Source organism: Talpa europaea, assembly GCF_964194135.1.
Source record: "Talpa europaea genome assembly, chromosome: 6".
NCBI classification, from domain to species: Eukaryota; Metazoa; Chordata; class Mammalia; order Eulipotyphla; family Talpidae; genus Talpa; species Talpa europaea.
The window spans coordinates 93,284,381-93,428,559 of record NC_140072.1 but is presented as its reverse complement, the minus strand read 5'-3'; the positions used below and the strand labels follow the sequence as shown (position 1 = coordinate 93,428,559).

Genomic DNA, 144,179 nt, shown 5'->3' with positions numbered 1-144,179 from the left:
CTTTATTAACCTTTCGCGTGTGCCTGCAGTAGAGCATTGATAAGTCCTTTTAAGCGCGCGGGTGAGGACCCACAGTCAGGCACCCCGTTTTGTATCGGGGTTGCTCTACAACACTTCACACACTGTACTTTGGAAAAAGATGGGTGTTGGCACGAGTGTTCTGACATCTCTAAAGAAGGAACTGCAGTAGCCCAATCCAAGGTTAGGCCACGGGACAAGCACTGCTGGAGACAATCACTGACATCTCTCGGTCCCCTCACACTCCACCTGTGTCTCAGGGCAAGTACATGACCCACAGAGGAAAAACTAGTTCTATATCCCTGGGAAAAACAGATAAGGGATGAGATGAAATGCCCTCTTTAATTGGCCTTTGAACTCTTACAACCTGTTTTTCTGCTCTTTTCTATTTTATAAGCGTCTGTCAAACTTTCTCCTGCTGACACTGCCAGCAGCTCTCATGTCTGGACATGCCTTCTAACACTGACACTGCCCTATTTGTACAGTTGCCTGCAGACTTGTCTTGGCTCATCATTAAAAAAAAAAAAAGCCCACCTAAAACAGGTTGTTGTTGTTTTATGTCAACCTGAAAGAGTCTGGGAACTTCATCTATAATTCAAGACAAAGAATAAGGCCTAGGGCTAACTCTTAACCTGTCAAATAATTTCTAACTATAGAAAAGAGGTGTGCAAGTTTATTCTCTTTTCTAATAATGTCACTGTTCAAATATCACTCAGTGATAGGAAGAATGGTGGAGAGAGGGTGGGGGTATGACTCGGTGTGCTCAATGAGACGGAATCTGCCTCTGGGTGATGATGTGGTTGTGAAATTGTGTCTGGGATTTAGCACAAAAATCTATATTTACTCCTTTCTTTCCCAAAGATAGTTTACTAAACAGAGAAGAATGTCTGACCATTTTCACCAGCACCTGACTAAGACAGTGAATTGGGGAAAGGAGGTGTTTAGGCTCTGCATTAGATTTAAGATATATGAAGATAAAAACATGGGTGCTGGGCCTCCTCTGGTGGCGCAGCGGTTGAGCGCAGAGCTGTGAAGCTGTCTGCAGCCTCTGCAGCGCCAGTTGGATACCGGCTGGCCAGCAAGGGTCCCACATGGCGCAGCAGACCTCTCCTGTTGTGCCCGCTGCTCCCCTCAGCAGTGTATTTCATCATCTGCCTGTTCTGTTCCCCTCTCTCTGTCTCTGGTGAGTCCTCTCACCCTCCCTCCTGTGCATCTGGCCTGTACCCCAGCTCTTGTATAAATAAATAAGTACATCTTTAAAAAAAAAAAAAAACAGGTGCTTCCCCAATATGATTAATATGGCATTGGCTGATCCCACACTAAGCAAAATTTTTACCTATAGGGGAACAGCAATTCAAATGAATGTGAATTTCCTATTAAAAACCATGGGAGCAGGCCTCCCTTGGTGGCACAGCGGTTGAGCGTTGGACTGCGAAGCTGCCCTCAGCCTCTGCAGTGCCGGTTCAATCCCAGGCCGCTGGTGAGGGTCCCACATGGCGCACAGACCTCTCCTGCTGTGCCCGCTGCTCCCCTCAGCAGTGTATTTTGTCAGTCTGTCTGTTCTGCTCCCCGCTCTGGCTCTGGTGAATCCTCTCACCCTCTTGCGCTTCTGACTGTACCCAGTGCTTGTATAAATAAATAAATAAATCTTTAAAAAAAAAAAAAAAGTTTGGGGGAAAAAAAAAAAAACCATGGGAGCAAGAAGGGATGTGTATATACATCTTCAAAGAACTTTTAAAAAAGAACTGTCAGTCTAGAATTCTATATTCAGTGAAAATATCCCCCAGTAAGAAGGTAAAATAAGGACATTCTTCGATTAAAAAAAAGTGAGGGAATTTGTTGCCAGCAGATATGCTCTAACATAATTGCTTAAGGGAGGTCATTAGACAGGAGGATAACAATTCTGGGGGAAACTTAGGACATCAGCAATGAAGAAAAGCAATAGAAGTAGTAAATAGGGTAAACGGAATATTTTTTCTCATTGAGTTATTTAAATTATGTTTAACAGTTGAAAGTCAAAATTATAATAATGACTGATGGGGTCTTCAGTGTCTGCATATAATATATATTTTCAGAAGAATAAGAAGGGTGTGTAAAGGCACCAATATGGTGGTAAAGATTCAGCATTAAATATAAGTAACAAAATAATGATTTTTAAGTAGACTATAAAAAGTTAAGTATTTATATTGCTATCCCTAGATGAGTTAGTAAAAACTATACAAAGAGAGAGACTCAAATAATAAAGAATTAAAGGACTGATTACTAAAAATAATCAAACAATTTTTTAAAAGGCAGGAAAAGGGAAACATAAGGATGAAAAAGAGAGGAAGCAAGCAGAAAACTAATAATGAAGTGGTAGCCCCTAAATCTAAAGAATTACTCATTACATTTAAAATAAATGGTCTAAACGTACTAGTTAAAAGACAGAGACTTGTAGAATAAAAGTGTTATGACCTCACTATATGCTTCAATTTAAAATACGATGGTATAGATAAAAATAAAAAAATGGAAAGAAATATGCCACACAAACATGAATCAAAAAAAGGCTAGAGTGGGCCTTCCTGGTGGCGCGGCGGTTGAGCGCTGGGTTGCAAAGCTGCCCGCAGCCTCTGCAGCGCTGGTTGGATCCCCGGCCACTGGGCGAGGGTCCCCACATGGTGCGCAGACCTCTTCCCCTCAGCAGTGTACTTCGTCAGTCTGCCTGTTCTGCTCCTGTTCTGGCTCTGGTGGATTCTCTCACCCACACTTATGACTGTACCCAGTGCTTGTATAAATGAATGAATAAATCTTTAAAAAAAAAAAAAGACTAGAGTGTCTCCATTAATATCAGGCTGTGTAAACTTAGAGAAAATTTCCACAGATAAAGGAGTACATTTCATAATGACAAAAAGGTCAATTAACCAAGAAGACATAACAATGCTAATTATGCAATTGCCTAAACTAGAGCTTCAAAATATATGTAACAAGAAATAATAAAATCCACAAATATAGTTGGAATATTCAATTTCTCTTTCAGTAATAAGTAGAACTAGTAGAAAATAAGTCAAAACGTAAGTGAACTAAACAATACCATCAACTACCTGTATCTAGTTGGCATTTATAGAATAGCACTCAAAACAATAGCAGATTATATGTACTTTCAGAGTACACATGGAACACTCACCCACCAAGATAAACTAGGTCATAAAACAAATCTTGGCAAAAGTAAAATAACTGAAATCAAACAAAGCATGGACTATAATGGAATTAAGCCATAAACAAAGATAACAGAACAATTTTCAGATACTTAGAAACTGAACAACATTTTTCTAAACAATTGGCCAAAGAAGAAGTCTCAAGGGAAATTAGAAAATATTTTGAATTGAACAAACATAAAATTAAGCCATGTCAAAATTTATGTGATGCAGTTAACATAGTTCTAAAAAGAAAGTTTATAGAGTAAAAGCTTACATTAGAAAGAAGCGCTCAACTCAACAAATCCAAGCTTAACCCTTAAGAAATCCAAAAAAGATGAGCAGCAGAAGGAAGGAAATAATAAATATATAAAACAGAAGTCAATAAAACAGAAAATGGGAAAATAAGAGAAAATAAAAATCTAGTTATTTGAAAATATTGATAAAATCAATAAACTTCTGTCAAACTGACAAAATACTGCAGAAATGAAGGAGGAAATATAACTACAAACCCCACAGACATTAAAAAGATAATAAAAGAATAATATATGTAACTACACATATGGATTCAAAATTTTTATATTAAAATAAAGCAATTACTCAGACATCACAATTAAATAAGTCAGTAAGGATGAATAGATAATCTGAACTTTTCTACAACTATTAAAGAAATTGAATTGGTAATTAAAAATCTTCCAAAAGAGACATGTGCAGACCCAGATGTTCTCACTGGTGAATTCAATTTAGTATTTTTTCTTTTTAAAGATTTATTTTATTTATGTGTACAAAAAACTGGGGTATAGACCAGAGGTGTGGAGAGTGAGAGGATTCACCAGAGACAGAGTGGGAAGCAGAACAGATAGATTTACTGAAATACACTGCTGAGGGGAGCAGTGGGTGAGACAGAAGAAGTCTGCTGCACCATGTGGTTTAGCATCCTGGCTGGCTGGGGATCGAACTCATGGACCAGTCGCTGGTGGTAGCTTGACAGAGCTGAGACTTTCACCCCTGCGCCACCAGGGAGGCCCCATGTAGTATGTATTTTAAAAAGAAATAAAATTAGCTCTACATAATCTAATTCAGAATATAGAAGAAAAGGAAATAATTCCAATTCATTCTATCAATCCAGCATTACTCTGATGCCAAAACTAGACAGAAACAGTACCAAAAAAAAAAAAAAAAAAAAGAGAGAGAGAGAGAGAGAGAGAAAGCTATGGATCAATATTCTACATGGACACTGATATAATGACCCTCACCAAAATATTAACAAATGAAAGCCAGCAGGAAGAGATGAAAATTTTTGAACTGCCAGAAAGAGGTTTTATATTCAAAGTGTTCACAGGGACACCTTGCATAGCTTTTGCAAGAGAAGATGGGCATTAAAGCAAGAGGGAGACACTGGCTTGAGAGGACACTTTTCCTACAGACCCCCTCACCATGAGGGACTGCCCACCCAGACAACTGGAAGAAAACATGGCAGGGCTTTGGGACCAGAGGGATCCCTAAGGCCTCAGAGTCAGACAGCCCAGAGACACAAGACAGCTCAGTCTCATCCAGGTCAGAATATTAAAAACAATGACAATGACAAAAACAAATATTCGATAAATACGTGTTGAGCACCTCCTGTGGGGTGAGGTGTGTCCTAGGTGCTGTAGATGTAATAATGGGCAGACAAGGGGCCTGGTGTAGGAGTTTACATTCTGGAGAGAAGCCAGGCAGGGCAGCCTGAGATAGACCACAAGTAGGCAAGAAGCAAAACAAACGGGGGAGATGGCAGCACGTTGTGTTCTGAGGAGAAGGACCCAATAGGAAGAAAAGGCTGATGACAAGTTCAGGGGAATGTCCTGCTGGGAGAACAAACCCCAGACACACAGGAGCCTCATCTTCCTCTGTCACTCATCAGAAAGGGGATGGCCTGGGGAGAAACAGAAGGGAGCGTGGGGTTTGGTGGAGCCTAAGGACATTCCTCAGGCATTTCTTATGACCAGCAGTTATTGTCCTTGTGTCCTATGCCACACAGGCTATGGTCTAACTGGTGCCACCTCTGGGAGTGTCATCTCAGGCAAGGGACTTGGCCTTTCTCTCTGCCTCTTTCCCAGCTGAAGGATGGGACAATGATCACCTCAGAGTTATTCATTAAAATGCTGCATTTAAGCCTGTTCAGTAAATGCTACTATGTGTAGTGATTATCACCATTATTACTAAACACTCAACACTCGTATATGATCAGTATATCTTTATTTGTAAGAATAAATGATAAGTCTATTCTTTTTTTTTTAAGATTTATTTATTTATGCATACAAGAGCTGGGGTACAGGCCAGAGATGTGGGGGGGGGGGGAGTTGAGAGGATTCACCAGAGACAGAGTGGGGAACCGAACTGGCAGATTGACCGAAGTACACTGCTGAGGGGAGCAGTGGGCGAGTCAGGAGAGGTCTGCTGCACCATGTGGGTAGCTCCCTGGCCGGGAATCGAACTCATGCTGCAGTGGCTGCGGATTGCTTCACAGGCTGCGTCTTAACCCTTGCGCCACCAGGGAAGCCCCCTCAATGATAAGTCTATTCTTTCAGTCTTTCTGGGTTTTCCTTTTTATTTTTTAAAACAAAATATATAGACACAAATTTTTTTCCAGTTGCCATTCCCTCAGTCTAGAGTCTCAGACTGTGCCCATCCTTCACAGCCCATGATTTACTGCCAGCAGCTCATTCATGGAGAGTAAAACACTGATTTTTCACAACCGGGAGCTTAAAGAAGGCAAGTGGAACACCGAACAGAATCTGGATCTCACTTGTGAAGCGCACACACATGTGGTCTCTGTGTGCTACGGCTTTAAGGTAACACAGGCAGAGATTAGCGAGCTGGTGAGTCATAATCCTGCTTAGTCTCCGGGGCTCACAGTGCTGGCTCCATTACAGTCCTGTAATTAAGTCCACATTCCAGAGTCCATCTGCTTCTCTGGGCTACCTAGGAGCTTAGGTATCGATTGAAGGGCTGTAGGTTCCCATTCACAGTAACAAGCTGCACCTCCTGAGTCCCACACACGTCCCCCAGAGCTACCCCACGCCCAGCTCCCATGTCATCCAGATTAGAGCCAATGATGGCTGAGTCACTCCACTGTCATAAAAGCCTTCTCATTTGTAAATATCCTCTTCTAAAAATACTATCAATAACTGCATCACAGCTTGGAAACAAGAGACGGTAGCCTTAGAAACCGAATCTCAGAGCTTGGAACTCCCCCTAAATCATATTTCAGCCAAACATCTATAAAACCCAAACACATTCTTGACCGAGGAAAATATCCACGTAGAGTGTAGGCTTGTGTTTCAACCCCACTGCCTAGAGGAACTTCCTCCCTCCTGCCTGTGGCTCCTCAGAGAATCCCTAAGACTCAGTCTTGGTGCCAATTCCTCAGAAGCATGTTGCACGCATCTTTTCAATGTCCTTCTTTGTCCTTGAGGCCTAAGATGACTTTACAAAGTGACCTTAACTCGGAAGAATTGGGGATGTTCTCCTGCCATATGTTTGGGAAGAGGGGACATACTTATCCTGAAAAGAGGCCTGTGATCAGCATTAAGTTCTGGGTCACATTCCAAGGAGGCAGAAAAGGATCTAGATTTTTTCTATTTCAGATTGTTTCTAAGAAACCATTTTAGAGAAGGTGACCATCATCTCCATTTGTCAAGAGTCTTCCCGTTTCAGTGTGTTAACAGCACCCCCTTCCCCTTTAAGAAGTGTCCCACTGTGGCAAAAAATCATATAGTGGTAAATCTTTTATTTATTTTTAAAAAGATTTATTTATTTATGCATACAAGAACTGGCATAGTGATAATTCTATTGATGGCTACTGTTCTTATAGGCTTCTAGAGCCTTCTGGCAACTGGTAGTTGGTTTAAAGAGGGAAGAGCCATAATTAGGCTTTGATGCTGAAGGTGCCAGCTCCATTCCAGCCTGGCAATGCCAGAACACATTTGTTCACTCATTTGCCCAGGGGAAGCCCAGTAAAGATCTTGTCAGTTTGGGAAAAGCATAGGAGACATTTGGCAGCACACTCCTTGTCTCGCATCCCCCTCAGGCTGGAGCCTCCAACCAGTTTCAGTGGGGGTTTCCCTCTCACAAGCCTTCTTGGTTCTCAGGAGAAGAGACCAGTCCATGAGCAAGAACTTCCATCTCAGAGGTTTTCAGCTGGCAGGGAGAGGAGACTGGGAGAAAAGGAAGGGAACACTGGGAGAGAAGGGAGCACAGTCCCTTGCTCTGCCCTGCTAACTGGACACAGCTTCCTGGCCACAACAGGGCCCCAGAGAGTAGCTCAGGCCTTCAAAGAGGGGAGATTTTGTCCAGTGCCCATATGACAGTGACCAGGAATCTTCAAGTGAAGACCCTGAAAGGGCCCAGCCTGCACATGGTGGGCAGCACTGCACTGCTATCTGCTGATTACATCCACACAAGAAGAAGGTGGCATATTAACAAATATCTGGAACGCAATCCTGAGTTGGAAAAAGCACAACTTCATATAACAACTTCATATAACCCTGAGCAGGTACCCCTGTTCTCTCCTGCACTGAGTTTAAGGAAAATCAACCCTCAAAGGAACAATCTGGGGCAGGGAGGCACTGATCTCCGACCCCTGGAGCCCTGGGATGAGCAGGAAGAGACGCCTCGTGTGCACAAGGTTGAGTCTCTCATCCCACATCCAGCAGGTGCTGGAAGGGAAGTCACTGTCTCCGGGACCTGCTCCACTTCCCCTGCCTCAGTCCAGTCCCCAAGAGGGAGTGCTGAGGAGCTCTCAACTTCCCTGCTCTCTGGGGAGGGAAGTTGCTCTTTGGGGAGTCCCCTGCTCTTTGGGGAGTCTTCTTACTTCTCTCTCTTCCCTGCTCTTTGGCTCACTCCTAGCAACTTCACTTTCTGTCTCTCTTCCAAGATTCTGGAGGCAACTAGGTTAGAAGTACAAAATAGACTTGAAGGCAAAAGACATTAGAAGAGATAATGAGGGTCACGTCACAGGGACAGAGGTGAGGAAATGATGTGTGGGCAGTTTCCCATTTGGGGCTGAGGTTGGATATTGCTGGCAGCGCACAATGCTTCAATCAATGAATATAGACCAAAAAATTGTTTTGAATGCTATCAGTTTACCAAGAAGATACAACACACACACACAAATATATAAAGCAAAAAAAGAAAAAAAAACAACTAAAATGATAAATAGACAAATCCACAAATATAGTGGGAGATTTTTTACATGTTTTGCTCAGGAAATTACAGACAGATGAAAATCAGCAAGGACATAGATTTGGACGACCCCATTCATTGTTTTAGAAAAAAGCTTAGCGTTATCTTTAAAACTTGGGTATGAAAACCTAGCCCTTCCAATTCCAGGTACAGACTATAGAGAAACTCGTGCACAAGTACTCCATGACTCATATTCAAAAATATTCATAGCGGCATTGTTCGCTGCCAACAGCACTGAACAGCCAATTCCCATCCACGGTCACATGAATAAGTAATTGTGGTGTATTCATACAAGAGACATCTTACACCCGATGAGAATCAGTGAGCTGAGCCTCCATTTAACATGGATGAATCTCAAAGAATCATCCTAGGAAAAGAAGCAAGACCAAAGCATACGTAGAGTATGATTCCATGCCTATAAAGTGTGAACACAATCAAAGCTAAAGTTTATTAAGTTAAAGTGGTCGCAGTATAAAGGGAAAAGATGGTTACCACCAAAGTGAGCACGGTGGTCATTCCTGGGGTGGGGTGGGGAAGACACCCCCAGGAGTCCTGGGCTGCAGGCACTATTCTACTTTTTTGGCCTAAGCTATGATTACCAGGAGTTCCCTTTATATTTATTAAAGTGTACATCTACTTTTATGCAAGGTTATGTATGTTGGTGTATTTACCAGTAAGAGCAAAAGTTTTAAAAACTTAAGAAAGGTCAAGCACCCTGGCCAGAGAAGCTCCACCTTCATCTCTTCTCTGGCCTCTCCATTCACCTCCTCTTCCTTCCACTGGTAGCCTCCTACCCGCAGGTGACTCAGGGCACCAGGTCATGGGTACGACAGGTGTTGGGGCCAAGGCTCCCTGGGGGCAAGCGCTTCCAATCAGAGAGTCAGGTGTGGGCTTGGAAGAAATGCTCCTTCAACCTGTTTTGATTCTGAACCCCACACCTGCTTCCAGTCCCACACAGAGCCATTCTCCAATGTATCTACACGAGTTTATCAGGAGATACAGAGAGCTTCCTTGCAGAAAGCACAGGCTTGCAGTTATCTTCCTGTCTTATGCACATCAAGGGGAGGGAGGGCTGTGTGGGGCAGAATTAAAAAATTTAGCATCTTCAACTCTTTGCCATCAACTATTTCCAAGGACAGGTACTGGGTGGAGGTCAAGATGGAGCCCTTAAGCCAGGCTATTGGGGTAAAATCTCTAAACCACATTCTTTCCACCCTCAAAACAGAAATATCTGGTCCCCAAAATTGATGCAGGGCCAAGATGTTTTCAGGCAGGCCCCTAAACTTCGAAGAATCATTTTTTTCTTCAGTTAGATTGCTGACACCTGTATATGAATTAGAGTCCCATAAAGACACATTTTTCAAAAGCTTTTAAACCACATAGTGTCTACCTAAAGTCTGAGAAATGTAAGCCTTGAGCTTATTTTTCTTCCATGGGAACCCTGCCGAGTAGCATTCCCTAACAGGGACTGCCAAAAATGGGCAAGAACAGCCCCCAAGGGCACCAGGCCACCTCTCCCTGATACTTCACAGGCCCTGCCACAGGCCCCCAGATCCTACCCCCATGTCAAGTCTGTGGAAAAGACAAACAAAAAGCAGGCTTTTGTCATCTTCCTTGCTCTGCCCTCCTCACTGGAAGGAACGAGAACCAAAGAGCAGCAGCCTATATTGCCCTGCTCCCTCATAGCTGTAAAGGAAGTTAGCTTCTCTCTACTTCACAGGAGACCCTAGTAGGCCTTATGCACCAAGGCACATCAGCTGACAGCCAGCGGCAGGACAGCCCTCAAGGCCATTCTCTAGAGGACTGGGCTTGTCCTGGGCCTCCCCCCCACCTCACGACTCCCCACACCTCTCCCATCTTGAAGGCCCTTTCTGCTCCACCCCAGCCTTCCTGCCCTTTCATTCCAGATGTTAAAGCACTCAGGACTGTCCCTGTCTCTACTTGCTCTCCCTGAGTATTCTTCCCTCTGAGTCTTCTCCCTTAGGGACCACGCCAGCCTCCGGCACCTTATGTCAATCTTAGCACTGGGGGTTTCTCCCGCTTTGCTCTCTGGGGGCTCATCAACTCTGGTCCTCCTCAGACATCTCTGCTTATTTCTTATCTGCTCATTTGTGAGTTTTTGCTTCCATTTTTACCCCTCTCCCCCCACTGCATCAGTTCTCTAAACAGCAACCAGGATGACCTTTTAAATAGTAAAATCTAACCAGGCCGGTTTCCTTCTCAGAACTACCCAGTGGCTGCCCTTCATTTTCAGGATAAGATCCAAAGTCCTTCCCCTGGTCTCACCCTTGATAACCTGGCCTCCCTATGTCTCATTTATTCCTTAGTACTCACCTTCAAAACTGCTCCTCCAGGCCCATTGGCCTTCTCACTGTTCCTTAAATACATCCAGCCCAGGTCTTCTGAGGTCTTTGTTTCACTGGCCCCTCTATCCAAATGCTCTTCCCTTAGATCAGTCACCTGGCACCCTGCTCCCCATATGACCCCTGTCTGTTATGATGCCTCACTGGAGTTGCTGTCCCAGATTCCCTCTCCACCCCATCACTCTGTGTGCTTACCTGTACGAACATAGAGCTCATATATGAGCATGATGCTGTATATCACATGATGATACATATATAGGAGATATGTATATATACGTTACACTAATTTACTGCAGTCTCCTTCACTACAATGTAAACTCGAGAGTAGGGACTTCGTGATTCTTAGTTCTGCATACCCAGAACTTAGGATACTGACACATATAGGCACCCAATAAATATGTGCTAAATAAATGCATCAGTAATTTTAAAAATATTCTATAAATACTGTTTTCTGAGTCATTTTCATCACTTAGATTCCAGCAGAGTTTGCTTACAAGGAGGAGGTGCTGTTAAGGCCAACCCACACACTTAGCCTGTCTGGCAGGTATTTTTTCATTATACATTTTTAAGAGGGCATTCGGGGCTCTCCTCTTCTTTCTCAGCATGTGCCATCTCTCTCAGACCAATCCCCTATGTATTCTGACAAGACCATTTTTGACCGTGTGAGGCTGAGGGTCAGACCCCAAAGGGAGCACCTCGATGAGGCTTCAGGACATCTGCTCAGTCAGCAAATGAGGGTGGGGTTGGGCTCCCTGGCCTGGCAGAGCCTTGAATCCAGTTTAAAAGAGTAAGGATGCCCAGTCTCAGCCCAGATCAGTTAAAAGCATAATCTTTGGACCTGAAGTAGAGATGGTGACTTTTTAAAAAAGTTTCCCAGGAGATGCTAATGAGCTGCCAGAGTTTAATGACTGGAAGAGCTATGATTCAACTGTTCAGGTTAATGCTTTTTTCCCAAAATTCCATCCATAGAAAGTTGGGGCTGAGAAGGCTGTTCCTCCAGCAACTCTTGATAGGAGGATAATCACCTGTGCTCAAGAAGGCCAGAGCACTTACCATAATTTCATTTTGTAGGACAGCAAACAAGAGGATAATTTTGAGCTACATTTGTGTTTTTAATCAAGGAGCCAACATTATTGATTATATAATAACCTATCCTCTCTGATTATGCTAATCCTTGAGAAAACAGTAACTTCCTCCATTCAACTCACTCTGGCCCTGACTTTGGATACACATGATAGTGCCCGAATCTGATAAACTCATGCATGGAACAGTGGAATTAGATACATAAAGTATCGCAGCAAAGTCATAGTGAAGTAATTCCATAGGTATAAAGAATCCATGGCATCAATCAAAAAGCACTTGTGGGGAGAGGCCTCCCCTCTCTCCAATGCCCCCAGAGTAACAGCCCTGTTACTGACGCAGCAGGAAAGGGGCTGCCCCAGCTCTTGTTTCCATAACAACCGCTGAAAGGTCAAAGAGCTGCGCTGTTATCCACACACCACCTTGCCTGGAAGACAGATAAGGTCACACATCTTATGAAAGTAATATTCTTCCTAGGTAGAGAATGAGGCTTCAGCAGTTAGGGTCATCAATAAATAAAATGCGTGCGCGTGTGTGTACGTGTGTGTGTGTGTGTGTGTGCGTGTGTGTGTTGGGGGGACAGGGTGTCATCCACAGGGTAGGAGCAGCAAGAAAGCTCATAACACAGATGGATGATATGTTCAGTCACTTCACACAGCTTTACAAGTTTGTGACACTCTCTCCATTTTGGTGCTTTTAGGGTACTCCCAACCTGAGGCCTGAAATACCATTACACAGAAACAATTGATGAATACGCTGTTTGGCTCAGTGTCTCATGTTTTATGGAAGTTCCTAAATATTTGTTGAGTAAATGAGGGTGGCAGGGACAAAGGTGGCCTGTGTACAGGACTTTGGTAAGAACTTTTATATATTTATTGCATTACTGCATTATATAAATCTCACAATCCGCAAGTGAAGAAATTGAGCTCTAGAGAGCATATAGTTAATAAGTGGTGGAACCAATTTTAAAGGTAGTTCCATCTGCCTTCGAGGTTTATCTGCTTTTAACTGTACCACTTAGTAAGAGTAGCTCAAGAGAGGACAACTTTCAGGAATGCTGGGCTCCAGACTTTGGCTCCCTGTGCGGTCTCTGAGGTTTGGCCCCTTGAAAGCAGCTCAGTATAATACAGCTCTCCAGAGTACAGGGCGCCACATAGCACCATTGGGAATGTGCCCTCAGGGAGGCTGAAACTGGTAGCCAGATTAGCCCATACGCACAACTGCCAGGCAGGTCAGCGGAGATGAAAGAAAGCCACAAGGACATGCAGCAGAACCAAGTAAAGCTAGGTTTAATGTCTGGCATTTTGGACAGAGCTTAAAGTAGGGATGAGAAATGAAGGCCAGGAAAGCAGCAAACCTGAAGGACCACAATGGAAACACTGGGTACTTGGGTGAGGGCAGTGGTCACTGTGCAGGCTGTGTACTCCAAGGCCAAGTTCACTACTTTGACTGCAGAGTGACTTTGCCAGGAAGTGAGTTCTCCCACTTCTTGATTTCTTCACCTGTAAAATGAGAAGCAATTCTGTCCCACTTCAAGGTAACTGCCTTTTCTCCGTATCACTTATGAACAAGCTGGAGTTGGAAAGGTCCCATAGGAGACTATCCAGTGGGGTGTGGGTCAAATGAGATCACGCACGGTAACTGCTTATCCTGATTCCTGCACGTAATGTACTCCATAAATAGTAGCTGTAATTTTTTAATATTTGGGGATACATCATGCAGCCCAAATTGACTGGTGGATAGGATATGATGAAAGTATCTTTCCATCTCTAGCACTTAGCACATTGCTTGGTAGATATTAGACACTCAGTATAACATAGTCCTTTAACCTCTCTGACAGAGTGCAACAGAGATCATAACACCTACTGCAAAGGAAGAAAAAAGATTCACTGAGATGATACACCTGAAAGGGTTTGGGGCTGGCAGGTGCTATCGCGTCATAGTTCTTCCAGAATCAACTCCAGGTCTTTTAGCCCTTTCTGAAGCAAAACAGTACAGGTTTAGTATTTCTTGAACTGAAATCAAAAGGATATGTGTATTGCATGGGATGCTAATAGCGTTCAAAGGGAAAAAAAAATATATATATATATATCTGCTAGTTTCTGAAATGTATAATAGTCATACAAGAAAAACACTCCTATTTACTGTATTATTTTTCAATAATATATAGCTAAGACCTAGAGGACCACAGTGATTAAGACAACATGGTCCAGGGAGCAGGGCTAGACAGCCAGGTCAGTGAAGCTGAACAACTAGTTACTGTTTGATTTTCTCTTCTGTCTTTACATCAAATATTCTCTGATATACATAGAAGATAGGTATAATTTGTAATTTTTGAAATCTCCTAATGAATATTCAAACTTTTGTACTCCACAAAAATCTTGTTGTGTTTCAAACACAGCACTAAACAAATCACATTCAGAATTCCCAATCAATGGGTCACATGGACTCATTCAGCACAGCAAATTCATTTCCTTTTCAGGGTGTGGACAACTGCCAGGAGACCTGTGCCCAGAATGCTCTCCACCTGGCTCTCAGCGTAGTTGACTCTTTCTCATCCATCAGAGGGGAGGCCCCTTCCTCAGGTAGGTCTTCCCTGTCTGCCTGTCTATAGCAGGCTCCCCCAAATCAGTCATTGGCATAAGTCACTTTCATTCTTTTCACATACCACAGTATCCAACTCTCTTCTCTGGTTTGCCCCCATTAGAGCATAAGTCCCATTCCCTCACCTTTTTTTTAATCACCTGGAATATTCCTGAAAACATGTTGATGATTACTATGTATTTCTTGAATGAGTCAAGGAATGAATATACTGAATGACACTTTTCCAAGGAGATTGTCCCTTTTTTCTTTTAACCATTCTAGAACCCACTAACAAAGCTGTTTCTAATCTATTTTTAAATGTCTACCAACTTGTACTTGGCTTTTTTCTTATATATCCCAAGTTAAAGAAATATTACTTGCTAAAACAAGTGATGAAACACTGATTTGGAACTTTAGGAGCTGATGTTTTGTTGATTAGATTGAATACTTCAGCACCAAACGATGACAGATAATGTTTCCAAATCAAAGTTTCTTTATTGACTTTCCAATGCCTTCTTAACTGGTTAGTTTCATGTTCAAGAGTTCACAGTGGGCTGCAAAAGGGCAAAGGGATTGCAAAAGGTACATGCGTGCATGGCTTACTATGTGCAAGGCAACACTCTCTCCCTACCTTTATTTTCTGTGCATATGACCCACAGCTTCAGACTGACTTATCTTTGAGATGCCAAGTGACTGAAATTTCCTCATGTGACTCAGGCAAGTGTCATGTTATCATTACTAATTTTAACAACTAAGCCCCCACTCCTTATCCAGCAAGCAAATTTGGGAGGCTTGAATGAATAAAGGGAATGGATTGGGACTGCCATAAGAACCAGGACATTAAGCTGATCGATGATTGATAATCTGTTATGCTAATTCAGATCATGAGTCAGGACACACCCAGGACTAGTCACCCTAACCAGTCAGTGATGCCTGGAGTATAAATAGAGTCTTGGGCCCCTCAATCTCCATAATCAACCTCTCTTGTCTGCCTACTACTTCTCTTAAAGTGTATTTCAATAAATTTGCCTTTTCTGTTCTCCACCCCACCTCTGGTGAATTCTTTCAACCCTCTGCCTCTGGCCTGCACCTGATCCTTCTCCAAGACAGCAAGCACCTAACTCTGCTACCAGTACTTTTGAGTCCCAGCATCCAAGGCCCAGAATTCATTCCTTCTTCGTTACCTCTTGGCTCTGTGTCTTCTGTACTGGCCTTGAATGGTTAGTAAGGGACACAATCAAAGAACTTTTAATAAATAAAATATATGCTCTCTAGATGACGGCTCTATGTCTACTTCTCTTGAAACCCATGGGTAGAACTATGGCTCTGCTTCTACTAACCATGTATGGTAGAATTGACTCTTCAGAGGGGACATCACAAAAACTCCTTTCACCTACTGCCTCACTCACTTGAATATGATTTCTTGGATCCCACTCTGTAAAGAAGCCCAAGTGAGCCCTTGCAGAGTCCATGGGGAGAGACCACAAGGAGAGACAAACTGCCTCTGTTCTGGGGAACAACTCAGCTGAGGTCCCCGCTGAAAGCTCATATAAGCCTTCAGATGACTACAGACCCTAGATACCAGCCTAGCCCCGATATTGGGGAGCAGAGATAGGCTGTTCCTGTTGTGTCCTGAACTAGCCATTTACGAGCATAATAAAATGGTTATGATACACCGTTAAATTTCAGGGTAGGCAGCAATATTATGTGGAAAACTGATTTAAGTTCACAATCACAGTTCATAATGTCAAGATGCAGTTACACAGCATGTTTGTTTAGAATTTAAAATATTTAAAAGAACCAAGCCTACTAAATAAATATCCAGTGTGTGGAAAATTATGTAGCTATTAAGATGAGTTTTAGTCAGATGCAGATGTGTTGGTATATTCAAATAACATTTTTCCTTTTATCAGGGGAAAAAGCAGCGGGTTATAATCCCTGCCCTAAAGGATCCTACAATTTAAGTGGAAAGGACAGGGAAGGAAGTAAGCAGGTCATTACAATGCAGGGAATAAATGCTGGAGATAAATTAAGGCAGCAGGGAGTGGCAGCTCTGGGAATGATGCCTGGGGTGATTAGGCTGTAGTTCAGCAAGGAAAGTAAGATGTCTGACACGAAAGTGGAAAAATATATCAGCAAATTTAGGAAATCCCAAGAGGTGATCAGGAGAAACCCTTCTCCACCAACCACCAACGCCAAGTATCCCCAGGTAGTATAGGAAGGTGGTGGTTGTGGTGGTGGTGTCAGGTTACCACCAAAGTAGGACAGATTTGAGCTATTTCTGCTTATATACCACAGGCCCTGATGCTGTCCTCTACCTGCAGGAGGAGGGACATTCAGGTGGCTGACACGTGGACATGTGTGCCTGTGCATACGCGAGGGAGATATGCCAAAATGGTAACACATGGCTGTTTCTTGGTTTTGTGACTCATGGGTGAGTTTTTCTTCTTTATATCTTCTTGTGTGTTTAAATTCTAATGAGAAAATACTTCTATCATAACCAAGAGGACAATGGCAATGTATATAAATTAAGACTTTACAAAGGGAGCTAACCCATTGACAGTCACTTTTTTCACTCACTTCCCTGGGGGCACCTCTCAAACCTGGGCCAACTGCAAGAAAGTAATTCCAGGCCTCGCTTCCTGCTGCCTATTCACCCTCATCACCAAAGTAGGCTTCCATCCTCCCATGGCCACCCCAAGTGACCTCCTTATTGTCAAATCCAAGAAGCATGTTTTTAGCTTCATCTTACTTGGTTCTCCCAGCATTTGGTACAGCAGACCACTCTCTTCCCTGACTTCTGTTAACATTCTCTTCTGGTTTTCAACCTGCTGCCTTTTCTGCCTGCTTCTTGGGTTTCCTCTCATCTGTTCAGTGTTCTCCAGGACACCATTGGGGTTACACTACATCTTAATCCATGAATACTTTCCAGGTGATCCCCCTGAAGCAAACGGGTGTATGCATACATGGACTGCCAAAAATAAACTAATTATGCCCTAAGGACTCCCACGCCCATCTCTCACTCAACCCTCCCTGGAGTTGCCCTTGCCCTGGATATGAATGCCTGCTGGGCACCTCCATTTGGTCCTATCACACTCAAGGTCATCTAGTTTAAAATCAAACATAATCATTCCTCCCAATTAATTTCTCCTCCAATGCTCTATAATTATAGGTGCATTGGCCATGAACTAGTCAACCAAGCCTTTAGGAACTTCACTCATCCACTCACTTATTCATTATTCATCAGGCACCTGTGAACAAGATGGACACACCCTCACAGTCTTGTACTCACAACTTACAATCTAGAGAGGTGGGGAGGGCATTTTGCTGGTGGTGGTGTGGGACTGTCCCTGGTAAACAGGTACAGGACTGGTTACTTTATAGGGTGAATGTGCTAAATTGGAGAAAGTGCTGGGGCTATGGTAACACCTTGGGAGAGAGGGAGGGAGGGAAGGAATAAAGCCTTGACTTTGGAAGGTCAGGAAAGACTTTATTGAGGTGGTGATATAAGATGACACCTGAGGATGACTGTAAATGTTCAAGCTAAGGAAGCTGGAGACGGAATGGGGATCACACAGGCGGGAGAAAGAGCATGTGCAAATGCTTGTGGGAGCGAGAGAACATGCATGTCATCTTCTAAGGGCTGAAAGCAAATATGTCAGAAGCCTGCATTATACAGAAGAGGTGTGTGCATGCATGGGCGTATGCATGGGGAGCATGGCAAAAATAAGCTAATGGGCTGGTCAAGAATCAATTTACAGACCTTATTAAAAAGTTGGATTTAACCCTGAAGAACACGGAGTCGTTGAAGTGTTTTAACCAGGGGAGCTCTTTCAGCATTATTCAATAAATATGTTCCCTTTAAAAAGACTACTGACTCACATAGGCCGAGACAGGAGGCTGAAAGACTGAGGAGGCAAAGGTGAGAGTAACCTGGACCTAACCATGGATTAGTGATAGATAGCAGAAAGTACATAGGCTCAGGAGTTTTAGAAGGTAGTCCTGATAGGTGTCTGGATATATGTGCAGGATTAAAAAAGGAATGGAGAAGTAGTGTCCACATGTGAATGATGGGCCACGATGGAGCCAGAGAACGCTGTGGAAGGAGAGATCAGTACTGGAGCAGGAAGGGGTTGAACAAGTTGTGCCAGACGCATCTGTGGAACATTTGGATGGAGCTTCCCATATAGGAGACACCTGGACATATAGGCTTGGAAATAAAGGGATCCGAACTAGAGATAAAGATTTGGTAGTCACTGTCATCAGGTGGTAATTTAAGCCATGGGAATGGCCAACGTTGCCCCAGTAGGGTGTGAGGAGTAAATGACTGGAACTAGAACACCAACATTTAGAGGTGGAGTGAAATCCTTCCTCATACCAACCCCCACAGCTAATTCTTCAGTATCTTGTGTTGCAACCCGCCTCCTTGACCCCAGTGCTGTCACAGGTAGTACCTGGGCTCTCTGCCCTTCTCAACTGGATCACTGCAATCTTATCACTGGTCTTCCTCTTTAATCTAGAAGGATCTACTTCCATACTGCTACCAAAATGATCTTCCCCAAACATCTGTGAAACCAGAAACCTTCAGAAGTTCCCTTTGTCCATTTCAGAAAAACCCAAACTCCTTAGCTTGATAGTTTAGACCTTGTGGAATCAGCAGTCCTTCTTGCCACATTTTGCCAAACACACAGTGCTGTAGCCATACTAAAGCCGACATGTCCCAAACATGGAACGCTTCTCTTCTATGTGCTGTCTGTGTCACATACTGTCATTTTTATACCTGGAATGCCTCCCTCTCTACCCATTCTTTAATCTAAACAATAAACTTCTCTTTGAAAGAGCCACTGTAGGGTAAATGAATTATTCAGGCTTTTTATGCCACTAGCCTCTGTAGTGTCAATGGCAGCCTTGATGTTGTTAACACAGAATGTGGGAATGTGGGTGCGGCGCATGTGTGCCTGACTGTGGACTCCTGGAGTATGGGTGTGCACACGTGCCTAAGTGTGCACGCCTCAGCCTAGACGCTGGGATAAAAGGGCAGTGTCACTGAGACAGAAGACAGCTAAGAAAGGAAGAGCAGTGTGACTACAGAAGAGGCAAAACCACAAGACCATGCACGAGAGAGAACACCAGAGAGAGCCTGGGGAAGAGTGTAAAGATCTGTGGGGGCTGAGAGCCTCGGGGGCCTGCCTGCCTCCCTGCCTGGTGTCTGGTGTGCTTGTGTACCTGGTTCACCGAGCGAGCAGTAAAGCCTGAAAAATCAACTGAGGGCTCTGGGACTCTCCTTTATCCATCTGCTGGAGTTGATGGTGAGCCTGCCCTGTGTTTGCTGGCACGACAGCCACTCAGTGGCATTTCCTGTGGGAGGCCCATCCTCTGATTTAGATGCTCTTCCTTTGGGTTCCACACTATTTTATGTTCCCATTATGGCTTTCCACACTGTCACTGCAATTAATTATTGATTTTTCTGTTTCCTTCACAGAACTGTACATACAAAGTCTCTTTCAACTTAGTGTTCTTGGTAACTGGCACACAACAGGCACTCAATAAATATGTACTGAATATATAATTATTATTATCTATATTATCTATCGAGCACTTTCAATGGAATTCTCACTCCTGAATCCTTGTAACGCTATGAATTAACTAGACATTCGCAGGATCTGTGACACAGACGAGGACCTGAAGCACAGGCATTTTACTCAAGCTCACAAGTGGAGGGAGGGGTTGTGCAACCCATATCTCCATGTTTCCTGGGTGATCTCATGTAAACGAATGGCTTCAAATGGCAATTATACAGACCACCACGTCCACCTCTCTTTCAATCCTCCTCCAAGTTCCAGAACCAGCACTGTTCAAGATACCATTAGGCCAACTCTAGTAACTCAGTCTGAACCCATAGAAAATTTTATCATTTTGTCATTCTTTAAAAAATGAATTTCTACATTTAATACCTTGTAACAACTGATATTTTCCACATAATACCTATTCAATAAATATCTCAAAAATGTGTGTTGGGTTTCAGCGTGTTTCTAGACACTTTTTGAAGAACTGTTTTCATGAACTCTACTGGACTTGTTAAATATATCTCAATTCAGTTTCACATCGTTCCTACAAGTGTCACTTTTACCACTTACAGCTGAGGGCAGGGGGCCATGCAGCTTGCTCAGTCCCCTGGCCTTGAAGGGCTGGCTACAGAAAGGAGCGCACAATCAACATAGACACCAAGTGATCACCCATTCAGCTCTAGGGTGGTGCCAGGGAAGGTGCCAACAGGCCTGTGTCAGAGAAACTTGACACACCGCCAGAGGTCTGACAACACAACTCCCCTGGAGAAGCTGGGAGCAAATCTGACACCAGTGAGCCATTCCACAAGGGGTGGGACTGAAGACTGCAGTGGAGCCGTCCTACCTGCTGTGTGATTGCAACACCTGCCCCAAATAGAGCAGCCTCAAGCTCTGAGATGGTGTCATCAGATTTCATTAGGCTGTTTCCATCCATGTAGAAGTAAATTCGCTACACAAAATTTGTCAAGCTGCCCATCAACAGCAATTTTTTTCTTGTTCTAAAACCTCCCAGGGTTCTTAAAATGTATCATCTTTCCATAGATGAAAGGAAACTTATGCTTCAACAAATGACAGTTTCCAATTAAAACTCTCAAAAGGCACCCATCATTTTTCAACATGTGGGTGCTAACTTTGACTGTCAATTTGTCCTGGCTTTCTAAATGCTTCAAAATCATTTCAGATTCTGTGATAGTTTACAGGTACACAACACAGAGCAACCATCTTAGCAGGACAATAGTCATTTCAACTCTACCCTCAAGTTCTAATGTCAAAGCTTTGGCTGAGACACAGAGATGTGAATTCCGATTACCCACATGCTGTCATGGTGAGATGTCCCCCTACTACCAGGCAATGTCAGTTTATTAAAAGCAAGTGCTTGTGAACAATTTGTGGTAAATAAAAGCCATGGAATACCGTAATCTACCCCTCACACCTGTTCCTTTGTGTGTCCTCAGCAAAAGGCATTTCTCTATGCAAGCTAGAGGAAACAGAGAGACACTCCTTGATGCCACTCTCCCTCAAACTGCTCTAACCAGCCCTGTCACCCAGAGGCCTCATCACACCTATTCTGACCCACTCCAAACCCTTCTCCAACCCATAACCCAAGACTTTTTTATAAATGTACAAATCTCCCCTTCCCTGCCTACTTTGGCATAGGATTATAACCTTCTCTCAGTCTGTTACTTTACATTTAATAAAGCAAATTATTTTTTTTTATAAATTTTATTTTTATATTCCCCATACAATTGCAACCCCCCATTCTGACCCCAGTCCCTCCCCTCCCGCCCCTACCCCCCAAAAAGTGTCTCTGGTTCATAGTTTTTTGTTGATTTTGATTTTCACTTTCTTATAGTTATTCATTTTCCTGGTCCCTTATTTAAGTTTTCTAGATTCCTGCTATGAGTGAGACCATCCGGTATTTTTCTTTTTCTTGCTGGTAAAGCAAATTATTTTCAAGCCAGTTCTAGTCAATAGTTCAATTCATAGTAAAATGTAATGTATAGAAATCCTGACATTGACCATAATTTGTGTTTACTAGATGAATTTCAAAAAGTACAACAAATGATACTTTTGGAGTAAATATATATAGTACTGGAAAAATATACAAAATGCTTACCTAGGGCTTCCCTGGTGATGCAAAGGGTTAAGTCGCAGCACTATGAAGCCATCAGCAGCCGCTGCAGCAAGAGTTCGCTGCAGCAAGAGTTCGCTACCCAGCCAGGGAGCTGACCCACATGGTGCAGCAGACCTCTCCTGACTCTCCCGCTGCTCTTCTTTAGCAGTGTATTTCACTCAGTCTGCCAGTTCTGTTCCCCACTCTGTCTCTGGTGAATCCTTCACCCCCCACACCTCTGGTCTGTACCCAGTTCTTGTATGCATAAATAAATCTATAAAAAAAATGCTTACCTATTGCTTTCTGACATTAAATTACATCTAATAATCTAATCCACTGACAAACAATTTTTTAAGTCTACCTTCCTTACCATTCTATCACCAACTCTTTCTCTCAAAATAAATGCAAAACTCTGGAAGGTTATGAAAAAACAGCCTGTGAAAGTCGTGCCAAGAAAACATTCATTTTTATAGCTTCAAATAAAGACCATTTGGACAATGGTTTCTACTTGTAGAAGAAGTTATCAGCAAACAAAAATTTTTGTAAATTGGTTAAAAACAACAATCATTGCAATCATCATACAAATGACTGCACAGACACTATGTTTCTGGGCTTTGCAGTGGATGGACAAAGACTTGGTAATGACATGGCTAAGAACAGTAAGATAAAAATTTTATTTTTGTACAATCTTACTGTGACCGAACATGCACTTTCAAGGATTGCGGGAGAGAGTAATACTAATAGCACAATCATGCAAAGTGAGGTCAGCCCTCAGTTACTTTTTAATGCCTTCTAGTAAACTGGCCATACTTCAGAGGTTCCTAAACCTAAAGAACCTGAATGTCCTTGAAAGGGCCTTATCTGTGCAGGGCGGATTTACCCAAGGTTATCTTGCCTGTTCAAGTTTAAGAAAAACATAGACTCAAATTCTGCTGCCTTTGTAATCTAGAGATGGGTGTGATTTGTTCAGCCTGCCTCTTTTTAAAAATCAGGGACTTATGATGAGGTGCTTCCTATCCCATCAACGAGTAGCAGTTCAGATTCTTTCTACATTCAATTATTTGAAAGGACAAAAGGCAGTGTGATGTAGAAGCATGAATCCTTCAATAGGAAATATGGCTAGATAGATACCAGCTCTCCTGGTCTTCACTGGCTCATCTGGGAAGAAACTTAAGGTTATCCAGCACAACCTCCTAGCCTGCTGAAGAACTCTACTCAGAACAGTCAAAATGCATCAACTTGATACTTCTCAGTTTGCCAGCTTAGCTCACTGCTGAACAAAAAGGCCTCTCTTTGTACTTGATATGGCTTCTCTGCCCTTCAAATGCTGTGTATAAAGACAAGCGTTTCAACCTTGTCCCCCTACCCTCCTCATTTCTATTCTTTAATAATTTGGGCCTTTGACAAAAATCTCATCAGATCAACTCCAGATGGGCGGTGACCTTAAATCAATATCATATGCAACTTCAGATGAGTTTCAACCCAAGGGAGTCCCAACCTGGATTAGAATTATCTGGGAGCTTTTGACATCTAGATATTTCATCTTCAATGAACCAAAATCTTTGGGAATGGATCTCAGAACTTTGGATATTTTTTAAATTACCCCCATGATACCACTATTCATCCAAATTTGGGAATGACTCATCAAATCATTATACAGGATTACTTGTCTTGATCTTAAAAGTTTTGCTTATTTGACAACAATTATGAGGCATGAAGTTTTCTTAATTGGAATATATGAGTTTTCTTGATTAAATCAGAGTTTAATTACAGGGCAAATCACTGACAATGGGTGAGGACATTTAAGAAAGGAACCAATTACTAAGGTGAGTCTTGATAAATGGCATGTGGTATAGGAAAGAAAATCTTGACTTCTCAGGAATCAGGGATCCACAGTGGTTGCTTGAGTGAGAATGCTTGAGAGTAATTTAGTCTTTGATTACGGAAACAAGAATTTTGAAGCTGGCTTACAAATTCTATTACCAAACACTATCATGAGTTAACATTCTTTAATTCTTGTGATACTAAATATTCCCAGCCCCCTGTGACTGTTTTTGATCTCCAGATTCTCTTTGGGTCTGGGTCAATGACACCTGCCTACAGCTGATTTTCCTAGCAGCTTAATGTTTCCTTTGGATTCCTAAAGGACAAAGAATATGCCCTTGACATTCTTAATAATCACTTACAGTGAGCATACAAATAATAGTTATTTGCAAAATCTTCTGATATTCTCAAACTCTTCCTAAACAGCTGCAGAAGAGGGAACATTTCCTAACTCTTCTATGAGGCCCACATTACCCTGATATCAAAGCCTCAGACTGTAAGAAAACTACAGACCAGCAAATCCCTTTAACATATTCACACAAAAACCACCAATAAAGCAAATCCAGCAATTTTTTTTAAAGGATTATCTGTACCATGGTGGAGTAATAATTATTCCCAGAATGTAAAGGTGAAAATATGAATCACTGTAATATACATTAAGCAAAAAAAAAAAAAAGTCCACATGATCCTCTCAATAAAGAAAAGTGCTTGATAAAATATAAACACTTTGATAAAAACAAGAGAGAAACTTCCTTAATATGATAAAGGTCATACATGAAAAATTCAGCTATCACATACTCAATGGTAAAAGACTGTTCTCTAACGTCAGGTTTAAGGAAAGGATGCCTGATTTAACCACTTTTATTCATATACTGTCAGAAGTTCTAGTCAGAATAATTAAGCAAGAAAAATAAAAGGTTTCTTGGGCCTCCCTGGGGGTTAAGCCTCAGCACTATCAAGCTATTGGCAGCCACTGCTGTCTGAGTAGGATCCCTGGCCAGGGAGTTAACTCATATGGCGCAGCACACCTCTCCTGTCTTGCCTGCTGCTCCCTTCAGTAGTGTATTTCAGATTTCAGTCAATCCACCTGTTATGCTCCCCACTCTGTCTCTGGTGAATCTTCTCACAGTCCCCCACCCCTGGCCTACACCCCAGTTCTTGTATGCACAAATAAATATTTAAAAAAAAGTTTCTAAATTTGGAAAATAAGTTAAAATTATGATTGCAAATGACAAGATCTTATATGCAGAAAGTCCTAAAGATGCCAACAAAGACTGCTAGAAAAAACTCAGCAAAATTGCAGGATACAAAATTAATATACAATCAGTTCCATTTATATACACTAACTCCAACCAACCTGAAAATAAAATTAAGAAACCAATCCCATTTATAATAGCATTGGAAAGAATAAAAAACACTTAGAAAGGTCTCCCTGGTGGCCTAAGGGTTAAGTCTCAGTGCAATCACCCAGTAAGGCCTGAGTTTGACACACCCCTGGGGAGCTAAACCACATATGGCACAGTAGACCTCTCCTGTCTCACCCGCTGCTCCACTTAGCAACGTATTTCAGTCACTCCACCTGTTCTGCTCCCCACTCTGTCTCAGTTGAGTCCACGCCCACAACTCTGGCCTACACCCCAGTTCTTCTATGCGAAAATAAAATTTAAAAATCTATAAAAAAAAGAATAAAACACTTTGGAATAACTTAAGCAAGGCAGTAAAAGACTGATATACCTACGACTAGAAAACATTGCTGATATAAGTAAACGACTACACACACCAAAAAAGGAAAGTCATTTCATGTTCATGGACTGGAAGAACCAATATGCTCAAAGGACACTACTCAAAGCAATCTACAGATGTGATGCAACCCCTATCAACAATCCAAAAAGCAATTTTTACATAAACTGAGAAACATTTTAAAATTCATATGGAACCTCAAAGGACCCTGAATAACCAAAACAATCTTAAAAAATGACAACAAAGTTAGAGGCTTCACACTTCCTGTTTTCAAAACTTACTATAAAGCTACAGTTTAGGGCCGTCCCTGGTGGTACAGCGATTGAGCGCTGGGCTGCGAAGCTGCCCGCAGCCTCGGTGAGGGTCCCACACAGCGCACAGACCTCTCCTGCCACGCCCGCTGCTCCCCTCAGCAGTGTCTTTGGTCCGCCTGCCTGTTCTGCTCCCCACTCTGGCTCTAGTGAATTCTCTCACCCTCTCGTGCTTCTGACGGTACCCAGTGCTTGTATAAATAAATAAATAAATCTAAAAAAATAAAACTAAGTGCACTAATCCATTTAAAAGAAATTAAGCTACATTTTTAAAAAAAGTGGCATTTGCATATGGACAGACATACTGATCAATGAAATAGAGCCCAAAACTAAATCTTGTTCACATGGCCAACTGATTTTTTAACAAGGGTGCTGAGATCATTCAATAGGGAAAGAATAGTTTTTTCAACAGTGGTGCTAAAAAACTGGATATCCATATGCAAAAGAATGAAGTTGGACCCTTAACTACACAGCATTCCAAAATTAACCCAATTTTGGTCAAAGACCTAATAAAAGAGTTAAAACTATAAAACTTTTAGAAGAAAAATAAAGGAAAAGCTTCATGACATTGTATTTGGTGATGGTTTCTTGGATATGAAACCAAAGATATAAGCAATAAAAGATAAAATAATTTGGACTGCATCAAAATTAAAAACTTTTGTGCATCAAAGGATACTATCCATCTAAGAGTTTAAAAGGCAACCCACAAAATGGGACAAATTACTTGCAAGTTGTGTCTCTGAACAGGGATTAATATCTAAACTGATAAAGAGAATCCCTAAAGCTCAACACCAACAAATCCAATTTTATAAATGGGCAGAAGAATATATAGTCATATCATCATCTCATACAAAAAGCACATAAAAGGTGCTAAGCATCACTAAATCATTGGGGAAGTGCAAATCAAAACCACAGCGAGATATCACATACCAATTGGGATGGCCACTATCAACAAAACAGCGGTGTAGGCAAAGCTGCAGAGAAACTGGAACCCTGGTGGTGCAGTAGGAATGTCAAATGGTGCCTCCTGTGTGGAAACAATAAAGATAGCTCCTAAAACAGTTAAATAGATCACCACCATGTGATCCAGCAATTCTTAGAATATACCTAAAAACTAAAATCAGGGGTTCAAACAGATACTGTTCACAGCAGCATTTTCTCAGTAAACAAAAAGTGAAAACAAAAACCAAAGTCCATCAAGAGACAGACAAAATATCTGTGTAATGGAATACTCAATCCTTAAAAGGAACTAAATCCAGTCATATGCTACAACATGCAAGAACCTTGCAAACATTATATTAAGTGAATTAAGTCAAACACAATAGGACAAATACATAATTCCACTTATATGTAGTACCTAAAGGAGTCAAATCCATAAGATATAAAAGAGGTTACTAGCGGCTGGGGAGTTTACTGCTTAATGCAGAATTTCTGTTTGGGAACATGAAAAAATTAAGGATAGTGTAGTGGAAGCTGTACAATATTGTGAATGTGTCACTAATTGTACACTTTAAAATGGTTAAAAATTTTATGTGTATTTCCCATAGTACATCTTTTGTTAATGACAGCCATGGTTAAAACTGTATCTGCTACTTTCCAGTTGACTTTGGGAAAACTTCTGAAGAGTCCTAGTTTCCTCTCTTATAAATTATCACTGCCTCATTAAAGGCTGTCAAGTAAAAAGTCAAATATAAGGCATTCTACTATCAATTCAAAAATGATGGGCTGTTACTTTAGCAGTACTAAAGATGGAAATGCAAAAAGGTAGTAAGATGTCAGGAATATAGGGGAACCAAATAAGACATCAGTGTAAAAAAACAGTAACAGTACAAAGCACAATAAAGCAAAAACAGACAATTATAAATCAGAGACATCCTGCAGGGGAGGAGGAGGGAGAGGGATCATAGTGGGGGAGGGAGGAGCACAAGGGACTGAGGTGATGGTGCACGGGTGCACTGGGGAAGGAAACTCTATGGGGACTACACCTGAGGGGGTGGGGGGAAGCAAATATTGCTTAAAAATGAATAATGATGTAAAAAATTTTTAAAAAATAAAAGTTTAAAAAAAGAGAGAGAGGTGGGAAAGCTTTAAAATAGCATGTGCAGGTACCAGGTAACAAGGGAACTTGAAATAGAGCAGTCTTGGGTTTTCAAGTTTATAAAAAAATCCTCTTGAATATAGAAAATTTCATTTATTAAAAATTCAGAATGAAGCGTGTGATCCAGAAGCATTCTTTTCTAGAGAATACAGTCTTAGGCCCCCACTACCCATGACTGTGTTTATTCCAGGAATACTTTCAGAGATTAATGAATAAACAAGAGTGTCGGCAACACGACTAAGTAACTAAACAACAGGAGCACTCAGGTACAGGCTGATTTTAAGGGGGCACACTGGAAGGGAGAAGCGCTAGGAATAGTGACTTTCAGAGAATTTCCCCCTCTAAGATTTTAGGCATTCAGCAGGAAAGGGGAGGAGGAGGGATGAAGACAGGAGCGGGGAGAGCACGATGGACTATAACAAAGGCTACCAGAAAAGGAGTATAGTGGGATGGGAGCACAGGGGATGGGTGGATCCAATGGAGGAGGATTACAGGGGTTTTGGTGGTGGGTATGGTGAATAACACATCTGCAGAGGTATATATCGATACCCTGAGACGTGTACTGTGATGTAAACCAACATTACCTCAATAAATATACCTTAACCAAAAAAATTAATTGTTAAAAAGTGTTTAAAGGACAGTTTTTAAATCTTTGGATAACAAAAATAACCTTTGAGCAAAAGCTCTAAGACACTTCCAAAATGTACACTTCCAATTTCCAAATACATTTAGGCACAAAGGAAAAAACACACTTTAAAAACACACAAACACAAATAAACCAACTTTAATAGATATTATTTTGTATTTATATAGCGCCTTCTTCAAGAACCTTAGATGCTTTACAGACATTATATCTAATTAATCCCCACAACAACCCTGTGAGGTAGGTATTACTCCCATTTTACAAGATAGGGAGACTGAAGCACAGAGAGGTTAAGTGACTTGCCCAAGGTCACACAGTTAAATTCACCGAAGAGCCAGGACCTGAGCGCCTTAGCCTCCCAGCTCTCAGTTAAATACCTCGAGAGAATCTTTTAATGAAAAGTATCTTTAAAGAAAGTGTCAAGAGTAGTATGTTATGAAAATGAGGTCTTTCTACTGCCATCGAGGAAAGAAAAAAAAAACCCTATGCTGATGGATAGAGGCAATAGGACCCATATATTACACATTTGCTTTTTTCCCTTTTCCTGAAGCCCATGGCCCCTGTCTTATGTAATCTTCTACAGGTGAAGTTTCCAAGACAGAAACTATATGACTTCAAAGTGAAATTTAACTTAGAATATTTACTTTCAGTTATGATCATTTATAGAAATTTGTATTCCAACAGACAAAACATGGGATAGCAATCTTAATACAGTTAGAGCACAATCAGTCACCATTTACAACTTAAGCCCGCCCCTCATTTCAACTCACATTCCACCAATAGACAACCTCACACTGCTTTCTATATGGGTCACTCTTCTTTCTTCCTTTATCTGCATTTCCCCCCACAATCCTAGCCCCTATGTTTTTAAAGTATACTGAGTTTCTGATACTCTTTGAAACATTTTACTTAGATGCCACTGCACTAAGAGTAAAAAAGTAAACTGAGAACCATCACCCCACAGTCCCTCCCTTGACAATCATACTATAAAACGTGGTGTAGATATGAACAGTGTGTGACTACCATTAACTCAAAAGAATGCTATAACTTGCTTTAACATGAAATTCAACCTTGGCCTTTACTGTATTTTTTAAAATGCAAAATGTAAAAACACAACATAGTATTTCTAATGCTGTACCTTTATGCAAATGACTTCATCTACCTTTCTTATACATATTGTGGCCTAACTTGTGTAAAAACTGATTCAGCTTCATTTTACTTCTCTTCTTTGTACTGAAAGCTGCAGAAATATAGCTTTAAATTCCAAGACAATTTGGTTTAAGCCCTCATAATAAAAAGTATATCCATTTCCACTGCTGTGACCTTCTCCACATTCTTGGTTGTGATTCTCTGTGCAACGCTGGCAGGCTATACAATTTGTACGAAACAATTCCAGTCAGGGTAAGGCTTTAGAAACTATATCTTAAAAAGCAATTTGTCAAAATACATCATAATTTCCTCCCAGCACATCTGTTTAAACAGCCCAATTAGCTAAGTGACCCTGTTAAAGATCTGTTCAGACGAATAGGTGAAGTCATTTCCTGAGCTAAAAGATACAGATAATAAATGTTAATAATAGCAGCAGACAAAAACATTCTTTCTGTTGTTTGTTTTTCATATTCAACAATACTAAGTTTAGAAAATTACAGCAATTAAAAATAAAGATTACTGCCTGAAAAGATTTTCCATAAAGAATCCAAGGTCTGATTGCTATTATTCTGAACATATATTCAATTATTTTCTGCAAGTTACATTCGGCCACTGTCAGACAACTTACTGTTGCATGGATAAGTGTCAACTGCAATGGTTTACATATATTACATATATTCTTAAAACTCCCAACAGAATGAAGTCTTAACAAACACAGAGTTTAACTTCTGAACACTCTTCCAATAAGATTTGTAAAGGTAGAAGGGGAGGAAAGGGAATTATGTTCTGTATTCCTGATCTAATTCATTAAATTTAATCTTCAAAGGGTTTTTTAGCCAGCTATCCAGGCTGCTGGGGTTATACTGAATGGATCACATCTTTCCAAGGTAAAGAATGAAATATGAAAATAACATAACGGCTATGATATAATTTCCCTAACAAACATGGTCTCAACTTGAAATCGTATTTAGTTCTAAAGATTGGTACATCACCTCTACACCAGAACTGTTTTTATCATTCCAACAACTACAGAGAATTTTTGATAATTTATTTTACTGAAATTAAACTTTAATAAAATAACTGACTTAAGACTATAAAAAAAGGACAAATATTTAGCCAGAGATATCAGTTCCTCCTGAAAAAAAAATTTCCTCCTCTCATTGCAATTTTTTAAGGTTTTTTACTGATTTAAAATAGTTTAAATTCAACGTAAAAACAGAAACAAACAAAAGGACTAGTTAAACTGACAAAAACTAATAAAAATATCCTTAAATTTCCGGACAGAATCATGGGCACTTCATACAATACTTAAACTCTACCAGTTTTAAGTAAAATAAATAAGGAAAAAAATTATAATTACAAAGCCAGTCTTTCCCCTTGGGGAAACAAAAAGCCACTTTTGACCAATTGTTCCCTACATATACATATATTGTATATTATTATAAGCTTCTTCAGAGAAGCAAAACATATTTGTCTTCCCGACACTGGATTCTAGTATCTGTTAGTTAGGTGTTTTTGTTTGTTTGCTTTTTGTTTTTAACACCAGGAAGGCAACTGCAAGTGTTGGGCCCAAAAGTATTTCTGGTTCATGCCTGAAAAGATCATTGATATTCTTGCTATAATATTCAACACAGACAAATTTACGCAGTGTGTTTAATATTATCTTCTTAAGTTATCAATACAACATAGCACAGATTCCTTATTCTTTCTACTGCACCCCCCAAGGAGTTCAAATGATTATTGGTGCAATTAATAAAGAGAAAATGCATGTTGATTACTGGAAGGCTGTTTTACAAGAGGAGCTGGTATCTCTGATTTCACTTCCTTGTACGGAACTGCACAGACAGCATGATACCTGAGCAAATAAATCAACTACCATGATAGGAAGAGCTTGTTAATCATAGTCTTTGCTTTATTGTGTGCAAAGTGTGCTACTGCCCCCTGAGCTTCCTGCATTTCTCTTTTCTTGAAAAATCAGTGCTTGATCCTTTCCAAAATAACCAGAGAAGAAATGAGGCAGAAAGTATCTCTTCATCACGGTTCTCCCTCAGTCCCGAGACTGATAGAAAAGGATGTAACCAGACTCAGAATTCTTTGAGATATCTGATGTCAACCCGTAGAACTCTTCAATAGCTTGTGCATCTATTTTCTGTGAAGCAAAATGTAAGTATCAGAAAATGCAAAATGTAAATGTAACATCAGAATATAAATGAACTCTCTGGATTTTTTAAATACAGCAAAATCTTCAACGTTTCTAAGAATTATGGCTTTTACTTTCTCATTTATAAAACAGCTCTCTGCACAACCAGAAAGGCTTAAGTTAAAAGGATCAATAATACAAAATACTGGTGAAAATACAGAACAACTATAATTCTCACACATAGCACAAGGAAATGTAAAATGGTACAGACACTTTGGGATATTGTTTAGCATCATTTTCTAAAACTAAATATAGAAGAATCCTTTGTTCCAGCCATTCTACTCCTACATACAGGTTTAACTAGATGAAACCATTAATTGTCAACCATTTGGGACCCATAAAAACAGCAATTTCATGTGATGCAACCTAAAATATACCACCTGAGAACAACAAGAGCATGTGCCCAGCAAGACTGGAACAAGGATAATGAAGGCAGTTTTAGTCATAAGTCAGTAATGGACAAAAAGCCAAGTTTCTAATTTGGTATATTCACACAATGGAAAATTACACAGCAATAAAAAAAAGAACCACAACTATGACAGTAACAACGACTGTTGGAGACAAGAATAAATCTCACAGATACAAAGACTGAAAAAAAATCCAGAAAAAGAAGTCCTATTTGATAAGTTCCTCTGAATTCAAACATAAAACTAATTATTGTGATAAAAGTCAAAATAGCAAGTCTGAGGGGATGGTGGGTAGAATGAAGGAAAGCTATGGGTACTGACCAAGGAAATAAAGACACTTGTGGGGGTGCTAAAAATGTACTATTTTGATCTGGATGGTAGTTGCATGTGCACTCAGAGACGCATATGTCAAAAGTCATTAAGTTACTTGCTGGTTAAGATAGTGTATACTTTATCTTATAGTTCATTTTTTTTTTTTTAAAAGAAGGCAAGGTACTTTTTCAACGAGCTCTCTTTTTGAAAGCTTTGCCTTGTTTTTTTCTAAGTGTTATAAAGGTTAGCTGATCATTCAAACATTGGGACTGGCATTTTAGGGACTAAGAAGTAGGAATCAAATTATAATTCAAAGACTAGACATTTGGCTAATATTACCCTCATATATGAATGATATACTAAGAGAATAAAGTGAAAAGTAAATTACACAGACAATATTGAAGAAAACAAGAAGTTAACAAACTACTTACTTCTACAATGTCATCATCAAACAACAACCAAAAGTCATGACTCTTAACTATTGCAATATAATGTCCTCGATTGGGACCACTAAAACAAAAAGAAAGAAAAGTTAATCTTAGACAATGTTCATTAATATTACTCCTCTATGCCTTAAAGTTTATGTTCTATAAAGAATGAATTGGATCAAAATACTCTACCTATCCTTTCCCCAAGATGTTGAGCAACATTAATTTAATTAGCATTCAATTTTAATATCAAATAATACTCTACCTTGAAAGACAGCCAGTATTCTACTTATATAAAGGTAGGCTATTCAAATTCTTTATTATCTTTGTAATGATTTTTAAATTATTTTTTGGAAATAATTTTCAAATTTGCTTCTTTGGAAGATTTAAATAAATCTTCCTCGCGTTTTCTTAGGGAAAGAGAGAGAAGAGGTCACAGTCAGAACATACTCAACTAAACTGTGGCAAAGCATGTAGGATTATTTCTAAGTTTTACTCTTTAGCAACAGTTTGCTCTTGAGGATTAGACTATGTGTTCCTTGAAAAGGCAAAGACATCAAATCTGTAGTTCTGAAATCAAGCTTGAACTTCATTAACTTCTTTAAACACAAATGCCATTTGGTCAATGGTTAGTACTATAAGGAGTGCTATCTTTAAGTATCTAATTTTTAGCATTATTATAATTATTTTAATTATCTCTTAATCTCATTTAAAACAAATCTAGAATACAGAAATCTAAGTATGTGTAAAAATGAAGGCGGGACTAGTTCTTTTGACAGAATTTCTTGGCTTTATTAAGGACATGGCAAAGATTTTAACTCCTTTCAGTTTAAATATGATTCATTACATAAGCTTACATCCAATTTTTTATTAAATTGTAATTCTGTAATTTACATTAGAATTTGAAATAATTTTCCACAAATTTTTAAGGAAGTGAAAATAAGGGGAAAAAAATCACAAGAAAGGTTCAGAAACAGAGCCTGGAAAGGAAGGAGATAGGTGGGCTGAAGACTAGCAGATATGAGACTGAAAAGGTGAGGCAGCTTTTGCTTCTGTAAAGCTAGTTTGAAGAGTGGTAGACAATCCCAGAAACTAAAAATAAGGTGAAGGGCTGTGGCTAGTAAACCTGTATTTAGGGAAGTTGTTTATTATGGACTAGCATTGTAAACATAAAATATGCTCCATTCACTATGCATACATGCCTAAGGTACACAAATAACCAGTGCTGACTGCTGTGGGGACTAGAAAGGCTCTAAGAACTAACTACCCGGAAGGTACCACCAGTACAGTAGTGTAACTGCTTCAAAAAGAATATATTAATAGGATATAAAAGTGGGGCCACAAAGGTATAAAATACAGAATTCCTTAACCAGTGAATGGTTGGAGGAAAAGGGCTGAATACTCAAGAAAGACTGGTTGTGTAGCAGAGATGGGGTCTGAGATGGGCTTCAAGGATAATACTGAATAACTTAATAAACATTTATTGGAAATCTCTACACCAGCATTGAGGATAGAGAATAAGTTGAATTGGCACAGAAATACTGAACACGAGATTCCTTAACAGCCAAAGGTCACAGGCAAATGTAATCAAATCCTCTATATTCTCATTTGAACCTATGTAAAAATAAATCTAATAAATTTTAAAAGAACTAAAACTTTAAAATATGATTAGTCTTTTGTCGATAGACAAATTACTTCCTGTTTTAAGAAGCACACATTCTTGTTAGGGAAACAAACTGATAAGTAACACAAAGCAGTAAGTTATACAACGTGCATCTAGAAATATGAATACAGGGGCATGGAAGGAGACTGCAAGTGGCTAGAAGAACACCAGGGAAGACTTCCAGCATGGTTTAAAAGGCACAGGAGGGGACAGGAAAAAGGTGACAAGGTATGAGAAGAGGAAGAATAACAAACAGGTGGGGGAATTTGGAAGAACTGCTATGAAGAATTCAAGCAAGAATGAATTTCCCACAACAAAGCAAAAACAGACAATTGTAAGTCAGAGACATACTGCAAGGGAGGAGTAGGGAGAGGGATCAAAGGGAGGGAGGGTGGGAGGGAGGCGCACAGGGGACTTGAGGTGATGGTACACGGGTGCATTGGTGAAGGAAACTCTATGGGGACTACACCTGAGGGGGTGGGGGAAGCAAATATTGTTTAAAAATGAACAATGATGTAAAAAATTAAAAAAAAAAAAAAAAGAAGAAGAAGAAGAAGAATGAGTTTCCACTGCAGTCAGATATCCTGAGAGGGGAGGAAAGTCAATACACATCTCCAGGCAATTTTGTGCAACATTCTGACAGCTGGGATTGAAGAAACAGTGCATGTGAGTGAGAACATACTTTAAATAACTGATTGTAGTGATAAAGTTGGCAGAAACAGTGAGACCAAGGGTTTAAAAAAAAGTCAGGGACTAGAGGCTGTAAGCGGGGAGGGCAGCTGTATTTTAGAAACAGAATGAGTGGGGAAGTGATCCGGGTTATGATTAGAAATCTCGGAGTTCAGTATGTGGTGATTAGAGCAATTCCAAAAGATCTAGTACAACTTAAGTAGAGGAGAAGTCTCAACTGAATTTGAAGCAGAATTAGGGTATTATAGTAGCAGCAGCTAAGTGATTTATATTTCCTTTTTAATCCCTTTTAAACAATATAGAAGTAGCTCATATTATTCACATTTGATTGAAAAGAAAACTAATAATCAGGGAGCTTATTATGAAATCACACTGGCCATAAAAGGCAGAAATAGAACTAAAATCTCAGTTTCTCTGACTGTAAAACTTCTCTGAATCACCACCCCAAGGTTCTCTGCAATCATTTTCCTCCTTTCAGATCTCATCCACTTAACATTAGAAAGAGAACGCACCAAAAATGGCAGAGGAGGATTATTTTTGACAATAAAATGCAGGAGCCAGGCAGACATGGGCAGTGGAGGTTGAAGACTGTTTTATAGAAGACTCACCCCCTCCCAAATGTCATTACATATCTGAGCAGAAAGCTGGAACTGTTTTAGTTGGACAAAACACGCTGTTTAAGTTTTAAAGGGGGGGGGGGACGACGAGTGCCCTGTTTTAGAACTGTAACAGGAAATTCTAAGTGTTCAAAATACACATTTTGATTATGTGATGCTCTTGTAGCTTGAGAATTTTTGGAACTATTTTATAACTTAAGAGTAAAATATCACACTAAAATGGCTAACTGGAAACAAACACAATGATTGGTAAAATCAGAAAAATGATCTTTAAAGATTTTTTACCAACAATAAAAAAAAAAAAAAGCCTTAAAGTGCTCTTAGATTAATAGTAAAGTAAAATCCAGATAATGATACAAGGTTTTAATACATGCAGTGTAAAGGAGGAAATGATAAAATGTATACTGTATTACACCTGGAAAATTCATTTTGAATTAACTTATCTTGATACTTAGTCATGAGGGGTGAAGAACCTCTACAAGCTCTATATTCACATCACTCATGAACATGCTGAATGATCCAGTGACGGACTCACTTCCATGTCCCACAGATGCAATTACCTTCCACAGTGAACCACTACGGCAACAAGGTCGTACATTCGGTCAGGATTGGTTGCATCGCCTGAAGTGTTAAATAAACGAAGTTCTAAAGGAAAAACTACTCGGTAAGAAAGTTTTGTATATCGATGAAGTTGATCCATATATTTAAATCTCTTCAGATGTAGAGCTAGAATCATGGGCAGTTTTTTAACTTTCATCCTAATAAAAACAAAAATGAAAACAAATTCTATCAAAGACATTCATCATATCCTTAAAAGAACGATCAAGCTTTGATTCCACTAAGAAACAATGGTGAGCTTTCAGAGTCCAGCACTGCCCACTTTTGCATATTTCTAAAAATTATTTTTACACTGGCAAAGCAACCATCTGATATGTCAAGATTGCCCCACTCCATCCACCATCACCAAACCACATAACTTAACTCAACACAGTTCCAAAACAGATAGAATGACATCGGACCTTTGTTAAGATATCTATATTTCTGAAGTACAGCTCCCTGTGAAAAAGGGACCTATAACATGATGCCTGTAATTGGAGGAGAAAAAGTCATTTCCTGAAAGCTAATTCTTTTGGATGACTGGAGACTGAAATCCATTTGCTCTATAAATAAATATATATTTATATAAAATAACAGATTGAGAATAAAAGGTAGTGAGAAAGGCTTTAAGACCAATCTACTAAAAGCCGAGATGATAACACCATGTTAAGAATAACAACTTACATGTATACTAGAAAGGGAACAAAATAATGTGAAAATTTGGGAGTTAAGTTTTCAATTGTGAAACACCAGCTAGTCTTCAAATTTAAATAATCTACATTATGCCTTTAAATGCTATTTCTCCCTGAGATTTCTTTGCACTCTAATTCACCTAACAACAGTCTATTCTTTGAAGGGCTTGGCTCAAATTTTATACCCACATACATAAACGGTTTGCTTCAATCCTCCATGGCACTTTACAGATTCACTTGATATATTTACAGTTTATACAGCAGAAAATATTTAGATGACCATGGTCTTTCTCTTCTAGGGTGTGAACTCGGCAAGTAGAAACAATTTCTTTCATTTTATTTCTCTAGACACTTGACAAACACTGCAAAACTGAATTCTCAGTGAAGCAAAAATATTTTATAATTAAAAAATGAATTTTTATTAAGTATTGCATTGAAGTAAAAAATAAAACTGTAGTATAGCATTATAGTAAATCTGTATTCTAGCAATTTCAAATGTGGTGGGCAGCTTATGATTCCAGAAATGCTTACTTTTAACTAATCTAAGCCTTTGAAAACCATTAGTAAAAATAAATGTAAATAAATACTTAATCATTCCTGGAAAGCAATCTAGCATTATGAATTAAAGAGCCTTTTTGGTCTCTCCCTCCATAATACCATTTCTAATGAAATATATCATGTCAAATATATGACATAAGAGAAAAATTCACTTCTCAAGTTACCTTATATGTCATGAAAAATAGGGACAATCCTAACTATTCAACAATAGGAAATGTTCAAATAAATTACAATAAAAACAGATTAGATAACCTCAGACAATGCTGATAGAAATTTCTAAAAGGCACGGGAAAATACTGTAAAATTGAGAAAGTCAAGATATAAAGTTAACACATAATAAACAACTATTAAACATCAGATATTTGATTAAATCCATGTAAAGTTGCTAAAACAAACTTTTTTTCGAAACAATAAAGTACTCTGAAAATTTCAGTGGAGTATATAGATCCAGAAGAATTTTCTCAGTATTAAATGAATATTAATATAATAGATGGCAGTCAGTCAAAATTAGGAAGAAAAGACAAGACTTGGGCTGATACTTGGGAAAACTGTGCTTTAGGAAATTATGCAAGAACAGAGGGTTAAAAAAAAAATCCCAATGGAGAAAAGACCAAAAAATCTAAATACTAAAGCTAATAAAATATGTTCAATCAGACAAAACATGAAGAATGTGAATCATGACAATCTCCTCCCAGAGGAGACACTGTCAGCTTTCACAAAGAAACCAAAAGCTCATGGGGATAAACATGCTCAAGTCAAACATAAATATCTGCAAAGCTGTATTTTAGATGATGAATCCAGCTTGCAAAATAGTCCTCATTTTAAAGTGGCTCAAGAAGAAAAAAAGAAGGCCTCCCTGGTGGCCTTGACAGATAGCTCTATCAAGATATCCCCACCACTGTAGCATGAGTTCATTCCACCTGCAGGCTAGGGAGCAACCCACATGGTGCAGCAGACCTCTCCTGCCTTACACCAGCTGCTCCCTACAACAGTGTACTTCAGTTGATCCACCTGTTCTGCTCCCCATTCGGTCTCTGGTGAATCCTCTCACCCTCCACACCTCTGGCCTACACCCCAGCTCTTGTATCATAAATAAATAAATCTTTAAAAAAAAAAAAAAAGAAAGAAAATTGCTTGGGCATACATGTAACATGTGTAAAATACATTATGTAAATTTTGCAGCAGAACTAAGAAAACAAAGTTGATTTTCTGCTCAAAACATCAATTCCACCAATACCCCAAAGAATTTGTAGGATTCTGGTTTTCCTTTCATTCAAAACTTGAGTGGAGAAAGGTTTAATTAGGGAGATCTCAATCTCATCATCATTTAAAATCAAACAAGAAAATTGTCTCAGCCATGTTTTCTTTCTTTCTTTCTTTCTTTTTGTGGGAACCTCGCCAGCGGCCGGGGAACAAACCGGTGCTGCAGAGGCTCAACCGCTGTGCCACTAGGGAAGGCCCTCAGCCATGTTTTCTTAAAAAAAAAAAATGTTGGAGAAAAACTAGAATAGAGAATTTTTTCCTTTTTAGTTATAAAGTTTTAATTAAACATTGATTTTATCATCTAAAAAGAGACATATTTTCTGTTTGAATTCTTTTATGAAATTTATTCACTACACAAACAACTATTAAAACTTGGGTGATTATAAATTTTCTTGTGTTTACATCTTAAAAACAAGAGGTGTACATCTTGCACACTAACTTAAGAGGTAATCATCTTGGGCCTCCCCGGTGGCGCAGCGGTTGAGCGCTGGGTTGCGAAGCTGCCCGCAGCCTCTGCGGCGCCAGTTCGATCCCCGGGTGCTCCCCGGCCACCGGAGAAGGGTCCCGCATGGCGCGCAGACCTCTCCTGCTGCCTGCTGCTCCCCTCAGCAGTGTACTTCGGTCCTTCTGCCTGTTCTGTTCCCCGCTCTGGCTCTGGTGAATTCTCTCACCCTCCCGCGCTTCTGACTGTACCCAGTGCATGTATAAACAAAACAAACAAATAAATAAATAAATAAAAACATGCCTCTATTTAAAAAAAAAAAAAAAAGAGGTAATCATCTTTAAGGGGTATACATCTTTAATATTTATAATTCTAAACTATCAAAAAAAGAATAGAAAGATGGAAAAAGATAAGCCATGTAAACACTAGTAAATTTAGTTGGCTTTGGCTGATAGTAGTAAATAAAGCAGACTTCAAAGCGAGGAATATTACTGCAGATAAAGAATAACATCCCATAATAAAGAGGGGCTATTAATCAAGACACGATAATCTTTAAAGTACATATATCAAAGCTTCAAATTTAATAAATTAAGGAATAAACAGACAATGCATAAACAGTCATAACAGATTTCTCTGATTAATAAAAAGTTATAGGGAAGATATGAACAAATTATGGATCTAACTGATACTTATTTATGGAATGCTCCATCTCAAATAGCAAACAGTTTTTTTTCAAGTACAACTGAGACATTCACAAATGTATTGAACAATGAATGAAAAAAGTCTCAATAAATTCCAAAAGACTGGAATCACAGAATATTTTATCTGACAAAAAAAGAGCAAACAAATACCTTGAAAACCCCTGAAGAATGGAAACTATGCAACATATTCTAAATAATTATGGAATTAAGGAAAGTCATAAGGGAAATTAGAAAATATTTTGAAATGGATGTTAATGAAAATTCATGTCAAAATTTGTGCAAACACAGCCATTTACCATTTAAAGGTAAATGTATAGCTTTAAACACTTCATTTAGAAAAGAAAAAGGACTTAAAATGGATATTCATTTAGATAGATCTTAGAATTATGCTGAGTGAAGAAAGTCGATCTCAAAAGGTCACATATTGCATGATCTCATTTACATAATATTCTCAAAATGACAAAATTATAGAGATGGAGGAAAGACTGGTGGCTGCAGGAGTTAGGAATAGCATCAACAGAGACGGGTATGGGTTTTCTGTGTGACTATACATTAAGGAGTACCACAAGGGAAATAAAGCATAGGGAAGTGGGACAACTCTGTATATTTACCGCTGTGGTGGTTACACGAATCTATGTACAATTACATGGAAATATACCCTTAAACACACACAAATGTGTAAACCTGAACAAGGGTACAGATTGTACCAAAGCTGTTTTTCTGACTTTGATCTTGGGGGAATTCTGAGTGAAGGTGGTACATGAGACCTCTTCTTACCATTTCTGTTCTAATTTTACAACTTCCTTTGACTCAATATTCATTTGAAATTAAGTTAAAAAAATAAAAAGCAAAAAACATACGGGAACATGATAATATTACACAGAGACATCAGGACTACATCACTGCAGACTTCTCTTGACCACAGCCCAGAAGCTGGGCTTTCATACTCTTCACCACCTGTTTGTTATGGGTCAAGGACTTTGGTAGGTGAATAAATTCCCAGAAATTTCTTTCTGCAATAGCCAACCATGCTAACTTTCTGCACATCTCTATGAGAGTCCTGCCCAATATATATAATATATATATATAAAACCTGAACCTAATTATGAGAAAACATGAGACAAATCAAAAGAGAGACTTTCAACAAAATAACAGCTACAATTTTCAAAAGGATCGAGATTATATAAGTCAAGAAAAGCATAAGGAATTATTCAAATTTAAAATAATTAAAAAAGACATGTATATTAAATGTAATATGTGAATCTGAATGGGATCCTTTTCTCCATAAGGAACCATTACTGAACATCTGGATTCAAAAATAAGGTCGACAGTAACAGTAAATATATCAGTGTTACCTTCCTGATTTGGATGGATAAGATACACAGGAAAACTTCTTTGTTGATAGATAATAATTACATATCAGGGCCTTATTTTTAAATCACTTAGGGTAATAAAAGCATTCTAAGAATTGTTCATACAACTTTTCCCTGGGTTTGAGACTGTTTCAAAATAAAAAAAAAAAATTGTAAAAATGATGATTCCACTTCTTTTTTTTTTTTAAAGATTTACTTATCTTTAAAACAAGAACTGGGGTATAGTCAGAGGCGCGGGAGGGTGAGAGAATTCACCAGAGACAGAGTGGGGAACAGAACAGGCAGAAGAACCAAAATACACTGCTGAGGGGAGCAGCAGGCGAGAAAGGAGAGGTCTGCCACACCATGTGGGTCTCTCCCTGGCCGGCCGGGAATTGAACCATGCTGCAGAGGCTGCGGACAGCTCCACGGTGCGGCTCTCAACCTACTGCGCCACCGGGGAGGCCCTGATTCCACTTCTTAATAACAAAATCCAGTCTTTAGTACACTAAGAGAAGGCACAGAATCCTATGTAGGAAGAGCAGAAACTATGGTGGGGGTAAGGAAAGTCCTTGAATATTATTTCATTATAATGTTGATAATAATATGATTCTGTCTGAAGCTGAACAATTCAGTGGGACCTGCTCAAATTTTATGTTATTCTGCCTAAAGTCGCAATTTGCAAGTAACTATCCAGACAGCATTAAGTGAGGGCTACGGTCCTTTTTCCCTCACCAAGACAAAAGTTTACATAATCAGGTAAGCTTCAAAACCAATATTTGTAGCATTAACCGTACTAGTCTATGATTATTAAACGATAACAAAATGCAAAAAAATCACCTGATGGTACAGAGTTGAATATAGTTTATCTGGTAATTACTTAGTACGTGTTAAAATGAAGAATCTTTACTTGATGTCAATTTGCATAGATCACTTTCAGATCCAAAAGCCCATCTACAACATCTATTGCCAAAGAATCACTAAAATATTCAAAAGACACTAAATTACCGTTTGTGTGCTTCCTGTTTGCTGCGACATTCTTCACAGTAATATTTATATTCACTGCATAGAGTTTCTGTGTTGCTAAAACCCCTGTATAAAATTCAAAATAAATTTATTTTGTCTATACCAGAAAAATCACAGTCATTTAAAAAGATTCTACACTGAAGATATTCATTAAACTTCAAAATAAGCAACTCTACACTTACCTTAAACAGTGAGTAATTGATGTGTTTTGTTCCACATCAACAGAAAGATCTAAAAAATCTTCATCTTTGCTGCTTATCTGTAAAAATAGGGAGATATCTATGATATCTTCAAATATCAACAAACCGCTGTTCCAAAATCCACTGTATTTATTAGTAATAATTATATGCATAATTCTTTTTCTTAAAGTTCAAAAGAAAACTACCTTATTTGGATTGTTCAAAAGAATACTGAATAAATAACTCAGATGGACAGGCATAACATCAATGTTATGACTATCACTGACTCTTAACTGGTAACACCTAGTATGATGTGAAATTCCATTACTTCTCCAAATCTGGTGTTACTGTAAAATCTATACCATATAAACTAATTCTTTAAAAAAAAAAAAAAGGCAAATACTGAATAAGAATGCTTGCAAAGGTCAAGCTATCGATCTTGTTCTAGCATTAAAGAAAATAATTTGATCCAAAATGAAAAATTATAATCATCATTTATGTCTACTTTCAATTCTCAAAAAAACATAGAACAGAAAGTTCTGTGTGACTCAGGGTAAACCACCTTAACAAAAAAAATAATAATAATTAGGTTAGGTTACTCTATTCCCCTATGCCTCTCAACCAGGGGAGACTAAATACCCGGGAGAGTAGTACTTTCCTGTTTCAATATTGCATCCATATTATAAGCTCAGCATCATTAAGTTGTGAAAAATTATGTGGTTAGACAGCTAGACATACACACAGAATATATATTATATAATGAAACAAATATGAGTAAATAGTACTGGGTATACAAGGTACAGTTACACTAAAAGATAACTCCTCTGGATCTCAAGAGTCAATGAAAAAAGACAACTCAGAGAGGAGGAAAAAAATCCTAATGTGCTTAAAGAAAACAACCAGCCTAGTTTTCTAGAAAAGTGGGTAAGGTGACAACAGATAGTATAGTAGAAGTAAGCTAAAGCCTGAATTAGCTAGGGCTTTCTTCATATGTAGACTAGAGGGAAAAAAAAGTTTAGTTAAGTCTGATGTTTCTCAACCTATGATTAGTGATTCTAATATACTTCTCTCAGGGGTCTTCATTTTTAATTTTCATTTTTATAACAAAAAAAATTTGACCTAAAGATATTCTGGATTATCTGGATGTGCCTGAGTTACTATGTTTGTGTTTACAATTGTATTGGTATGAGGTGATCACTAAGTGGGGCAATACGTCGTTGCTGGACTGCCAAGTCCTAATGTCAGGTCACATCCAGTATCTAGGTGGTACAGGTGTAAAACTCAGTGAAAAAAGTATAGGCTAGAGATCTGCACTACTGAGTCATCAGCATAGGTGATAATAAAATGGAACAAGATCCTCCCAATGCAGGGAAGGAATGAAAACCTGGAACACATCCAAATTTCAAGAATAAATGGAAGAAGAAAAGCCAAGAAATGAGGCAAAGAAGGAAAACTCATATAACAGAACACCAGAAGAGAGTCTTATTAATCAGTTTCCTACCAATTATTATATTAACAACTATATTACTAAAATCTGCTATACAAGCACTGTCTCATCCTCAAGCTTTTACAAACCCTTCCTGCTCCCATCTGGATTAGGTCTACTATTTTCTGGTTCCCAAGGCACCTTAAGTGTACCCACAGCATAACACATTTTACTAGTTTTAGAATTGCCTGACAATTTGCTTTTCAGTCTTCACCACTTTACAAGCATTTTGTGATCAGAAACTATGTCTTACTCATCTTTTTCTAACCTTTACCCATCTTCTATCTGGCACAACTGGTACATAAATATTTTTGTAAAAGTAAGTGAAAACACAATACAAAGTTATTCTTGAGAAATTGTGAATTTTGTTCCTTTAGCTTAGTTTCACAAGAGTGTAGCACTAATGGTCATTTTCTGAATAAGCAAAATGATGGCTTAGATCTTAAAGAAATATTCTCAATTCACCCTCTTAATTCTTGTGATACTATCTGTAAATATATATTGCAGGTCACATGAAGACCTAATGACCAAATGACTGGGAAAAAAAAAAAAAAGGCTCATTATCCATCCATTACAAAAGAAATAAATGTTTGAGTGCTAACAAAGATAGCTAATATCACTATGTACTTCAGGAAGGTTTAATCTTTGTTCCCTATCATTCCCATCTGCAAAATAAACTTCAAAAGGTATTAACACAAAATCCCAAAGAACTCTAGATAGGGCCTCAAATCACCTTCCCCATTGCACCTATCACTGTATTTCTCAACATGCTAAGGAAATTCAACTATTTTCTGTTTCACTGAAGGCCAAGTTATACGTGTATCTCCTAATAGAGACCTAATTCCATTATACCAAACATCAAGCAACTGCCAAATCCTGATTACATTTACTATTCCAGTAGAACAGTAACTAGAATTATTCTAATAATTGGGCAATGTCTCTGAAAGCTTGAGATTCAGTTATGATTTTTAAAAAAATTTTAAATAAATCATATCCAAAATACTCATCCTAAAATAACTGGAGTTGATTAGATTGAATTGAGATAAGTACTGAGTCTAATTCCCAACATCAAATATTACAAACTCGACCATTACTGCAATCAACTGACAACTGCAGCAAGGAACAAAGCACACACCAATAATTCAGAAACTTCTTCACAGGCTATTGTTTAATGTATTCAAGCATTCAATGATACCACTTTCACTGGATCTAAGAGAGGCTCATCAATAAAAATTTCTTTAGAAAAGGGAATTTTAATATTGTGTTCATTAATTAAAATTACACTATTGACAATGATAGCTCTGCAAATGCTTGGTTAACATTAAAAAGATCAAGGTATAATCAATAGTCTCAATGGTATGGGTTATATGTACATTTATTTTTTTTATTAATGGTTAAATCCAAAGGATCACCACTTGCTTAAAAAAAAAAAAAAGAACGAGAGAAACACAGTACTATTTAAATTAGCACTTCCCACCCTAAAGACAGACTTAGGTATAAATCCAACAGACTATGTATGTAAAAGATTGATTTAAGGAAAACTACAAAACTCGAGTGAAAGAAATCAAGAAGATATAAATAAATGTATAGTCCACGTACTACACGGAATACTGTCAGCTGTCAGTTCTTCCCAACTAGGATCTATAGATTTAACATTATACCATTCAAGTTCACAGCACTTTATTTTATGGATAGTAATCAGCTTCTAAAGTTCTTATGATTTTAAATTTTACATAGGAAGGCAAAAGACCAGAATAACCAACACAGCATTAAAAAACAAAAGAGACTGACACTATTTAATGTCAAGACTTACCATAATAAGCATCAGGTATCAGAACAGTATAGTATTGGGGAAAAAATATACAACTAGGTCAATGGAACAGAACACAGAGCCCAGAGATACACCCAACAAATACAGTTCATTTATTTTTGACCAAAAAAAAAAGGCAATTCAAAGAAAGGATAGTCTTGATTTGACAAATGGTGCTGGAAAAACGGGATATTCACGCCAAAAAAAAAAAAAAAAATTGAGACAGACTTTTCATAATAATTAACTCAAAATGGATTATAGCCCTAAACATAAAATGCAAAACTGTAACACTAATAGATTAACATAGAATGCAAAACTGTAACACTAATAGATTAACATAGGCGAAAACATAAATAAGTTTGGGTTTGGTGATGATTTTTTAGGTGAAATATAAAAAGCAAACAACATCAAATGTAGTCTCAAAACTGCACTTCCCTAAAATTAAAACCTTTAAAACACTAAAAACAACTGATCTACCAAGGACAATGTTAAGAGAATAAGGACACAAACGACAGACTGGGAGAAAATATTTTCCAAAGATGTATCTGATAGAGGACATCTAAAATATTCAAAGAACTCTTAAAATTAGACCCAAAAATGACTTTAAAAATGGACAAAAGATATGAACAGACACCTCACCAAAGAAGGTATACAGACAGAAATAAGCATATAAAAAGATACTCAACATCATATGTCACTAAGGAATTTCAAATTAAAAAAAAGATCTACTTCACACACACTGGACTAGCTAACCACCAACAAAACACTGAGCACTATATGCAGAACGTGGATGTGGAGCAAAGAAACTTTCACTCATTGCTTGTGGGAATTCAAAATGGTAAGACAATTTTGAAAGACAATTTGACAGTTTCTTACAAAATTAAACATATTAATATCACATGATCCAGCAACTGCACTCCTTAGTATTAATCAAAGGAGTCAAAAAATTAGTCCACACAGAAACCTATACAGGGGTCCTTATAGAACCTTTATTCATAATTATCAAAACTTAGATGTAACACTGATGTCATTCAACAAATGAATGGGTAAACTGTGATAAATCCATCCAGTGGAATATAATCCAGTGATTAAAAAAAAAAATGAGGGCCTCCCCTGGTGGCATAGCGGTTGAGCGCTGGGCTGCGAAGCTGCCCCGCAGCCTCTGCAGCACCTGTTCAATCCCCAACTGCAGGCGAGGGTCCCACATGGCGCCCAGACCTCTCCTGCCACACCCGCTGCTCCCCTCAGCAGTGAATTTCGTTGGTCTCCCTGTTCTGTTCCCCACTCTGGCTCTGGTGAATTCTCTCTCCCTCCCGCGCTTCTGACTGTACCCAGTGTTTGTATAAATAAATAAATAAATCTTTAAAAAAAATTAAATTAAATTAAAAAAAAAAAACAATTCACAAGAAAGTTAAAAAAAAAAATGAGCTATCATGCTTTGAAAAGACCTGGAGAAACATTACTAACATTATATATTACTAAGTGAAAGAAGGCAATCTGAAAGGCTACATACATATCTGATTACAACTATACAACATTCTGGAAAAGGCAAAACTATGGAGACAGTGAAAAGATCATTGGTTCCCAGAGTGTTGAGGAAGAAGAAGGATGAAAACCTGGATCACAGGATCTTCAGGACAGTGAAACGACTCTGCATTATATTGAAATGGCATATACAGTTGTCAAAACAGAGCCAGAGAAAGAACAGACAACACTAAGAGTGAACCCTAATGTCAATCATAGGTTTTGGTTTATAATAAATAATGTATCAATATCAGCCCATCAATCACAACAAATATACTTCACTACAGGAAGATGTTAATTATAGCGGAATGCAGTCAGGAAGAAGTATTTGGGAATTCACTATACTTCCTACTCCATTTTTCTAAGGTCAATTAATAAAAAAATAATAATTACCTATTAGGCTCTGCCAGTGTTAAGTTTATCAGATTTAATCATCCAAGTTGACTACATTATTCCAACTAACAAACATAAAATGCTTCTCTTTTCTTGCTTGTGGACTCTCTTGCTAATAAGAATGACGCTACTTTCCTATGCTATTAAAAATTAGTACTAGAACCATGTAAATAAAGACTGATAAGGCAAAAATCATCAAAGGATGTTTAATCTTGGGGGAAATTTTTATGTGTCCCCCACATACTGCCTACTAATCACAAGGGCATAAAAACCAAATCATCATAATACTGTGAAATGGAACATCGTGAATGGAAGAAAAAATTAATTTCACCAATGAGGGGCAGATGGATGCTGTGTGACTATATGCCATATCCTGAGATCGATACATTAACAATGAACTGTTCCAGCCAAGAATGTGTAACCTAAATCTAACTGGAAGAACATCAGACAAACTCGATATAAGGAATGTTGGATTTAAAAATAAAAAAAATTAGGAAGGGACATGTTCTTCAAAAATGTAAACATCATAAAGATAGAAAACTCTGAAAATGCTCTAGTTTATAAAGGAGGGGAAAGTAAACATGACCACATGCCAAGTCCAACATCTAACGTGGATTCTGTATTGAAGGCGAGAAAAGTCCCTAACAGGTATTATTTGTGAAATTGGATAATGGATGTTTAAGAGTTTGAGCTTTCATTTCATGTGTGAGCAATCAGGTAACAAGGTAAGACTATAACAGTATCTGATCCTATGTACAATCAATTTTAAGCTTCTCCCCTACTGTTCATCTTTACAAAGTACACACAGGTGAATATTTTCCTCTCCTTGAGTATATACAGTATGTTTTTAAATGAATCATGAAAAATAAAAATAATCGAAGGAAAATAGAATGAAAAATTTAATATACCTCTCCGACCTATAGGTGCATTAATATTCACTATTAATTATTTTAACTAAGAAATATAATTTTAGAACATGATAGTCTCTTATATTGAAACAAAATCAATCTGCAGTAAGTTCTTTCTCAGCCAGTATACATTGTTAATAAGCAGCATTATGAAACCATGTAGATGGTTACCTCTCAACTGACAACTTTTAACTTAAGATCTTTATTATACCTATGCATTACAACTTTCAAGTTCACCTCCTTTACTAGTTCTCCACAAACTTTTAATATATTCACATTTTTTTCTATGAAAAATTGTATATATACTTACAGTTTCACAAGTAAGACATCTGGTTTCATTAGTCAATGTTCCCTGAAAAATCTCATGAACCCATGTTGGGTCTGGTGTGCTGTTATTATTTTCACTGTCAATATTACCATTAGGTAAACGGCCGTTTTGTTTTTCCTGTTTTCTCTCTTCTTGTAAAATATCAGCAATTGTATTTAGTAGATAATTTAAGAATTCATGGGCATCTTGTTGCATGTAGTTGTCAAAAAGTTCTAAAAATAAAAATATATTAGAGAATTATTCCAGAAATAATAACACCATTAAAAAAATAAACTTAAAAAGAGTATCTAGTATGCTACAGTACTAAGTTTAAATGTTTGGTATTGTTAGCAATGTTATTATATTGTTAATAGTTTTCATAGTTGGCTATCTTTCACACATAAAAATTATGATTGAATTTGGGGAAAATAAAGTTGAGATGAATGAGAATCATTTTTTTAAAATAAAATCAATTCTGAATCATGAGAAAAGGGCAAAGGCTATCCTCATACATTTACATAATGGAAAGGTAAGAAATGAGCCTTTTTTTATTAGATGATCTGACCTATTACCCCACAAACATTACAATTTAACAAGATTTTTGCATATATAGTCATTTTTGTTATAATTCATAAATACATTAGAAATTGACATCTCTAATGAGACCATCTAGGTTCTCATAGGCTTCTGCTTTCCTTTCTTTCAGTTATGTAATGAGAAAATCCAGTTTTCTTGAGAATGGTTTTAAAAAAAGTCAAGTAAAATCTTATCAACATTATGACAAGTTTTTACACTACTGGCACTCTGGAAAACTCCCCCAGGTCTCCCAGATCAAAGGGCCACATGATCTTATGAGATCTGCCCATATCTAGTGTCTCCTAAAATTCCTTAGAAATTTCAACAAGCACATGGCCAACAAAACATTCTATTATTCTATATGCTAAGGTGCAGCCCTGGAACGACGCAGAATAACGTGCATTTTAAGTTCTTTCCCCCTCTGGTTTTTGCTGAAGGGCAGTTTTTAATAGGAGTCAAATGTTCCTGATCTTTCAAACCAACAATACGACATGTTTTATTTTATTTTATTTTTTTAATATGACATGTTTTAAAGCAGATGTTGGGCAACCTTTTGCCAATGCCAAGTGAAATACATAAGGCCCACACAGAAAGTTTATTAAAATTATACATTACTGGGCCATATATCCTAGAAATTCTAATTTAGTAAATCAGAGATAATGTCTACAACCTGGAACTTTTCAAATCTCCTCCACATGACTCTGCATGCAGTCAGGATTAGGAAATAATGGTATTAGGAATTATCTATTTAACCCAGGTCCCGTCCAAATGTGAGACTTTATAACTTCAAGAAATACTGTAAGTTAAACATATTAGTAAATACAGTAGAAAACACTAAGCACTTTTCCCTCTACTTGGCATTGTTCGCCCTAAGGTAGCAGAGTAAGGCATTTGGAGGTAGTATCTCATTTGATTATCAGAACCACCTTGTGATACCGTTATTGACTTATTTTAAATGAGGAGATGGGATCAGAGAGGGTAAAGTCACACTATTAAGAAACAGTAGGGTCAGGATTCCAATCAGGCTGTTCAACTCACCAAGCTGTATAAAAAGTACCACGCCAGTGTAGACCCAGCCCCACAAACATGTAGCTAGGGCTTGGTCAACAAAACATACTCAGAAAAACTACCTAATTAGGAAATTAAACTTTTAGATCCTCAACGCACATTTAATAAATTCCAGAAAGATTACAGTTTACATTTTTCAAGTGAAAGCACACAAACTTAGAAGAAAATTTAGGTGAAGTCAGATAAAAGGAGTAAGAAAATCACATTTTAGCTACTGATAGAACTGCATAAAATTAAGTCCTAATGTATCACCAAAAACTGTTCAAAAAACAGTTAAACCTGAAAATTAACATCTTCAGCATGCAGTTTATATAAAAGAAAATACAAAGGGAGCAAAGAACTTGAAATCAACAATTTATAGAAACAGAATTCATCAATGGCAGAAACATGAGAAAAAGTTCAACACCTTGATAATCAAAGGGCCTTGCTTCAGTTTGTAAAATGGAATACCCTCCATCTTTGCAAATTGTCAGAAAAAGTAAAGCTTTTTGAAAACGGGGAGGTATGTTAAAAGGAAATAAAAAATGGTTTCAATCTTGACATGAAAAGAAGTATCCCATTTAGGGAGCAGCTGCTAAAGCAATACTGAATTCTTTTTATGGTTATATCTCTAACTGTATATATGTCACAGGTATGTCACTCTCTGATCTCAAATCAATAAGATTGTAACTACATACATGTTACTTCTCTACTATGCTTGTCCTGGGAGATTTTATTAGTCTTACACTCCTTTATGTTTTTTTTTATTTAAATATTTTATTTTATATAATTCTTACATCTTTTTTAATCTTCGCACAATGTATGCATTTTCATTTTGGTTATATTCCCCATACAATTGCCCCCCCCCCCATTTTGCCGCTAATCTTTCCTTTCCCTGTGCGCCCCCCACCTCCCGCCCCGGGTAGTGTGTCTCTAGGTTATAGATGCTTGTTGATTTTGATTTTTACTTTGTATTGATTAGTCTTTTTCCTGGTTTCTTATTTAGGTTTTCTAAATTCCTGCTATGAGTGAGACCATCCGGTATTTTTCTTTTTCTTTCTGACTTATTTTGCTGAGCATAATCCCTTCTAGCTCCATCCATGTTGCTGCAAACTGCATGTGTTTATCTTTTTTGATTGCTGAGTAATATTCCATTATGTATATGTACCACATCTTCTTGATCCAGTCATCTATTTTTGGGCATTTGGGTTGTTTCCATAGCTTAGCTAGTGTAAATAGTGCTGCTATAAACATAGGCATGCAGGTGCCCTTTGGAATTACTGTTTCTGTGTCCTTTGGGTAAATACCTAGGAGTGGAATTGCTGGATCATATGGAAGCTCTATGTTTAGTAGGTCAAGAAATCTCCACATAGTGGTTGGACCAGTTTGCACTCCCACCAGCAGTGCAGGAGAGTTCCTTTTTCTCCACAACCTCGCCAACATTTGTTGTTGCTAGTTTCTTTAATATGTGCCATTCTCACTGGTGTGAGATGGTATCTCATTGTAGTTTTGATTTGCATTTCCCTGATTACAAGTGATGTTGAACATTTTTTCATATGCCTGTTGGCCATTTGCATTTCTTCTTCAGAGAAGTTTCTTTTTAGCTCTTCTGCCCATTTTTTGACTGGATTATTTTCTTTGTTTTTGTTGAAACTCCTTTATGTTATTTTTAAGACCAACAAAAGCCCTGCATTCTAAGAGTTACTGCATTAACCTGCCCGGACTTAACATCTCACTGCACTTGAATTTGCTATGCTGTGTCCACTGATTTCTGGCTATGGGAGATAGTAGATTCAAAGCACTGTGACACCATTCTCCATATCCCTGACACTGTGAGATAAACTGAACACCTCCTGGCCATCCATCCACTCTGTCTCTCTGAGTCCATGTCAAGTAATGCTTACAACCCTCAGATGGTTCCACCACAGGAGCAATCTATATCTAAGCTGAGATATCTAAAGTTAATTTACTTTTACTCTTGCCTTCCCAGCACAATATCCCCAAGCCTGAAAATAATACTCCTTCCCTTAACCCTACGTTCCTATCCTATACTACTCTCATTCATTTATTGTACCTTATTTCTTTCTTGTCCTTCATATTTTCCTGACTCTTCCTACTGTTCCAAGAACCACTTTCTGTTCTCAACTTTCTATTTCTTCAACCTCAGGGAGCATTTTCTAACTCCTTGCTGCTAATTTTCAACCATTACTTTTACTTATATATAAAAACTTACCCTCAATCAAAAAATCTCTGAAGATCTAGTCATACTAACTGTAGTTCTCCTTTCTGTGACAAATGTGTCAAGCTCTCCTGACCCACTACCTGATTTACTGTTTCTCTCTCCACCCAAACTCCTAGACATTTTTAGTATCTAGGCAAGTTCCTTAAGTGCATGAAGAACCCCTTAAAAATTAAGGGTTTCATCTCTCATTCACTCACCCTCCCCAGGTGAAAAATCTAGAACCATCCAACTTCAGGAGGGACAAGAGAGGAATTGGAAAATAATTATAGTAGAGTTGATTAGAGGGCTTAAGAAAAATGAAAACAAATGGGGAAAGTTATGGAGAAAACTAAAAAGAATGACAATGGGAGAAGACTCATCAAAAGATTTTATAAACACTGCCAAAGGTGTAGTTGAGAGACGAACAATTCACCACAGTGGACAGCCCCATGATGGCTCAATGCCACAATCTAAAGTAGCCTCATTTTCCATTAAAAAAAATTATTCCAGTATATATGCATTTTCTTAAAGTTAAAATATGTGCATGTTTTTGTTTAAAAAACTGAAATACCTTTTTTGAGATGGTCATTTAACACAGAACAATTTCTTACTGGCAGAAATACCTCAATTGATTTGAATGCTCTAGAAATGAGATGCAAAATAACCAAAGGAAATACTCTTGTATTTTACTGAAATATTTAAAATAATGTATAGTTCAAGTTCTATGCAATACAGTATACTGAACATGCTAGAGTTCTGCAGTGCCTAGAAGCAACTACTACAGGTTTTAAAACAACAACTAGGAATGCATAAACACTGAGAAAACACTGACTAAATGACCTCAAGACAGCCCCATAAGCTGTTTAACATCTGATTTTTTAAATCTTGGTTTTTTTATGCTTTACTTGTGTCTATGCTAAGTAGCATAATGGGAAAGGTGGACTTCTAACTTGTTTTGGAAAATTAAACAAATCCATTCACTCACTCACTCAACAAATATTTAGATTAAGCACCTACTATGTGCCAGGAACTGGATTATGTGCTGGGACTACAATGGTGAGCAAAAACAAATAGGTTCCCTCCATCATGGAACTGACAGTCTAGTGGGAGAGAGACAATTTCATTAGTAAATAAATGTATGAGCTATTACAGTCTTGATACAGTAGCAGTATTAATGCAGAAAAAAATGAAAACTTAATCACTGCTTAAAAATAGGTTGTTTTCCTCATAATTCAGAAATAGCTACTGACTTTCAGTACACAAAGTATCTTTCATGCTTTTGGAGAAAAATCACTGAAGTGAATATGGAAAATCACTCACTCAAATCTATTTAAGAGGTGTTAATAGGTAAAAAAGACAAATACTTAAAAATATGTCTTTTTTAATTTGTATTTATATTTACTTTTATATCTCTCCACAGTATCTGAAACATTGCTGTAACACACAGGTTCCTTGAGAACAAGGGTGCTTTCTATCTCATTCAGCGCTGTATCCCCAGCACTTGTAACAGTGCCCGCCACGTACCAGATGTACTTGACATTTATGAATTAATGAACAAATGAAAAAATTGGGGACTGAAACTGCTAAGATGACATATGAAGAGTAAATGTGACCCAAACAACAACTGAACTATGGCCACTAAGATTCGGTGAGTGTCAGGGCCCACAGAGCCACAGATGTCAGCTGATCAAACTTCAAGCCCATCTAAAATGATCCCAATTGTATGAGGAATATAAAAATAAAATTTATTATTTAAAAAAGAAAAAAAATGATCCCAAGCTCTCTAATTGAGTTACATAATTAGATCACCAGCCTGTGTTTTGTTACTCTAAAATAATAGAGAGTTTACAGGAAATTGCAATAAATGACATCATTTCTTACCTACATTACTAAACTAGCCTCCTGGATGGTTTCCTGGTTTTAACTCAAGCTGCACATGCAATTTACCCATGTCCTCCATGCCACTCTGCCTAGTACCCAAAGGGACCTTTTCCCGATCAATCCAGAACATGCCACCCACCTGCTCACAATCCTCCAATGACAGCTTCCCATTGCTTTCAAAATAAAACAAAGCTCTAACTTCTTGCCTTTCTAACTTTCTCTTGATCTTACCACACTTTTGCCACACACATTTTCTTTTTTTTTTTTTTTTTTTTTGCCACACTCGTTTTCTTGTTGGCCTTCAAGCACTCAGGGCAACTGTAATTTCTGTCCTGTTTGAGACAATTTTGCCTGTGATCTTCAAACAGTTTGTTTTTCACTTCAAATCTCTGACCTAACATCACTCATGGAGACCTTAATTACCTATATATCTAGCTCTAAACTAGCAACTGACTCTTTAGCCCATTTCCCTGTTTCATTTTTATTCAAAGCAATGATTATATTACGTTAAGTGTGTGGTTATCTTCTGTACTAGAATGTCAGCCTCCAGAAGGCAGAGACTTTTTGATATCTCTATGCCTATTTCTGCATACTAAACAGCACACAGTAGAAACTAAATATATAACTAATCAACTCAAACATACAGCTCGTTTCCCATCATCAAAGGTAATACATTATGGAGCAAGCAAGTATTATTATACTATAGAAGAGCAAAGAAGAGCAATGTACTAGAGTTCTCTTATGCTATAATTAAGTAACACAAATTAAACTTTAAAAACAAAAATTCATTACTAAATAGAAATTAAAATAGGTTCCCTCCAAGGGATATCAAAATGATTAGTAATACAAAACAAGAGTGGTTAAAACAATATGAAGCTAATATCTATTGAGAATATATAGAACATGAAGCTTCTTTTTCAGATGGAATGGAAAGAAATGGGTTTAAGAACAGTCCCACAGTGAAAGTTAATGGAATACTGAAATGGGTATTTTCCAGAGATTTAACATAAACCAGGAAACAAAGTCTCTGAAGGAGAGAAACTGACCTATTAAATCTTTGATTTCTATGCCCTACATAATCATTGGGAAAAAAATTCTAAAGTCAAAGATGTATTTCAAAACATACTTTAAAATGCCAGAACCAACAAATAATAAAAATGCTTTTCTATTAAATATTGAAGTATAGAAAAATGAAATGAAAGTTATGAGAAGATTGGTATGGAATATTCATTCTGGAATCAGTCTCATTCGATAAAATATTTAAGAAAGCTACTATGCATCAAATAGCCCCGCCTAAACACACAAAAATTTCAGAAAACATTGAACTATTGGTAAAAATATCTCAGCTTTGACAAATAAACTTACAAAGCCACTGGTATTTATTTTTTTTTGTCACTGGTATTTAACCACATAGAACCTGAAACACAGTAACTTGAGCTCTGTGTTTAGCATGAGAACCAACCTAAGTATTTTTAAAAAGCACTACACCTTAAAGATCATATTATGGACTGTATATACCCCCCCTACATACAAAATTCATATGTGAAACCCTAATCCCCAAGTAATGCTATTTGGAGATGGCATCTTTGTTGGGTAATTTAGGTCTTGAGGGCTTATAAAAGGGACATAAGAAAACTGGCTTTTCTTTCTCTTTCCACCATGCAGGAGAACAGCAAAAAGGTGGCCCTCATCATACAATGAATCTGCTGGCACCTTAACCTCAGACTTCTCAATCTCCAGAACTAAATGATTATTGTTTAAGTCACCTAGTCTGTTACTTTATTACAGCAGCCCAATCTAAAATAAAGCACATACATCATACTGAAGGTGGTCAAGATAAACTATTAAATGAAAAGGGGAATATTATGTATCCTATGCAAAGTTTATGTTTCTGGTGTTGAATGCTTCTAAAACATTAATAAAATTGCTGAGAAAGGATAGCACGCTCAATTTCTCTATAAACAAATTTTCTACCAGGACAAAATGTTTAGTTTCATATCATACAGACAAAAATAATGAGAAGACTTGAATCACTCAATTCACAGTGTAACAGAGTTGTATTTGGCTTTTTTTTCCTTAAAGTTTTTAATTTTCTTAAATCAGTGTTCATTTTTATACAGTTTCTCTCCTCAGGTGTAGTATTTAGCTTTCTTATAAACAGAAAATATTTAAAGATCTGTAATCTAAGAACGTAAACATGTTTTAGCTTTCATCAGGAGAAACAAAAAACATGTGTTTTTGCATGCAATTAATGCTCTATATTTGTACGTGGATGAAAAGAACAAATTTTTTAATGTGTGTTAAAGAAAAATAGCCTGTAATCATATTATTATGTTTGAAGAAACGTAATCTGACCCAACAATGTCAACCAAGTTAAGGGAAGGACTGCTTTTCAGTGTATTTAATAATGAATCTTAAAAACTGCTCAAATCACAGGTCTGTGGCTATCCTTACTTTCTGCCTGATAAATAAGCAAACTAAAACTACCACTCAATATTTTTTTACATAATGTTTGAAATGCTTACATTAAATGAAACTCAGAACTCTACATGTTATTAAAATCCCATTTCATTTTTACTGAGGTAGCATATATTATATTAGCGAGAACACTGGGCTTAGTTGTCTGGGAAAAAGAAATGTGGTATCCTCACTTCTCTGTTTCCTCAAGGAAAGTGAAGTAATATGTTCCAAAGCTAAGAGTTTGCTATGAAAATTAAATGGAAAATAATTTCAGAAAAAAAAGTAAAGTCAGGCTTTCTTAATCACTGTTTTTAAAAGTGTAGGTGGGAATTAAAATTACCTACTCTAAGTCAGAAGGTTTGATTGTCTCTTCCCTTTCCCTAGGGTGTGACTCCTATAAGTCTTTGAGTTTCCCATTTTCCCCCCAACGGCAAAAATGGGGGAAATAACACACTCTTTACGTGAGGTTATTATAATGATCAAATGAGTTACTATACATAAATGTATTACAAAAATAACAAATGAAAAATAATGTGGGAAAAAACTTCGTTTTTGATACGAAAACCACATAAGCCATAAAAGAGTTCTCTTGTCCTGACAGAACTTGATCTTTGTACACCATACTTCAAACATGATTAACATACTATCAGGCATAAAGAAGATGCTCAGTCAATGCTTCCTGAATTGTAGTATACTGTAATATTTAACCTTCCTCCTATGTAAGCAATACAGTAAGTAGTAGACAATTTACCATTTTCTTTCCGTAATCTTGTTATGAACTTCTTGGGAGGTATTACTCCAACTTTTTTCTTCTGAGTGGCTATGCTATGGAAGAGATCTGCTAAGCATGTAAGAAGGTTCTCCTTCTTCCTAGGTTGACTCTTGTATGCTAGAACTTTTTCCCGAAATGGACGACAAAAATAAAGTGCTTGAAGAACTGAATTGCAGTAGCACGTATTCCCAAACTAGAATAGAAAAAAAAATGTTTTTGGTTAAATTTGGGGCAACACATTTTCAAGAGAAAGAATTTCCATGTGTATACTTGAGAGAACAGAAAGAAAAATTTTTATAATTCTCATAAATTGAAGGGTGTCTTGAGTGTAGAAATAATTATTTTCACACTTAAATGGATACTTTAGGTATCAGTTTTAGGCTAAAATTGAACGAAAACGTTTGCAGTAAATTTGGCCTTTATGAAAACTGATGCAAAGAACAATAAAGTATAGTTTGAATAGCAAGATTACCTAAGATTCAGGATTCTGGATAATTTGTTCTTTTTAAATTCTCTCTCTTATTACAGTACAAGTTACACACTAAACATTCTATATATTTTAACAAATATTCATTTTAAAATATAGCTCAGTATAATTTTTAAAAAAGACAAAGGTGAATTTTTCTATCAGGTTTTTAGATACCATAAAAAAGGAGGGAAAATATCTTCTGAAATGTTAAATTAAAAACCATCAATGTGACAGCATTTCAGTGATTAAAAAATTGTGAAATGCCAGATCACATTATTCTTGATCTATTAGAAAGACAAAGACTTCAGCTACAGAGTTAGAACCGTCTCTCTTACTGGCCATGTGATCTAGAACTTAAAAAGCCTTTCTCTAAGAAGAGGAATAAAACAACAATGTCCACTTTCACTTATTTTATTCAACATAGTATCAGAAGATCTAGTTAGAGCAATCACACAAGAATAATAATAAAAGGCATACAAATTGAAAAGAAAAAATGTCACTAATTACTGATGACAAAATTTATATACAGAAAACCCTAAAAGATTCCACCAAAAACAATCAGAATAAGTGAATTCAATGAAGCCTAAAGATACACAGTCTAAAAATCTGCAGCATTTTTATACATCGATGACAATCAGAAAGAAATTAAAATAATTCTATTTATAATTGAATCAAAAGGCGTGAAGTACGCAAGAATAAATATTAACCAAGGAGGCAAAAGACCTGTACACAAAAAATTACAAGACACTATTGAAAGAAACTGAAGACATAAGAAATGGAGAGATATTCCTTACGTAAGGTTTGAAGGGATTATTGGAACAAAGCAATCTACAGATTCAATGCAATCACTATCAAAATTTCAATGACATTTTTCACAGAAATAGAACAATTCTAAAATTTGTATGGAAGCACAAAAGACCCTGAATAGCCAAATCAATCTTAAGAAAGAACAATGGAGGGCCTCCCCAGTGGCATAGTGGGCTGAGAGCTGCGCCATGAAGCTGTCTGCAGCCTCTGTAGTGCAGGTTCGATTCCCAGCCACCTGGCCGGCCAGGGAGCAACCCACATGGCACCGCAGACTTCTCCTGCCTTGCCCGCTGCTCCCCTCAGCAGTGTCTTTGGTCCGCCTGCCTGTTCTCTTCCCCACTCTGTCTCTGGTGAATTCTCTCACCCTCCTGTGCCTCTGGCCTGTACCCCAGTACTTGTATAAATAAATAAATCTTTAAAAAAAAAAAAGAACAATGGAGGCATTATGCTCCCTGGCTTCAAACTATATTACAAAGTTAGAGTAATCAAAAGATATGGTATTGGCATAAAAGCAGATACAAAGATCAACAGAACAAAGTCCATAAATAAACCTATGCACATGTGGTCAATTAATTTTTGACAAAGGAGTCAAGAATATACAATGAGGAAAGGGAAAGCAAAAATAAAGAAGTGGAACTACATCAAATTAAAAACCTGCTGCACAAAAGAATTCGCAATGTAACACGGACAGTTTGCTCAATAAATGGTGCTGGGAAAACTGGACCATCACATGCAAAAAAATGAAACTAGACCACTACCTCTTGCTGTGCACAAAAATCAGCTCAAAATGGATAAAAGAACTGGACGTAAGACCTGAAACCATAAAATATATAGAAGAAAATACAGATAAAACACTATAAGACATACATCGCAATAACATCTTTAGACTTATCACCCAAAGCAAAAAAAGTCAAGGAAAAGATAAACACCTCGGATTACATACAGCAAAAGAGACATTAACCAAAACAGAGAGACACCCCACTGATGGGGAAAAAATCTTTGCACTCCAGTCAACTGATAAGGGACTGATCACAAAGATATACAAAGAACTCAAAGGACTCAACAAAAAACAAAATAAACAATCCAGTCAAGAAATGGGCAGAAGAACTTAAGACATTTCTCCAAAGAGGAAATGCAAATGGCCAACAGGCATATGAAAAAATGTTTACCATCCCTTATAATCAGGGAAATGCAAATCAAAACCACACTGAGATACCAACTTACATCAGTAAGAATGGCACATATCAAAAAAACAAGAAACGACAAATGTTGGCGAGAATGTGGTGAAAAAGGAACTTTCCTACATTGCTGGTGGGAGTGCAAACTGATCCAACCACTATGGAAAGCTGTCTGGAGGTTCCTCTGTCTACTAAAAACAGAGCTACCATATGACCCGGCAATTCCACTCCTGGGGATCTACCCAAAGGACACAAAAACACTGATTCAAAAGAACACCTGTACACCTATGTTTATTGCAGCACTATTCACAATAGGTAAAACCTGGAAACAACCCAAATGCCCAAAAATAGATGACTGGATCAAGATGTGGTATATACATACAATGGAGTATTATTCAGCAATCAAAAAAGATAAATTCATGCCATTTGCAGCAACATGGATGGAACTAAAAGGAATTATGCTCAGTGAAATAAGCCAGAAGGAAAAAAGAAAAATATCGGATGGTTTCACTTACAGCAGGTGTGCAGGGGAACCAAATAAGACATCAGTGTAAAAAAATAGTAACAGTACAAAATACAACAAAGCAAAACTAGACAATTATAAATCAGAGACATACTGCAGGGGAGAAGGAGGGAGAGGGATCAGAGGGAAGGAAGGAGGAGCACAGGGGACTGAGGTGATGGTGCACGGGTATGGCATTGGTGAAGGAAACTCCATGGGGACTACACCTTGGGGGGTGGGAAGCAAGTATTATTTAAAAATGAATAATGTGGTCTCACTCATAGCAGGAATCTAGAAATCTTAAATAGCAGGAATCTAGAAATCTTAACTAGCAGGAATCTAGAAATCTTAAATCTTAAATCAGGAATCTTAAATAAGGGACCAGGAAAATGAATAACTATAAGAAAGTGAAAATCAAAATCAACAAACAACTATGAACCAGAGACACTCTATGAGGGGTGGGGAGCGGGGAGGGGAGGGATTGGGGTCAGAATAAGGAGATTGCAATTGTATGGGGAATATAAAAATAAAATTCATAATAAAAAAATGAATAATTTAAAAATTAAAAAAAATAAAATGAAAAGCTTAAAAAAAAATAAAAAGCTTTTGTACAGTAAGGGAAATCAACAAAATGAAAAGGCAACTTAAAAATGGGGAAAATATTTGCAAATGATATAACTGACAAAGAATTAACATCCAAAATATATTAAGAACTCATATAGTTCAAGTGCAAAAACCAAACAATCCAATTTAAAAGTGGGTAAACAATCTGAACAGACATTTTCACAAAGACACATGGCCAAGAGGTACATGAAAAGATGTTCATCACTAACCATCTAAGAAATAAGCATCAAAACCATGTGATATCATCTCACACCTGTTTGGATGATTATTATCAAAACAACAAGAAATTTCATGTTTTGGTGAGGCTATGGAAAAAAAGGGAATCTTTATGTTTTGTTGGTAGGAATGTAAACTGGTGCAGTAACCATGAAAAACACTTTGATTCCACAAAAGTTAAAAACAGAACTACACATTTTACTTGTGCATAGTTATATCCCTATTTTTTTGTTTTCGCTGAAAAATACTAATATTTAGATGAGTGTAATGAGACTGACTACACCCATCTGCAAACTGTGGGTTATAGATGGAATACAGTGATGTGACACAGCTGATTTCTCTTCAGTTATTTGGAGATGTGGTTCTAATAAAAATCAAAGATGTAAAAGACAGTTTTCACAAAGATCCAGATATAGGTCCAAGTGAAAAGTAAAGACAGTCTTTACTTGTTAATTATGGTATTAAGATTATGATCCTTTCTACCCTGTTTGAAGTCACTCAGGAAATTCCTGCCTTGAGAGCAGCACAGCATGGTAACTAAGCATATATCGTCTAAAGCCACTCTGTATAGTTCAAAATCTGGTGGTTCAGCTGACTGACATTGGGGAAGTATTGAATCAATCTGTTCATGAGTCTCCTCACCTATAAAACGGGGTTTGTGATAACCCTACCTCTTAGAATCATGTAAAGATTTAACTGAATAATCTGTATGAAGCACTTAGATAGTAAATTATCACTACGTAGTTATTTCTGAAACAATCTTTTAAAATTATTTGTCCACTGAAGAATAAGATTAATTGAAATTAGATGAAATAATCTCTAAATCTACATTTAAATTTTAATAGTTTGCAATAGCATAAATGAATAAAAGAGGATAATAATATCAACTCTTTAGCACTGTGGAACTTGAAGTAACATAGGCCCATTTCACCCATTCAGAGAGTATGGGTGCCAGTATTACCCATTTATTAAGAATGAGCAAAGCTTAATCTAAAATGAAAGCTGTCTTTCATTTTAGATTAGAAAAACACTAGAAATTCTATTATTTTCTTCTCCTAATACCCCAATGGATTATCTTACATATTTCATTCTGAGACTACAGATTTTAACGACCATTATGTCAACAGTTTTGCCTCTTAAAAATGTTTCAAAATACTTAAATACTAGTGCCCTATGTTTCAAAATACTTAAATATTTTGTACCACTACCACAGTTCCTTATCCAATGAATCTCCTCTCCCAAAAGAAGGTCCTTCTCCCCTGACCACAGTTTCTGTTTAGATGGCCCTGTTTAACTACACTGTATTCCACATTACCTATGTCCACCACCCTCACTACAGCAATGTAAACCTAATAAAAAGCATCCTTCCATTTTTCTACTGGACATCCATTCCTGACCCCATGCCCTTACTCAAACTGCCTGATGCTTCCTTACAGGAAATGACTTCTCTATTACACAAATTCTATAGGATAGTCAATCACAAGACCTTTATATAAGCGGCAACCAAGTCAGAGAGTACATGAGACAGTTATTTTATCAGATTTAATGTGGAAATTCTCTGGGACCTCTGATAATGTAAACCTCAACTAACCTATGGCCATTGGGTTGAGAGAAACTACATGAGAATGAAATAAATGCAAAAGAAAATAGAACCAAGAGATATTTGTATAGTTAACTTTACAACCACAAATGAAGTTTCATTTTTATATCTTTCTCCTCCATAATGGTGCCTGAATCCAGAATTCCAACTAATAAATGCTGGCAATTCATGCTAAACAGTCTTTTTTATAAGATGTTCTAGGAACACAATACTAATTTTATAATGAAGATTTTGAGACAATTCACATTCCATAGTAGCCTCACAAATATATATTGAGTCCAACATACTGTGTGTTGGGGTTTATATTATAAATTTAATAAAGAACCACACAATGAAAAAGGGAAAAGGCTATTAAGAGTATAAGCTGCACAAAAAAAGTAGCAAAAAGATACTACTAGTTTAAATCACTCTCTATTATCAAGTTTAATAATATAAGTACTCATTAGCTCAATATAAAGGAGAAAGGCAATCTGGTTTATCAGATTAAAACAATTTGTTTTTAAAGAATCTAGGTGACTATGAACAACTGACATGTACGTGGGATATTTTACAGCAAAAGCTTCAAAAACCCCACTGCCTGCTCGAGATGGTCTCCAAAAAACTACACCATGTTAGTATTGCTCTGACTTTTATAACATCAAGAATATTAATGGGCCCACAGGAGATAAACCAATAGGCAATCCCCCACTCTACATACTAAACAAATTATAGTAATGGACACCAAAATTATCATTCATTAAGAATAAACTGCCATAAAAGCTATCATTTGTGATACTATTTTTCCAAGATAAAAATATCTGCAACTGAAAATAATGGAAAATAGATTGCCATTAGCAATGCTGAGTCACCACTCCGTTGAATTTCCTGCTAGGTTAATTAAACTGTGATTATTTTTCTTTTCTCCATTAAAAAAAATAAAAGGCTTATTTTCTAGTCCCTCAAACACATGTATTATTTCCCAATGGCAAGTGCTATCGAGTGATTGTACCACTCAATGGTCGGAAAAAGGGATTCAATCAGGCAGGTCTAACAGGAACTCTTTTTCAGCATGTACTTTTCGTAATGAACCTGGAAATGCATACTTAGCTAAGAACAGATTGGTGAAAAAACACAAGTTTTTTCTGAGAGAAACTTTCATTATTTCATACATTCCAGGGTTGTTTACAACATTTCTTGGCCGACAGGTAGAGGGAAGGAAGAAAAAGTTAAAACGCTGATATGTAAGCGACATTCTCCCACCTCAAAAAGTTCCCACCTTAATTTTTAAGGGATTACTATAGTGTGCTAACTCCACAAATAAAGAGCTGAGGGAAATGAAACAGAAGAGTAGTAATTTAAGAGTTGAGCAACAGGACTTACAGAAAAGCTTAAGGTATAGAACACAGTTACAAAACAGCCTGAGAGTATACATCACAGAAAAAGTTAATTACTGTACTAGTTCTGCTACATCTACTCTGAGCACCAATTCATTTCTGAGTGCAATTCCAGATGTTCAATCATCCAGAGTCCTGGTTACTTTAGAGACTGCAATTCTTTATCAAAATAACTAGGCAAAGAGTCCAGAAACTCTTGTTTCTGTTAAACAAATGAATCTTTAGCTAGGGCATAGACAAAACTTCCTCTGAAAGTTTCTTCCTAACTTTTCTCCTTCCTGCTTCTCTTGACTTTAAATTTCTGTTACTCAGCTTCAAGGAGAAGCACAAATACTACCCTCTTGATTTTAGACTGATCTACACAGTACTAAAAATGGTATCTTCTCAGAAACCCTTGTTTTTTTAGCACAATTGACATGATATTTTGACACTGACATCAGGGTTAAGTTAGAAACAACATGACAATAGACAAAACATTTTAGAGCTTTAGAAGTAATTTTATATGATTTTATCTAAGACAATATTTTTTATTTGTTCAGACGCTATCTACAAAAAAAATTAACACACAAAAAAGGAGAGACTGGAATATTTACACTGGAGAAGGTTAAAGGTAAAATAGTTCTAATAGTTCTAAAAAATACTTTTGTTTTAAAGAAAATAAGTTCTTCTGGGATATCATCAAGTATGCAAAACTTCACTAAAGACACATATCAACCTTTGGAGTTCTGCTCCTAAGAGTGGTAGCCACAGGGAAGCAATAATGAGACTGAAGAAACAGGTTTTGCCATCTTCAGAATTCAAATGAGGCCTCTGATCCTAAACATTCTGTATGTAAGTAGACTATTTTTGATATTAGGAGTGCAAGCCAAACATCTCATTAAGCAAGAGAAAACTGAATATATTAATTTAACTCAACTCCCCATGAAACCTCAATAAAAGGACAGTGAAAGAACAGATTATGGATAAACTCAAAAGGCCAAAGACAACAACCACAGACTTAGATGACAGTGAATTTATAGAAGAGGACAGATGGAGAAAAAGAACAAGCCCATGTGCCTATAAGGAATGGATAACTGACAGAGAAACTGACTCACCTTTGAAGGCTCTGGATTTTTTTGTCTGCTTTTGAGGTCAGGGTGGAGAAGAGAACATCTAAAAACACAAGTCTGATAACAAATTTTTGAAAGGACCCTAGGCACTTAACTTGTCTTCATTCCCTATCAGAGAAGTTCAACAGCAGACTGACACAGCATTGAGGCACTGAGCAGGAACAGACTGGAGGAGTCCACCAGAAAATAAAGAGCCCAGAAAAATGTTATAACTACTGAAAGTTTGGCCCCCCACCCCCGACCCCACACACTTTTTTTTTTTTAAGCCTGTTTTGCCAGGGGACCAAGCCTAAAGTGAAACCCAAGGCAGACAAGCTTCTCCCATAATATAAGAAGCCCTAATCAGTTTTCAGACCTTCACTTTTATTTATGAATGAAATTTAAGGAAATTTCCACTAGGAAAGACAAAAGTTTAAAACTGGGGAGAGAAATGACCTAAGTCATAATAACAATCCAGTAAACACAAGAAAATTTCAGAACAATGAAATTATAAATAATATTTAAAGGAAAAAGAAGCAGCAAGCATTGGTCCCTCCACGAAACAAGATCAAAAAATAAAAGTAATATTCTGAAATAAAAGGTACAAAGCACTGGACAAAAAAAGTTGAATAATCTAAAATGTAAAATAAAAATGCACATGATAAAAGTGGGAGAAGAAAAAGAGAAATCAATCTAACTGTTTCAAAGTGCAACTAATAGTGTCTCAAAAAAGACAAAATAGAGAAATCATTTTGATAGTAAGGAAATTATCCAAATAATAGTATCAGAAATGCTCAAGAACTGAAAGAAGTAAATCATCAATCTGAATAGACCATAATACTCAAATTAATAGCAGAAGGGAGACCAAGACACATCATGAAATTTCAGAGCATTGTTGAAAGAGAATATTCTAAAATTTCCCCTCAATTTTTTTGTTTTGTTTTGGAGGAGGCACATACAGATCCAGAGATCAAGAATCAGAACTGGGGCCTCCCTGGTGGGGCAGGGGTTAAGTCTCAGCACTGTCACCTTTATAGCCGGAGTTTGATCCCTGGCCAGGGAGCTAACCCATATACAGTGCAGCAGACCTCTCCTGTCTCACCCACTGATCCCCTTGCAATGTATTTCAGTTGATCTGCCAGTTGTGTTCCCCACTCTGTCTCTGGTGAAACCACTCATCCCCCTGCACCTCTGGCCTACACCCCAGTTCTTGTATGCATAAATAAATAAATCTAAAAAAAAAAAGGATATCAGTCCTCTCAACAGCAAAAGAAGATGAAGGAATACTAGGATATGTATCTAGTCATAACGCGACCAAAACTTTTTTTAATTTTTTTTTTTCATAGAAGAACTAGGATGTAGGCCAGAGGTGCAGGGGTTAAGAGGATTCACCAGAGATAAAATTCAGAGCAGAAGAGGCAGATTTACTGAAATACACTGCTGAGGGGAGCAGTAGACGAGAGAGGAGAGGTCTGCTCTGCCATGTGGGTTAGCTCAGTGACCAGGGATCAAACTCAGTTGTGATGGGCTGAGCCTTACCTGTAGGCCAGCAGGGAGGCCCATAACCAAGACACAGGTTGTCAAAGTTTATGCCCCATGCACACTTCCTACAGAAATTATAGAATGTGTTCCACAAAGCAAAGGAGAAAACCAAGAAAGTAGATAGGACCTAGAGAAAGAGAAAAGTCAAAGGAATCTTCAGGGTGATGGGGGTGTCAGTGGGGAGAGTATGGCCACTAGCAAAGGCTGACGAACAGGAGACAGACTCCAGAGGGCACAGGGATGGGAAAGGAGGGTTAAAGGGGATGACACAGTGGAAACTGAGAAGCTCATCTTAGGTGTTTTTGTTTTGTTTTTTCCTTTTGTAAGTTCTGTTGAAGACTTTTGGGAAGAACAAATTAAAATTAAGGACATAGAAAAATAGACATGATTAAGTCCATATTGGGAAAATGGGGAAAAGTGAAATTGGGGGGATGTTTGACAGGGATGGTGGTGGAAGGGAGCTAAATTTCTTCTCTACTGTAACTGTAACAGACTCTCAGTAGATTTATTTTTAATACCATTACAGCATTTTATAAGAGTAATTCCAGGGCCTCCCTGGTGGCGCAGCGGTTGAGCGCTGGGTTGCAAAGCTGCCGGCGGCCTCTGCAGCTCCGGTTCGATCCCCGGCTGCTCCCCGGCCACCGGAGAAGGGTCCCACCTGGCGCGCAGACCTCTCCTGCCGCCCGCTGCTCCCCTCAGCAGTGTACTTCGGTCCTTCTGCCTGCTCTGCTCCCTGCTCTGGCTCTGGTGAATTCTCTCACCCTCCCACTCTTCTGACTGTACCCAGTGCTTGTATGTATAAATAAATAAAAAATAAATCTTAAAAAAAAAAAAAAAAAAAAGAGTAATTCCAGAAAAGATAGCCAGGGTAGTAATAAATGTAGTCTTCTCTGGGGAAGGGCAGAACAGGGCAGAGTCTGCTGATTCTATGTTAGAAATGCAGTATACTTACAGAGAAGATTCCTAAGCTAGGAAAATATACACACTAACTGCTTTCCCCAAATCACATAAGAAATCTCATACATCATAATTACACACTAGTACTTAGTGACATCAAATTGTTCAATAGCATATACAAGTATGCTATCACCAATATTTTAAAACACTCGCCATGGACTCACCTTAGCAATACAGTACAACAGCACGAAACTAAACTACCATGACAATTATATCATGCAAATTTGTGTTGTTTTCGGATGACTGAGAAAAGAGTTAAAAATTCTAAAGAAAATCTTCCAAAGCTTTAATAATCTATAATTATGAAAATTATTTCCACAAGATTGGGACTTTTGTGTATGTGTGATGTTTTATCCTTTTTATCTCTACTACCAGAAAAATGACTGAAGTAAGTTGACAAAGACTCCAGAGACACAAGGAGGCAGTAACAAAACTGTACATACACCTATCTGCACATCTAGAACACTTATATTTAGATATTTAAATAGTTCTCAAAGAAAAGAAGATATGTGGTATAGGCCATGTGAAATTCAGATTATGAGAAAAGGCTGACACACAAAAGAAAACAATCAGGCTGACAAATTAGAAACTATTCTGAGACTCTTAAGACTTCAGACAACTTTGTTTCCATTAAAGATAATTCTAAAATTCCAAATAAAAGTTTTTTGGCATTAAGTCTACTGTTACAAATAAACAACTTTCCTTTAATAAGTTACAAAATGCATTCATCATCTTTAAAACTACTTTCAACCTTAACTTTGATAGCTAAGTATCAATATATACTTACATTGACTAATCCAAAATAGTGCTCATTGACTGGAAACTGTTCTGGACCAATCTCTTTCTCTAATGCCGAGGCATTGGCGCCCTATAAAATGAAAAACAAAAATCTCAGTATTTATAGTACTTTCATAATGTTGTCACATTCACATTTATACACATACCACAGAGACATCCTCTAAAAAGCTATGTTTTAAATAACACATAGTGTATATAAAATATCACATTGCAAATGGGGTGGAAGAATGTACATTACACATACTGGAATCCAGACTGGGAGAGAGCTAGAATATGGAATTGGGGGTGAAAGATTAAAAGGATAAAGTAAAATGTAATCCCATGAAAAAGGGTCTTGTGCAGACTATAATCATGGTCATGGTCCCAGAAACAAGATCAACTCAGGTCTGTGCATCTGACATAAGTGAGGGGGAACCAAAACTTTTGAGGACCATAACACAGACACTACTAAATGGCCTCTGAAACAGTTTGAATGGGAATGAGAGCAAATTTGAAGGCGTGGTAATGTTGCATATGTTTACTTGAAAATCTCCCTAAAAACATACTACCAGATAATAACTTATACATTATAAAATACCCAAACACCACCTTGAATACTACTTTGCAGAACCAGATACAAGACAGCGAACAAACACTACCACCATAGGCACACTGGCCATACCACCTTGGTGTGCAGAGGCCCCTCCTGCTGTTCTGACTGAGCTCCATTCCTGAACCTAGGAAGCCCAGAACCTGACAAGATACTACACCCTCAACTTCCTAATGAGTCCAACCTGAAAAACGTTGATTAAAGGGTGGGATCAGTGGTCAAGTTCCACAAATACAAGGCCATTTCTTCTAATACCCTCCAGTCATCCAGCACTGTATCATACACTATACTGTCTTTATTTAGGAACTAATTTTAGGCTTAATAGAAAATCTTGATATAATCACTGATTCACAGATCCTATTTATTTCTAAATTTGGCTATCAATTAACTCTTTTATAACAACATCAAATTATAGCAACAGCAAGTTCCAGTGAACAAAACTATCTTGGTGGAAATGTTACAAGTCCCACTCCCCATCTCCATCAACTCAAGTACTTTGTTACAAAAGCTCCTCAAATATATTGAAAACTAGCCATAAGTCCAGATACTGGTTTACTCAAATGACTACAACCACTTCCTGACAAATAAAGAAAAAGTGTTGTAATCCAAAATGTAACATTTATGTGAAACAACAAAATGTGAATAAAGCTTTCTGGCCCTTCCTGTTACAGAGGCATCTCTACAAAAGGGGGAGGTGCATCTCAGCACAGTAGGGCACCATCTGTCCTGCCCCCACTTACATGCAGCAACCATGGACAAGTCCAGATATGCCACACAGTGAAGCTACTGGGATCTAGGGCAAGAGCTGAGCAGCCACCACACAAGAAGGCAGGCAGAGCCCTCTACTTCTGAAAACCCAACTTCCACCCAGGTACAGCTGGGAAGGAGAGTCTTGGAAGAGAGACACATGGGGAGGCAGGTAATGGTTATCTTGATTTGTACTTCAATTTTGTCCCTTTGGTCCCAGATTTGTCTAGCCTCTTTCGCCCCTTCCCTGTGTTTCTCTGCCAGAAGGTGCATTAGACTTGTGGTAAGCTTTCAGGCCCCAGTGGTCCCACTTAGAGCCAACACTATGGCTAGATATTTACCCACAGGGGGATAGGTAATTTGGGATGTTTCATTGGGAAACTATTACTCTCTTCCCTCTTTAGGCACAATAAAGATCTTTTCACGCTAAGATTCTGCTTTGCCTTTGTGTATATGGATAGCCAGAACCCTTTAGAGCTTGCAATTTGGGGTGTCTATGAGTATCCCTCAGCCTCACACTAATATCATGATGAATAAGAACAGAACATGAATGTTCTCGCTCTCCAGTGTAATACAAGCACATGCCACATGCACACACTGTATTTTAAACACATCTCGCCATAGCCTGCTTGTCCCCATCTACTTTCATGTATTGCTTAGAAAGCTATTCCCCAACCCCTTGTCCTATTGTAGTTTTGACTGTGGGTCACTGGCTTCAAAGTTAGTAGCCTCTCTGTGCCTCAGTTTCCTAATTGTAAAAGGAAATGTCACCAACTACTGTACAGTGTAGACACATGAGTTTAAACTTTTGCAAAAGTATCATGTGGTGTCTTGGTCATAAGCAGGCATCCATAAATATTGTTTCTCTTTTCCCCTTCCCAACAATCCCAAAAAGCTGCTCTCATGAGCCAGGAAGTCTCCTCCAGCTCCAAGTTTACCTGTTGAGTTTTCAAGTTAAGTCTTTACACAAATTAAAGTTTTCATGGCTAGGGGCCTCTCTGATGATGCAAGGGGTTAAGCAGAGCACTATGAAGCAATCCACAGCCTCTGCAGCATGAGTTCGATCCCCGGCCGACCAGGGAGCAACCCACATGGCGCAGACCTCTCCTGTCTTGTCCGCCGCCCCCCTCAGCAGTGTATTTCATCAGTCTGCCTGTTCTGTTCCCCACCATGTCTCTGGTGAATCCTCTCACCCTCCCACATCTCTGGCCTGTACCCCAGCTCTTGTATGCATAAATAATCTTAAAAAATAAAAATAAATAAAGTTTTCATTGCTAAATATGTTTAGGAAACTGAAAGCCTAGGTAATTTCTAAAGTCTTTTCTAAATCAACATTCTATTATTTCCAATCACTTTATCAACACTTCTAAGGACATGACTACATTAACGTAAAATTCCAGGAAATTCAAGCCAACCAATATATGCCAAGCAAAACAATTTAACATGGAGATAATTATTGTGATAGATGGAGTAAAGGTAACATAGGGAAACAGAAATTACAAAGGAAGAATGGAATTTACTTTATGATAGCTTCAGTTAAAGTGCAACATAGTAGCTTACACCTTACCACAGGTAGTTCTGCTATGCAGCAGATTCTATGAATGCAAGAGGATACTTTTAGGGCATTCAAGATTTTCTCTGAAGAAATGATCAAAGCACATCCCTATCTCGCTAAATGCACACTACAAAAGCAAAGAGTATCTGCTATGCAAATCCAGTTTCTGGTGAGTGGGTTTTTTAATGTGTTTTTAAAAATCACAGTTAGATGTAAGTGGTGAAAACCAACTACCAAGCTAAGATTTTGCTGTACGATTTCTAGTTTCTTTAGGAGACTGCTCAGACATTAAACCTTGAATTTTTTTTTGTCCAAGTCTAACAAACTATTATATCATGTCTAACAAACTACTATATCATGTCAGCGATCAATCAAGTACCCCAAGATTTAAATTAAAACTTAAGCCAAAATCCAAGCATAATTGTTCTAAACAATTTTACATTCCTACATTTAAGAAATATGATGGGGGGGGCATTAGGGAGGGGTGGGAAGAAGAAGAAGAACAAGAGTCAAAATAAGGGAGGGATGCAATTGTATGGGCAATATAACTAAAATGAAAATGCATACATTGTACAAAGATGAAAAATGATGTAAGAATTATATAAAATATTAAAAAAGGAAAAAAAATATGATCTATTATAATTAATAATGGTTTCTGAAATTAGTGATTATAAAGGGGAGGAATTGTGCTCAGTTAAGAATTTTTGCTCAAAAGCTTTCAGCGATATCAGGATTCATTTGTTTTGTCTGATTACATAACATGCACAATACATTTTTTTCTGTTTTGCCTTAATTTTTTAACTTAAATTAACAATTAGATCATTGCCTACTAATACAGAATTCATTATGAAAAGAAATTACTCATGGACCCACCCCTTGAAAAAACAAACAAAAGATGTAAGAATTTTAAATTTAAAAATTAATAGTTTACTGGGTTTTTAGAGAAAATAGAGTCTGCAAAACAAACAAAAGTAATGGTGGAATGGCAAATGTCAAAGACGGATTTCACTTAAAAGTATTTGCCAACACTAGTGAGTGACCTTTAGACTCTCATTCTGACAACTGAATGAAATGGAGAACAGGAAAAACCAGAGCTAAAACATAGGGTCCAGCCAAGAAAGAAACACCTACAGAAGACATTGATGCTAGGATCTGGAAGGAACTATATCTTCAGTCAAAGGGAGAATTAAAAAAAAAAAAAACCTGTACCACAGGAAACTTGCCTGTCTTACCCTTAGCACTGGGGCAGAGGGTAGAAATAAATATCTCCCTAAAATTCATAATCACAAGTTGGCCCTCGTCAAGTTTGTGACCCAGATTCACAGAAGTTACATGATTTTTTAAAAATCCACCTCAAGCAGGGAATTTAACTCAAAGAGATTCAAGTTGATAGTGCCCTCTCCTCTTCCACCCCACAAGTGGCAGGATTACAAATTTGCCCTGGGAAAGAAAAAAAAACATCTTTTGCCCACCCCACAATTAACTGCCAAAAATAAAATTTCAACACATTGAGTTCATAGTGTAAATATCATATACATACACAAAAACAACAGGAAAACAAAGTGTCATGAATAGAAGCACAGACAGCAGAATTAGACTCTTAAATATCACAACTATTTCAGGTATAATACAAAAGAAATGTTTAATATGTGCCAAGAAATAACAAATTCTTGATTATAAAAACAAAGACTCTAAGGCTTAATTTTTAAAGAACCTAATAAATTTCCAAATATAAAAATTATAAAATTTACAATAAATAAAATCAGACAGGGCTTCCCCGGTGACGCAGTGGTTGAGCGCTGGGTTGCAAAGCTGCCCACAGCCTCTGCATCGCCAGTTCGATCCCCGGCCAGCTGGCGAGGGTCCCGCATGGCACGCAGACCTCTCCTGCCGCCCGCTGCTCCCCTCAGCAGTGTATTTCATCAGTCTGCCTGCTCTGCTCTCCACTCTGGCTCTGGTGAATTCTCTCACCCTCCCGTGCTTCTGACTGTACCCAGTGCTTGTATAAATAAATAAATAAAATTCTTAAAAAAAAAAAAAATCAGACACTTGGGGGCCTTCCTGGTGGCCTAGGGGTTAAATCTCAGGGCTATCACCACAAAAGCCCATGGCAACACCCTGAGTTCAATCCCCAACCAGCAAGCTAACCCACATATAGTGCATCAGACCTCTCCTGTCTTACCTGCTGCTCCCCTTAGCAATGTATTTCAGTAAATCCATCTATTCTGCTCCCCACTCTGTCTCTGGTGAAACCTCTCACCCCCCACCTCCACACCTAGGCCTACACCAGAGTTCGACGCAGAAATAAAATCTTTAAACAAACAAAAAAAAAAGACACTCAATGGTTAACTATAGTTAAAAAAAAAAAATCAGTGCATGCCAAGAAGCTGGGGAGAGGGTGAAACAGGATTTTTAGGATTTTCATAGTATCTGTGAAAATACAGACACTATACTGACAGATACATTTCATTATACATTTGCCCAAATCCACAGAGTGTACAACACTAAGAATAAACTGTAATGTGCATTTTGGGCTTTGGGTAATTATGATGTGGAAATGATCATAACGGGGATGGCTCTGCCTGTGTAGGGAAAAGGATGTATAGGAAATCTCTGTACATTTCCCTCAATTTTATAAACCTAAACAACTCTAAAAAAAATTGTTAATAAAGATAATAAATCAAAGGAAAAAAAGAAAATAACTAGTTATATTTAATAAGAAGCATGGTTAAGGGCTTCCCCGGTGGCACAGCGGTTGAGCGCTGGGTTGCAAAGCTGCCCGCAGCCTCTGCAGCACCGGTTCGATCCCCGGCTGCTCCCCAGCCACCGGAGGAGGGTCCCACATGGGGCGCAGACCTCTCCTGCCACCCGCTGCTCCCCTCAGCAGTGTACTTCGGTCCTTCTGCCTGCTCTGCTCCCCGCTCTGGCTCTGGTGAATCCTCTCACCCTCCCACGCTTCTGACTGTACCCAGTGCTTGTATAAATAAATAAATAGATCTTTAAAAAAAAAAAAAATGGTTAATATTGGTTAAGACTTTTCTAGTCAATATTCCTGTCAATTGAAACCGAAATTTTATTAAAAACAGTAAATGTTTTGGGCCTCCATAGTGGCACAAGGGTTAAGGCCTGCACTATGAAGCAATCCGCAGCCTCTGCAGCACGAGTTTGATCCCCAGCCAGCCAGGGAGCTACCCACATGGTGCAACAGACCTCTCCTGTCTCGCCCGCTGCTCCCCTCAGCAGTGTACTTTAGTCAGTTTGCCTGTTCTCTTCCCCACTCTAACTCTGGTGAATCCTCTCACTGCCCCTTGCCCCCATATCTCTGGCCTGTAACCCAGCTCCTGTATGCATAAATAAATCTTTAAAAAAAAAAATAGTAAATATTTTATAGAAAAGAATTCATAGAAGAATAGATCTATTACAGAACAACCAAGATGTAGAAAGACCAAGACATACTAAAAATTGCACTGAGCTAGCAAGATTAGTGTCCTCACTATGCCACCAACTAGCTGTAGTAACTTGAGACAAAAATGTTTCTCTCTCTGGACCTCAGTTATCTCATATACACAATCTTGATGTCTATAATACCTTCCATTCCCCACATTTCTAGCAACACGTAAATGTACTGATTGGCCAGATCAATCTTATTAAAACATTAAGCACAAAAAGACAGTCAAAAGTTAGATGTTAACAAAGTTCTGAATAAAGGTGAGGATATACCACATACCCTCAGAAATATTCACTTATAATAAGAATTTGTAGTCTGTGAAGCAAGTGCCTTCTTAAGCCTGCCTAGCATGAATTCTTAGAAAACTGAGGAATGCTTTGTTTTCATGCCAAAAAATATATATAATAACCATCCAAGGAAGACTAAATTGAAACTACAAGGATAACATTAATATATTATTCTAAAAATATCATCTACAAATAGGAAAAAAGAAATGACCTGGAACTTCCCGTTACAAAATATACCCAGGTGATTTAATACACAGCATAATGACTACAGTAATAATACTGTACTGAATGTACAAAAATTGCTAATACAGCAGATCTTGGAAGTCCTCATCACAAGAAAAAACAAAAAAATTAATTGTATGTGGACAAATGCTAACTAGACTTACTATGGTTGTAATTTCACAAAGTATACTAAGATCAAAACATGCTGTACACCTGAAACTAAAATGAGGTCGTAGGGCAATCACACCTCAACAATATTAAAAAATGTTTAGAAACCATTCTGAACATCCAGAGGAAGGAAGGGGTGGAGAGAGGACCAGCTGACCAGGATGCATCCACTTTAAATAATTTTTACATAGTTAACAAAGGAAAACAAATCTGGCCTGCCCTTCATTCTGCCATTTTGAAAAATATACAAATTATACAAAAGCAAACTGACAAAAATGTTTTCAATAAAGTAATTTAAGGAAATTTCCTGGCACACATTACCTACCTCTAAAGCTAGAACACAGTGCACCTACAACAAAAAAAATATCTATGAAGACATGTCATTTTGAAAAATTAATTATGTTTGGTATATATTATTTTTTTAAAATTGAGCTCATAATACATTTTAGCAAGAAATAAAAATTAATGAAAACGTGGAAGGGCAAACATCTACTCTCTAGAAAGGGTACTTATCAAGAATATTTCTTTTTTACAGTAAACAATTATGACAATTCATTCCCAAGCAACTTCATTTTTGTTTAATACAAATGAGAACACACAATATATTTTTCCCACTTGCCTCTCTGAAATCCTATCTTTGAAGTCAGTGTTTGGCATTCTAAGTTTAAAGTTAAAAAGGGTCAGATAAGATCAGTACCCAAATGAGAACTTGAAAAAGCAAGCAAGAAAGGCTTCCCAAAGATAAAAGAAACAAGTGGCCTTGATAAGCTAAGAAACGTTCTGTAGGCAAGGAAGGGCCCATGTGGACACAGCAAAGAGGATATGAGTGTGAGCAGTAAAAAGATGAGTCCAAAGTACAGAAGACAAAAGAAGTAAGTTTCTAACTCTTAAACAAGAGAATAGAGAAAAAAACAGAAGGATGGAAGTCCTACATGTTCCCCCAGAAAACATGTGTTCCCTGAAACTAAAGACAACAAAAATTGTTATGGAAGAACAAATCATTTCCATATCCTAAGCTTCAGGCATCTAAAAATGATCTCAAAGGAGTAGTCCTTCAGAAAAGGTGAAATTCAGGAAATAGCTAAATATAAATACACACTTTCTACCTGTCCCTATGCTGTAAGATATAGAACATGATTTTCAAACTGTAGCACTCATTTTGTGAGTGGATGGTGAGATCACTTTATCAGATCATATCTACTATTTTCTTTTTCAGTAAAACAGAAAAAAAAAATCACAGCACATCTACCCTACTAAAAGTAAATAAAAGTTTGTGGAAACTTTTATTACAATATTTTAAGGCTTATATACTAGGTCTAAATGTAAAACCTACTTCTCTTTGTAGATTAAATCAAAAAAGTTTTGATATGTCACAGTATAAAGGATACAAAAGAAAAAGGTTGTAAAAGTCAATATCCAATTGCACAATTCATGGAGTGAATAAAAATATAGTTTTTCATGACACAAAAGTACAAAACTTTAAATAAATTTAAAGTTATGGAGGGAGGATAAGTATCAAACTATGCTACAACACAGCATGTATTACTGTCAGGACAGAAATAACATTAAGAACTAGAGAATGTGGGAAAAGCTTCAGAAACATATGGAAAGGAGCCAGGCAGTGAATTTTTCCTTCCAAGGTTATTTTAATTATAGTTTTCCTGTTGGTAAGATGAAAGCCCTGAAGAACGTGAGTAGGCACTTAAACATTACAACTGCAGGCTACACAAATCAGGGGATGCATTCCTGGCACAGTTCTAATGTGAACCACCTGAAAAACAGTATCACCTTCCACAAATCCTTCTGCCTCAGTTTCTAAGGAGCAATGTGGGAAATTCTGACCCAAATTATGGCATCTACAACAAATATTACATGGCATAATTCTAAAATAGTTAGCAACAATATAAAGTCACAACATTTCAATGTAAGACAAGATATCTCACCTCTCTGAGTTCCAATTTCCTAATCTATCAAAACAATCTACAGAACAGTCTTTGCTCCTTCCATCTCCTGCCTCTAAAGGAAGTGAAATTCCCCAATTAACTGAGAAAGTATTTGGGGGTCCCAACTACACTGATGGAAGCAGTCATTATAAGACTCTTGGTCTAGACCCCTCTACAGTGGCCTCCCCTAGTTAAAAAGATCTCCACAGAAAGTGGAGCACAAACGAAGGCACCCTTAATCAGATAGGATATGGTTCCAATGACACCAAACACATTAGAGAAGTACAATCTCCAACACTCATGGAGAAGTCAAAACATCTTCCTATCTCTGAAAGAAATGACCTACTATACAACCATTTATCAAGCTCTGATAATCTCATTTCTGAAGGGTTTATGCCTATTTCTGACAGGTCTTCTGAAAGACCTGTGTGCTCCAGGAAGAAAGATAAATCATATAAATTTGTTTTCCAGTGATACATGTACACATGTTCATGTATATATCCCACCCACCCTTCTATTCTCCATACTGCCCCTAAAATATCCTCAAACCAATAGGGAAGACTTTTGGCAAGTTTTCAAAAATAGAATACCTCCCAGAAGAAATTAAAGTAGCTTACTTGCCCCTTTAATTGCCACCACAAGAGCACATATAACATAAGAGCACATGTAACTGCCACTATAAGAGCACATATAACATAAGAGTACATATAACATTTGTAAGATTCCTCATCTTAGCAAGTCAGGAAAGTTCAATTCTATGATTAACACTGTTCAAATAATTGCAAATTTAAATGTACTCATAAGACTGCACTTATGTAATCCTCTCTCTCTCTCTCTCTCTCTCTCTCTCTCTCTCTCTCTCTCTCATACACACACACACACCATATTTACACACACAAAAACATATAATGAACAGAAGCTAAGTGATATACTTCTAAATCATTATTATAACAGTGATAAAATAACCAAATCAAAAATATGCATATAATTTTAACTTCCAAAAGTTCAAATTTACATGAGAAACTCAATGTCCCTATCAGATGTGTGTTAAAAGCTATGAAATTCAAATTATTTGATCTAATATCATCAATGAGAGGCTTGGTTATGAAATGCATAGTTAAATGTGTTGCTTAAAGGGAAAATTTGTATGTTCAGAATAAAGTAGATAGATTCACTTTGAATCTTTTAACTCAATCAAGAAACAAAGAGCTACTGGTGGGTGGGGGGATCTTGTTAATTTTGTCAGAAGTAACAGTAGTGACATGGAGCTTAGCGAGAATTATCCTGCCAAATCTTCACATTTAGCTGAACAATAACATCAAAATGAAAATCCTCAAACATGACCAAAACTTAACATGACATACTTAAAAGATTGATTTTGCACAATGAAATTCTACAAATCCTACTCTTCCAATACAAAAAAAAAACCCTTTTTTTAAAAAAAAAAGCTAAATATTTAAAACATAAAAATATACAAATTTCATCAGTGGCAAAAAAGGGGGGGCAAGATTTGGTTTTCACAGCCTCTGCATTGCCTTCAATGCAGATTCAGCTACTTTGGTGAACAAATTACAAGGAATGTTTCATCATTAATTTCTTTCTACCATATTCTTGACAGTTTTCATATTTTATTTTACCAAGTAATGCTGTTGCAGCTATAAAAAACAAGGGACTGGTACCAGGCCAACCCTTCAAACATCTGACCTGGATTACTGATTTGTGCGATGATGCTCAATCAGAAAACATGTGTTCAATGCTTTTCCACTTATAAAAACACCAACACTTCTATTTTCCCCAAATCTAACATTATAATATAATGAGCTATTTATAAAGCCCCTCACATCCCTGTGGAGAAAATCACTACACAGATAAAAAGCAATATTAATTTTAAGAGATATCAAAACTGACAATGTAAATTATTAGGTGACAATTATACTGCTACGTAATTCATACTCCAGATTCCAGTGTACTCCAGTTCACCATAATTAAAAAAAAAAAAAATCAGCAAATAGTCTTGTCAAACTTAAGAAGGAATTGGTTACAAATAGCACCAGGACAGTCACATCCAAAAATTAAGCAAGGGTAGAATGACGTGACAGAAAATGGTAGCGTAGCTTCAGTACCTACACCAAAACCATTAAACTAAAAAATCCACCAGAATAACTATTTCAGAACACTTACAACAGCTAGATGAATGACTGTGTATAAGAGGTGTATATAACACTGTGTATAAGAGGTGTATATAACCAGCTCCCATTCTCCTCCCTCAACCTCATAGCAGAAGAGGCAAAGGACCCATGTATTTAGAAGTTCTGGTTGGTGCCAGAGTGGGCAATGGCAAACTTTGGGGCTGCACACCTTGGTCAGCAGCAATAGCCTAGCAGTACAGCACCAACAACTACATTGTCTCCACCCTGATGGGCTGCATCAACTTCTTTCTGAGGATTTGGGAAGCAAAGAGGGAATCCAGATGTTTAAGTAAATACCTACCAAATCACAAGCTGACAGAGATAACAGACCAGAAACAACAAAGAATAAAGACTATACAAAATTAGCTGGAAAAGTCACTATACAAATGCATGGCTGTAATCCTCAAAAGTAATCACTGAGGAGGAGAAGATGATTCCCAATATTACCACATTATAAGACACAAGCTGCCCCATTTTCAACAAAACAACAAAGCATACAAAGAAATACAGCACTTCTGGAGGACAGAATGACAGAAACTGTCTCTAAAGAATTCCAAACACTAGAATTACTAGTCAAAGGTGTTAGATCACTGTCTTAAATATGCTGAAAGAACTGAAACAATCAACAAGGAAATAAAAGAAATCAGGAAACCATATAGAGAATAGTAATAAATATAGAAATTTTAATGAAAAAGAAACCAAACAGAGAATTTTGCACCATCACATACATTAGCTGAAATTCTATGGGGACTACAACTAAGGGGGGAAAAAAAAAACACAGTTTAAAAATGAACAATGATTGTAAAATATAAATAAAAAATAAATAAGAAATTCACTTTAAGGGTTCTATAACAGACTGCAGCATGTGAGAGAGGGAAAAAAAAATCAATGAATTTGAAAATAAGGCAATTGAAATTATCCAAGACAAGTTTCATGCTGTTGATGAATACAATGAAAACAGAATTTAGGAAAAAATAAAGGTCTTGGGAGACCTTGGGACCCCATCAAATATACCAACATTATGGATCATGAGAATTCCAGGAAGAGAGAAGTGAAATAGCATGAAAAATAGCTGACAAAATGACCTCAAATGGCCCCAGTTTTATGAAATGCATGAATATACACATAGTGGTTCAACGTACTTCATGCAGAAAAAAATTTCAGTGATTCACACATTATAGTCAAACGGTAAAAAGAAAGAGCAAATCCTGAAATCAGCAAAAAGTAACTCATCGCATATAAGGATCTGTTGTAAGATTAAGAGTTTTCATCAGAAACCCTAGATGTCAGAAGGGAGAGGGAAGATGTATTTAAAATGCTGAAAGAGAAAACCTGTCAAGCAATTCTATAACCAGCAAAATTATCATTCAGTAATAAAGAAGAAATTAAGACATTCCAAGATAACCCTAAAGGGATTCATTACAAGCACAACTACTCTATGAGAAATGTTAAATCAAGTCCTTCAGATTAAATGAAGCACACACAGCAATAACTCAAAAGTCATGTGAAGAAATAAAAACACAAAAAGAACAGTCAGTATTATTATTTTGGTTTTTAACTCCCCCCTTTTCATATGTGATGTAAAAGGCAAACATACTGAAGAAAAATTATAATCTGTGTTGACTGTTACAAAATGTATGGAGCTGTATTCTTTGACAATATAAAGGTGGAGGGACTGATGTGCATAGGAACAGTACTGTGGAAATTAAACTGGTATTACTCAAAGTAAGTGTTATGAAATTAAGATGTTAATTGTAATCCCTAAGAAAATAACAAACAGGAAAGGTAAGAAGGAGATCAAAATGGTGTATTACCAAAAGATGAAGTAAATACAAAACAGTCACTAACAGAAAAATTGAAGAACAAAGAATTATAAGAAACACAGAAAACAAATAGTTAAATGCAAAAAGAAGTCCTTCCTTATCAATAATTATTTCAAATGTAAATGGATTTGGCTCTTAACCAAAAGGTGGAGATTGGCAAAATGGATTTAAAAAAAAAAAAAAAAAGGTCCAACTGTAGATGTCTACAATACTCATTTTAGATACAAAGACATAAAAAGGTTGAAAGTAAAAAGATATTCCAAGCAAATAGTAACTAAAAGAGCTGGAGGAGGAGGGACAGATATTATTATATTATTATCAGAGAAAATACATTTTAATTAAAAAGAAAAAGGTCCTGCTACTATATTACATACTTGAAAGTTGTCTAGAATAGATATTAAATGTTAACACCAGAAACACCAAAAAAAGAGGAGGAAAAAAAAGGTAACTGTGTGAGTGGCTGGAGATGTTAATTAACTTTATGGAGGTAATCAAATTTGCAACATATACCTGTATCAAGTCATCTCTCCTTACACCTTAAACTTAGATACATTATATGTCAATAAATCTCAAAAAGCTGGGAGTGGAGAGTTAGGAGACAAAGAAAAACATTATGTCCATTTATAAATAAAATGAAATTTTAATTTATCAATCAGTTATAGTAATTATAATCATACAAGCACAAACCAAAAGAACTTTAAAATTTATCAATGAAAAACTGAAAAATTTGAAGCGACAACTCTATAACAGTTGGATACTTCAGTATCCACTTTCTTAAAAGATTTTTTTTAATTTATTTATGCACACAAGAACTGGGGTCTAGACCAGAGGTGGGGGGGTGGTGAGAGGATCCAACAGAGACAGAATGGGGAGCAGAACAGGAGGAGCGACTGAAATACACTGCCGAGAGGAGCAGCGGGAGAGCCAGGAGAGGTCTGCTGCACCATGTGGGTCAGCTCCTTGGCTGGGGATCAAACTCCTGCAGCAGTGGCTGGCAACTGCTTCATAGCGCTGAGACTTTAACCCCTGCACCACCAGGGAGGCCCTTCAACATCCACTTTCAATGAAGAATAAAAATAACTACACAGAATCTCAATAAGGAAATACAGGACTTAAACCATGTAACAGACATAAACAGAACACTCAACAACAACATATAAACATCTCAAGTGCATTTGGGACATTCTCCAGAATAGATTATAAATAAGATCACAAAACAAGTCTTAATAAATGTTAAAGGATTCCAAAACTAACAAAGCATCTTTTCTGACGCACACAGCTTATGAAGCTACAAACTGGTAACAGAAGGAAAACTCACAAATATGTGAAAATTATACAACACACTCTTAAGACAACCAGTAGGTAAAGAAGAAACCTGGGGCATCCCTGGGTGTGCAAGGGGTTAAGTACCGTACTATGAAGCAATCCGAAGCCTCTGCAGCACTAGTTCGATTCCTGGCAACCCACATGGCTCAGCAGACCTCTCCTGCCTCACCCACTACTCCCCTTAGCAGTGTGTTTCAGCCAGCCTGCCTGTACAGTTCCCCACTCTGTCTCTGGGGAATCCTCTCACCACCCACACTCTGGCCTGCACCCCAGCTCTTCTATCCATAAATAAATAAATCTTAAAAAAAAAAAAAAAGAAACCTGAAGGAAAACTTAAAAATACATTAATGAAAACAAAAACACAATATATCAAAAGTGTACGGAATAGAGCAAAAGCAGTGCTCACTAAAATTTATAGTAGCAAAAGCCTACATTAAAAAATGAAAACAGAAATCAATTAAATTACATACTATAAGAAGCCAAAACAGAAGCACAATCTAACCCAAACCCAGCAGCAAAAAGAAGAAAATAACAAAGATACAAGTGGATATAGAGAAAAAGCTACAAAACCAAAACCTGTTTTTTGTAGTGACAAACTTTTAACTCAATTAACCTTTGTTAAAAGTTAAAAAAGAAAAATGACATAGATTAATAAAGTCAAAAAAGTGGAAACATTACTACCAACTCTATAGAAATAAAAGTTTCTAAGAAAATACTGTGAACTACCATCTATATGGCAACAAATTGGAAAGTCTAAATGAAACAGAAATTACTAGGAAACACAAAGCTATCACAAATGACTCAACAAGAAACAAAAAATCTTGAGACTTAAAGCAAGTGAGGAGATGAATCAGTTAATAAAAAGAAACTCCCAACAAAGAAAATCCAGGACCATGTCTTGTGGTGAATTTTACCAAACCAGAATTAAAACAATTAATATCAGCCTTTCAAAAACTGTTCCTTAGAACTGAAGAGGAAACACTTCTGATTCATTTTATAAGGCTACCAATACCCTGACACTGAAGTCAGTGGAAGACACTGTGAGAAACTATAGACCAATATTCCTTATGAATATTGATGCAAAATCCTCAACAAAATACTAGCAAACTAAATTAGCAACATATTAAAAAGTATTACTGACCATGACCAAATGGGATCAATATCCAGAATATATAAAGAATGCCTACAACTCAAAAAGACTATCCAATTTAAAAATGGGCAAAAGAATAGTCATTTCTCCAAAGAAGGTAAACAAGTGTCAAGTAAGTACAGGAAAAGATATTCAGCAGAGAAATCAAAATTAAAATCACAAGCATAGGGTAAATGAAATTATCAGTATCTTCCACCCTCCCACCATTAGCATCTATGATTGACAACTGTGGTCTTATACATGTGCCTGGTAGTCGTACCTGGAGTGTGGTGTAGGTGTGCATAATGGGACACCTGAGCCGAGAGGCTGAGCATGTAAGTGCAGCAGAGGACTATGTGGAAGAGTGCAGTGGAAAGATGGCGGAGCCACAGCTACTAAAGAGCCCAGAAAGAGTGAAGATTCGTGGGGCCTGGGAGGTCTGCCAGCCCACCCTCCTCTCGCCTCCCCTGCACCTGGTTGCCTCACTGCAAATGGTATGGAAAGATAAAAGCCTGAAAAAGCCACTGAGGGCTCCAGGACTCTCCTTTACCCATCTGCCTGAATCAATAGAGAAGCTGCACTATGCCTTGCTGGCATAACAACAAGGTACCACTTCCTACCCATCAGGATGACTTAAAAAAAGAAAATAACATATTTTGGGGACTATGGAGAAATCTGGCAGTTCTCCAAATATGTTTATGATTAAATATGGAATTATATTACTAGCTTGACAGTTAAATATGGAATTAGATTACTAGCCTGACAATTTCACTCTGAAGTAGATATCAAAAAAATTCTAAACAGTAAGTCAAACAGATATACAACAATTTTCATAGCAGCATTATTTATAATAACCAAAAGGTAGTAACAACTCAAAGTATCAAGGGATGAATGAACAAAATGTGAAATAATAAAATGAATATTATGTCATTTTTCAGCCATACACAGAAATGAATGTATACTATAACATGGATGAACCTTGAAAACATCATGCTAAAGTGAATACTGAAAACTTAAGTCAGACACAAAAGGACAATACTGTGATTCCATTTACATGAAGTATCTATAAATAGGCAAAATCAGAGAAAACACAAAGTGCATTAGAGCTATGGAGATCCAAGCTATGGAAAGAGAGAGAAATGACTACAGAGTTTCTGTTTGAGATGAAAAAGTTTTGGAATTAGACATTGGTGACACAGTTGTACAACATGGTGAACGTAATTAATGCCAGTGAAATGCACACTTAAAAATTAATGGAAATGGTAAACTGGGCCAAGGTGTAACAATGGATTCCCAAGACAAGAGCTAAATATGCTTATTTCCCTAACAATGTTGTTTTTCTGGAGGGCAAATCATTTGTTGATATCAATCTTTCTTGGGTGAAAAGCTTAACTGCAGGGTTTAGCTAAAGACAGTTGCTTCTAATTCAGTATCAAGGTCAAAAACAGTAAGTTAATTCTTAAAGTAAACATTTAAATTCCACTGCTTTGATTCAGCAAGCCACAACAATACAAAATATGGATTAAAAAAAAATGTGATAGGTATCTATGTCTGAGAAAAGATCAGCAGAGCAAAGCAAGGAATAAGGGCTGTCCAGCTGCAAAAATAACAAGCTGAATGATACCCAATGATACCCAATGTTTAAATTCCTCTTAAACACAGGTATAAATACATTAAACACAATTAGAATACAAATTTCAGAATGCAGAAAGAAATAAATGTCAGAGGTTGAGTTTAGGTTGTGTTACCAGAGAACAAGAGAAGCTAAGCAGGAGCACAATCATCACAGAAGTAATGGGGCAAGCAGTGAGTTGGAATCAAGTTATTATCTGTCTCTATTTTATATGCCATATGACCTTGGGCAAGACAATTTGCCTTAATAACCTCACCTTGCAATAAACACACATATATCTATGCTGCTTACTCTAGGGCTGTTGTTGTGGAAATCAAATAATGAATGTGAATGTTCTCTATAGCATTAAAGCACTTGTTAAGCATTATTAAAAGCATCAGTCATTTAAATTTTTCCAATGATGTCTCTGATACCAACTGAGCAACACAATGGTAAATTCTGATAAAAGATAATGAAGTACTTTGCTTAAGTGCATTTTGTTTTGAAAGTTATTGTGTAGATAAAAGGAAAACACAACAATTTTTAATCTATTCAAAAATCTGAATTTAGTTCCCTATGAAAAGTCATCACAAACACTAGAAAAAGCATCAAATTCCTTTTGTAACGCTTTGTTTAAAACTTCAATACTCAAAGCAAACCATGAAGAAGGTATAAAATAAAAACATGAAAAGTATTATTTACCACTACTTCTCTCAAGTTCATTCCCCCGATAATTTATAAAAATTTGCTTAAAATAATAATCACACATTAAGACTGAAATGTGTGACCACGCTAGAAATGAAAAGGACAACTGAAGCCTTCTATATAGTCACTAAGGACCAAAAGGAGAGAATTTGGAGAGAGGCAACATATAGGGAAATATTGTGATCAAAAGCAATTCAATTTCTTTTTTATTTTTTAAAATATTTTTATATAATTCTTACATCATTTTTCATTTTTGCACAATGATTGCATTTTCATTTTTGTTATAGTCCCCATTCGGTTGCATCCCCCCCTTATTTTGACTCTACTCTTTCCTCTCCCCACTCCTTCCCCCCGTAGTGTGTCTGGTTTATACTTGCTTTTTGATTTTGATTTTTACTTCGTATTAATTAGTCTTTTTCCTGGTCCCTTATTTAGGTTTTCTAAATTCCTAAAAGCAACTCAATTTCTAAAGGTTCTTTATCAATAAGTGACAGTTTTAGATGTCTTTAGAGAAGAAAAAACAAAGTGTGAACGCATTAATAATTCCCTGAGATATGATTTCAGATGGATGCTACTGGCCAATAAATAAGCCTTTCAGAATTACTTTTATAAAAGTAGAGAACAGCTCAGCAATCAGTGATACATTATGTAGGAATATTAGCAAAGAAAAAGATTAAGAATGATCAGTATTACATAAACTGAAATGCTATACCTAGTCACAGATGCCACCAAAAATAAATTTAAAGTGCTATACAGGGCCTCCCCGGTGGCGCAGCAGTTGAGTGCTGGGTTGCGAAGCTGCCCACAGCCTCTGCAGCGCCAGTTCGATCCCCGGCTGCTCCCCGGCCACCGGAGGAGGGTCCCACATGGCGCGCAGACCTCTCCTGCCGCCCGCTGCTCCCCTCAGCAGTGTACTTCGGTCCTTCTGCCTGCTCTGCTCCCTGCTCTGGCTCTGGTGAATTCTCTCACCCTCCCGCATTTCTGACTATACCCAGTGCTTGTATAAATCAACAAATAAATAAATAAATCTTTAAAAAATAAAAAAATAAAAAATAAATTAAAGTGCTATACATAGGTATACACTTAAATAATGACTGACATGCTATAACAAACTATACTAGATAATGCAAAAATAATTAAAGACACTGATACTGGAGATATCTGTGAACAATTTAATATGAATTTTCAAATTGTATCATAAAATTAAAACGTTGAAATTTTTATCTCAAATCTGTGACAAAATTTATAAATATAAATAATCCTTTATTACATTAGCTGAACCTAAACATTTATATACTGATACACTTAAATGCTGAAGGTCTATGAAATATATAATCATTAGATGTTTTTTATAATTTTTTAAAAGATTTATTTATTTATTTATACAAACACTGGGGTACAGGCCAGATGCGCAGGAGGGTGAGAGGATTCACCAGAGACAGAGCAGGGAACAGAACAGGCAGACTGATGAAATACACTGCTGAGGGGAGCAGTGGGCACGACAGGAGAGGTCTGCTGCGCCATGTAGGACCCTCGCCGGCCGGCCGGGATAAAACCAGCGCTGCAGAGACTGTGGACAGCTTCACAGCGCTGCGCTCAACCGCCTGCCTCACGAGGTAGGCACTGTTTTTTTATAATTATATAACATTTACTGCCAGAAGTAAAATGAAGAAAGGAAGAGTGAGAGGTGGCAAAGGAAAACATGCTCTTCCTCACTTACCAAGAAGGGTAAGAATATCCCATGCCAAATCATGAACTTTGTTTTCATGGGGCTCGCTGTGTCCTTGTCAAGCAGCAACAGTTCCTTTCACTACCCATTTTTTCCCAAAGAAACCTGAGTTATTACTGAGCTATCAAAGCTCAACTGTGAAAATGCAATCAGAGAGAGCAGTCAAAGTTCCCCAATGCCACAAGATTCTGAAATGATTCCTGCCCTTAAATACAAAGTAGTACGTTAAGCAAAGCCTTAATTTTCTGCCACACTGCTGTGAGTAGGAGAGTTAGGGTGATTATATTAAACAGCTTTCCAAGTTCTATTTGACCTACTGCCTTCATTTTAAAAAACTGTGACTGCTAAAGAAGCACCAAAAATTCAAGCTTCTAAGTTCAAGTATTAAGAATAACTAGAATGAAAGACACTTTAATAGACCCTTTAGTTATAGTTCAATAAAATAAAATCATCCTGCAATAGAGAGAATAAATTAGGTGAGTAACTTACCCCTAGGCTGTTTTGTAGAATCAATTCAAATTAGAGCATAAAAAACTGACTTCTCAGAATATACACATGTGTAGCTTTCCAAATTACATACTGACTACCCACAAGGCACTAGGACAAAACAACAAATGGAATATGTGGTTCACATGTAAAGGTACATACAAGTATAAAAAAGGAGAGCCTAACAGCTAACTCACCCAATATTTAAATAATGAACTGATATCTGGAATTTACCTCAAAATAAGTAGGAAGGTTTAGAATAGCTAAGAATAAAGATGACACAAAATTGGTTTAAAAAAAAGATGTTTTTTGCTGCAACTACTTGATAGGTATGTGGTAGTACCTAATAATATTTTGTCTACCTTAACATAAGTTTTTCTATAATAAAAAAGATCAGGCTCAGTTAAAACAAAATGTGATACATGATTAACTGCCTGATAAGCTTTACAGACAAGAAGTGCATTAATTTAGAAAGAGACATCCCTCACATTAAAATAATCACATGATATTTACCACAAAGAAGATTAAGCCTCAGTGAATGGTGACTTCTCACTGACAGGCTATTATCAATGCATCAGAGTGCTGAGCAGAAACTGAAGTGTTCGCCTTGAATGTGGGTAGACCCTGTGACTTGCTTCTAATGAACAGAATAAGACAAAGATGATGGGACTTCACTTTTGTGGTATGATACATCACAGAAGACTCCATTATTGCTCACAGGCTTGTTGCGACTCTCTTCTGGCTTTGAAGAAGCAACCTGCCTAGACAATGGGCCAGTGGATGAAAGGGAACTGTAGGTCCCCCTGCAAAGCTGAAGGCTACCTCCAGCTGACAGCCTGCAAGAAGCCAAGATCCTCATTCAATCTTAAAATAAATTTTTCAACATCCGAAGTGAGTTTGGAAGATCCACTGCCACTTGAGACTTCAGATGAAGATAGCCAACTAAATGCAGTCTTGCAGCTGCTTACCACAGCTTACCATAGAAACTATGACACAATAAATGTGTGCTGGCCTAACCCACTAAATTTGTGATATTTCATTACATAGCATAGAAAAATAATAGTCGCCTATTAACTTTCTCTTATATTTCCAATTTTAAAGTGCCGCATATGCCATGTTATATGTAATATTTAGTTGTGCTACTGCTACTTTTGAGTTTAAGGAAATCTAGGATGCAACAAAAAAATCCACGTTCACCTTATGACAGCCCAGATGCTCCAGTTACCTGAAAACATATCTACCAGTTGTCATGGCATAATTAAGCAGATCATTTCAATGCCCCAGTTTAGACAATAAATGATATTCAGTCTTATGATCACATCCTATCTATTAATCATTTCTCTTTTCAGGTAAGATTATCTTATTCTTTTCATTTGCTCCTAATACATACACTTCATACCTCTATCAAAACAGCTAAGATTCTGCTGGATTCTTTCCATACTGATGATCTGAACACAGCATGTAAAATCAGAACAAAAGAGGACATAACAGAAAGACTTTAAAATAACAATATTAAAATTTGAATGGAAGTCAGTCAAATGCCAATAGGCAAGTATAGGATCTTAGAAAGGAGATCCTAGAACAAGAAAATGTCTTCACTTAACAGATTGAAGACATTAAAAGAACACAAAACGAAATTCTGAATGACAAGTTTAGAAAGTGTTTTAAATAGAATTAAGGTGCCAGAAGAGCAAATTTCAGAAATAGAAGATTCAAATGTACAAATACTTAACAAAGTAGGACAGAAAAGCAAGATTTAGGAAAAATAAAGAAACTCCACAAGAAATATCATACTCAATTAGAAGATGAAACATAGGGTAATGGGTATTCCAGAAGGTAAAGAGAGAATGGATAAAGAAATTGTGGAACTCAAACTCAATAAACCACCAGCTATTAAAAAAAAGATAAAAGAGCCTTTTGGAAATAAATGGAAGGACCTTGAGGTGATGATGCTAAGTGAGGTAAGTCAAAAGTGAGAGAGAGAGATATTGGATGGTTTCCCTTATCTGTGGAATAGAACTAACCAAAAAGCATAGTGGCAAAAACCAGAAAAAAAAAAAAAAAAAAAACCCTTAGACTCTGAAAAATATACTGGTTACCAGAGGGAACAAGAAAGAGGAAAGAGGACATAGGGCAAAGTATACGATAGAGCATTGGCATGGGGGGTTTGGAGAAGGGTGAGTGAAGTGTGTGCTCACATGGAGGAGTAAAAACATAACCTTAAAGGTATACAGATATAGAAACAACTGACAAATATATTTTGAGAGAGAGAAAGAGAAAGCAGGTTAAAACCACAATAGGTTACCATCTCATACCTGTGAGAATGACACACATTAAAAAGACCCTAAACAAAGGCTGGAGAAGATGCAGAGAGAGGATCCATTACACTGCTGGTGGGAATGTAAACTGGTGACGCCCTTATGGAAAGCAATCAGTATTCATCTTTAAAAAAAAAAAAAAAAAGGAAATACTATCCAACCCAACAATCACACTCTTGGACATCTACCCAAAGAAAGTGAAACCATCCATGCAAAAAACTATATGCTCTAACATGTTCATTGTAGTACTATTTATTTACAAAGCTAGGCGAAGGAAGAAACCTAAAAGTCCATCAATAGGCCACTAGAGCAAGAGATATGGGACGTCCACACTAAGGAATACTATTCACCATATAGAAAAAAAAGACAGTCACTACAGCAAAATGGATGGAATGTGAGACAATTATGAGTAGTAATGCAAGTCAGAATGACAAAAAAATGCTGGATATTTACATAATAATGTGGCAAAATAAAATACAAAAATATTTTAATAAATGACACTAATAAGTGCATGAGGGGCTCTGAGGTTTCAAGAGAGGGGAGAGAGAAAAAAGGACAGGGGGAAACAGAAAGGGACAGTGCTAGGAACAATTGAAAATAAAAAAATTTAAATGCCCTCGCTAAGTCCACCTAAGGAGACTCATACCATAACACCCAGTAGCAATAAACACAGCTAGAGGCCACAACATGGTTTCTAAATACCATTCTCCACTAAAAGCAACCCTTTTAAGAAATGACTGGCTACATGGCTGGGGAAAGTGCAACATGCATCTAGAAATTGTTCCAGACAGTTAGGATGTTTCAAAGAATGGTGAAGACATGACAAAGGGAAAAGTTAGCTTCAAGTCCACTGGCCAAGTCAGGGACAATCAAAATTAATTACAAAGGTAAAGGATCATAATCTACCGAGTAAAATGAAAGTCTATACTGATATAAATACAAGGGAGGGAAACTTCTTCTTGTAAAATGGTAACTTACACATTTAGAAGAAATGAGTCCTAAATCTAGCTAGTAAAATTTGATAAAGAGCAGTTTATATACTTAGTCTGAAAACTATCTCCCCCAAAATTAATAACAAGGTAGAACAGTAATTTGATAGTGGGGAAACTTGGTGGAAAACCATAACCAAATTATCAAAGTTAACATGACCAATTTTTAGAGCAAATGATTATCATTACGACTCCTGAATAGGACACATCATTTCTGTGGTATTCCTGCTTAAAAAAAAAAAAAAAAAAAAAAACACATAACTTGAATCCAATCATGAAGAAATACCAGCAAAACACAAGCAGAGGAACAGTATAAAAAATAAGGGGGCTTGAACTCCTCAAAAATATCAAGTTTATTAAAAGCAAAGACAGACTGAGAAACAGCTATTAAAAAGACATATAAATGTCAAGTAGACTGCATGATAATCTTTATTTTGATAAAGGATATCATGGGACAGCTGACTAAATTTAAAGATGAACTATAGATTAGATAGTAGAATTGATTCTTTATACTGTTTTTTAGAAAAGAAAATATCTTCTTCCTTAGGAAACACATGCTGAAAAAATTCAAAATAAAGTGGCACAATTCTCCAATTTATCCTCAAATGGTTCAAAATTATGAGTGTGGGTATGTACATACACACAAACACAGTGCACATTTGTCAAGCAAATTTAGCAAAATGTGACTAGGAGAATTTAATGGATATATGGGAGTTCCTTGTACTATTCTTAGAAATTTTCTGTAAATCCAAAATTATACCCAAAAAGTCCTAATAACAGCCAGTGAGGGGTTCTCACTAACAAAACCTAGAACAAGCTGAGCATCAAAAAGATTACAATAACTATGCAATCAGGGCCTCCCCGGTGGCGCAGCGGTTGAGCGCTGGGTTGCGAAGCTGCCCGCGGCCTCTGTGGCGCCGGTTCGATCCCCGGCTGCTCCCCGGCCACTGGAGGAGGGTCCCACATGGCATGCAGACCTCTCCTGCCGCCTGCTGCTCCCCTCAGCAGTGTACTTCGGTCCTTCTGCCTGCTCTGCTCCCCGCTCTGGCTCTGGTGAATTCTCTCACCCTCCCGCGCTTCTGACTGTACCCAGTGCATGTATAAACAAACAAACAAAACAAAATAAAATAAATAAACATGCCTCTATTAAAAAAAATAATAATAACTATGCAATCAACTATAAATGACTAGAAAACAATGAATAAAAATCCACTGTGGAACTCAAAAGAGAAAAAGAGTAAAAGAATGATAAAGGAGAAAAAATTCATTTACAGCACTAACAGGTAGTATCATACTGATTCCTCATTCTAAAAACTGATCACTGAGGTTAAAGCATTTACTCTTTTTAGGAAGAACTATACCTGAACTCCAGCTACTATGAGAAAAAATTTTGCAGAATTTACAGAAAAATATAGAAAAATTATTTATAACTAACATGGGGGAAAAACAGGATTGGAAAAACACCATTTTGTAAAACCCAAAGAAAGAATTAAAACTAATCATCAGTGGGCACATTAGGGATTGGGGTGTTAACAAAGCGCCAAGTACTTCAGATCACTTGGTAGTAATAAAGTGAAATATTTCACTTATAATGAAGAGAGCTGGTAATTTCCACCTTGATAGAAATATAAAACTCAGCATCACACTACTAGTGATACAAGGGCCACCATGTTCCACATGACAAGCTGCAATATGAAGTACACAGCATCACATAAGATTCTTATCAAAGACTGTTTCATCTCAGCCTAATAAAGTATTAAGAGTTAATATCTACTTTATGGGAAATATGAGGGCAGAGGAATAAATTAAAAGATACAAGAAATGTTCTGACAAATCCAGACAGGGTCATTCTATGAGACCACTTGAATTGCTCATTTAAAAAGTCAGTATTTTAGGGCCTCCCCTGGTGGCGCAGCGGTTGAGCGCTGGGTTGCGAGTCTGCCCGCAGCCTCTGCAGCGCCAGTTCGATCCCCGGCCACTGGCGAGGGTCCCACCAAAAAAATAAATAAAAAGTCAGTATTTTAGAAAACAAAAACGAATTTGGGAGACTGTTCCAGATTTAAAAAGACTACAGAGACCTAACACCAAAAGTAAAGCATGAACCTTGACTAGACTGTTGTTCAGAAACAACAAAAGACCACAGAAGACATTTTTTAAACAACTGGGGTGACTGAAACATGGTCTATATTTTAGATGATACTGAAAGATCACCATTCCTTTCCTTGGGTGAGAAAATGGAGCTGCTGTGCAGAAGTATGCCTTTATTTTTTAGGTAATTCATCTAGAGTCTGCCTACTTGATCACTTCTTTGAATTCAACTCCCTCAACAAGTGTCTGTGACTTTTAATCTAAAAGGTAACATAGAACCTAAATTAAGAAAGGGATAAGTATAATTCAAAACTACAAGGAAGAGGCTCAGGGGTTTCCAGTCACTGACTATCACTGACATCAAGTGATAGCGTCACTGTACTGGTCAGATCTTTCCCCATGCTTCTCCCTTTCCCATTCCACTCACCCTGACACTGCCCTTACCTCTGGGATGATTTTCACCTGCAGTAAGAATGTATAGACAAATAAAGAGAAGTAATATGTTATGAAAACTTATGTTGCTGATATGGGGAAGTCATAATTTGTGATTATAGTACACTGCCAGCCACGAGAACACCAGGACTCCTAGCAGTCACTAAAGATTTGAAAACGGGAACTTTAGTGAACTGGACATGTGACATACACTATCTTATTACCCTTCCCAATAACCCTTAAAATCTGTATTTTTTAATAAGCAATTGATCAAGATGGTTATAAACAGAGTCAGAATCCCAACTTCAGAGATTCTAATCCCAGCTCTGACTGAATCACTATATGACACTGGGAAAATTCCTTAAGCTAGTTGTGGCTCAGTTTTCTTATCCATAAAAAATAACAGTCCCAACCTCATAGAGGTGCCGTGGGAATTGTATGATTTCTTTAAACCTACTACATTATTCATTTAGAATAACATCAAGCACATGGTAAGTGCTACTTTATAGTTATACACATTAATTTGGTCCATTTTGTAGATAAGATTAGCTCAAGAGGTTAAGGTAATCTGTGTGCATAGTTATAACAAATAAATGGCAGAAGGGAAACCTGAAGACAGGCCAAATGCATGAAGACATGTCAAATGCAGAATCCACTCTTCCTTACATTTATCTCCCTTCCTCCCCATATGTGAGGTTCTTCTCAATTACAAAACTGTAAGCACTCTTCCCAGAGAGTCTCCTTCTCTAGAGAAACAGGTGGCAAAAGACAAAATTCTGAGGCTAACGTATTTGCATGTGGCAATGGTAGCCCCTATGAATGAGCTATTTCTTCCAATATGCTGCTGAACCATAGGACAACAGAACTAAAACACACCTTGTTCATTTGGCTAAGGAATTTAATTTATACACTGTTTCTATGTGGAAATCCAATCAAATCCTGACTTTTAAAAGAATCTTAGGAAATCAACTTGTTAGTGGAAGACTTCTTGCAAAACCATTTTCTGCCAAACCTTGTTATTCCTGTTTGGTAGCTTTTCAGAAGGAAGGACAAATTAATAGTAATGTAAACTAGCTCCCACATAACTTCAATCTAAATTACTATGTCTAAGGAGTTCATTTAGAATCTGTTCATCACTCTGAAATACTATGACCTCAGATTTAGTTCCCCTATAACACTTGTCACTATACAGAGACTAGTCCTAAAGTCCCTTTTAACTCCAAAAATCTTAATCCTGTAATACCAAACTTCTGTCTGTTGTCAATAAAGTGAAAAACAACAAAAATAAAAAGCCATGTGTCACTTAACAAGAGGGATGTACTCTGAGAAACGCCTCATTAGGCGATTTGGTCAAAAGGATTTTTTAATTTATAGCCTGCGAAAGTGCCTCCAAGCAAGACTGTTACTGTCTTAAAAGTCTATAAGCCTGGCATTGCTTTGCCATCTTTCTGGACGAAAGTCTTTTCAGGCATTCATTTCCAGAATAGAAAGGTTTCATCCACAGTGAAGATTTGCTCTGGCAAGTAATTTTCCTCCACAATCAACTTAACAGTTTCCAAAAATTTTTCAGCTGCCTTTATGTCAGCATTAGCAGACTCAACATTCATTTTTCCATTTATGACTAAGAAACCCATCCTTGAACTGTTTACAGTGCCCAGAGCTAGCAGCAAATTCAACATCATAAGCAGATTCAGCCTTTTCTTTAAATATTGCAAACAAATTTCTTGCTTTGGTTGCAATTGTTATGATGCCGAGAAAAGATTCACTTCTGTTCAGTTGTCAATACAAGTCTTAGAAGTTTCTCCATGTAATATAAATCCTTCTCCAATTTTTGTTAGTCTGTAAAAGAGATTTGCTTTCAGTAGAAACTTTGTTACAGTATGCTCTCTACTGATGCTGGGCAGCAGTAAAGAGTCAGCAATTTTTTACTCAGTATTTTCAATTTAGGATGGGTTTGTTATAACCCCATCATTAGATAAGGAAGATCTGAACCCACTTTTCTGATACTGGTCTCTAACTGAGGTGAATTTAAGTCTCATCTTCCCAGTAAAACCATTATCTTCCTCAAGTAACCCCTGATACCAACCAGTTCACCTAGCACAATATTAAACATATATATTACTGCCTTTATCTCTATTTTAACATGCCTCTTCTTAATTTCTCATGTTCTCTTGATTTTCTTTTAGACTTCATAAGCAAAATGAGAAAAATTAAGTCCAGGTTTTCTGTTTCAACCTGTTTCTTTTAAGTTTACTAAATTAACAAACTTAATTTGGTAATCTTTAAATTAAGAGTTTCTGCTAATATTATCTTCAAGCATCAAAAAGATATCTCATATCCGTATCTTTCTGCTTTGCATAAGAAAAATATTAGGTATCCTTTCCTAGCCTTTCCTTCCTGAAGAGGCACAGTCTTTTCTAAGCTTCTTTGTAAACCTTAAAGATAATCTTTTAATAAAATCCAACCATCATTCAGATTATTATAAATACAAGGGCTTGGTCAAATATTAAATTCCTAAATGCTATTTCTATATATTTTCTGTTAAGCAAGGCCATATAGTATAGGTTTTGTCCACTTTATCCATTTTCAGGACCACTCATGCTTCAAAGCCTGTAATACTAGCTTATCAAAAGTTACTAAAGTATTGGTAGCTAGTTTTCCTTAACACTCAGTGCATCTTTATTTTCTCTTGCTGAGACTGATGACATGCTAACAGTACAGGCAGGCAGAAGAGTCAATGTAAGATGTAGTGCGAAAAAGGCTGACCAGTGATTGAAAGCTTTGTAAGGTGGAAAGGGGCCATATTCAAGCGCCAGAAAAAGGCAAGGAAACAAACTTACCCCTGAACAAAGGAATGTAATTGACTGACACCTTGATTTTTGCCACGGTGATCCATTTCAAACTTCTGACCTCCAAATTTATATTAAATCACTAAATTTGTGGTACTGTTACAACAGTAATAGAAAACTAATATACATAAATTTCTGCTTCATTTTAAGCATTACAAACAGAAATAAATGTATCCTAATAATCCTAAAATTTAAAAAAAGTGATTGTATATGGTCAGTTTATCTCGTTTTCTAAACCATATGCTTATAAGTTGAAATTGTTTTAACAAGAGTAATAAAAATGACTATGAAATGGAACTTATTTATTTATGCATACAAGAGCTGGGGTACAGGCCAGAGATGTGGGGGTTGCGGGGGTGATAGGATTCACCAAAGACAAAGCGGGGAGCAGAACAGGCAGATTGACTTAAATACACTGCTGAGGGGAGCAGCGTGCGAGACAGGAGAGGTCTGCTTCGCCATATGGGTTTCTCTCTGGCAGGCTGGGGATCGAACTCGTGCTGCAGAGTCTGTGGATTGCTTCATAGTATGCTGCTTAACCCCTGTGCCACCAGGGAGGCCCAGGAACTTATTTTTTTTAAGGGAACTAGCCTAATTAATTATATCTTAAATTCAAGAATTTTCATTAGAATCCTATGCACTTATTCATTTGTAGTATCACAAAATTATGTATAGGTATGAAAAAAGTTAACACTCGACTGTAAAGCTTAGTGTGACTAAATATCAATTTGGGAATACAATTAGAAAAATATTCTACATAGATGAGAAAGTTTACACCTAAATAACCTTAAACACAACATAAAGAATAAACCTACATTCTCTCTAAATGTTTTTCACACTTTTTAAAAAATGTATATAAGCAGTTAAAACTCTTATTATGAACCCCTAATTAAATGATGGTTCTAGACAAAGATAATCAATACTTGCTTAAAGAAAAAATGATGTGAAAAGCTGCTGGGACACTGCACAACAGAAGAGTCTACTAACACTTAAATTTACATTCATCCTTAAACATGTGCCTCCTAACATGACGTTATAGGAATACACATCAAGGATATTTTTTAAGGATGATTTTTTTTTTTTTTTTACCACCACCCATCTACTTACTCATCCCATTCCTATAAAAAGTGGTGTGTGGGGCGGTGGGTCTACCACAACAGCAAGTCTCTAAATCTACCACAATAAAGTGGGTGGACAAATAATGCTGAACACCACTAAGAGCTTGCAAACAGCAAATGCAGAAAATGAGAAAAGCAATGAACAACCTGATTTCTTCAACAGTTAACTAAATTAATAAAAGGTTAAGAGACCCATACTTAAGAGATCTATAAGAAAACCAAATGCCATGTATGGAGTCCAGCTACATAAAACCACCTGAGACCAGCAAATTCAACAGTGATTAAGGGTATTAAGAAAATGGGTAAGGGAGGTAAGGACTGTGACAGTTAATTATACTGTGGTCATATCATTTATTAAGGGGGGAGCAGAGCATTCGCTAAAACATTATTAGTAGTATGATCCAGTGGCAAAGGCACTAGGCAGAATTTAGACATCTTAAAGTAACAATCTGCTCCCTGACATTTCCAGATTCCACCATCTCGACACTGAAGGGATCTCAGGCACTGAAAACCATGACTCCCAGCATGCCATGAAACTGACTTCGGGAGTAGTGGGCTACTAAGAACTATGGGCCGAGTTAAGAGGCCACTCTTGGTTTATAACTGAACAGGTATACTCAGACTCTCTTGCTTCTGTGGCTCTGACTTGCACCCAGGGACTTGGAGGGGAACCGAAGGAGACATACAGACATGTAGACAATGTAGAAACACTTGGAAAAGAGACGTAGGCAACATATACGTAGGGAGACTGATCCTGGTCCTTAGCATAGGTGATGAGAGCCAAAATCTTCACCTCATGTTGGATTATGTGAAACATTTTGAATTTTGAGTCTCTCCTGTTCCAGCTCTCCAGGACCTGTCTAACCCCTTTCATGTGGTTCCCTGGCAGAAGGTACCTTAGATTTGTGGCAAACTTTTAGGTCTCAACACCCCACTTCTGGTCAAGTCTATTTAGCTGCACATTTGCTTATGAGGGGTTAGGTAATTTGGGGAGTTTTACTGGAAAATTATTACTTGAGGGCCTCCCCGGTGGCGCAGCGGTTGAGCGCTGGGTTGCGAAGCTGCCTGCGGCCTCTGCGGCGCCGGTTCGATCCCCGGCTGCTCCCCGGCCACCAGAGGAGGATCCCACATGGTGCGCAGACCTCTCCTGCCACCCGCTGCTCCCCTCAGCAGTGTACTTCAGTCCCTCTGCCTGCTCTGCTCCCCACTCTGGCTCTGGTGAATTCTCTCACCCTCCCGCGCTTCTGACTGTACCCAGCGCATGTATAAACAAAACAAACAAACAAATATAATAAATAAATAAAAACATGCCTCTATTAAAAAAAAAAAAAGTTTAAAAAAAAAATTATTACTTGAAATTTTCTCTCTCTCTCTCTCCCTCTCCTTCCATACCAATTCTACTCAAAATATTTCACATTAAGAAATGTGAAATGGGGGCCTCCCTGGTGGCGCAGCGGTTGAGCGCTGGGTTGAGAAGCTGCCCGCAGCCTCTGCGGCGCCGGTTCGATCCCCAGCTGCTCCCCGGCCACCGGAGGAGGGTCCCACATGGCATGCAGACCTCTCCTGCCGCCTGCTGCTCCCCTCAGCAGTGTACTTCGGTCCTTCTGCCTGCTCTGCTCCCCGCTCTGGCTCTGGTGAATTCTCTCACCCTCCCGTGCTTCTGACTGTACCCAGTACTTGTATGTATGTATGTATGTATGTATGTATGTATGTATGTATGTATGTATAAATCAATCAATCAATAAATCTTTAAAAAAAAAAAAAAAGAAATGTGAAATGAAGATGGCCAGACTCCTTTTATAATCTGTACTCCTTAGCAGTTTGGAGCCCCTGGATACCTCTTAGTTTCATATAAATAATCTCAGGACGAATCCCAATCTCAAATCATTGATACAGAACTATAGTCTAAAGTAACCTAATTTTCTTATCTGTGAAAAAGAATACTACTATTGGCCTATTTTATAGATTTTTATAGTTATTGCTCAGACAAAAAGAAATAATGTACCAATGGAAGACTCTGGGAATGACAGAGACAGGAGCTTTCTTTTTGTTGAGGACATACTTAATGAAACATTAAATTACTTAAGCATAAGTAATTTTAATCATTAAATTTTTATTTACTTGTTTTCATTCACATTCTCACCTCCTCACCAAAGTTCTTTCCCCCTTGCCTTCTAATTTCTTTCAAATACCACCAAAGTCCTGTCTCTGCCATTCCCAAAGTCTTATTCCATTGGCCCAATCTTCATTCCAAAGGTCAGTCATCATTCAAACTCAGCAGATCAAGTTTTGTATCACTGTTTACATTGCTACCTAATTGGTCCTCCCAACCCAACTTACATACTTGGAGGACAAAGACTGAAACTTTAACACCTTTGCATCTCTAGTGTCTAGTATAACATAAATTTATAATATACAATATAATATACATTAATATACACTTATTGACACTGACTGTAAAAATGGACATGATTTCTCCATTAGTGTTAAAGGATTGTGTCCTCCCATAGATATTTGAAGTCCCCTAACTCTAGCATCTCAGAATGTGACCTTATTTGGAAATAAGGCCTTTAAAGAGATAATCCTATTAAATAAATTCAACTGGTGATGTCCTTATAAAATGGAGAAATTTGGACTCAGAGACAGAGGAAAGACATGTGAAGAGAAACAAAAGGGAGAAATAAAGATGAAAGCAGAGATTGGAGTAACATATCTCCATATCAAAGCCTGCCAGCAACACCAGAAGCTAGGAGAAAGGCAGAAAACAGACTCTCCTTAGCACTCTGCCCACTCCTTGATTTTTAACTTCTAACCTCCAGAACTGAGACAATAACTTTGTTATTTTAAACCACACAGTTTTGGGTACTTGTTTTGGCAGCCCTATGAAAATAATTCAATTGACGTTTAAGAAAATAAGAAGTGGGGGACTCCCTGGTGGCGCAAGGGGTTAAGACACAACCTACAAAGCTATCCGCAGCCACTGCAGCACAAGTTCGATTCCCAGCCAGGAAGCTACCCACATGGCGCAGAAGACCTCTCCTGACTCACCTGCTGCTCCCCTCAATAGTGTATTTCAGTCAGACTGCCTGTTCTGCTCCCCACTCTGTCTCTGTGAATCCTCTCACCCCCTAACCTCTGTGAATCCATTCTGTGAATCCTCTCACCCCCTAACCTCTGGCCTACACCCCAGTTCTTTTATGCATAAATAAAATAAATAAAATAGTTTTTAAAAAATGAAACCAATCAAACTAAATAGAAAAAAAAATGTAGACTAAAATATTTAAATAACAAAAAATAATTAAATTTGCCTAGGAGAATAAAGCACAATCTTTTTTGTTTTGTTTTTGACTCATTATATAGAGTTTCCAGGCTTTGACATTTCAAAAATGTTTCAACTTCTGTTCACTCTAATTACCATCAATCTGGGGAAATCATCAAATACTCTTAAGTCCTTGAAATGATGAATAGTCAAAATACTTAATTTATATTCCTCACCTGTTCCTAAATGAATCAAAGCTTCATCATCCAGGCAACCACGTCTAAAACCCTCCAAACCTATTTTGTAGAAATAAGAAAGACCTTCTTCCAGACATCTTCCTCCCATAAACTTCAAAATAAGGATCACCACCACCCTCAGCCCCACCTGCCCCCCCCCAATAAAGTACCACCATAATCATATGCATATGATTATCTTTATAAAGCAAATTAAACAACAAATCTTTCTGACATCAGCCAAATTAAAAAAAAAAAAAAAACCTGGAAAAATATTCTCAAAAAAAGATAACTTCTTCAAAGTTATAATGGCTAGATTTTCAAAGTTATAATGGCTGAGATGATCACATATGAAAATGGAATAAATGTTTTTACCTACAGGTTCTTGTATTATAAGCATATTTTCCATTCCAAAGAACAGAAGGCTTTTATTTTATTCTCTCCTAGCTAAAAAGACTTGCTTAACTATTTACTTTACTTGTGCCCAGCTGGGCTCCATGATCCTAATTTGAAAGAATTACAAAAGTGCTCTTTTTCAGATTCCTGAAAAACCCTGGTAGACCAATATTGTAAAAAATTCACAGTTACTCACTATAATTTTAGACCTAAGAAAAAGGTCACCAGAAGGGAATTACAGGAAGCTAACACAATTTACCCCACTATAATTTTAGACCTTAAAAAAAAATTGTTACTAGAAGGGAATTACAGGAAGTTTGCTGACATCAGAACTTAACTGCTTCCTCACAGCACAATTTGGCCAAGAATGAGACCCAAACCCATTGATATCTATTGGGGGGGGGGGGGAATCTATGAACCATAGTTTCTCACTTTACAATGATCTTTTTAAAAAGTAATTCAAATTTTGCTTCATAGAATACGTGAGTATTCTAAGACCAGAATCATTAAAATGCTCATTTTCAAACCTTGACATGACTACGCTTTGTCAAAGGTAAGATGTGAGCCCTGTTATGTCCCATGACACTGAATGCACCTCTATCCCTTTTCTTATTAAGACAAGGATTCCTACCAATAATGATACAAATAATTTTAATTTATACTTACAGCACAAGACTTTCACACATATCTCACTTAACAAATACCATCTTCTCACTTGCTCTAATGAAAAATTATATACCATTTCATAGCTGAAATCATGTAAGTGGTGTGTCTATCCAACATACAAAATGGAAGTAAAATGGGACTCATGTACACACAAAAGCTTAGAAGCTAGAAATTGTTTAAAAGGGAAGAAAAACAATTTTGTCTCATTCATGAAAACTATAACATTCTGGCTCAGAGAAATCATCATAGATTGGAAATCAAGCAATCTGGACCTCACCCCTTATCTATGTATAGATGACTGGAGCTTGTTTTTCCAATCTGTGAGGCAGATGACAGATATGAAAAAAAGTGTGAGACCAACAAAAAAGGACCTAGAGATCTTGAAATATCTCAAAGAGCAATCTACATAATGTTGTTTTTCTTAGGTGTTACTACAATGTAGTTACTGTTGCATACATTGTCCGTTGGTTTTCAGCACAATTTCTTGTTAAGCAAGTTTCTTATCCAGTCTGATAGTTCCTTCACTATAATACAGATAAACTTAATCTATTTAGATTTATTGTAATTAATGAAATAGTTTGCTTATTTATTTATTTATTTAACTTTCTTTTGGCTGTTTCTTTTTTTTAACATGGGTTTGTTTGTTTTTTCCTTTCAGCCCTCAGAGCTCTGAGTTACAAAATTTAGATTCTCTTGATCTGAAAGAAAATTCATTTCTTGTGTGGGTGTGTATTTATCCTTAAGTTGTTTGTTTGTTTTTTAAGATTTATTTATTTATGTATACAAGCATTGGGTACAGTCAGAAGAGGGTGAGAGAATTCACCAGAGTCAGAGCAGAGAGCAGAGCAGGCAGACGACAGATGAAGTACACTGCTGAGGGGAGCAGCGGGCAGCAGGAGAGGTCTGCATGCCATGTGGGATCCTCGCCCAGCGGCCGGGGATCGAACCAGCACTGCAGAGGCTGTGTCCTTAAGTTTTAACAAGCATACGTAACTTTAAATTTTCTAATATTGGGGGTTTTGTCAGACAAGACCTTTAATAGGTTTTAACTACCCACTAACAGTCCTCCCACCACCATTTTATTATTGTCATTATTAAAAAAAAAAAAAACTTAACCAAATTTTTATCAATTCCATTGTTTCTTTATCCCCCCCCCAACTTTACTCTGAACTTATATTTTCTCAGGCGAAATACATATTTTAGTAAGTCTCTTGGTTCATGATCTAGTTGGCCCCTTCTTCAGCCTTTTTCCAAGACGCCTTCTATGTCAAACCACCTTCTGTAAGTTAAAACTTACAGAATCTGAAATTAGCACATTATTCAAAGACTCTCTGCCTTTGCTCACTTCTGAAATCTCATCTCTTCCTGTCTATACAATACATGACCTGATTTCAGAAGGTTCAAATCTCTTCTATGAAGTTTTTTCCCTGAAGTCCTCTTTACCAAAGAGAAATAACCACTTTCTCTTTCACCTATATTCACCATTACTTATATTAACAGAAAAACCATCTCATAGCATTCATTGTTTTGTCTATCCTTCCCAACCTTTTTTTTATCAAGTAAACACAGAAAACAGTATCAGTAGGGCAGACAAGAATACATAAATAAAACAGTTTTACCTAAATGTGACTGGCCAAGGGTCTCTAGCCAATCCAGATACCTCCTGTCTGCCCAGGGGCCAGGAGGATTACTTTCTCAGCACAACTATTGATATAACCCATTCAGGAACACTAACTGTAAGACCAGAGCTTAGGTCAGTCATCTTTGCATTCTCAAATCCCATATACACTCTCCATGAAAACCTCCTTAAAGTACTTACTGAAAAAAAGCACTTTATTTTATTTTTTTTTTTTTAGAATTTAAGCATTCTTTTTTTTTTTTTAATAGAGGCATGTTTTATTTATTTATTTATTTGTTTGTTTGTTTTGTTTATACATGCACTGGGTACAGTCAGAAGTGCGGAAGGGTGAGAGAATTCACCAGAGCAAGGGTGGGGAGCAGAGCAGGCAGAAGGACCGAAGTACACTGCTGAGGGGAGCAGCGGGCGGCAGGAGAGGTCTGCGCGCCATGTGGGACCCTCCTCCGTAGCCGGGGAGCAGCCGGGGATCAAACCAGCGCCGCAGAGGCTGCGGGCAGCTTCGCAACCCAGCGCTCAACCGCTGCGCCGCCACCGGGGAGGCCCAAAAAAGGCACTTTATTATGCCTCTCTCCCCCCCAGCCAAAAGCATACTATTAGCTTAAAAAAATAAACCCTCCCTCTTCTCCCATGAAAAACACTTTTTCACTATCAGGCAGAAGGCTAATTATTAATTCACTAAAATTAAAACAACAACAACAATATTCTTTCACTCCACCAAAAGATACTATGATTTAAACCACTATTCACAAGTAGGAAATTAATGTATGGGTGGTTCCTGCACCAAGAGTTTCAGTAAGAACATCTGTCAGTTATCACTGAAATAAACACGACTTTTAGTTTTAAATTGGAAATAAAATTTTACTGGCACACAGCCTTTTTTTTTTTTTTTTTTTTTAATGGGAAGGAACTTTAATAAAACTAGGAAACAATACAGGTAAGGCAAAGAGTCTAGTTTCTAAATGAAGCACCCAAAGTTACCCGTCCCCTCGTGGGTAAAACTCCACACAGCTTTTTGATGTGGATTAGATGAAGGACCCTAAGCAAACTTTTGCATTCCTCTGTAGACACTACACAATGTTTAGGAAACGCTTTCTTGTAGCTACAAAAGCAAGAGAAAAGTGTTAAATCATTGAGCATAAAGGATTATGAAAAGGCAGCTCACACAATCATGTTCTTTATTAAATATCTTGTATTTACACTATCACAAAATTCTTCCCAATCTACTACTTTCATGAACGCAAAACCTTAAGAGTTTTCTTCCAAAACAAATTATATATATAAATTGTCTCATTTCATATTAATACAAATTCTATATATAAAATTTTAAGTGATCAAATCTTAGATACAGGTACTTTCAACAATGCTCAGTATCTGACAGTTTTCAATCTACTTTTTCTTTCAACACATTAAAAGCACTTTGCAGATATCTAAGTAATCATCTTCCAGTCCTGAGCTGGGGAGAGAATAGGTTTTAGACAAGAAAGCTACACATAGACTGGGTTACCTCATTGTTGGCCAATGAGTTATGTTATTCTAGTAAAGGACCTATAGATGTAAGGGAATTAAGTGCAATAAAATGGCCCCAGTAAACAGCGAGAAAATGTGAAAGAAAATAAGGTCTGCAGTTGACTTTAATACACATATATTGTTCTAACAATGACCAAAAGTTGGTGTGTGCTTTTTTAAAGAAGCACAAAAATTAAATTTTTCTCCTAAAAGAAATACTTGCAATTTAAACTTCTAAAACTTACTTGAAAAAGTCTAACCTGACTCATTTTTACTTCCACACAGCAGTAATAAAACCTCTTTCCACAAATTATTCAAAATAGACAAAGAAGACAATCTACATTCTTAATTGGTAATATTTTAATCTAATCCACTAACTACAAAATAAATTTGTGCTTTCTCAGAGGTATACACCTAAGAAACTAACATTTCTTCTGATGAAAATGAACGAAGTGCATTTCAGAAAATCATTCCTAGTATTTGTTATAGTAACATTAATAGCAATGCCAACAAGTCCCTCTTACCACACACCAAAGAGATCAATCACTTTAGAAGAATAATCACCACCATCACTACAGAGTGTTACCCGGTACTATTCTACAATCCTGTGAACTACAACAGATAGTACTTCACTTACTAGATATTACTTTATCCCCATGTTATGATAAAGAAACTGCATGGCACAGAGAAGTGACTTGTCCAAGATTATACTCAGCTTGAGAAATATATGTGAAAACTCAACTTTTTTTTGGTGGAATTGGAAAAGAAAACCTGTCCAAGTGAGTAACAGCTATGTGAGTTGGCCGGCTGGTGAATCAACTGATGACATCATTAACCTCCACTAAATGCTTTTAAAGGAAGAAAAATTTACTTTATACTGTAATTTTCCATAAATTTTTTAACATTAAAAAAGAATGAGAAATGAGGCATAATTTATAAATATGTGCAATTCCATAGTCATTATATTATCTAAAAGGCAACCAGAGTTCTCGAAATGATGATGTGAATAGCCATTCATAAACTCTCAAAGGATCAGAATATTATGTTTTGGGTAAAGACACAAACAATGTAAGGATATTTATTAAAGACTAGTCTAATCCCTTTACAAATGAGACAAATTAATTCAAAAACTTTTTAAAGAGCTATGATACATACAGATCTAAATGTCAAAATCTGGACTAGAATTTACCTTCTGGTCCAATTGCTCTTTTTAATATACCTTGTTATAAGATAACATAAAAAAATTAGGTTTCTGAAATTGGGCCTCTGAAGGAGAAATCAAATCAAAATTAGATTCTTTAAATCTGAAGGATGAAGGTCTCTGGAAAGGAATTAATGCTAAGTAAACAAATCTGTAAATAATCTTTCCTGAGATGGCAGAAGTTTCAGGAGAGGGAGAATTAATACGACATTAAAAGCAAAAAGGAAGAAATTTGTAAGTAACAAAATGGAGGTGAACCCAATGTGGGGGCTTGGTCAAAAGCCTAGATCAATAAGACATGTTGTAATAAAGTCTGGCTGAAACTAGCCACATGGATCATTGTAGGGTAGATTATTAACCCACTTTGAGATCAATTATAAAAAGATTAGTAGGAAATGAAAAGAGAAAACCATCAGAAGGTAAGGAAAGCCAAATGATATAAAATAAGACCAATCTTTATATACAATCCACATAACCAATTATGGTATCTGAAAATATATATTATAAGCATATTGAAAGTTTCAAGTCCCAATGGTCTTACCTTTATTTGTGGTAAGTACCTAAGATTAGAATAAACCCACCATATCTTATAAAACGTCCTTTCGACTAAATATATAGCTTTATTAATCATTAAAGAACCTGTCAGAGAAGGCCTAATACCCTCTGCCTTACTGGGTTAACAATCTTGCCTCATTATCATTTTGAAACCTTAAACTCACTATGCTTTTCCTGAAATTATACAAATTTTTAAAAAAAGACATTTTGGGAGAAACCTAAAATGCAAATAGTATCTACAATATAAGTTCAATTATTTTTTTTTAAAAGACATAAAATATGCTCTAGAAGGTAAAGTTATTTTCTTTTTGCCTCCTTAATAGCTTTCAAACTCTTACTTAAAGAACATTTTCCAAATTTTTTGCAATGAGAATATATCATTTTTAATGTCCAAAATATATTTTAGCCAAATTTGAAAGATCAAAAGACATGAGTAAAACTTTCATAATCTTATTCTAAATGTTCTCTCTCCAGTAAGCCTCCTTATGCTTAAACATTCCTGATCAGTATCTAAACACTTATACAAGACTTCATTTTTGAAGTTTTATTCCCTCTAAATACAGTAAAAACAGCAAAAATTAGGTAAGTGAAACAAGGGTAACTCTTTGAATGTTCCCATCATAGGAGCACTATTTTACAAATAAAATGATCATTAAAAAATAAGAATATTATTAATAAAAGAATTATATTCACCCTATTTCTTGAGAAGGAATAAGGAATTTTATTATTTAATATATTATTCTCACTACTTGAAAAGGAGACAATACCCTACTCCCATCAATAAGACATGGGTTTTGATGCTTTTTCTCCCTTTCCTTTTTTTATTGGAGTGATGATAAATTGCATTGACCATACACACACCTCACTCTTATTGAGTGACCCTAGTGAGACTCAAACAGTAAGAAAAGACAAATACCAGCTTGATCTCTGACTACTTCAATAAAGTAGTTTGAAGTGTACCACATGCAGGGTGCTATGCTGTCATGGGTTTTCTCCAAGTAAATCTGTCCAGCCCATAAAGCAATATGGCTTTGGCTTCACTGACACCATGTTCTTAAGAATCTGCCTCACCCCACGACTGGATAAAAAGGCCAATGCCAGCCCATAACCTATACCATCTACCTCCTTTATTCAATTTCACTCAACAATCCCTGCTCAACAATGACTCCTTCAACCCAAAAAAAGATAATGATCACAAAACATTTATGGAGGCCCTTCTGGTGTGCAACAGTAAGAAGCACCTGCACCCGGAGAACAGCCAAGATCCTTACTACCACTTTTTTTTTTTTTTTTAAGATTTATTATTTATACAAGCACTGGGTACAGTCAGAAGCGCGGGAGGGTGAGAGAATTCACCAGAGCCAGAGCAGGGAACAGAACAGGCAGACTGACAAAATACACTGCTGAGGGGAGCAGCGGGCGCGGCAGGAGGTCTGTCGTGCCATCTGGGATCCTCGCCAGCGGCTGGGGATCTAACCAGCACTGCAGAGGCTGCAGGCAGCTTCGCAGCCCAGCGCACGACAGCTGCGCCGCCACCGGGGAGGCCCACTAACACTTTCTATTAAGAAGCCACCAAAAGCTGCTCCACAACTTCCTTCAAAACAAAGGTTCTTCTATGTATATGAGGCCATTTTTCCCCATTATGTCACAATTACTAATCATAATGTTAAATATGAGTAACTATTCTGCCAGTCCCTGAAGTCTAAAACATCTATCTTGTGAAACTAAAAACATTATTTCATGGACATATACGAAGAGGAGGCATTCAATAGTTACTTTTCAAATTTATTCATTGCAATCTAAACATTACCACTCATTTGGGTCAGGCCATAATACTAACTTAAAAACAAACATTACTACTTTTCTTACATACACAGAAGAAAAGACTATCTTAAGAAATTTGTTTTTTAAATGGTAATTAAGGGCCTCCGCTGGTGGCGCAGGCGGTTGAGTGCCACACTGTGAAGCTGTCCGCAGCCTGCAGCCCAGGTTGGATCACAGCCCACCGGGAGGGTCCCACAAGGCATGGCAGACCTCTCCTGTCGCACACGCTGCTCCCCTCAGCAGTGTATTTAGTCAGTCTGCCTGTTCTGTTCCCCGCTCTTTCTCTGGTGTATCCTCTCACCCACCCACACCTCTGGCCTGTACCCCGGTTCTTGTATAAAATAAATAATCTTTAAAAATAAAATAAAATAAAATGGCAATTAAGATATTGCCAATTTGCCCAAGCACCTTATGTCAGTAGACAAATGGAAAATTTGTGTACAATACTTTATGGAATAAAATTTCAATTCAAAAATGTTTTCTCAGAGCTGTTGCTACTCTGAGAAGTATCATTATATTTAGGCTCAGTTTCTCTTCTCTCCACTAGTCCACGTACACCTTCAATTTCATCCAACCCACTTTCCCCTAAGACAGTAGGAGAAATTAAGGACTCCAAAACTTTTTATTGCATGCAGAAGTTAGAGCTCCACCAAATTGCAGAAATAAAATGATAATCTATGCCCTTAAGGCTTTCACAATCTAATATAGTTAGAAAAAAATTTACAATCCAGTATGGTATTGAGATTATAAAAATGCTGTGAAATTACATGGGGGAGATGGAGAAGGGGTGGACATGTATAGAATTATTCAAGAAGGCTACCTGCTTGAGTGCCAGGTATGAACTCCTGAGAAAAGGAGGGGGCAGTGTTCAAACCCTCACAAAAAAGCATCTACAAAGGTACTGAGATTTGTAAAAGTTTGCTTTTCCTGATTGTCAATGTTGTAACTCTCAGAAGATGGGTTGCAGTTTTCTTTAAATAACATCGCAGATTACATTGAGATATTTAGCATTACTCTGGGAGAGCATCAAAACTTATTCAAGTATGAATATAAACACACCTAATTTTAATACTACTTTTGGAACTATTTCATTTGGCCAGGCACAGACCTTTCTGTATTTGCCAAGAATAAACACATAGCACATGCAACTAAACTATATCAGTGGAAGACCTAGAAAGAGCTTTGGAGCCTGATATTCAGATCAGAATCCCACTAACTCAATGTTTGACTTGGCAAATCTTTCTGTGTCTCATTTCCCTGATCTGATTATAACACATATTACTTTTATTAACGTGTTTATTTGAATATTGTTTCCCTCAACTAGAATGTAAACACTTTGAAAGCAGGGTTTGCTTTGATCACTACTATACCCACAGCACGCAACATTTAATAGGTGCTAACTATATGAGGTGCTGGAGTGAATGATACCTAAATTGAATAAAACCTTAGACTTTGACAATGAACTGTGAACTGACAATCTATATAGCTCAGCAATCTGGCATGATCATCACTTTCAAAGACTTAATTATCACTTTCATTTGAAATTGAGTAAGATAATAATTGCCTTATCCAAAAATAATTAATCCAAATGACCCTCGGAAATCGTTTTAATATAGTCCCTTTAATGTCAAAAACCCCTTCCTAAAAATGTACATTATGAGAAAGAATAAACATCCATTTGGGGAAATGGACTCTTCAGTAATTCATTATTCAACAACATCTTTTCAATATAGCAGATTTTAATCCCACCTGACGAGCTATTTTTTACACTCTGCCTTAAGGTGTAGCATAGGGTCTGCTTCTAAAGCATCTTTCCAGTCTGATTCACCACTCCTTAAAGGTATAGATAATGGACGACCCTTCGACTGAAAATTGCTTTGTGAGCTCCTACAAGCGATGGGGTTAAGACTTAACACAGAAGAGAAGGAAAAATTCCAGGAGCCTTTCCGAACATCATCACTAGGCCTACGTTGCGAAGAATAACTTTTTTCCAGCGAGGGCTTATAACTATAAATCCTAGATGGAAACTCCTAAGCAGCAAGTGAAATAAATTTGCCCCGGTCGTGTGGAAAACCATGATCCTTCCAGACAAGAACGAAAACATCAGATTTCAACGCACCCAAGTTCTGCTTAATTCGGGACTTTTCAATAGGCATTAGCACTTTTCCCTTAAAGCCGACTTAAAAGTCGCAAAACAACAACAAAAACAACAACAAAACACACACACAAAATAACCCTTGCAGTCAGTACCTGCACAGAAACACTTCAAGCCACACACCGATGTGTCTGGTGTGTTAAAGTAAACAAGTGACAGGAAAGCTTTAAGCTGCTTTTCAAGATTCTCGTAGCTTCCCAGACAAGACTGCCACCTGGACCCATGGTCAGAAAAGGGAGAGGAGGAGAAAATGGGGAACCCTCCGGCAGCGCTCGTCTGAAGTTTCCACCTTCACACACACCCCCTTCCCTCAGCTCGGTTCCGAGCCCGCCTCGCCGGCGGTGCGGGGAGGAAATCGCCGCCGACTTCCGTCCTCCGCCGGGCAGGAATGAGACCTGCCTTCCAGCGGGGGGACCCCCACCCGCGCCGGGGACACCTCCCCGCTCCGCCGGACGGAAGTGGGGCGCGTGCGGCCCCGAGGGCTCCCCGCCGGGGCCGACCCCAGCCGGGGGCCGCGCTCGGGCCCGAGCGCCACAGCCCGGGGCGCGCCTCGCCGCTCCACCCCGGCGCCGCGGGCGGACCCGAGCGGCTCAGCCCGGGGCGACGAGCCCCGCGGCCGCTCCCGCCACGTCCAACACGGCCGCCCGCCGGCCGGCCACCCCCGCGCGCCCCGGCGCTCCCGGCGCCTCCCCGCGGCGCGGGCCGCTAATCCCTCGCGCGGCCCGCCGGCCGCCGGCCAACCGCCCGCCGCCCCCCGCCCGGCGCGGCCCCGCGCTAGGCCCCGCGGGCGGCCGGGTGAGGGGCGGGGACGGGCGTCGCGCCGCCCGGCCGCCCGGCCGCCCGAGGGGGCCCCCGCAGCCCCCGCCGCCCGCCCGCCGCCCGCCCGCCGCACCTACCATGGTACAGATGGAGGCGAATTTGGAGACTGTCATTAGGATTTCCATCCGCCCAGCGCCATCTTCCACCCAATCACAGCGGCGGCGCGGCGGGCGGGGAGGAGGGGAGCCCGGCCGCCCGCTCGCACCGCAGCCCGCGGGCGGACCCCGAGCCGCCGCGGACTCACGCGCCGAGCCTGCTCGCTGCTGCCTCCGTCGCGGCCGCCGGCGCCCCCGCACTCACCCGCCTCGGGCCCCAGCCCCCGCCTGCCGGCCGCCCGCCCGCCCCCGGCTCCTCCCCAGCGAAGGGCGCAGCCGCTGCCTCGGGGCCCGCGCCTGCCCGCGAAGCCGCCCGCCGCACACCCCGCCCTGCGCGCAGGGGAGCGGGCTCCGCCGAGGCCCTAATGCCCGGCCTGCCCGGCAGCTGCGCGGCCCTGCGGCGCGCCCCGCCCACCCGCTGCGCGCCGGGCCGCCCCGCCCACCCCGCGCACGCCTCCCGGGGCCTGGAGCGCGCGAGCCGGGGAACTCCGGCACCGGCCCTACCGCGCTCGGCCGGGGGCGGGGGCGGGGCGGGGGCGGGGACTGGGCTGGCCCCGCCCACCGCCTCCCGCCTCCCGCCCGCTGCTCTCGCGGTCCTAGCGCGCGCTCGATTCCAGCCCCCGGCGCCTAGTGGGGCGCTGGGTGCTACCGGGGCTGCAGGACGACCTGGGTAAATCCTGGAAGGGTCTGACCCACAGTCTGTACCAAGGGCCAGGAGACAGCTGATCCCTACATTCCCAGACAGAAAACGAGGGGGCGACCTGGATAATTCCGGGTGGGGTGGAAGGAAAGCTGCTTCTGTGTAATTAAAATAACCTGAGTAACCCAACGTGGCCAAGCACTTAATAAAAATGTAAGGCGGTATGTTTCCTATTGCATATATCAGAGGAATGCCCTGGGTCAAAACACAGTAACTTAGGAAAAGGCAGATTAGTTAAACAAAAATGAAAGGCAAAAAAGAAACTAGTTATTTTTTGGGCTTTGAATTAAGAAAGGTAAGGAGTGGGGAAGAAGGCAAAGCTGCTTTCCCCTCTGCCTGTTGGCCTTAAATTTAGAATATGTTTATAAATACCGTATCTAAATATATTTGTTCCAAAAACTGAACTGCGAAATAGGGAAGATGTCAACCCAGCAGGCCTGCTGATGTTCCAGTGACAAGCAGTTTCACAAGTGAGAAAAATGTCCTGTGAGAAAGAGTTTTACCTAGTGGGATAGTTCCTCTTTTCTACTTGTATAAAATTCCTCATTGTACCCTATTCTTAGTGTCAGCAGCTCAGTTTTATTTCTTCCTTCTTGAGAAAATAGTTCAAGTTAGTTGAATAACTTTGTAAGTTATCATTTTAGAAACCTTGTAATATTTTTTGATTGGTGCATTTTAGTGATGGGGGGGCCCTCATTTCAGTGGGACTGAGGACCTATGTTGAGACGAAATTCTGAAATCACACATTCTTTACCTAAGAGGTTCAAAGCACTCAAAAAACAAAGCATTCAAACAAAATAGATTCCTGGTACACGAATGCTGTTTCCATAGTGATTTTCATTATAAGCTAGCTTAGGGGGAAAAATTGCAAATAGAATATAGCCAAGTCCCACAGTAACTGGCCTGGTTTTCCAGGCACCTGCCTCCATGGAAGTGGGGCCGCTCTTTTTGCCTTAATACCCAAACCACAGGTTAGTACCCTGTTTTTCATCTCCAGGCATTCAGGTGAGTGCTGGGCCTATCTTCCTGTTTCCCTGTCTAGAGTGAGAAGTATCACTCACCTGATGCTATATTCCATCCTGCTTAGGAACTCTCCCTTCCCTCAGAGTCTCCTGGGCCTCATCCCATGTCACCATGTTCCTGGACCTCATCTGTTCCCACCTATTTGATTTGTCTCACCACCTCTTTGATAAATGTCTGTTGTCCTTCCCACTTGCTAGTCTGTTCCAGCCAACAGGTGTAATGTGTAAGAACTTGAGCTCTATCGCCACTCACACTGCCCACCAGCATGCCTCCCTATCCATAAACACTAAAACATCATAGGAAAAGAGGCCACTAGCTTTACACATAAGTTTATGTGAAAACAAGACTTCTTTTCCATGATTTCTGATAGAATTATCTGGAGTTGCGGCTAGTTGAAATGAGAGTGGCCTGAATTGACAGGTGATAGACATAGATCCTAATGCAGAATGTCATCAGTCATTGTCTGATCAGAGAGAAGTTGATCAGAGAGAAATTCTTCTGTGTGTTCAGCACTGTGCTGGAATGTTTTGGGCCATATCTAATGCAATTAAAGAGATTTGGCTAAAACACCACACATTTCCATCTAGAGCTTGCAAAGAGTGATGTAGGCTTAGAAAACAGTTGTTACCTACAGCTGCATCAACTTTATAAAGAGCTTCAATATGTCTGCGGAAAGATGGGTTTTTGGACAATTGACTTCTTTTGAGCCTTCCTGGGTGGGTAAGGTACAAAATACACCCAGATAACTTCAGGAACCCAGCAAGCAAACAAATGAAGGCCAAGCTTAATCTATTTAGCTAACATGGTGTTTTCCTTTTTTTTACATATATATGCTTTTACACAATCCTGTACTGTTTGCTTCATTCCAACCACTTCATGTTTTCTGTTACTCACCAATTAACCATGTGTCACTTCATAAGGTTCTGCCATCTCTCTTCTGCCCGAAGCCATTTCGTTTTGCACCAACTAACATAAATGAGTGAAAATGCCTGCGATTGGGATGGGAAAGAAAGTGTTGGAGAGAGGGATAAAGAGAGAGTGTAAGATATCCATAATTACAGGTAGTGTTTATCAAGAGCTTATCTGTGTACTAGACATTTTAGCAAATCTTCATAACAACCCAATGAAGTACTATTATCGCCATTTTCTAGATGAGGAAACTGAAGTCCAGAGATAAAATTTCCTAAAGTTGCATAACTAATAAGTGATTTGAACAAAATTTGAACAGACTCCAGAATTTGAACATGACTCCAGAGGTCATACTTCCGTCCACTCTGCTGTACCAACTCATGTAAATGACTCATTTTATTTCTGGGAATTTGAGATTGAAAGGCACAGAGTCCTTTGAAACCCACTGCAAGTTTTAGTCACAAAATTACTCATAGATACTTCTTTTTTTTTTAAGATTTATTTATTTATGCATACAAGAGATGGGGTACAGGCCAGTGTGGGGGGTGAGAGGATCCACCAGAGACAAAGTGGGGAACAGATCAGGCAGATTGACCGAAATATGTGGGTTGCTCCCTACCAGGCCAGGGGATCGAACTCGTGCAGCAGAGGCTGTGGACAGCTTCATAGGCTTCGTCCTAAACCCTTGTACCACCAAGGAGGCCCTCAAATAGATATTTCTTTCTGTCACTTTCCTTGAAAATAAGGGTAATTATTTTGCCTACCTCAGAAGGGTGTAATGAGGATGAAACACAGAGATATTGAGTATAGTGCTCGGCACTCAACACAAACTGGAGAGCTTGGAGTGGCCATTCACAGTCAACATTTTAAAGTCAGGTTGGGTAAATACTGCCCTCTGACTTGCCAGTTTCCACTCTCAGATTTAATGAGCCACTGCTATGTTCTACGTACCTAATTCATATTTTAGATGCATTTTTCTAATGTGACTCAGTGCCTTTGGAACTTAATTATTCCCTGCTCATTTTGCCACATTCACCACAGCATTGCCCAGCCAAACAGAGCCAGAGATCACACCCAGACCCTCTGATTTGAAAAATCATGAACTCTCCCCTTCTTTCCCTGTCCATTGACATTTGAATGAATTAGTCCCCCTTGGTAGCTTTAATTAATATCATCCAGCTATCAGGGGTAGATGATAATCAAAACAATGATGTCCTTTTGTTGTTTTGAATCAATAAATCAGTGACTTACATTTCACAGTTGGCTTCTAGTTGAGAGGAGTAAGTGAAGTTATCTGCACGATGGATATATGAATGATTTGCTGGGTAGGATGGCATTTAGTTAAAATAGCTTAAACTTTCTCATTATTTAAATCTAGGTTTAAAAGAAGACGGCCAAAGACACAGCCTATTATACTCCATTTAAAACTGAAACGTGAGTTCAATTTATTAAAACAAAAATTTATCAATTGTCTACTGATGAATAAGAGAAATCTTCACCTTCAGGAAACACACAGTTCATTGGGGTAGACAAATAATTTTTATGGGAAATGAGTGGAGAGAATGAAGAATCTGTGCTGCCAGCTTCAAGGAGGTAGGAGTAGCTCAGCCTGCTGGAGGGACAAGCTAAGGACTGCTTCAGAATCTGAATGAATAAGATGAATAGTAGGACAGAGGAGAAGGCAGTGGTATCCAGGGCAGAGGGAAAGTCGAATGCACAGACCCCATAAGAGCTTGGGGGTATGTCTAAGGCTGTCACATGGGCGTATTATAGGGAGTTTGTAGAGATGAGTGTGTAATGTCAAAGGGACAATCTGAACACAGTGACATTAGCAAAGGTATGGTCACTGGGCTCTCTACTGTCATACCCATCAATAATAAGTGGTAGGATGAGCTTACCTTGAAACCTGTTGCTCCTTCACAATGTCAGTTTTGATTCCCAGTACTTCAATTCGTTGAGACTACACAAGGCAGGGAATTTCAAGGAGACATTAAACTAATAGGCCTATAATTGGGAGGAAAACCTTGACCTCTTGTGACCACAGTAGTGAATCAGAATATTTTCAGAATATTCGTACACTTAGCTCCTCATTAAGACTATCCAGATGCTGGAGAGGATGGCGCCATCATTCCAGTTGTTGAGAACAAGTCCAGAAGTTGCTGAACTTAACTTGAGAGGGGATACCTTTACAAACACTGTATTTCACCTCCCAGTTTCCACTCTCAGATGCATGTCTAGAAAGAGAACAGAGTGTCATAAAACGTAGACTATACTCAGAACCTTGGTTGCAAGTATGACCCAGTGTCAAAACTATTCAGCAATATATAGATGAATTGCATTTATTTAGCCCATATCTTATTGCATTGCTCCTACTTTGGATGTTCATAATTGACACTTATAGAACAAAAGACCTGCCTTCAAAAGTTTGCTATCTAGTTGAAAGAGAAGAGGTCGTAAATAATTTTAAATTAGACAAGTCCATTTGTGTGGTTTATGTTACTACATAGTTCATAGAAGAGAGTGGTAGTTTCTTCCTCAGGCATCCAAAAATGCTACTTCATACTAAAGAGTCCAGTTACCAGATACAAAGGGAAAAGTTGGGAAATCTCAAAGACTAACAGTCACATATTTGAAGTTATTGTAAGTAAAAATTTATTCATATGTCATGGGTATATTATTATCTACCTCGATAAGTAAAATAATTAATATGTATAAAGTGCCTAAAAGGATCTGCAGTTCTCTCCTTTTCCTCCTTAGTTCTCTCCCTCCTCCATCTTACATCCTCCATCCACCTCCCCGTCTTTCCAGCTTCATTTTTTACTCCTTCCCCTTCATTCCCTATATTCCTCTCACACTTGCCTCCATGTTGTTACTCCAACACCACAAGCTCCAAGCCACTTCCAAGCACAGGTACACTCTCCTCCTCCATAAGGTCACCTCGCAAGGAGGCCTGTCCTGACACAGGATCCCCTCCCCTCAGTGTAAGTTCCCCAGAGCTCTGCCCCCAAAGCCTGGGAAAGAACAGTAAGTGCTCAAAAAAATACTTGTTGCTCATTGAACTGAAACTGATAAAACACCTTCACTGTAAGCAAGTCCAATCCCAGAGCAAATAAAAACAAAACAATTCTGATATACAGAGATGTTTGATCGTCTCTAATCAACACAATCAACTTGAAGGCTCCTCAGCAGGACAGGCGCTGCATTTCTCAGGGTCTTCTTCAGGTTGGCGTTTCCCATTTTCCCCTCAGAATTTGCTTGGTTCTCATTAGGAAAGTTCATGAGGAAAACAGAAAGAGAGAGAAGAAGGGAGGAGGGGAGGGAGGGCGGGAGGGAGGTGTTTCCTCCTCCAGACTCCAAAAAGTTTCAAGCACTGTGTCTAACCTCTCCTGTCATAACTCTGATTTCCTCTGATTTCCTTAGTGTGCCTTAGTTTTTTTCCTGTGGAGACAGCATCTTCCTTCATGCCCCCTTCTCCCTACTACCTATTTCTGACATTTTTCAGTGTTTTTTTAATTTGTGCTCTACAGAGTTTAGCCATGTATTTGGAATTTATATTGTAAAAGTTTGACTCTAATTTGTGATTTGCATTTTAGCTCCCACCTGGCCTCCTTGCCACTTGACCTTAGTCAGTCAGAGGAGGGACCTACACAGGGGCAGTGCCTGACATCAGTGGAGAGAAACCATCATGGCTTCTACTTCTTCTTTTCTTTAAAAAAAAAAAAAGAACCACCAAAAAACCCTAATAAAATAGCCTAGCAGAGCAATGTTAAGCTGAAGCAAAATTTCCAAAATATATTTAACATAAAGTTCTGTCAGATACCTAAGAAGAACTGCAAACGGTGATTTCCTGGGATCTAGGAAGTGAGAATGGGTGGGTTGGGGACAGGATGGAAGAGAGCGTGCTTACTGAATACTTTTTTACACCTTTTTGAATTTTGAACCACTCAAATGTGTAACTATTTCAAAAGTTAGGTATATTAAATATTTATAAAGTATAAATAAAAGACATGTAGATGACAATATCTTTAAATGACTAGGCACGATCTGATTTTTTTGTTTTAAGTCACTTATCAGTGGGAGCCTGGCTGAATTCTGGACCCTCTCTTTCTAAAGTAGAAGCACTTGAACTCTGACACTTCCTCCCTTAGGACTCTCTCATGGCTTTTATCTTTTGCCTTCATTGGCTCACACTCTCTTAGTTAGAAAGACAACATTCTTTACACGTGATTTAAAGAGCAAGATTTATTTGCCTGCTTGAGGAAGGCCATCCAAGGTTTTGCTTTTTTTTTTTTTTCCTGCTCTGTCAAAAGGAAGAAGTTGTAAGGGGAATAAGAGTTGGGAAGAAGAGAAGTACGCCCTGAAATTCCTCTGTTCTCATGTGCCTGAAGCTGCAGCCTCAAGTCCCAAACAGAAAAAGGACACATTGGGCTTATCCTATCCTTGTCTGATTTTTTTTTGCAGGATTTTTCTGCGTTAGCTTTCCCAAATTTCCTCTAATGAGTTCTGCCACGTACGATATACACTGGAATTGACTTCTTTATTTTTAACAACCCTAAAACACAGGAACAGATATATATATCTGCTTTCTGGCACAAATCTTGAGGATACACAGGTAACAAATCATACCAAAATTTATTTTAATAAGTCTTCCAGGTAATAGGGAAATGCACACCTAACTCTGCAAGGCTCAAGCCCGGGCTGCTTCTCCTGACAATCTGAGCATACCACCTCTCCAGAGCCATTTCCTACTTTGCTTTGGAGCAAGAAGTTTTCATTTTAAAGATTCCATTGTTAATTATTATTAGGAAATAGGAAATAAACAACAAATATAACACTGAATGTCAGATTGTGTAAAGCTTTGTGGGAGTAGTGGTTTATCCTTGAAATATTTGAAGGGTTCAAATGAAGAATCAGATGGCTTGCTTGAACCCCTTTCTTCCCCTTCACCCGCCATGTCCAGTTGTGATCCTGAACAAGTTCTTAACCTTCTAAGCTCCCTTTCATACAAAGGGAACACCCTGACTTCATCAGGTTGCTGGAATGAAGCGCCTGCTAACATAAATGATGTCCAACCTCATTTCATCATAAGGCTGATGAGGAAATAAAAACAAAAACTCCTGCCCCAGCACTTTATTCCAGGAACTGATCTGGTTATGTATTGTTTCATTTGAAGTCAATTTCCAAGAATCTATCTAGATGTTAAGTGAGGTCTTTACTGTCCTGGGAACGACAGCAGAGGATCCTCAGGACAGATGAGGTCAAAGGAGCTGTAGTCACTCTCCTCACCTCAACAAGAGAATTCAGTCAAAATACTGTATGATTTGCTTGATTCAAAATGTAATAAATTCACAATAACCAAAAGTGGAAATAACCCCAATGGCCAGTGACAGATTGATGAGTAAACAAAAGGCGATCGATACATACGATGGAATACTTTCAGCCTGAAAAAGGAATGCAATTCTGTCACATGCCACAGTTTGGAAGAACCTTGCAGCCATTATGCTAAGTGAAACAAGTCAGTGGCAAAAGGACAAACACTGATTTCACTTAGATGAGGTGCCTAGAGCTGTCAAATTCATAGAGAACAAAATAGGATCGCGGTTAACAGGGCCTAGGAGGAGAGGAGGACAGACAGTGCTTATTGGGGATAGAATTTCTGTGAGGATGATGATAATACGTTGGATATCAATTGTGGTAATGATTGCACAACATTAATGTACTTAATGCCAATAAACTGTACACTCAAAAGGGCCAAAATGGCACATTTTATGTTATATGCATACATTACATAATATATATACATATTTTACACAATAAAAAATAACAATAAAAAAAACCTCACCAAGGACTTGTAGACACCACAGAATGCTGAGTATTAATTTATACTGAGTGCCCTTCTTCTCTGGGCACTCAGAGAAGCATTGATCACTCTTATTATTCTCACTCCCTTGTAGACTCAGGCTCAATGACCCAGTCCTCTTCTCCACCGGAGGGGGATGCCTTCTTTGTTCTTCTGTGGATCTGCCCAGGCAGCCCCTGCTGCATTCTGAATAAGAGCAGGAGGTGCAACAGGCACGCCTGCAACTCAACATAAATCAGATCTCGGATACCTGTTTCCCTGCCCATCTGCTTCAATACCTCTCCTACATGGGCTTCCCTGGTCCCCAAGAGGTACCTTGACTCCTTGTTTTCCATCTGTGCTCACCCCTTTTGGATTTAGTGACTCAGATTTCAAACTGACCTCTCGGCGCCTAGAAGATTCAGTTTCCTGTATCTGCTCCTCAGTTTTCAGTCTACTAAACAGCTGAGGTCATGCTCTACTTGGCACCACCCTGTGGGAAAGGAGAGCAGGAGACACCAGTCACCCAGGCTGAACCCTTTAGCATCATCTGTTTCTTCTTCCCCTCACCTTCTGCCTATCAGTGCCACTCAGCCAACTCCACCTCAGAGATCCCTGATGTACTTACTCCCATTCGAACCCGTCCTCCAGGCTCTTTGAGACCAGGAGGTCCAGCATCCCCTAATGAGCTTCTGCCCCAACTTCCTGTTTCGTCTCCCTCCTCTGGTCAGGGCCCTTCCTCCACCCAGTCCTTTCTCTCTGAGGCTACCACAGTTACTTTTCTGTTCATGGTGCTCTCCGCTGAGAAACCTCGCCACAGCCCCCTGCTGCAGGACCAAGTTGAAGTTCTTTTCTTAACACTCTGATGCCACTCCAGTTCCCAATCCTCTTCTTGTCACACCAAAGTCTGGCCTTCCCCCCAAGTGCTCCTCATTCTCTGCCTTTGCCAACAGTGGCTGTATGGCTTGGTCCACCCCACACAGTCTCTGTTTATACCTGTTATACAATATAATTATTATTAGTCTTCCTTTCACTCTCCAGATTGTTCTGCTTTGGGCAACATTGCCTTTACATGTGGGCCACACTACATTGGCCTTAGTTCTTCACCTGGCAAATTTCTGTTCATTTTTTCAAGATCTGCTCCAAAATGAGAAGTAGTGGGAAACCTTGCCTAAGGCCTGCAGGGAAAGCCAATGCTCCATTTAGTACCTTCTCAGTCTTTTATATATGACTTCATGACAGTGTTTATCCCCTTGATTGTTAGCACATTGTTTACATATCTGTCTTTCCTACTGATTCTTGGATCTTATGTATCTTGGTACCCACAGCACTCAGAAGAATCCCTGACATGTAGCTGGTGTTCAATTAAAATTGACTTAAGAGGAATGAAAATTGAATTCATTAAATGTTGGTTAAGAACTATGTGCCAAACATGTCTCTAGATTCTTGGCAAAACAAATGAACATCCTCATTCTTGTGGGGTTTACATTAAAGTGGAAGAAACAGACAGAAGTTAACTTGTAAACAAGTCACTAGGGAGGATCTAGGTATGGCATCCTTTGACTAAGCTGGCTCAGCCCTGAAAGCTGGGCTGGGGGTCAGCTCCCTAGAAGCAAGAGGCTCTCTGACAGGTGAGGGTCACCCTAACTCAAGCAAGCATTCTGTTATAAGGGAGAAAGTAAAGAACAAGTAAATCATGTCCATTTGGGATGGGAGTTGGGATGGGAGTTGGGATGGGAGAACAACTCACTTCCAGGCCTAAACTACCTCTGGAAATATGTCCTTTCAATCCAGGCAGTATGTCCCTGGGACAGGACATAAAACTTCATTTGTATACAATTTAGTATGTTACTGTAGCAGCTTGGATGGGGGCTCCCCTGCCACACCCAATATTAGAGTCTGTTATTCATGGTCATGATCAGTCAACTTTGTCATGAAAACCATCCTTGACCTTTGCGGTTACCTAACTTTTGCATCAAGCACTAATAATGATTGTTAGTCATCATAATATCAACTGTTTAGGAAAATATACATGGAAAGACTCTTACCGTTCAAAATAAAATTAAAAACAAATCTACAGACAGATGACTGGCTATATGGTCTGTTTCACAAACAAAGTCCCTACAGAAACAAGCACCCAGGGGCACTGATCTTCCTGAAGATGTCTTTAAATTAGGCCTACCCTGGAAAGCCCTAATATGTTTTGCCTTCTGGATCTACTACTAAATAATCTGAGAAAGCCTTAGTCTTAAAGCCAAAAGGACATTAAGGACATTTCCTTCTCACCATTTTTTTTCCTTAAGAGATGATGGTGGGGGCCTCCCCGGTGGCGCAGCGGTTGAGCGCTGGGTTGCAAAGCTGCCTGCGGCCTCGGCGGCGCAGGTTCGATCCCCGGCTGCTCCCCGGCCACCGGAGGAGGGTCCCACATGGCGCGCAGACCTCTCCTGCCGCCCGCTGCTCCCCTCAGCAGTGTACCTTGGTCCTTCTGCCTGCTCTGCTCCCCACTCTGGCTCTGGTGAATTCTCTCACCCTCCCGCGCTTCTGACTGTACCCAGTGCATGTATAAACAAAAACAAACAAATAAATAAATAAATAAATGAAAACATGCCTCTAAAAAAAAAAAAAAAAAAAAAAAAAAAAAAAAAAAAGAGATGATGGTGTAACAAATTTATGATAAGAATATCAAGTAGGTATTCTGATGATGCTGATAATGAAGCTGGTTGGAAAAAATGGGAGCTGAATCAGAAAATACTGAGTGAATCTCTTTATGCTCTTTCCTTGTAATGCCTGGGTCAGAGGCATCTCATTTTCTGTAATACTGCCTTAGTGTTCTGAGCCAATGACCTGTTATCTGTTTTAACCTGAGAGGTGCCCCTCTTAATCTGTGCCCTCTTATTTCATGCTACTATTCTAATTTGCCTGCTTCAATACTGGAGTAGATTTTGTCCTTCCTCGCTATTCTTTTCCCTTTCCCTTTTTTACTTTTTATCAGAAAATTTTCAAAAAAGTAGGGAGAATAGTAAGATGAACCAACTTTACCCAATTTTCTACATAAAATGTGGACACAATACAATGTATGGATTTTAAGTGTACAGTATATTTTGATAAATGTACATGTCTGGCTAGCTGTCATCCTAATCAATTTGTAGAACATTTCCATTACCTAGAAAGTTCCTTTGCCACCCCCTGGTTTTAGCAGTTATCAATACATAGTTGTTTTTGTTTCAGACATACCCATCCCACATGTCCCAGTATAATTTTGAAACAAACATCATCCTATTTCATCTGTACATATTTCTTTATGTTTCTTTGAGAGATAGTCAATATATTATCATACCTAAATGAAAGTGACTCAGAATCTAATTGGCAATATTGGTTCAAAGTTATATATAATGTATAGGATTTAAACTCTATTCTAAGCCATGTTTTCATCTATAACACTCAATTAAAGGATGGTGAAGTTGATATAAAAGAATTCTATGGAAGCATAAAAAATTATCATAGAATTTCGTAAGGCAGGATAGTTTAATTTGGACTGAAATTTCACCTTTTTAATTATTTAAATGAAAATGGCAAAGTGTTTTCTCCTGTCCAAAAATAGCTGAAATATATGGAGGACAAATAAGAGTAGTTCTTTACATGTGCTCTCAATTAGTAGTTTATTGAATATATTGAGTATTGAATTTCCCAAATGTTATTTAGTCCAAAAGGGGATGATTTTTAATGTTAGTCTACTAACTTATAAAAGTGACACTAAAGAATCTTTCATTTGAATTTATTGGGAGTTTTACTCATGTGTAATATCACCAGGCAAATAACTGAAAAATTACTCTATTTTTATTATACTTCATATTCTTTTTGTCTCATAATTTTGAGTTTGGATGTGAATCAACGAGACAAGATGTACCTCAGAATAACACTTTCCAGAATTAGTATTAGCAAACGATGACTAAGATTTTTATTATATTAAAATTATTAATGTAAAACAACAGAAAAGTCCAGATGAAGTCATCTGAGAGAATAATTTAGACCAAAGTACAAAAAAGAGTCATGGATTACTGAACTTCAAAAAGAATACATCTAGCAGTCTCAATTTCAAAATACATCAGTGGAAAAAGAAGAAAATTACACAGAAGAGCAGCGCTGGAAGGTATGCTAAAGATGTGAAGGTGCATTACAATTTGAGTTCCCTAGTACTGGGCTTATTTATCAGCTTCCTCTTTGCCCAGTTCAGTCCAGTCTTTCTGGAATTTGCTTTCTGTACCAGCACAGTGCCTGCTTATAGCAGGGACTCAGTAGTTATTATGAGCACATTTTGGGTAGTTATTATGGTAGTTATTATGAGCACATTTTGGGTAGATCTTTGGTAGAACAGAATCAATATTCAAAAGCTTAACAAGGGGGGCCTACCTGGTGGCTCAGGGGTTAAAGACAGTGCTATCAAGCTACTGCCAGTCACTGCAACACAACACACCTCGTGCCAAGGCGGTGACCCAGAGGGTGCAGCAGACTCTCCTGTCTCCCCCGCCGTTCCTACCCTCAGCAGTGTATTTCAGTACATCTGCTTGTTCTGCTCCCCACTCCGTCTCTGGTGAATCCTCTCACCTCCCCTAACCTTTGGCCTATACCCCAGTTCTTGTATGCTTAAAAAAATTTAACAAGGGTACCAAGAAGTGGCTCTGGGGCCAGGCTTTATAGTTGCAAATCCCAGAACTACTATTCACCAATATGACCTTGAGACCTTGAACATGGTTACTTAACTCTGAGTGTCAGTTTACTGTCATTCAAAAATGAAAATATTAGGGCCTCCCCTGGTGGCGCAGCTGTTGAGCGCTGGGCTGCGAAGCTGCCCACAGGCTCTGCAGCCCTGGTTTGATCCCTGGACACCAGCAAGGGTCCACATGGTGCAACAGACCTCTCCTGCTGTGCCTGCTGCTCCCCTCAGCAGTGTATTTCATCAGTCTGTCTGTTCTGTTCCTGGCTCTGGCTCTGGTGAATTCTCTCACCCTCCTGCGCTTCTGACTGTACCCAGTGCTTGTATAAATAAATAAATAAATCTTTAAAAAAAAATGAAAATAATAATAGCATCTTAGGTCTGTCTCAGGATTAAATGAGACAAGGCATAGAAAATACCTGGCATTTAAAAAGAATTTGGTATACTTGAATTATTCATACAAAGAAGAAAGAAAAGCACAAATGGCTAGATATTTCTTATCTACATCATCCTATGCAAGTAAAACAAAACAAAAAATACCTAAATATACCCTAAAAATCACTGAGTCAGTTAGGATTAGGTTTAGCTACATGAAATAAATAAATAACCCCTACCCGTATACACATACAAATTAGCGTTTTAGAAAAACTGAAATTAGTTTCTCCCATACATAAAATATGCCAAAAGTAGGCAACCCAGAGCTGCTCCAAAGTCTCTTGATTATCAGGATGCAGGCTCCTTTCATTGCTTGCTCCACCCTTTTTAGTGAGTTGCCTCAGGGGTCAAAGAGTGTTTAATCCCTACCATTTAATTTCCTTTTCCAGGCAGTGGGAAAGAGAAAGAGAGGGAAATGCACATATCCTTATCCTTAAAAATACTTGTCTGTAGTTGCACCCAACACTTCCCCTCACATTCCATTGGCCAGAATTTGGTTTGAGGGCCCCCATCACACTACAAGGGAGGCTCCGAAGTAGTCTTTTGAGTGGGCCTGTGGCCCATCAATAGTTGGAGGGTCTAGTATAATAAATGTGAGAATGAATTTGGCAAAGGGGTAGCAGCCCGGAGGAAAACAAACTGACTCTGAGATAGGTACAAATGGTGATATCAAGAAAGATGCGGGAGGGCCTCCCTGGTGGCCTAGGGGTTAAGTCTCAGCGCTATCATGGCTATGGCCTGAGCTGGATCCCCAGCCAGAGAGATAACCTACATGGCACGGCAGACCTCTCCTGTCTTGCCCGCTGCTCCCCCTCAGCAGGTTATTTCAATAAGTCTGCCTGTTCTGCTCCCCACTCTGTCTCTGGTGAATCCTCACACCCCCTGCTCCCCTGCAGCTCTTATCTACACCCTATTTCTTCTACGCAATAAGAAAAAAAAAAAAGAGGGCCTCCCAGGCGGCGCAGCAGTTGAGCGCTGGGTTGCGAAGCTGCCCGCGGCCTCTGCAGTGCCGGTTCGATCCCCGCCTGCTCCCCGGCCACTAGAGGAGGGTCCCACATGGCGCACAGACCTCTCCTGCCGCCCGCTGCTCCCCTCAGCAGTGTACTTCGGTCCTTCTGCCTGCTCTGCTCCCCGCTCTGGCTCTGGTGAATTCTCTCACCCTCCTGCGCTTCTGACTGTACCCAGTGCATGTATAAATAAATAAATAAACCTTTAAAAAAAAAAAAAAAAAGAAAGAAAAAAAAAAGAGAGAGATGAGGGAAACCCCAAGATTTATGTATTTATTTGCTGATTTGTTTGTTAGGGCACAATTGTCAATGGTTTATACTACTGTATTTTGTGCTTATAGTCTAAGAATTGTAAATAGGATTATGCTCTCAGCCCTGGGGAAATGCTCACCAGAGTATCCTTCCCATTCTGACCTCCAGGGCTTAAAGGAGAGACATGGCACTAGGGGGGCATTTCATAATAACCACCAGGATGACTAACCACTGGAAACAAGACCTAAGGATGGATCTTTAAGGAATGGGAGTGAGTCAGTCAGGGAAAGAAATGGCTAGTGGGTGACTAAATAATAACCTCCTGCCACTGAGGAGAAAAGGAGAGAAAAGGGGGTAGGGGAGAGTAAACTGTTCATTTCCCATGAAGACAGAACAGAAGGGAAGAGGGAAGCAGAAGTGACTTCATGTGAAAAAATTCTCCAAAAGGAGAAATGTGCAGACTAGGAGGTTGTGAAACTACTGCAGGTGGAAACAACATATTAACATCTCTGAACACTGAGACATTAGTATATATCCTCCTACCTGAAGGCAGGGCTTAGGGGATTGGAGGTACATGGCACAGAAAGAGGATGGGTGGATGTCTTGAGTATCCACAGTTTTCCTCATGCCTCAGCTTTCCTCTGGAATAACTTGTAGAATTCAGAAAAGTGAGACCATTTTGATTTGAAAGAAAAGTTCCAGTTTTGCATGTACGAAAACTAGCAACTGTACAGTGTCCTTACATAAAGAAGTAGATACTGAAAGGAGGAATGAATTTTCCATGATTTAGAATATCATTTTTTAATTATAATAGTAATATAATGACTTTCTAGTCAGGATGGTAGAGTAAGATGTATGTTGCCTGCTGCGAACATGAAGCATTACCAAACAAAACACAAAAGAATGCATGAAAGATATAATATGGTCCAGAAACAAGAGAATTACAGAAAAGAAAAAGTGAGTGCCTGGGAATGTGCATTAGACTATGGTTCTCAAATCAGGCAGTGGTAGTTGAAAATCTGGACCCTCTACAGAAATGATAAAGAAGTCTCTGAGACTGAAGACAAAATATGTTACAGAGAGAGATACCCATAAAAAGGGGATGTTCTGTTACAGGGCAGGGTGAAAGGCACCCCAGAACCCCCAAATCTGTCCATTTTAAATAGGTTCTGCCATCCAGCACATCAAGACAAAACATATTATAGTGCATACGATCTTCAATAGAAAGGAACTTTAATACAATTAGTGTACAACAAAGAAAAGACAAAGAATATAGTTTCCAAATCAAACACCCGAAGTTACCCATCCCCTTGTGGGTAAATGCTTAGCCAGACAGGGTTGTCCCAAAGCAGGGCTACTGAGGCCCAAAAGCCTGCCACAAGTCTAAAGCTCCTTCCTATGGGGATCCATAGAAAAGGGTCAGAAACAGCCAGACAAGTCTGGAAGGAAAAGAATAAATCATAATCGGGCCTCCCCGGTGGCACAGCGGTTGAGCGCTGGGTTGCGAAGCTACCCGCAGCCTCTGTGGCTCCGGTTCGATCCCCAGCTGCTCCCCGGCAACCAGAGGAGGGTCCCACATGGTGTGCAGACCTCTCCTGCCGCCCGCTGCTCCCCTCAGCAGTGTACTTCGGTCCTTCTGCCTGCTCTGCTCCTCGCTCTGGCTCTGGTGAATTCTCTCATCCTCCTGCGCTTCTGACTGTATCCAGTGCTTGTATAAATAAATAAATAAATAAATAAAAAAAGAATAAATCATAATCGTTAACCATTGTTAACCTTCCCACGGGTCACTCACCTACATCTGTTTCAACTAGTCCAGGACCAAGAAGCAAGTGCAGGGCCTCCCCTGGTGGTGCAGCGGTTAAGCACTGGGCTGTGAAGCTGCCCACAGCCTCTGCAGCACCAGTTCGATCCCCAGCCGCCAGCAAGGGTCCCACATGGTGTGCAGACCTCTTCTGTTGCGCCCACTGCTCCCCTCAACAGTGTATTTCATCAGTCTGCCTGTTCTGCTCCCCGCTCTGGCTCTGGTGAATTCTCTCACCCTCCCACGCTTCTGACTGTACCCAGTGCTCGTATAAATAAATAAATAAATAAATAAATAAATAAATAAATAAATAAATCTTAAAAAAAAAAAAAAAAGAAGCAAATGCAACTTCTTTACAAATCTCTCTGCTCCCTGTGCTTCCCCAGTCTTCTTCTGGCTCTCCGTCCTTCTCCCTTCCTCCAGTCTCCTCTCCAGCTTTTTCTCTTCTCTGCTTAGCTCCACCCTTCCTTGAGTGGGGCAGGAAACCTGGAACCTCCCCTTTCCTTGGGGACCACCCTGTTACATTACAGTTCTGTGTTCCCTGCCCTAATGAAGGGTGGCCAGAGCAGCTACAGGGAGCTAGAGGAGACTTGGAGAGAACACTCGGAGACACAAGAGGAGAGACACATGGAGCAGAGAAACTTATGAAGGAGAACACACTTGTTTCTCAGCCTTGGACTTGCACCAGGATGGGATATGGAAGGAGATACATGGAGTTGAGACAGAGATGAGATGCTTGGCGCTTGGGAGAGATATGAGGTGAGAGACACATGGGGAGGCAGACAATGCAGCAGTTACCTTGATTTGTACTTTGATTTTGCTCCTTCCATCCGGAACTTACCTGACCCCTTCTGCCCCTTTCCTGTGGTTCCTTGAGAGAGGTGCCTGAGACTTACTGCAAGCTTTTAGACCTCATCAGCCCCATGTTGGGCCAACTCTGTTTGGCTGGGCATTTACCCAGAGGAGATCGGTAACTCTGGGTGTTTAATTGGAAAAAAATTATTCTTTCTTCTCTTCTCTCTACACACACTAATCCTATCAAGTTTCCTTTTGTCTTCATGCAAAGGATGGTAGAACCCATTTAGAGTATGCAAATTTGGGGGTTTCGGGGTGCTCCTCAGTGTGCACACTAACAAAGTCACACACTGCTTCCTCCTCTTTTCTCTTTCATCTCCAAATCCCACTCCCAGGCATAACCCTGTCCCTGTTTTAACTCTTGATGGCCCTTCCACAAGATGAAGACGTTATACACCTGCAGGGCTTTCTGTCTCTCTCCCTTTCCCCTATCTCTGGTCGGTTTTGTCATTGCTTTAATATCTTCATTCTGATCTATTAACTATAATTCTCCTGTACTTTGTGCATGGGTTTATGGCAAAAACAAGTAGAGTGCTGGAATCCATAGAAAAGTATCCTATTCAACATGTGTCATGATTAAATAGAAAATTTTCCTAAATTCTATCTATGACTCAAAATCAGTTGTGCTTTAGTTAGTTTCCTATTTGGGTCACGACTTCCTTGTACAGCATTCATTTTCCCCAGTTTCTAATTTCTAATGTGTATGTGTGTGCATCTACATCTGTAATTATTAAAATGTCTTCTCTGATCATTAAATATTCCAGGTTCTTACATACTCAATGTATGAAATGAAATTTATGTTCTTAAAGATAGTCTTCAAGGAGTGCTTTCACTTCCTCTTCAGCTTGAACTGACAGTTTCCAGGCACGTTACACAAATGATCCTTGTGCTTTCTCTCCAGTGCTTTCCTGAACCAGTTTCCCTGGCTCTTGGCTCCACACCTCCCTGTTTCTTGGATTCCTTCTCAGTTGGAAGGAGCACATCTTCATTGTATTTTTTCGGACAGGGTTGATGTAAACTTTGTGAGTGCTTAACAGTTTCACTTTATTCTCATATTACTTATTTGACTATATATAGGATTCTGGGTTGAAAATTTTTTTTTGTTTTGCAGATGAATCATTGATCTACTGTCTTTAGCAACTAAGGTGGCTTTAGATAAATGTGTGTAGATATTTAATGCCAATTTATTCCTTATTTTCACATGAGAAATTTGTTCTTTCTATGCAAAATATTAGTTTTTTCAAACTTGTCATTCTGAGCTTCCACAGGAATATGTTTCAATGTTTACACAGATAGATAGATAGATAGACAGATAGATAGATAGATAAATTTTTAAAAATTTGTTGTCTTTGGTTGCATTTTTCAATCTGAACATGTTTTTCTTTAGTTCAGGGATATTATTTTGTGTGTGTGTTATTTTTTTAAAAAACACTTTTCCTTCATTGTTGTCTCCTACTACTACTAGATAGACATTAAATCCTTTGTGTTTCTTGACTTGCCCTCATTATTGCTCCATATTTTGGGACATCTCTTTATCTTTGGAATCACTCTTTGATCTTTCACTTCAATCAGTCCTGTTAGTTTGAATGTTCATCTTAGCAATCATGTCCTTTATTTTTCAGAATTTTTAATTTTCTGAGTTGCTCTTTTTTGTGGACATCTATTCCTACATTCAATTTTTTTTGTTTCCAATAGATAAATAGTATGTCTTGGGAGGTGAGGTTAGGAAGCTTTTTTTAAGTTCTATTCATGCATTATCTGTTTCCTGCTCTCTGAAGCAGTATATCTCATTCAAATTGGTCATCCACAGCATTTACATGTACTCCAATCTTTAATTGACATGGAATGATGGGAGATACTGATTTTAACAGACAATTTACCTGAGTTTCCTTTGAGGCCTCATCCTCACCCACTCCTACCCTCCATCCCCATCAGAATAGAGGAGGGTAAGGAGTCTCTGCATATTCTCCCTAGAGGCAGACAATTTAGAATTGCCAGAATCTCCCCTAAGAGTGGAGTCCTTTGCCTGTGGCTCCTTGGGGTTTGCATGCAGGATGTGGATCTTAGTTTCTCACCACCTGTTCCACCTCAATCTGCATCAGTCCACAGCCCCCCTACCATCACCATGGCAATTCCACTGGCATAGGTTTTCCTTTGTTGGAGAAGGGGCTCAAAGCGCTGCAGCTGGGGCAGATGGTGCTGTTCCAGATGTCTCATGGAGGGAGGGGACTGACTGCCATTTTGCACATAGCCCTTCTATTCATTGCTCTTTCCCTCCTAGCTTGCTGACTCCAAGTCTTAGACTGTCTCCAGGGTTCTGCCAGGAAAGCAGTTACTATGTCCATGGTGGTCTGGGGTTACAGTTTTGTTCTGCTATGATTCCACTGATTTTCACTCTCCCATAATTTTTCAAAATGCCTTTTTCCATGGATAGTGCTTTATTGTTTTCAAGACCCCCACGGCTGCCAGTGTCTCCTATATACTTTCCCATTTTACTGGGATCTGCTTGGTTCTTTGTTACAACTGGTAACAAGACAGACACCATCTCCTCTCTTGAGCAGTAAATAAGCAATGACATTTGAACAGATAACTCATGGTAATAACACACAGTAACTGCTTCAGGAGAGACTCCCTAAGCAGATATACAGGTAAGAAAAGATCTGTAAAAAAAAAAAAAAAAAAGGCAACTATTAATCAGAGACACTCTGCAGGGATGGGGAGGGAGAGGGATCAAAACAGGGGAGGGAATGTGTCTTACACAAGGGACTATGGTGACGTGCACGGGTGAATTGGTGGTGGGAATTTTATAGGGACTACACCTGAGAAGAGAAAGCATACATTGTACAAAAAGGAAGAATGATAAAATATATAATAAAAAATAGTAATAATAAAAATTAAAAGCACAAAGCTGGCCATAAAAGAAAAGACCTGTAAAGGAAAGAATGTTTGCACTTTGCTCTAAAGAATGAAAAAGTTATTTTGTCAGGGCAAGAGACGTTCTGTGGCCAGAAAAGAAGAAATGGGGGGTGGCATTCCAGCCTGAAGGAACAGCATGTGCGAGTATGACATACCAGCAAATGGGAGGACAAGCCACATAAAGGGTCTATAAACCTCCTTTTACCTCATGAGACAGGATGGGCAAATAGAAGAGAGCCCAAACCACCTGTCTTGGCTAGCTCTCCACCCTTCTCACTAAAGATATTCCTTTTCCTGTGTTTTTGTTTCAAAGAATGATTGGAATCAGCCACAACAAAGGGTTTTTTGCTGAGATGGTTATGCATATTTTCTCCCTACACCTCTCAGTAGGTCAGTGAGATAAGCATTATCAGTATCAGTATAGAAGTGAGGGACTGGAATTTCTAACAAGTTGCTGTAACATGCCCAAGGTCATACAAGTAAGTGGGAATGCTGGGATTTTAATCCCTTAGGCCATCTCTAAAGTTCACGGATTTCCCACATTAGTTGCCATTATCTTTTCTTTTTTTAAAAAAAAAAAAGATTTGGGCCTCCCCGGTGGCGCAGCGGTTGAGCGCTGGGTTGCGAAGCTGCCCGCGGCCTCTGCGGCGCCGGTTCGATCCCCGGCTGCTCCCCGGCCACTGGAGGAGGGTCCCACATGGTGCTCAGACCTCTCCTGCCGCCCGCTGCTCCCCCAGCAGTGTACTTCGGTCCTTCTGCCTGCTATGCTCCCTGCTCTGGCTCTGGTGAATTCTCTCACCCTCCCGCGCTTCTGACTGTACCCAGTGCATGTATAAACAAAACAAACAAACAAACAGACCAGCAAACAAATAAATAAAGCATGCCTCTATACAAAAAAAAAAAAAAAAGAAAACTAAAAAAAAAAAAAAAAAAAGATTTTTATTTATCTATACACACAAGAACTGGGGTACAGGCTAGAGATGTAGGGAGTGAGAGGATTCACCAGAGACAGAGTGGGAAACAGGACAGGCAGATCAACTGAAATACACTGCTGAGGGGAGTAGCAGGTGAGTCAGAAGAGGTCAGCTGCACCCTGTGGGTAGCTCCCTGGCCAGAGATCCAACTCATGCTGCAGTGGCTGTGGACAGCCTCATGGGTTGCGTCTTAAGCCCCTCCGTCACCAGGGAGGCCCACCATTATCTTTTCTTTCAATTTTTTTTTTTTAAATCTGGTAGATGCACATAATATAAAATTTACCATCTTAACCATTTTTAAGAGTATAGTTCAGTGACATTAACTACATTCATATTTCTTAGCAACTATTACCACCATTCATCCTCAGAGCTCTTTTCATGTGTAAACTAAAACTATGTGCATTAAACAACTCCACACTTTCCCCTTTCCAAGCCCCTCACATCCACCATTCTACCTTCTGTTTCTGAATCTGTAGACACCTCTTTTTGGAATTATGAGGTATTTGCCCTTCTTCTGACTGGCTTATTTTACTTAGTGTAACATCTTTCAGGTTCATCCACAGGTGCCAGCATTTTTTTTCTAATTCCCTGTACTCTCCCAAAGGAAGCATGTGCCCCAGCTTGTGCAGGCAGGGAAGAGGAATTAGGTTGTGATCATGGTTCTGCATTGCCAAGGAGACTGTTGGAACTGTGATGAATTAGCAAAGGACACTCAAATTTTCAAAATCTCAAATTCTGCACTCACTAGCATGCATGATCTCTGTCTCCATTGTATATTAGTCAGAAAGCATATCACATATTGGCAGTCCAATTTTAATCAATTTGATTCAGAGCCTCCTGCCTAGTGACATGACTCCTATATTTTATGCCTGAGAAAAACCCTCCCTTACCATTGTAGGAGGACCCATTTATTCATTCACCGAACATGATCACTGTCATGTACCAGTATGGCGGTTTCCATTTGTAGCTACAGACCCAGTCTCCACCTTCTCCACTCCGCTTTGTGTCCCACAAGCTCGTCTATAGGACTGACTTTCAGTTGGATTTGGCTAATTGGAGGCACCAGCAGGAGAGTGAAGGGTGGGAGCTGAATGAGGTTGGCAGATTTATTACGTTGGCTTTCTCTCAGCAGAGATACTATGGGTTAGCTGCTCCCAAAGCAACAATTTCTGGCACCTAGATTGCAGCTAATGACCTAAAAAATGCTTTTACCAGCCCCTTCTCTACCAGAAAAAATAATTAACAATTGTTTGACTTCATGTGTTAAGGATAACAATACATTTTAGCCATCTTGCCTTGAGGTTAAATCAGATCCTGCTGTCTTAATGTAATCTGGAAGGACTTTGCTATTCTATGGACATCACTGGTCCATTACACGAGTGGGATTATGCTAGTTGGATCTAGGGAATAAGAGGTTGAAAACACTCTAGCAGCATTGGTTGAATTCACGCATGCCAAAAAGTTGGGAAATAACCCCCTCAGAATTTCAGAGCTGCTATATCAATAAGGTTTCGAGGGCTCCAGTAGGGTGGGGCACATTGGGCTATCTCCTTCTACAAGTGAGAAAGTTTTTACAACTTGTACAATATATCATGTAGGAGATACAACACCTATGAGTTTCTTTGGATTTTAAAGACAATTTATACCATATTTTGGTGTGTTTCTCAGACCTAACTTACAAGTTGTTGCTCTGGTAACTTACAAGGCTACCAATGTTGAGTTGTTTCAGAAGATGTTCTGAAACAAATCCTGTGTGTATGACTGACTGGCAGGCCCAACAGAGGGGAAGACACTGGTAGGCAGAAATGCTATAGGGGAAGCATGGCAAGACCCAATAAAACTGAAGTAAAATCAATTGCTGGCAGCTAATTTTACTTGAAAAGCAGTTCTTAAACTGTCTGAGAGTCTCAATAGGAACATCTGTGATCAGATCACAAATGACTAAGTGATATTAACTGCCCATCACAACCTGTACACACTCATTGGTTGTAAAGTGTAAATTATATATATGAGCCCTAGCCTCATATATATAAACCACAGATAAACTTCTGATCAAGTAGTTTAGGCTGCTATGGTGTCTCTTCCTGCTACCTCATTGCTGCTCTCTCAACACTCGCTGATGGGCTTATGGGGAGTTTATTACAAGCACTTTCAGAGGAGGAAAAAGTGGGGCCAGGTTTATTAATGGATGTACATGGTATGATGGAACTGCTGGGGTTCAGATAATGGCATTCGGTGTGTGCGGTTCTTGGATTCTTTTGAGAAAGAATTCACCAGATATTCCCATTCATCAGCATATGTTAAGTTTATTTAAGGAAAAGAGAACAAGGAAAGAGAGACGCCTGCACAGACACAGGCAGGCAGTCTTAAAAGGCAAGAGCTGCAGTCTGCCAGGGCAAGGGGTGTTCTTTTATAATCTTCTTTGAAGGAATTAATGTGGAAATTATCACCTTCGGGTCAGACTGGTTTGTCTTCTAAGATCTATAATCCTCTCTGCCCCCAACTCCAGCTGACAATCTTTTCTGACACCCCTCAGGTTCCTGGAAACTTCCATAGCCAAGTTTAGTCTAAGATTCATTAATCATCCCTACCCCCCACCTCAGGTGTTTGTCCCTGTGAGACCTTCCATCCTATTCAATAAATTTTTCTACTCTAAATTTCCATCAGGACCAGATGGCAGTGGTGAGCCACTAAACTCAGGGATGGCTTGAAAGAAAGGAGTGAAAGAGGGGCCTCCCTGGTGGCGCAAGGGGTTAAGCACCACACTATGAAGCAATCCACAGCCTCTGTAGTACGAGTTTGATCCCTGGCCAGGGAGCTACCCACATGGCGAGGCAGACCCCTCCTGTCTTGTCCACTGCTCCCCTCAGCAGTGTATTTCAGTCAGTCTGCCTGTTCTGTTCCCCACTCTGTCTCTGGTGAATCCTCTCACTCCCTGCACATCTGGCTTGTATCCCAGCTCTTGTATGCATAAATAAATAAATAAATAAATCTAAAAAAAAAAAAAAAAGAAAGGAGTGAAAGACAATCCTTCCTGTGGGTGGAGCTTCCTGTATGGAAAGGAAAATGGTCTGACAAATGACCTTCTAATTTTACCAGGTTGGTCAGGAACTTAGAAAACATAAATTGTATATTTGGTGACAAGGAAGACTAGGGAGATGTATACAGGACTTTTCTGGAATGTGGAAGGAATGTGAAGATAATTATATCCTATGTAAGTGCCAAACAGGGCATCCACTATGAAGGAGAGGAAGCTCTCAATAATGGCTGCCAAAATAAAATTCACAGATTGGATGAATTAAACTACAGACATTCATTTTCTCACAGTTGTGGAGGCTGAATGTCCAAGATCTAGGTGTCATCAGGGTTGCCTTCTGCCGATGCCCACCTCCTGACTTGCAGAAGGCCATCTTCGTGTTCCCGCTTGGCTCTTCCTCTAGGATGCTTGGAGCAAGAACTCTGACATCTCTTCCTCTTCATTCCTCATTTTAATTTATTTATTAAAAAAATCCCAGACTTTAAAAGATATATTGGCATATACTTTTCTTTTTTTTTTTTAAAGATTTATTTTTATTTATTTATACATGCACTGGGCACAGTCAGAAGCGCGGGAGGGTGAGAGAATTCACCAGAGCCAGAGCAGGGAGCAGAGCAGGCAGAAGGACCGAAGTACACTGCTGAGGGGAGCAGCGGGCGGCAGGAGAGGTCTGCGTGCCATGTGGGACCCTCCTCCGGTGGGCGGGGAGCAGCCGGGGATCGAACCGGCGCTGCAGAGGCTGCGGGCAGCTTCGAACCCAGCACTCAACCGCTGCGCCACCGGGGAGGCCCTATACTTTTCTTTTTTAAAAAAGATTTAATTATCATTTATTTATGCATACAAGAACTGGGGTGCAGGCCAGAGGTACAGGGGATGAGAGGATTCACCAGAAACAGAGTGGGGAGCAGACCAGACAGATCTACTGAAATACACTACTTGGGGAGCAGTGAGCAAGATAGGAGAGGTCTGCTGCACCATGTGGGTTAGCTCCCTGGCTGGGCATCGAACCCATGTCACAGTGGCTGGCGATAGCTTGATAGCGCCGAAACTTCAACACCTGCACCATCAGAGGGGCCCATAATTGGCATATAATTTTCTTTCTCTTGTATAGACAACATTCCTACTGGGTAAGGCCCCACCCTTAAGACCTCATTTCATTTTAGTTACCTCCTTAAGACATTATCTCCAAATACAGACGACATTGAGGGTTAGGGTTTCAACAAATGGATTGTGGGGGGATGCAATTCAGCCCATAACAAAAATCAGGTGGTCAAGGTAATACATCCTTTGGTTATCTGCTAATCTCTATTCCTCACCTCCACAGATTTATTACAAAGAATATATGAGGCAGGGATGGGAGCTCTGCACAGACTCGACAACACACTTTCTCTTACCAAGACTGATCTGGTTCCTGTCAGAACTGAATGTCCAGTCGGCCAGCAGCAGATTGACACTGGACATTGAAATGGCCAGTTTGCCAGAGGAAACAGCCAGAGATCAGCTGAAGATAGATAACATTGGATCCCTTCCATCACAGAAGGGCCAGAATTAGCTTTGGACACAGATATTTGCTCCAAGTATGGATTTGACTTCCCTGAATCCAGGCTTTTGCCATCACCAATATTCATGGACTTACTGTCATGCTGGAACTCAATATCTCCCACAAGGTGACACACTGCGTAAAGATGGTAATTTGACAGTGAGCTGCTGACCATGAGATTCACTGGTTTTATCAAAATCTTCATTTCCTAGAAAGAGATGGTTCAATAGGATGGTGGAATTGCTGCTATAGACACAAATCAGAGACAGCTAAGAGGAAATACCCTGCAGGGGGTACTTTCATAGGCGCAGTAAACTCCTCAAATGCCAGCATAGGTGGCCACCTCCTCCACAATCAGCTTGTATCAGTCTAGCGACGAGGGATGGAGATAGGAGTGGCCCCTCTCACTATTACAGCAAATAACCACGGAAAGAAGTCTTTCTTCCTGTCTGACCTTGGGTTTAGTGGTCTAAGAAGACTGTTTCTGTCACGGGACACATCATTCCATTCTACGGAAATTGAGCTGAGTCTGACCCTCAGCCTCTGGGGTTGCTTATTCTGCTTACCCACAAGACAGAGAAAGAAATCACACTGGCTGACTGCAGTTACTAAAGGAAAGCTGGGATGTTCTTACACAGTAGAAGGAACCCAAGGGACTCACTGAGACACCTCTTGATTTAGTCATCAATAGAAAATAGTGGCAATCCCAAAACATATGTTTGCCAAAGATTCAGATCTTATGTGAATAAAGGTTTGTGTTGTCCTACCAAGTAACAAACCCTACTCAATCCAGCAGAGGGTAACATGAATGTGGAATCAGTGGTGTAAGAAGGAAGCTATGAATTCGAAACAGGTCCTGTGGCAGTTATGTTTGTGTTGATTTAAATTGTTCCCCTTTGCTTCCACTTTCTTCTAATTCTCCTTTTCCCAACTTACATGAAGAGTGCTGATAATGGCTAACATTTTAGATTTCAGGTGGAACTGTGACAGAATGGAAATCAGTCAACATGCAACTTTGGATGAAATCACCATCCAATGATACAACAGTTGCTAAAACGAGGCACCCTGCAGAAAGGATACGAGTGGATGCTGAGGGCTTTAATACTCACTGTCTTCTATTTGCTCCATACAGCTCTGTGCAGACCTAACTAACTTGTATGGTCTGAAGCCATGGGCTCTCTTGTCCTCTAGATTTCTAGATTCTGGTTAGGTTCAGCCAATGAGAGGCATGAGCAAGGACATCAAAGGTTGGGAGAACAGTGAAGTTGGGGTAATTACTCAGGGTACCTGTGAATTCGCTGTGACCCTCTGTTAAAAGCTCCACACAGCTTGGCCCTCTCTGTTTTATTAATCATTTCCTCCTTTTGCCTTTCACCATGCTCTGCTGTTAACAACCCTGAGATACAACACCATTTCTTACTGCTTTCACCAAACCCTTTCTAAGCCTCTCTTTCCCTTTGTTAAACTGACCTTGAGTACCCAGTTTGAGGGTGCCATCTGTTTCCCGCCAGGAACTTGACGGTACAACTGGGTCCTGTGCATAGCACTGGAGTTACAAAAATAAAGACCTGGCAGTTTTCTACCCCAAGAAATTCAAGAGAAACTCACGTGTCTTGCAGATAAAACAATTATGTAGAAGATATTAAATGTAACAAAAAGCCTGATGGGGTACACGCGAGGTATACAGTTGCCACCAACGGTAAAGTCATTCATTATGCTTCCAGACAGGGGTTGGAGTGCGAGCTCCAAGTCCACTGCTCCAGATAAAAGACTTGAATTGGATCTGAAAGGATGAGTGGAAAGCTTAGAATATTTCCTTTTCACAATGTCACTAATTAGTTGATTCTTTGATCTTCCCAGGTGCCAAAAATGTTTCCAGAAAATGACTGAAGGTGACAAAATCCAAAGGAAAAAATTCACAATGCCACTGTAAGGAAGGGCAGGGAGGGACACCAGGGACAGTGGGTAGCTCCCTGGCCAGGGATCGAACTTGTGCTGCAGTGGCTGTGGACAGCTTCATAAGTTGCGTCTTAACCCCTTGCACCACCAGGGAGGCCCTCTTAGAGGAATATTTTAAGGACCAAGTGACATAGTTGATTATTTCTAATTCATTAATGATGTATTTTGAATCAACCACTCATTCCATCATTCATTCATTTATCCAAATTCCAACTCTAATGATTGAGTGTTCTATTTTAGAGAAATGATGTTTATGAATCCTTCATTTTTCTTTTTTTTTTTTTTTTTTTTTTTTTTTTTTTTTTTTTTTTTATAGAGGCATGTTTTTATTTTTATTATTTATTTGTTTGTTTGTTTTGTTTATACATGCACTGGGTACAGTCAGAAGCGTGGGAGGGTGAGAGAACTCACCAGAGCCAGAGCGGGGAGCAGAGCAGGCAGAAGGACCGAAGTACACTGCTGAGGGGAGCAGCGGGCGGCAGGAGAGGTCTGCGCGCCATGTGGGACCCTCCTCCGGTGGCCGGGGAGAAGCCGGGGATCGAACCAGCGCCGCAGAGGCTGTGGGCAGCTTCGCAACCCAGCGCTCAACCGCTGCGCCACCGGGGAGGCCCCGAATCCTTCATTTTTCAATTAGTTTTTGCATCTTCTAGAAATATCTCCTTTCTGATGGGTTTTCATTGGTTAATTACATAATGAACTTAAAACTCTGAATAGCATTATTTCCACAAATTTCACACTGAACTTATTTTGGAACTAGACAATGGCAGGAGAGAACAAAATTAAATAACCTAGACAAGGAAGGAAAAATCTATTTTCAGTTTATATTTTATTAGAGATGATTTGGCAACCAGATGATATGTTAAAATTATCCAGAATAAAAAAAATGAGTACTTTCATGAACATCTTCTTTGTTCACTCTTAAACCAAGGAATTATACATATAACTACAATTTCAGGGAACTTCAGTAATGGTCCTGACATATAGACCCTTGCATCTGTCCAATACTTTCATGAAAGAAGGCAGAAATATCAAATTTCAATATCTTAAAAATGTCTTTAGGGTTGTCTCCTTATGCACTTGTGCAAAAGTGGTAAGGTTCAAACAAGTGGAATTGCTAGATTATAGGGTATGTGAATGTTCAATTATCAATGTATTACCAAGTTGGGTACAATGTGGTTGTATATATTTATCATGCCACCATCAGTATATTATTTTCTATTGATCTTTGAGAATTATGATTGCCTTCTGAATTTTAGCCAATTACATGGATTTTATAGGATATAGCTTTGTATTCTTGATTTGTGTCCCTAATTACTTATGAAGTTGAGCAGTTTTTCCTGTTGATTCACCTTTTATGTTTCTTCTTCTATTTTCAAGTGTTTGGATAATTTTTCTATTTTTTTTTGTTGTTTTCTGTGTGTTTTTCAAGAGCGATTTGAATGCACTTACTTTCCTTGTCAGCTATGTGTTGCAAGTATCTTCTCCCAATTTGTGGATTGTTTTTGCACTTTCTTGTCTTTTGATGAACAAAAGCTCGTACTTTTAATGTAGCTAAATTGATAAATATGGGGCCTCCCTGATGGGGCAAGGGGTTAAGACGCAACCTATGAAGCTGTTGCCAGCCACTGCAGCACGAGTTCAATCCCCAGCCAGGGAGCAGCCTACATGGCTCAGCAGACCTCTTCTGACTTGGCCCACTGCTCCCCTCAGCAGTGTATTTCAGTCAATCTGCCTGTTCTGTTCCCCACTCTGTCTCTGGTGAATCCTTCCACCCCCTCATACCTCTGGCCTGTTCCCCAGTTCTTGTATGCATAAATGAATCTTTAAAAAAAATTGATAAATATATCATTCTTTCCAATTTTTTGTGACTTGTTTTTATGTACTTCTTAACACAGAGACTTAAAAAAAAGTCTCCTATTTCTAAATGTTCAAAGGTCTTACCTTTATACACTTAAGGGTTTAATTCCTCTGGGATATTCACAATCCCACTCTGATTCACATGTGGAAAGATAGCCACAAATTCCTCTTGCAAAAACATGCCTGGTGTATGCTCTAAGGCTTATGAACTCCCCTTGCACATATGCAAGTTTGCTATTTCCTCACAGACCAGGAATAGTAACAAACACAGGTCGTGCAACCATAGTTACTTTAGCTCAGTCTGGTAGAGTGATTTAGTTTCTCAATTCCCAATCCTGACAGATCTGACAAGGGCAGTAAAATACGTCTAAATATTAAAAAAAAAAACAACTATAACTGATAAACAAATACTGCCCCTCCCCCACGTACTGTTAAGCCTCCATATTATGTGATTATATTTTTGATAACCATTAAAAGGACTTTCTATGAAAATAACACTAGTTACTCCTATATAAATAAGTCAAATAGCACCAAACAATGGATAAATGATATTGACTTTAAAAACAACAGCAAGCCATCTCTGCAGTCAAATCCACAACTTTATGACAGGAAATTGACCAAAGGAGGGATGCCTGAGGCCAGCACTGACATGTTGCTTTATTTTCAAGGTGACTAAACACTTCACAGATAGCAAGAGAACAAGTCAA

General features: G+C 38.7%; 1 protein-coding gene across 2 annotated transcripts; it reads right to left on the bottom strand.

Moving 5' to 3' along the window:
* Positions 1–31,935: 31,935 nt before the first annotated feature.
* USP12 (ubiquitin specific peptidase 12) lies at positions 31,936–113,684 on the bottom strand (the record flags this gene model as incomplete). 2 transcript variants are annotated; one of them, XM_084235370.1, is made up of 9 exons in its annotated part: positions 31,936–32,037; positions 33,239–33,317; positions 36,766–36,963; positions 42,819–42,902; positions 43,019–43,095; positions 49,447–49,676; positions 58,380–58,593; positions 69,544–69,624; positions 113,637–113,684. In XM_084235370.1, 9 exons carry the CDS (start codon positions 113,682–113,684, stop codon positions 31,936–31,938), a joined length of 1,113 nt encoding a protein of 370 aa, XP_084091496.1. The 2 variants fall into 2 exon arrangements, with proteins under 2 accessions (XP_084091496.1, XP_084091497.1); XM_084235371.1 differs by having other exon boundaries at positions 58,380–58,557; positions 113,637–113,672.
* Positions 113,685–144,179: the final 30,495 nt, after the last annotated feature.